At 57.2% G+C, this 141,657-nt stretch overlaps 1 protein-coding gene across 3 annotated transcripts; it reads right to left on the reverse strand.

Moving 5' to 3' along the window:
• Positions 1-6,236: 6,236 nt before the first annotated feature.
• Positions 6,237-120,884, reverse strand: GRM4 (glutamate metabotropic receptor 4). 3 transcript variants are annotated; one of them, XM_027524930.1, is made up of 12 exons: positions 120,807-120,884; positions 109,693-110,586; positions 69,570-69,786; positions 44,001-44,136; positions 40,949-41,103; positions 38,697-38,837; positions 24,460-24,660; positions 24,118-24,254; positions 19,889-20,824; positions 13,202-13,234; positions 12,988-13,123; positions 6,237-7,178 (listed from the first exon to the last, which is right to left on the reverse strand). In XM_027524930.1, the coding sequence occupies exons 2-12, from the start codon at positions 110,209-110,211 to the stop codon at positions 7,129-7,131; spliced, it is 2,661 nt and encodes an 886-aa protein (XP_027380731.1). In that variant the 5' UTR covers positions 110,212-110,586; positions 120,807-120,884; the 3' UTR covers positions 6,237-7,128. The 3 variants fall into 3 exon arrangements, with proteins under 3 accessions (XP_027380731.1, XP_027380732.1, XP_027380730.1); XM_027524931.1 differs by lacking the exon at positions 13,202-13,234; XM_027524929.1 differs by having other exon boundaries at positions 12,988-13,234.
• Between the last annotated feature and the right edge of the window lie 20,773 nt (positions 120,885-141,657).

The raw sequence follows: 141,657 nt of genomic DNA on the forward strand, positions 1-141,657 counted from the left end.
TAACAAAAAATCCCTGCCCTGGTGGGGCTGACCTTCTGGCGGGAGGATGAACAGAAGGAACAGGCCACAGGCACGTTAGGGTGATGTCCGAGATAAAGCAGTGGGGGGAATGCTTGCTACGTGACTGAGGGTAATCTGGGAAGTCCTTTCAAAACCTACCTGTCCCCATTCCACACCTTCAGAGCAGCTGATGTCTTGAAACATGACTCCTATATGATGACCAAACATTGTCATGTTTCAGGAGAATGTGCTTTGACGCAGAAGCCTGAGGCTTTGGCGGTAGACTTTGGTAGCACAGATGACATGCTGGAAGATGTTTAGGGGCAGGGGCCCCCCTGAAACGACCTGAGCAGCCTGTTCCCAGCACGGCCTGCAGGCTCCAGAGTCTGATTTCAGATTCCTAGAAAGGATCGCCCCACCACCACTCACAGGCAAAATAATGACTAAAGTGCAGTAAATGGGAGATAAAGAGCTCAGAGCTAGAGAGAACACCAAGTCACAAGTTCCTGAGCGAGCACCAGGTGCCCGGCTTGGCTGGCAGACCCCTTTCTGGGGAAGGAGTTTTGTTGATTTATTAAGGACATTTTCAAACATACGTAGCAGGAGAATAGAATCATGAACTCTCAGATGCCTGAGCACAGCTCAAGAATCATCAACTCGGGATTTCTCTGGTGGTCCAGTGGTTAAGAATCTGCTTTCCAATGCAAGGGACACACAGGTTTGATACCTGGTTAGGGAATTAAGGGACTTCCCAGGTGGCGCTGTGGTAAAGAATCCGCCTGCCAATGCAGGAGACTCAAGAGACGTAGGTTCAATCCCTGGATCGGGAAGATCCCCTGGAGTAGGAAATGGCAGCCCACTCCAGTATTTTTGCCTGGAAAATTCCATGGACAGAGGAGCCTGGTGGGCTACAGTCCATGGGGTCACAAAGAGTCAGACACAACGGATCACAGAAAGAGCCTACGTGTGCAGCAATGAAGACCCAGAGCAGCCCCCCCAAAATTATCAACTCAGGGTCACTCTGGTTTCAGCTCCATGCCCTTTCTGCCCACTGGAAACCTCTGGTTTTTCTGGAATGCTGGGACTGGTTTTATAAGGAAAGAATTGGAAGAACAGAAACTCCCCTTCCCCAAACCTAACCTGAAAGAGGAGGACTCCAGAAGTAGAGGTGCAGGGCAGCCAACAAGTAGGGAGTCTTGGGCAGAGTAGTGAGGGCAGACCATGAAGTTAGGGGGCCCCTGGGGTACCTGCCCTGAGGATAGGGCTCCTAGTCCAGCTGATGGAGCAGAGGGTCCTGACCGAGGGAGCCAAGTCCCGTTTCCTGCCCCAACCTCATCTCTTCGTTTTCTTTCCCTCCTCTTTCCCCCCCACTCACAATAAAGACATAATTATGGGCTTTATAAAAAAAAAAAAAAGGCAAATTATGGTGACATGCTTTAATTATCTGCCAAGCAATGGCGGCTGAATTACACAGGCAGGGCCCTGGAGGTTACCTAAAAATAAAGCAAGAAGCCTCATTAGATGCTAATTGCTGCTTTTGCCAACTGAAGTGAGATTTTGGCACCGTGCACCATTCAGCCCTGGGGTGTCTGTAGAGAAGTCTAAGCCCTGGGAAGCTCAGAGTGCCAGGGCCAAGGCCTGTGGGGCATCGGGGCAGGGCAGGGCAGGCACAGGGGGTGGGCGTGGGGCTCTCATGCCAGGGACAACCCCTCAGTCTCCCCTCAATGCTCAGTGGCTGGATGGAAACCCCAGGCTGGGGCAAGGGCACCCAAAAAAGAAAAGGCCTTACAGGACTTCCCTGGTGGTCCAGTGGTTACGATTTTGCTTTCTGATGCAGGGGGTGCAGGTTTGATCCCTGGTCAGGGAACTAAGATCTCACATGCCTCATGGCACCCCAAAACACAATCAATATTGTAACAAATTCAATTCAGTTCAGTTCAGTCACTCAGTCATATCTGACTCTGCAACCCCATGGACTGCAGCAAGCCAGGCTTCCCTGTGCATCACCAACTTCCAGAGCTTGCTCAAACTCATGTCCGTTGAGTTGGTGATGCCATCCAACCATCTCATCCTCTGTCATCCCCTTCTCCTGCCTTCAATCTTTCCCAGCATCAGGGTCTTTTCAAATGAGTCAGCTCTTCACATCAGGTGGCCAAAGTATTGGAGTTTCAGCTTCAGCATCAGTTCTTTCAATGAATTTTCAGGACTGATTTCCTTTAGGATGGACTGATTGGATCTCCTTTAAGTCCAAGGGACTCTCAAGAGTCTTCTCCAACACCACAGCTCAAAAGCATCAATTCTTTGGCGCTCAGCTTTCTTTGTAGTCTAACTTTCACATCCATACAAGACCACTGGAAAAACCATAGCTTTGACTAGATGGACCTTTGTCCGCAAAGACATGTCTTTGCTTTTTAATATGCTGTCTAGGTTGGTCAAAGACCAAAGACTTTTTGGCCTTAATTGGTCCATGCATGCTAAGTCACTTCAGTCGTGTCCGAGTCTTTATGACCCCATGGACTGCAGTCCTCCAGGCTCCTCTGTCCATGAGATTCTCTAGGCAAGAATACTGGAGTGGGTTCTCATGCCCTCCTTCAGGGGATCTTCCTAACTCAGGGATTGAACCCGTATCTCCTGTGGATCCTGCAGGTGGATTCTTTACCTCTGAGCCACCCAGGAAGCCCCAAAATGGTCCACATCAAAAAAAAGGAAAAAAATCTTCTTTTTTTTTTTAAATAAAAGGGCCCATAGTCTGACCTCTGGCTGGGGAGGGGTCCCACAGCCCTCTAGAAGATAAGCATCCTCCTGTGAGCTTCCAAGGACCCTTCCCTGGGCCTGGAGGCTGAAGTGGCTCCATGCTCCCGGAATGAGGCTAAGAGATAACTCTCTGGGCCCCCTACCTCTGCTTCCAGGGACTGAGAAGGCAGGATGGGAGAAACAGACCCTAGCACATTGGAACTCAGAACCAGCCCATCTGAGCTGGAAGGGATCCAAGCTTGGATACTGCTCCTGAAGCTTAGCCCTCAGGGTCCTGGGAATTCCACAGAGGTGGCCCGTGTGCCCAGCTAGCCTGGGAGCCCAGTGAACTCCTGTTCAGGACAGTTAGCAGCTTAGTCTTCATTTTGAGCCTCAAAAAGCTTTTTAGTGGCATTGTCCCCACCCTGACTACAGAAACCCCAAGGGCTGGTACCACCCTGGCTTGCTCACTACTGCATACCGGGGCCTGGCTTGTACATGCATGAGTGCATGCATGCCCAGTTGCCTCAGTCGTGTCCAACTCTTTACTACTGCCCTATGGACTGTAGCCTACCAGGATCCTCTGTTCATGGTATTCTCCAGGCAAGAATACTGGAGTGGGTTGCCATGCTCTCCTCCAGGGGATCTTCCCAACCCAGGGATCGAACCCTGGTCTCTCCCATTGCAGGCAGATTCTTTACTGTCTGAGCCACCAGGGCAGCCCACACAGTACACAGTAGGTACTTACTATCTGTTGAATGAAAAAGGAAAGTGTTCTTACCAGATTTGTCTAGTTTTTCCCAGACTTTCTTGGTTTTAGGACTGAAAGTCCAGCAGCCCAGGAACTCCCTGAGACTCCAGAGACCCTAGGTCTGAACTCCACCCTCCATCTGCCCCACATAAACATATTTCAGTCCCACATGTTGGCCTTTTGACATACAGCTAGTGTTAGGTAGCTTGGCCTTGCACTGAACTGAGCTACAGGGCTTGTAAATGGACTTAAAGACCCTACCCCCAGAGCTTCTGGTCCAGCCAGCCTGGGATGGGGAGAAACCCATAATTTGATTTCCTCCTTTTTTTTCGCCCATGGCCATGCCATGCAGCAGGCAGGATCTTAGTTCCCCGACCAGGGATCAAACCCATGCCCCCTGCATTGAGAGCACAGAGTCTTAGCCACTGGACTACCAGGGAAGTCCCCCATAATTTGATTTTCTAACAAGTTCTCAGAGATGCTGATGTTAAGATTCTTCTGCCAGAACACTGATTTACCTGGCCCACTGAGCTGTCCCTGATCCCCTGGGGAGCTTGTAAAACAGATCTGTGCCAGCCCCACCCACGGGACCTCAGATCGAGTCCTTCTGAATGACCATCCACCATCTCCATGGTCTAAAGTTCTGGTGGGGGTAGAACCTCCACTAGGTAATTTTGTTATCTTGCCCTGGGCAGGGCAGGGGCTGCCTCTGACCTCACCCTGGGGCCTCTCAGAGGCTGAGGCCCTAGGGGAGGGCTGAGCACAGAGGAGAGAAAAGGTCTCCGGGGGGTCAAGGACACTGCAAATCCCCCCATCTTATTGAAATAGAAAATTCTGAAGATACAAATATCTGTCCACATTTCGTGGGTGTCTCTTGAGCCTGGGAGTTAATAATATGGGATGGAGAGCAAAGATGAGCAGCCAGCTGGCCCTGGAAGTTCTCCCCACCACATGTGTCAGGGCCGGCCCCATCTGCAGCACCTGGGGGACCCCAGCCCCAGCCTCACAGGCCTAGGCCTCCATCGTGATGGGCCCCTGGGATGCCCACCATCCCACAGAGCTGCAGCAGGCTTGCCTTCCAAAAGTCCTGCTGGGAGTGGGTCCTTCCTCCTCATCTCTGGACACAGAGCCTACTCACCTCTCCTCTGTACACCAGACCCCTGCTGGGAATGCACACCCCACCCAAGCCTTCCCCACTTAGCTCACTCACCCCCACTGTCGTGTTTCTTTGGGTCATCAGCATTTCTAGAGCCCCAGGCAGGCCAGCCTAAGGCCCATGCAGAGCCCACCCGGCTCTGACCCTCAGCCTCCTCCTCCCTCTAGGAGGCCTTGAACTGCCCTTGGGCCCCACTGCCCTCTCCTGAGTGCTAGGGGGACAGAGGGGGCAGCACCCACCTTGGAAGGAACATGACTCTCCCTGGATCCTAGAAGGGGGCTCCACAGATACGGGGGCACCTGGGGAAGTCCTGGGCTGAGTGTCAAGCCCTTGGGTTCCAGGCCAGGCCCTCTGTCCAGACCCAGCCCAGCAACCACCATAGAGGGACCCGGACCACTGAGGGGACAAGGTGCCTAGGCAGGGGGTGCGGTCAGAGAGCTGCCCCTGCCCTTCACATCCAGCTCCCTCACTCCACCCCTGCCTACACTACACTGGGCACTGAGTAGACTCTATTCTGGATGGCAGCCTCAGGGACCACCCTGCAAAAGCAAGATGATGGGTGTGAGAGCTCCTTCCCCACTCCCTCCCTTACATACGTATTTATTGAGCACACAGTAGGCACTGCACACACACACACAGTCTCACACGGACCCCCAGGAGAACAGACTCCCGAGCCTGGCCCCCAGGAGTAGCCCCCCAGGCGGACAGAGGGGCCTGACACGTGATTGAACGGCCCACCTCACCTCTCACACACACCCACACCTGCTCCACACCTGGGCCCCGCCAGCCCCCAGTCGGGCCCCTCTAGCGCTCTGTCAGGTATCAGAGGAAGTGGGGCGGGGGGAGCGGGCAGGAAGGGGCAGCTCAGGCAGCTGCCGTCTGGGGCCTCGCTGTGTCGCTGGCTCTGTAATTTACCCCTGGCAGGGCCCAGCCCCTGAGCAGCTCGCTCCCCACCTCCCAACCTGCCACGGATGCCAGCTGCTGTGAACACACTCCCACTTGCAGAGGACAGCATCCTCGTGACATGGGTGTGATGTGGACGCACACCCACTGGAGCCTAAGCAGACAGACACTCCCACAAGACAAATAAGCTTGCCTATGGAGGCATAGGAGTGCGCGCGCGCGTACACACACACACACACACACACACACACACACACACACACAAAATGGACAGACGCACAGGGCTGGGGGGAGACACACACATACACAGAGATACACCTGTGCCATACACCTGGCCCACCTGGCCACGTGCCACACACTCATCTCCAGGACAGCCACCATCCCAGCACCTGTGACCTGGAGACAGGACCCACAGGAGGGGAGGGCTCTGGGTGCTGGGAACCCTGTACCCACTCTCTCAAGAGGAGCATTTACTGGCTGGGAGGGAAGGAGGGGATCAGGTTATGGTTGGCCCCTCCCTGCCCAGGGACTCTCCAAGACCCCACCCGAGGCCAATCCAGGAAGCAGTCTCCACTGCCCTCCAGCCCTGTGTCCCTGTCACCCAGTTCCTCCTTCCCTGTAACCGCAGGGCCTCCAGCTTCGGGCTGAGCCAGGGGTCCGACCGCAGGCCCCTCAGTGGATGTGGAGCCGGGGTGCAAAACCATGTATTTATTTTTATTAGAAATGTTCTTGGTATAAAAACAATCATGCGCTACACATTGTCGTCAATAACCATCACCAGACACCCAGGCACTGAACTCCGTGTCATCGGCGGGAGGGGCAGGCGGGCAGGCGGGCAGCACACGCGGCAGACGGCGGGGGGCAGGCGGGAAGGCTGCGGGCCGCGGGCACGCACAGAGGTCACGGAGAGGACGCAGCACTTGGCAACACACTCGGGATTTGCTTTTGTTTTGGCTTTTTTGTGTTTTGATTTTTTTTTTCTCCTTTTTTTCTCTTTAGCGACATGTAGGATTTGGTGAATCGGCAAAAGATGGCAGGGAGAGGGAAATGAAGGCGAGGAGGGGGCTGAGGACAGGAAAGAAAAATGAGAGACGGGCGGAGCACAGGAGAAGAGACGGGAGAGAGCTGGAGACGGCAGAGACGGAAAGAGAGAAGATACAGAAAAAGCAGAGGGCACACAGACAGAGACACACGGCGAGAAAAGGTGATACAGAGAGAGAAGAGAACTCAAGACTGGGATGGAGACTGAGGGAGTCACCAACAGGACAGGCAGAGACGAGGGGGGAAACCAGTGCCCGAGCCTCGGGGGTTTGGGGCGGGGCGGGGCCGGCGCAGGACGCAGGCGCTCGTGGCCTGAGGCTTCCCAGCCCCCCAGCCTCCTCCTGGCCCCGGCCCGGCTTGTCCAGGCCACCCAGCAGTGACTGCCGGGGGTCCCACTGTCAGCAGCACCAAGCCACGTCCGCGGGAGCCCGCAGGCGGTGAGGACATCAGCTGGGCCCCTGGGCGTGGCCCTGGCCGGACGCACCATCCACAAGGGTCTCCGTCCTCCTCCTCCTCCTCCTCCTGGGCGGCTCCGGGGGCCGAGCTAGATGGCATGATTGGTGTAGGTGACGTAGGTCTGTTTGGTGGCCAGCGCTGGAAGGAGAGAGACCGGGGAGCGAGGAGTCAGGGGCTGTCTTCATCCAACGCCCCTTCCGCAGGCATGGCCCTGCCCGGGGCATCAGCACCCATCCCACCCACTGAGCACTTCCCCCACCCCCCACCCCCCGACCCATCCCACCCACCCCCACACCTGGGCTGCCGGCCTGGCGGGCCCATCCGTCTTCACCTCGTCCCCCTAGGCGGACCCTCCTTGGAGCTCTCCCTGCTGACGCCATTCCTCTGTGAGTATCGCCCCCCAGCCCCCACCCCACGGAGTCCCTGTGTGCTCCTGATCCCACGAGGCTTTAAGAGGATCGTGTTTATTTCTGATATGATACAGTCTTCAAGTATGACCAGGGGAGAGTTTTTCAGACATGCAACACACACTTTGGAAACACACATGTAAAGAATATATACAGACACACAGCCTTGGGGGAATGAGCAGAAATGCAGACAGAGGAGATGAGGGAACCAGAGAGGGGCCTCAGGGGGCTGGGCACTGGGGTGTGTGCCTAACTCGGCCCTACTCCCACGCCCGGGGAGATGGTGGGAGATGGAAGTCCTTGGGACCCCTCCCCCTCCCCCACCGGGGGTCCTGTCTCACCCCAGCCCTGAGCCCCTCTTATCTGCATGCATCAGTTCGGCTTCCGCTCACCCATCACGGGGCCAGGGCTGCCTCTCTGGGTGTCTCCCCTCCCCACAGCCACGGTCAGGGAACCATGCCAGCCCCCCACCCCACCCCGGGCATCCCAAGTGCCTGCACTGCCACCCCACTGGAGTTCACACCTCACAGCAGCCTCAGGAAGAGGCCAGGTAAGCACCACCCTCTTGGAACACTGAGGAGCTGAGGCCAGATGGGTGAGGAGCCCAGCCCGAATCCTGGGGTTTTTTCTGTCCTGCCAGGGCTCAGGGTCTCCCTCCATGACCTGCAGACAGCTCGGGGGAAGTCGGGGAGGCTGCCTGTGCTCTCTCTGCCAAGAGAGCAGAGTGGATGTGGGACATCGCTGTGCCCTCGGTCATAAAACTGCCTTGACTCTGTCAGGACCCTAACAGCTCAGAACAGGGGGGAGCATCTACCAGGCACAGCCAGGGGCTTCTGCCTGGAGAAGGTGACATGGAAGACGGCAGGATGGTGGGTGGCACCCTGACCACCCCCAGCTGTCTGTCTACCAGTTTTCACTGCCAAATTAAGGACCATATTTCCCAGACTCCCTTGCAGCCCAGAGTGGCCTCATGTGACCACATTCCTGCTAATGACAAGTGTCAAGGGCTGTGTGCAGCGTCCACACATTTGATGAAAATAGACTGTTCCCATGCACGAGGAGTGGGAAATGGACCTTTATTGTTTTAAACCACTGAGATTTGGCAGAATTATTTGTTACCATAAAATGATCAAGCTCATTCTTTGGGGGAAAAAAAATAGATTGTTTCCTCCCTACTTCCTCTCTTTTCCGTCCTGTGGCCAGAAGCAACATCTAGGTCGAGTAGCCCCAGGCATGAGGACAAGGACAACCCTCTAGGACCCGACGGAAAGACAAACAGAAGGAACCCAGGTCCCTGCTGCTACCCGCCATGCACTACAAGATCAGAGAGAAACAAATCTGATTTGACCACTCTGTCCTGGGGCCTCTTTGTCATAGCAGCGTGACCGGAAGCTCACTCATACAGCCGGAACTGCAGCAACCCTCTCAGAGGGTCCCCTGGGTGTGGAAAGAAGCAAGGTTGCCAGGATGGGGTGAGCAGGGGGGACACCAGGGGACCAGTGGGGAGGCTAAAGGAAGAACTCTCTCCTGGCCCGGGCTGAGAGTGGCCTTGGTAGGCAGATGAGCTGAACTAGTCCCTGTCAACGGAAATATCCAAGCAGAAGATTAACGATCACTGGGCAGGGGCAGGGAATTTCAGGTTTTAGGTGCCACCTGGACAGGTGCTACTGGAAGGTGTCCACGACACCCAGGACAGCATTAAGAACCCAGCACAGCACTGCGCAGTGTGTAAAGGACACCCACCTTCATTTCTAAAACAGCCTACGTCCCTCTGGGAGGCTGGAGGACCGAGGGTGGACAAGGAGCACAGCTGTGACCTCAGCCAGCTCCTCCCCGCCCTGCGAGGTCTCCGGGCCTACAGCAGGAGGAGAGCGGCCCTTTTTGCTGAGAGTTCCTTCCCTTCAGCTGCCCCTACATCCCCGCCCACTCTCTCCCCCAACCTCAGAAAAAGAGCCGGCCACTGACTGTGACTCTCACGTCCGTGGGCCAGGCTACTGAGCATCAATTCCCCAGGGCTCCATCACCCCTTGGGTGAACTGATAAAACTGAATTTCCAAACCTGTAAACCCATCGGCAGCTCCTGGCTCAGAGGGGAAGGAAAACCTCAGCAGCAAGATCGCCACTGACTGCAGGGGCCCGGGAGCCTGAAGTGAGGGCGGTGGGGGCGCAAGGAGAGCGGCGGGGACAGAGAACGTAGCAGGGAGGGGAGGGACAGCTGGGCCCCTCCTCTCCCTCCAAGACCAGAGCTGCCTCCTCTAGAAAACCCAATCCGTGGGTTTCAGGACCCAGAAGCACCTTCAGCCCTCCGCTATAAGCCAGCAGCCCCAGAGTCCTTCAACGGAGCCTGAGTCTGACCATCTGGAAAATGGGAGCAATGATTCCGCCCACGGCCCCCAGGAGCTGAGGCTCATAAGGAAGAGCTCTGGCCACTTGAGGTCCCGCCCTGCCCTCACTGGTGTAGGGGATCTCAGCCTCTGCCATGCAGACTTTCTAACAAATTGAACCTCTCAGAACCTCAACTCCCTCATCTGTAAAATGGGGTGATCATAAGCCCTTACCTGCTCTCAGAAACCGGGTAGATAGAAATACTCCCTAAACCCTGAAAAATGGTAGGTGAAGGGGCCGGGCTAAGATATCCATGAGGACTGGATGGGGCCAGCGACACTCCAGGGGCGGCAGCTGCGTGGAGGGGGCGGGGAGGAGGTGTGGCCCAAGGACCCAAGCCCATCCCTCACTGATGACTCCCGGCTGCTGGCTTTCAGTGTCGCTGTCTCAGCTAACAATTAGCTGGGCAGTGGTGGCAGAAGCTGTCAGCCCCCATTTGTCGTCCCCATGTTTTCTCGCCTAATCTGCCTGCAATCGGGCCCCTGAATTATTTATTCTGTTGTTTGTTTAAAGATACGTGGCCTGCCAGTGACAGAGTGAAAAATGTCCCTGCTCCACAGAATGACACCTCCCCACTCCTCTGGCTCACACCCCCACGATCTGGCTGTTCCCAGAATTAATCACCCGGCTCCCGCCCAGCGCCTCCATGGCCGCTGTTGTCCCCGAGCTGAGAAGGTGGGGGCGAGGGAGCCGGCCTCCAGTCCTCAGTGCAGGGGTCGGTGGGGAGGACCAGCTCTCACCCTGCCCTCTCGGGAAGCAGGAGGCTGGGAAAGCTGAGTCTCCCTTGCCAGGCCCGCACAGGGACCTCTCCTTGTCCCCAGTCCCCAGGTGCCAGTCTGAGTAGAGGCAGAGGCAACTGTGTCAACGAGGTGCCATCAGTCCCACCCCTGGGGTTCCCTCTGGCCGGTCACAGCGCTATGCGTGCCACCCTCCGGGGTCAGGGTGCTCTCTCCTGTTAGACACGGGGGTCTGAGCGAGCTGATACCCACTTGCTCTCATGAGCCCTGGAGCAAAGCGGGGCCTGGGGGCATGGGACCCAAGAAGGGTGAGTCTCCCTGGGAAGGAGGAAAAGGAAGTCAGGAGTGTGGGGTGGGAAGCAGCGAGGGGTCCCAGCTCAGGACAGAAGGACCTAGTTAGGGGCTGCCCTGGGGGTTTCTGCACATCTGAGTGGACGTGAAAGACCAGAGGTGGGAAGGCCCATGAGGACACTGCCCCTTCCCATCACAGGCAGAGGGTCCACATGGCATCTGAAGGGAGCCCCAGGCTGTGTGTAGGCACAAGGAAGTTGATGCCCTGGAAAGAAGAGTACGACCATAGGGAATAAAATGTCATTTGGTGGAGGGTGTGGCCAAGAGTTATCAGGGGTGTTGAGCAAAGGAGGGGCATGCTGGAAGCCAGGTACTTGGCTCTGCACAGAGAGACAGGGAGGCCGGATGGAGTCAGAGTCAAGAGAAAGACACAGTATGGCCAGCTAGTCATGACCTTGCTCTGTGACCTCAGGAGAATCACTCACCCTCCCTGGGCCTCAGCTGGGGATCCAGCCCAATCCAGGCCTCACAGGACAGCTGTGAAGACCACTTAAAGGGGAGAGATCTCTGGGAAGTGAAAAGTCCTGTTTGGATGTGGGGAAGGACTTTCCTCCTTTCTACAGCTGATAACTTTTTCTACAGGTGGGAATGACTGATAACGGAAGATGCTTCAGCCAGAGCCCCAGGGAGGGGAGCCTGTGGGAGGGCCTATCCCAGCCCAAACACCTGCTAGGGAGGTCTCCTGTTTCTCCTGATCTCTTGGTGGGTGACAAAGGGGCCCTTCTCTGGAGCCTGTGCTCACCAATCTCCCTCCTGGTGTTCCCAACAATGTCCACTTGCGGCCTTTCCCCCAGGACTAGAGGGAGGAAGCAGAGCACTGACCTGAGGGGCCACCGGATCTGAAACTCTCCTGGGAAAGGGGCTCTTCACTCTGCCGCCTCCAAAAAAAGGCCCCCAAGACTCCCAGAAAGCGGGGAGGCAGGAGGGGCTGCTATTTTAACCATTCGGACATTTACAGGGGGTCCAGGGAGGGAGTCCAGGTCTGCGGTGGGACCACAAGTTCCCCTGCACCCTGTCCACCCGGGAGCAGTCGGAAGCGAGGCCCGTACAGTCCCAGCCCACAGGTCAGAGGCCTCGGTCTCTACTTGGAGGCAGTGGGACATCACCTGCTGCCACGAGGCCCCGGGGAGTCCCTCGCCTATCTGAGCCTTCCTTTTCTCATCTGTTGTTTAATTGTTCAATTGTGTCCAGCTCTTTTGTGATCCCATGGGCTGTAGCCCTCCAGGCTCCTCTCTCCATGGGATTTCCCAGGCCAGAATACTGGAGTGGGTTGCCATTTCCTTCTCCAGGGGATCTTCCCCACCCAGGGATCAAACCCGGGTCTCCTGCATTGTAGGTGAATTCTTTACCATCTGAGCCCCCAGGGAAGCCCTTCCTTATCTGTAGCCTCAAATAATTAAAAACCACTGCTTTCAAGGTTGCTGTGAAGATGAAAACTGGTTCCTGCAGGGGTGGCCCAGAGTCGGGGTTCAAGAAATGGTCACCCAACCTGTCCCTCCCATGCCCTACCTCTCTCTCCTTGGACATCCCCCTACCAACCACTCTGCAGGCCCTGCTCCCCACCCTAGGCCTCACTTACCCATCCCAGGACCAGTGTCCTGAGTCCCCCCTCTCTCAGGACCCTGCCTTGGGGCAGCTGGACAAAGTCAAGCTGAGGGATTTTAACTGCTTCCAGACAGCGCCCCCCTACCCAGGGAGACTGAAAGGGCCAGAGTCTCAGGTCACCCTGTCTAACCAGGCCCCCCACGGACTCTTCCTAAGTGGGCATAGTTCCCTGGAAGGGAGAGGCAAGAGTCCCCTTCCCAGGACGGGGCGGGGCAGATTGGGCTGTTGCCCACTGTTGCCTCAAGGCTCTCCTCTGGGTGGGAACCCCGCACTTTGGCCTCAGGGCTCTCCCTGTGACCCCATTGGACCAGACTTGGTTGGGAGCGGGGAAGCGGGGACCTGCTCCAGGAAGAGGGCGGGGCCGGGCTGGTCGAGAGGAGAGGGGCGGGGCTTGGGCTGGTCCAGAGGAGAGGGGCGGGGCCTGCGCTGGTCCAGAGGAGAGGGGCGGGGCCGGGCACTCACCGGGGGCTTCCAGGTTTTCGCAGAGCTCGGACTTGGCCTCGCCGTTGGGCCGGAAGCTGCCTTTCTGCGTGAACTTGTTGGACATGGTGGCGGCGGTGACGACGGCTTTGAGACTGCGCTTGCGCTTGGGCACGTTCTGCTCCGGGTGGAAGAGGATGATGTACACCTTGGGCATGTAGAGCATCCCCAGGGACACCGAGGCGCTCAGACTCACCGAGACCGTCAGCGTCGTCGTCTGGATGTACAGCTGGGGGCGGGCCGGGGGCGGCGTCAGAGCGCGCTCTGCCCCGGGCTCGCGGGGGCCCTGTCCGAAGCCCACCCCTCAGACAGACACAGCTGGCGACCCCGCCCTGTGTCCTGCTGGTTTCTGGCGGAAGGGAGCCATGGTATAGAGCCTGAATTCAGCCTGGCTCCACCACTGTCACTATGTGATCTTGGACAAGCCACATCCTTTGGGCCTCAGTTTCCTCGGGCATGAGAGTTCTAGTCCTTACCTCATAGGGTTGTTGTGAGTTTGAAATGATTTAATAAATGGCAAAGGCATGTAAAATATCTGGTATGTAGTCGGTGCACACAAGTGTTCACCACTGTTACGTGCTATCTGGGAAAGGCCCAGGGGCGGGGCTCTCAGGGGACAGCTGACCCTCCCCTGAAGCAGCACCCTGCACAGGGCTGGGAGTGAGGTGAACATCGGGAGGTGCCTTGTAGTAGCTCCCGGTGGCCATGGCACAGCACTGTGGCCAGGACCCCCATTCAGTGACTGTCCCCCCCATGCCACTCTGTACAGAGCAGGCAGCTGGCACAGGAGCCATGGCACCCGTCGTGATGCACTGATGGCAGCCCAGTCAAAGCTCATTTCACGCTCACTCGCCAGCACTAACAGTGACAGATGTTTAGCAAAATGAAAGCCCATTAATCTGGGTGTCGGGTAATCCATTCTTCAATAGTGGGGCCTTCCAGGCAGGGCCCGACAATTCCCACTGCCCCAGCCTGGGATCCCCTCCCCACCTCCTCCTTCCCTCCTGGGCCTCCAGGTCTCAGCTGCCTCTCTGGCCTCCTCAGCCAGGGTAGGGCCAGGGGAAGCCCAGGCTGTGGCCCCCAGGTCTGGGTATGGGAAAGCAGAAAATGCTCTCTGCCTCCTAGATTTGCCGTTTCTGAGCCTGGGATCCCTCCCCTGGGGCCTGGTTAATGTACCACCTCCTCCAGGAAGCTCTCCCTGACTCCCAGATCCTAGCCAACCCCCCAAGACAGCCTTCACTCCTTGCACCCAGCCCAGCAGTGGGGGACCTGGGTCTAGACTTGAGTCCTGAGGTCACAGGGGCCCTGGCCTCGTTGGAAAGTCTCCTGAAGGGAGGGGCCAGGTCCTCCTGTTCTCATATTCTCCCAATCCCCTGCCCCTCTCCATAAATACCTCATGACCTGAATCTGAAGGGCCTTCATCTCGGCCACCCTTCCCCGGGGTTCTTGCCTTTGGGAGGGGGCTGGAGAAGCTGGAGGGTCTGAGAGGAGAGAGCTGTGTGACACCGGGGAAGTCTCATTCCCTCTCCAGCCCTCAATTTTCTCATCAGCACAATGGGATGATGGCACCTACCTCACCCAAACCACCAGGATACCCACGCACAGACTATGAGGTCACATGAAACTTACAGGGGGTCCCGAGGAGGAGGCTGGGAGTGCGGAGAGGCCACCGTTCAGAAAATGTCACAGACCCAGGAAAACAAGAGCCTGCTCCCCAGTGAGCACACACACCTCTGTCCTCACACACAACCCACACTCTCACCCACGGGCACAGCACTACCCCCAGCATGTGGATGGGAAAGGTCATGACTAGCCAGTGGAGGGTGCCAGCCACCTCGCCCACCCCTGAGATGGCATTGGGGCCCCAGGGTGGAAGGGGTGGAGGGGTCCAGGCTCCAGAGTATCACAACAGACCCTTGGAGAAGAGAGTGGAGGTCTGGATTCAGCAAGAACAGGCATGCTATCTCGGTCTTCACCATTGACTGGGGGTTCCCTGAGGACAAGGCATGCCTCTGTCATTAGATTTGGGGGTCCCTGAGGGCAGGGGTGTCTCTTCTTTCACACTGGGGATTCTTGGGTGTATTTCCAGGATAGATTCATCTTAGGTCATTTGCCCCCACCTTGGTGATGGGGGGAGGTACGGTTGGGCCAAAATGAGGTTGGTGGGACAGGGCTCAAAGACCCCTCTCTGGGCGGAGTGAGGCCTGCAGTTGACACAGTCCTGTGTCGGGGTCCAGGGACTGGGTTCCAGACTCCACTCTGCCCTGACCCACTGAGGGATGCTGGGCCCCCTCCACCAATACAGGCAGAGCTTGCTCCATGGGCGTGAGCACTCGGTTTAACACCTTGAGTTCTGAGTAATTTTTGAACAAGGGGTGTTCATTCTCATTTGGCACCAGGCCCTGAGAACTATGCAGCCAGCCCTGCATACAGGCCTCAGTGTTTTCAGCCTAAGAGCCTTTCAGCACACAAAATACAAGGAGGGGCAGAAAAAGACCAAACCTGAACAAAACTGCCCCCAATCTGTTGGAGTCCCTCTCCTGGGGGATCCTTTAGCCGTCCCCAGGCTGGAGGTGGCCGGCCCTGTGCACAAAAGTGGGGTTGGCACCCCACCACTGGCTCCAACACCGATCGGGAGCCCCCCAGGTGAAGGTACACATGGTCACCAGGAGGTGGTAGCATGTTAACCCTATCAGAGAAACAGCGGTCCTCTGAACCTCTAGCTGCAGGGCCGGGGCCTGGCACAGATGCAAGTCTCCAAGGCAGGCTTCCAGGGTGTGCTGGCACCTGCTCTCCCCTCCGCCCATCCCCCAGCCCAAGCTGCCCCCCTTCCTGCTCCCCTCTTCGACTTTGGTCAGGCCCTCGCTCCTCTCAGTCCTCTGCAAGGAACCCTGCACCAGCCTCCCAGGCCCCCCTCCCCGAGTGAATGAGGCTGTCAGAGCCAGGTTTGATGGGGGAGGACAGAGGTCACCTGGGGTGGGGCAAAGGGCGTGGACAGGAGCCGCTGTGGAGGTGGATGGCGAATTTCCTGGTTTTGCCCTCAGCCTGGTGGGAGGCTCTGAGGAGTTCCTCCCACTCTGGAACCTGGTGGGTCCTGAGATCGTCAGAATCTATGAACCACACAAATGAACTTCCCCACAACCTGGCTGGCCTCTGAGGCCCACCTTGACCTGCTGGAACAGTAATCCCACTGGGTGGAGAGAGCGCACCCCAGTCTGCTCAGGGTGATGGCACGTGGCTGTGGAGTTGAGCCCTGGAAATCCGGCCGCCTGCTCACCAGAGAGACCCCAGTAGCCTGGGGGATGGGGGGGCCAAGCATCTGTGAGTGTGCACAGTACCAGATACACACACATGCTCACAGAGCCACACCCATGTCCCCGAACGACGCCGCATTCATTCACACATCTGAACTCACAGCCACACATTCCTGACTCAGATACACCTGGGCTCTCACACACACACACTCCTTCATGTACCTGGATACACACCTGTGTACACACACAATGCACTCACATAATCTGTACACACACCTAAACACACACCTGCACCTACACACCTGCACACACACCGTTGACCACGCACACTTTATCTGGACACTCAGACACATTCACACAGCCACGAACCCTCGGTACATACACCTGCCCATCCCCACTCAACCTGTGAGCATACACACACACACACACACACACACACGCACACACTGCCATCCACTGCTCAGTGTGCACAAAAAGGCAGGGTGCACAGTGGAGTGGGGCTACTGTGGGGAGCTGTGTTACAGGTAGAGAAGTGCATGTACACACACACTATAACACACACTTCTATTCCCATACACCCATAACACAACTCCCCGCAGTAGCCTCACTCCACTCCACCCCATCTACACATGTGTGCGTGCACACACACACACACACATACACACACACACGCACCCGGCATCCAGCAGCCGGGCCTGCAGCTTTCACTGGGGCCATTTGTAACTCAGATGTGACACAGCACAGATCCAAAACCAGGTTGCCTGAGCCTCTAAGGAGCCTGGTGTTCTGAGCTGGAGGGACTCCAGCACTCATGTCCCCACTCTCGCCTCAGGCAGAAGCCCAGAGGAGGAGGGGGCGGATGCCACGGCGATTCCATCGGGGCAGACCTGGGTGTCACGGCCACGTGTTGGTGTGGGCCAGCCTGCTGTGTGACCCGGGGCACGTCCCTGTCCCTCTCTGGGCCTCAGAGGAGATCATTTCAGAGGCTCCTCTTCACAATCAGTACTGAGGGGCGCCTCCTACAAAGGGAGAAATCAGAGGCAGGTAGGGTGGCCTGGGGTGCTGAGAGAGGGCTGCGTGGTAGAGGGGCTGGGGCCAGGAGGACAGGAACACGCAGGGAGCTGTGTGTCGGCCGCCAGCCAGGGGAGTTACAGGAAGGCAGAGTCGGGGCCCAGACCACCCTGCTGGCAGCCTCCCAGCTGCATGCCTTACTCCCCAGGGAGGTGAGGGAAGGGGCCTCCTGGGGTTGTTGAGGGTGATTTCTCAAGCTGCCAGCCTCCTGGGATGTGGGCGGCCTCCCCTGCTGGCTCCATGGGCTCACTGAGCGCTGTGGAGCCCGGGGGCCTCTGCCTGCACCCGCCCACAGTGGGGGGCCTCCTGCAAGGCCCAGGAGGGGAGATCCAGACCCGGCCCGCAATGCGAGCTACTCCCCAGCGGCAGCGGCTTTGGCCTGGTCCCGGGCCTCGGGGCGCTCATTGCCAGCCTCAGGGTCTGCATCTCAGAACCGCCAGCCCTTCAGAAACCCCAGGGCCACTGTTAGAAGAAAGGCCACAGGCGTCCCTGTGCCAGACCCAAGGGACGCAGGGCAGAGGCTCCTGCCTTCGAGGAGTTGCTGGAAAAGAGGAGGGCACATCCCGAGGGAGGGCCAGGCCTGAGCTGCCCCAGAGCTGCAGGGGTAGGGGGGTGGGGCTCCTGATCTAGAGCACCGTCATCCGTCATCCGGTTGGGTGACCTTAGACAAGTCGCTCCAGCTCCCTCTGCCTCATCTGTAAACACAGATGGTGAATGTACCCTGGCCCGTCGTGTGGCCCCTGCCGACCACCAGGCCAAGCGCCTGGCACATGACAAGCAGCGGCTCTGACCACAGCCTCACTGGGGCCTAGTGTCCCTCGGAGCTCAAACACAGGCTCGCCCTTTAAACGCCGTCCTCAGGATGGTGATTCCCCCGGACGCAGGTGGAGCCTGGCCCTCGCCCCTGAACCCCAGACTCACACAGCCAACCGCTGAGTCAACCACAGTCCAGTGCCGCTGTGCCGGGCCGTCTCAGCGGCCTCCTAAACTCAGCCCTGCCGCAGGAATCCCCATCTCTGCCCCATAGGCTCCTCCGCTGCCTCCCCAACCCTGCCCCCACGTGGGGAGGCTCCTCCCTTCCCACTGCTCACACCAACAATGGGGGGTGGGGGGGTGGGGGTGTCAACTGAGGACCCCCTCTGTGCTCCTCACTCACACGCACTCCACCAGAATCCCAGCCCCCGTGCCCCTGGATGCAGCCGGCACCCCCCACTCCTCACCTCCTGCGGGCACCATCACACCGCCTCCGCCCTGCCGCCCTGCTCCCCTGCTCACCCTCCGAAGGGCTCACCGCCTGCAGGGCTCACCCCAGAGGGGTCCTACACCCCACTGAGGCCCTCCTGCTCAGAGCCTGCAGCGGCTCCCTTCTCACTCCCAGGAAAAGCAAGCATCCTTGGGCCTCTGTTTCCTAGGCCAGCTGTGCCATCTCCCCACCACCCCACCCTGAACTTTGTCCCCACCCTCCCCCCGACTTCCCAGCCCCAGCATCCTTACAGTGGGCAAGTGGCTTCTACCCTCCTTGTGCCAAGTGATTATTACAACACCTGTGAGGACTGCAGACGGGGGGTCATGGCCAATCTACAATGAAGACGCTGAGGCGGAGGCCAGCTGGCTTGCCCAGGATCCCACAGTCAGACACAGAGCTAGGGTCCTCGGTCCCCCCGATCTGCCCCATCTCTGGCCTCTGACTTCAGGGACTCCCAGTCCTCCGAGATAAAACCCCAGAACCCAGGCAGCACTGGGGCTGTGATGTGGGCAGAGTCCACAGGGCCCTTGGGGTGTGTGTGTCTGACTTGAGAGCCTGGCGGAGCCAGCAGACGGCAGCCCTTCAGCAGCTCCAGCAGGCGGAGCGAGGGCCCTGAGCTGACGCTGCCAGGCCTCCTGATCCGATCCCAGGCTTTGGGGCAGCTTTGGGCTGGAAAGGGAGGGAGCCAGTGCCCGATACGTCACCCAGCCCGGGGACCCCTGGGGCTCCTGGAGGGCAGCAAGGAGGCCGCAGAGAGGGGGAAGAAGAGAGGAGTGGACAGAAAGGAAGCTGGGCTGAGCAGGGAAAGAGAAAAGGGAGAGCCTAAAAAAGAGTGTGAATCCCCTGAGCGTACAATGGTCAGAACTCCACACCCTCACTGCCAAGGGCCTGGGTTCAATCCCCGGTCAGGGAACTAAAAATCCCGTAAGTCACGCGGCACGGCCAGAAAAAAAAAAAGAAAATGAAGAATGGAAGAGCACGCAGCATCCCGGAGGGCAGAGACGACAGAAGGAGACGGGAATGAGATGGGGAGGAGGAAAGGACGGGGTGGGAGAGGCAGGGATGAAGAGTCAGGGAAGGTGGAGGGTGGAGAGAGGGCGGGAAGGAGCAGGAAGGACAGAGACAAGATGGGGTGGGGGGCACAGAGAGAAAAGGGAGAGGACGGGAGAAGAGAAGGGAGGGAGGCAAGAGAGAGGCAAACGCTGGAGAGAAAACTGAGCCGGGGAAGGCAGGCACATCCGGAGGGGCCGGCCAGTCCTGGGAGGCTGACCCCTGCTCGCCCCCCGCCCCCCTACCTGCCCCCGCGACTCACCTTGTCGGCCGACTGCGAGGTGCCGAAGAAGATGGGGATGAAGGCGAGCCAGACGATGCAGGTGGTGTACATGGTGAAGCCGATGGGCTTGGCCTCGTTGAAGGTCTCGGGCACGCCGCGCGTCTTGATGGCATACACGGTGCACGTGACCATCAGCAGCATGCTGTAGCCCAGCAGGCAGATGAGCGACAGGTCCGAGATGTCGCACTTGAGCACCCCCCTGGCGAAGCGGGGGTCCAGTGTCCGCTGGTCCTGGAAGTCCACCACCGAGTGCGACGGGTCCACCACGAACCACACACAGATGCCCAGCAGCTGCAGGGAGATGAGGCTGAAGGTGATGGCCAGCTGCGAGGCGGGGCTGATGAAGCGCGGGGCGCTGACCGACCGCTTGCCCTGCTCGAAGATGCGGTAGATGCGGTTGGTCTTGGTGAGCAGGGCCGCGTAGCTGATGCTCATGCCGAGCCCCAGGAAGATCCGGCGCAGAGAGCAGGTGCCCAGGTCGGGCTCGGCGATCATGAGGAAGGTGGTGGCGTAGCACAGGAAGATGCCCGCCAGCAGCACGTAGCTCAGCTCGCGGCCCGAGGCCTTGACGATGGGCGTGTCGTTGTAGCGCACGAAGGTGACCACCACGAACAGCGTGGCGGCGATGCCCGCCACGGCCAGGAAGAGGGGCAGCACGGCCCAGGGCGAGCCCCACTCCAGCTTGATGATGGGGATGGGCCGGCAGCCCGTGCGGTTCTCCGTGGGCCGCATGTCGTAGGGGCAGGCCTTGCAGGTGTAGCCGTCCACCTGGTACTGGTACCCCGTGCAGGGCTCGCAGTGCCAGCAGCAGGGCATGCCCTTCACCGTCTTCTTCCGCTCGCCCGGCTGGCAGGGCAGGCTGCAGACGGAGCGGGGCAGCTGCTGGCCACTCCCCGGCCAGAGCATCCGCTCTATCTGTCAACGACAGCGCAGGGGAGCCGGCCTCAGGACACGCTGCCCAGTGCCCTGGACCGCCCCCTGAGCTGGCATCCTGGAACCTTGTGTCTGAATTGCTCAGTCAGATGGCCAAAATCCAGCTGCTCAGCTGGCCCTGCCAGGATCGACCGAATCCAACAGCTGCATTTAAATAAGCTCCCGGGCACGATTTAGACCTAGATGACCAGCAGGGGATCCTGCTCCAATACAAAACCCCCAAGGGTCATACAGAGACCAGCAGTGACAACCGAGAGTCACAGGACAGAGCTCGGAGAGCCCGCAGCCCGGACTCCCAGCCCTGTGAGGCCTCGCTCTCACGGTGGTCCCCGACCGGCCGCATCAGCGTCACCCAGGAGCGGGTTAGAAATGTAAATGTTTGGCCACCCCAGGCCTACTGACTCAGAATCCGAGTTTTTGTTTTTTTTCTTTTAATTTTTTTTTTTAATGTGGACCATTTGTAAAGTCTTTATTGAATTTGTTACAATTGTTCTGTTGTTTCATGTCCTGGTTTTTTTAGCCATGAGGCATGAAGGATTTTAGCTCCCTGATCAGGGACTGCACCCTCATCTGCTGCGTTGGAAAGTGAAATCTTAACCACTGGACCAGGGAAGTCCCAGAATCTGAGTTTTAACCAAACCCCACAGGTGACTGGTGTGCGCACACAAAGGGGAGACACACTGCCCTGTGGCTCAGCCCCCAGGGCCTCCGCGTGGTACAGGCAGTCAGGTTCAGCAGAGAACAATGAACAAAGGTTCAATCAGAGAACCTGCAATGTGTGCCCAGGGCTGAGTGTTTCTTTGCCTCTTGCTTTGAATGAGTGCATTCTGTTACATGCCTCTGAAGACACAACTGCTGCGAGCAAAGGAACACAGAAGCTGGCATGCCCTACTGAGTGTGTCACGAAGTTCTGGAAAGTAAGCGAGAGCCCCCACGAGCTCCAGGCTCTGGGCAAAGGGAGCCTGGCCACACTTGGGAGCCATATTCCAAGCATCAGCTCTTTGGAAGGGTCATGCTTAGAGAATGGCTTTGGGACTTCCCCTGTGGCTCAGAAGGTAAAGTATCTGCAATGTAGGAGACCTGGGTTCAATCCCTGGGTTGGGAAGACCCCCTGGAAGAGGGCACGGCAACCCACTCCAGTATTCTTGCCTGGAGAATCCCATGGACAGAGGAGCCTGGTGGGCTACAGTCCAGAGGGTCACAGAGTCGGACACGACTAAATGACTAACACTTTCACTTTCACGCTTAGAGAATAGTAGGCCCTTTGTCCTGGGAGCTCACTCCAGGAGAAGGAATAGCCAGTTGGTTTGGGGCTGAAGGGAGGGTTTTAGAGATGAGAAAACGGGTGAGTGAGGTGGGTTGGAGCAGGCAGGGTGGAGAATCCAAAGATGGCTTCATGGTAGATGGGGACAAAAATCTCAAGGAGGAAATTCACCTTGTGGCTCTGGGCATGACCATCCCCTAAAAGCCAGCGAGCACAGCAGTGACCAGGGCCAACTACCATCCTGCAGGAACAAGGGGGCAGGACAATCTCTGGGCACCAGACCTGTGATGCTGCAGGGGGACCCAGGGATCCAGGGGGATGGGGGTGTTCTGGGAAACTGTGGCTCCAGTGGAAAGAGCAGTGAATGAGGTCAAATGTTGGGATCACAGTTCTGTCGCTAGCTGGCTGTGCGCCCTTGAGCAAACACCTCAGCCTCTCTGAGCCTTTGTTGTCCCGCCTGATCCAAAGACAGCAGATGCAAGGCCACAAGAACCCTCTGTGACTTACGGCGGCTTCTACTTGGAAGTTCTGTCTGCTTCTCCAGAGCATCAGCCCCAGGAGGACAGGGCCTTTGAGTTACTTCCCTGCTGTCTGCAGCCCCCAGCCCAGGGCTGGCCCAAGGTGGGGCCAATGAATTGCGGTGGAGTCTCCAAGAAGCAGTGAGGTCTGGCCACCGGAGCAAGAGCCCTCGGGAGGGACGGGGAAGGTGTGGCGGTTGAGGACCAGTCCTGCATCGCCGCCTCTCTCCCCCCAGTTCCATGCTGGTGGAGGGGCTTGGATTCCTGGGGATGGGACCCGGGAATCACTCCCACCCCCCAGGCCTGCCTTCACTTACCATACCTGCAGAATGGGGTGATAACAGCGCCCGCCCCACAGGGCTGGCATCCCCACAGTAAGGTAAGTTGATAAGAACAGGAGCCGTCACAGCGGGTGCTCCATAAGGATGAGCTGCCTGCCACTGCCAGTGAATGGAGGCCCTGCCCCTCCCCGCTACGCCAGATCTGAACGAGACAGGCCTCCATCTGGGCTGGGGTCCCACCCTGCCCACACTGCTCCCACCCACTCTGTTCTGTCCGTCTGTCTCTGCTCAGCAACCCAAGGAGCATCACTGTAGGAATGGGCTCTATCCCTGCCACGCTGCGTGGCCTTTGGAACCTCCCTAGGGCTGGGTTTCGAGATATTCCTTCTGATTTGGAAGACTGTTGGGGATAAATGAGATCATGGGCAGAGAGTGCCCTGAAAAGCTCCAGGGCTTGCAGCCGAAAGAGATGCTTACAGGAGCGGACGGCAGGGACGTGACGTGACTCTCCCAGATCTGGGCCTGCCGAGCCTGTCCGGTCCACCTGGACGTCATGCTGTGCCCACCCATGTGCGGCTCACCCTCCACCCAGAGAGGGGACCAGTCAGTCCACAGGCACCACCTCGAGGCACCAACCACAGGTCCCTTTTATCCCCAAAACATGACATTATTTGTAGCCAGGGACATTGAGGGCAGGAGGGAGATCCCAAGTCCCTGGGACAGCCATGGCCTGGAACAGCATGGCTGGGGACCCAGGAGAAGCCCCTTCATGCCACCGAGAAAGATGATGGCCTTCCCATGTAGTCTGATGGAGTCATTCTCAAACAGCTACCCGCCAGCAGAACCCCACTGCACGACTGTGCTCCTCTCATCCTTCTCTGTCCAGATACAGCTCTCTCCCTCCTCACCTTTCTCCCCATCCCCACCTCCACCCCCAAGACTCTGAGCCCCCGCACCCCAGTGTGAATTCATCTGTCTGCAGGGTTTGCCCTGTGAGGGGAGCACACAGGAGGGCCCAGGCGACAGGGAAGGACAGGGGCAGGGAGGGCGGGAGCCCAGCTGCCCTGCTCTTCTGTTCTGGAGTTTGGGGGCTCAGGCCCTTTGACGGAAGGAAGCCCCAACTCAGCAGCACCAAACCCAGGCGTCAGGGCTCCCCTCCAGGGGCCGAGTGCCCTCTCCTTCCCCCGCCCTGCCCTTCCTCCGGGCACTTACCCGGAGGTGCAGGTGGTCCGTCCAGGAGCCGATGACCTTGTACTCAGCAGAGCCATTCCGCAGCTGGTACTGGTAGATGTCGTAGCGCCCAGGTGCATCTCCATTCTCATTGAAAGTCACAGGGTTCCCCGCAATGCCTGGGGGGGCCATGGGGGTCACACACTCCATTTCTTTGCTGAGCCTTTGCCCAGAGACAGGGAGGAGCACGAGCCCTGGGCAGCAACACCTCTGCATGGAACATCTCAGGGGGGTTTTACTCCCTGGAAGCATCCGAAGAGGTTCCCCCACTCCCACCCCATGGAGCCCCGGGACCCCTTCCCCAGGGTTGGGTGGTGCCCCTACCTGAAAAATTGACATTGCGGATGTACTTGAGCAGCTGGGTGCCGTCCACAGGGTCCATGCGCGGGCAGAGCCCCACGCGGCCCGGACACAGGTCTCGGTGCATGGCGTGCAGCGCATGGCCCATGGCGTACACAGCGTCGATCACAAATTGCACCTTCCCCTCCTGCTCATATGCCGAGTCCTGCCCGATGCGCTCCCGGTCTACAACGAAAACGTTCAGGACGGGAGTGCCCACGAGGCCCATGAACGCTCACAGATGCGCGGCGGGAACTACAGCGGCCCCCCCGCCCGGGATACAGCCGGGTCTCCGGGACCTGGGCCCAGGGCTAGCTTCATCACCCCAGGGGATGGTCTCATGGGGGCACCTGGGGGATGGTCCTGAGGGCCCACTGCCCTCGTGACTGTACGGCTGGACCCTGTGTGAGCTGGGAAGTCACCAGGGCAGAAACTGCGTCTGTAGATGAGGGCAGTGATGCCCTACAGCAGCTCAGCCATGGGCGGCCACCAGCCAGGGGCTGCTGCCCCACCACGGGGTACAGGGTGGGGGGGAAATTGAGGCCCAGAGAGGGTGAGGGGCTGGCTGCAGGTCCCTCAGGCTTCAGGACACCCCATGCCCTCAGTGGCTTCCAGATGCCCCAGACATGAGAGGTCACCATCATTGCTGCCCACCCCTCCCCCCTGTCAGTGACCCCACCCACCCACCTCTCCCCCTGTCAGTGACCCCCCTACCCACTTCTCCCCCTTGTCAGTGACCCCCCCTCCTTAGCCAGGGTGAGTGAGCTTTGCAAAATGGAGAACGCACCACACCGCCTCCTCACTGCAAACAGCAGTGGCTCCCTAGGGCGCCAGGCCTCCCGTCCTCACCCCCTTGGGACACACCCAAGCCCTCTGCTCTGGGTCCTGTACAAACTCTCTGGCTGCCTGAGGTCTTGATGTCTTGTCAGTAAAAAGATCATCATCTTGCCCCACAGAAGTGCTGTATATGAGATGAGCTACAGAAAACCCGTGGCACAGAGGAGCTGACCAAGCCACATTATTATGGTGCTTAAGTGCTCAGAAGAGAGGGCTTCTAAGCTGGGCTCCAGAGGCTGCGGGGCTAGAGCAGGCCAGCAAGGCTTTCTGAAGGAGGAGGAGCCCCAGGCCTGGGTCATAATGATGATGGAGAATACGGACTGCTAACTTCTAAGGAGCATCTACTCTGTGTCAGGCGCTGTTTTAAGCTCTTTATGTATGGAAGTCATCAGATAATCACAGCAATGCTATGAGGTAATGATCCCCATTCATTTCTACAGATATGAAAACATTGAGGCACAGAAAAGCTCCCCGGCTTCCCAGGACCACACAGAGCTGGATTTGACCAGGTGCTCCGGCCCCCCCGCCTGTATGCCTGAGTGACTTAAAGAGGCTGATTGCAGCGGAGAGGGCAGGGAATTGGGAGGGGCAGGAGCTCTGAGTGGAGAACCGGGGGACGGCAGAGGAGAGGAAAGGGGAGGATGGGCAGACTGCTAGGGACCCCAGCTTCCCCTCCCAAGCCCACAGCCCTGCACAGAGCCTGCCTGGCAGCCTCTTCCGTCACCACCAGGATGATGAAATTAACCCTTAAACACACACAGACACACACCCATGCCTCCCTGCTAGAGGGCCAGGGCCACATCTTACAGAGGTAATTCCCCAGTGGCCAGCAGGGTGAGTGGCACCTCAAGGGGCCATGGGCCTGGGACTTCAATGGGTGTCATGTGGGAGCCAGGTTGAGGCCTCAGGGATCCACAGGTTACCCCTAAGTTCTTCTACTTTTAGCTAATTCATGGTCACTGAGCCCTGCTGCCCAGGGCTCCCAAGGAGCTGGTGGCACATCTCCTCTTCCTATGTTGGCCACCAAGAGACTGTGACCAAGGTCAGAACCTGACTCCAGTACCCTAACCTCGGGGTCACAGATCAGAGGCCCCCAGTACCCAGACTGGACAGTTTAGGGGCAGATTCCCGGTTGGCTCTGGAGGAACTGCTGGCTCCAGACATGCCACAGCTTCTGCAGCATGGCCTTGGGGCTGGAGACAGGGTGGTCTTCAAGGCTGAGCCCTTGGCTACCCACTGCACTGCATTCGCACCAGACTGTCTGGGCAGGAACCCCAGCTCGAACACATCATCTAGCTATGACCTTGGACCTGCCACCTCACCTGGTGGGCTTCAGTCTCCTAGACTGCAAGATGAGGATGCCAATGGTGTTTAGCTCATAGGGTCGGGATAGGGCCCCCACGAGGCTAAACGGGTCTATGTTCACAACAGGTCGTAGAGAGGCCCGGTGCTTGCCAAGCGCTGCAGAAGCACGTTAAACACGAGGGCACAGAGGGGTCTAAGCCCCGCCCGCCTCGGAGCTCCGGGGAAGGCAGAGCTGTGCCAACAGGCCAAGCTGTCTCTTGGCCACGGCACAACAGGTGAATGGACGGGAGAGGTAGGTTCGCCGGCCTCAGCAGCCTGCCCTCTTGTTCAAGGCTTCCGATCACAGGTTCCAGTAGCCAGGAGAGAAGCTCAAGGGACAATCTTGCTCCCAGAGGGTGACAGAAGAGGCTGGGATAGGGTTGTGTGGAAAGCCCTAGCTGCAGGCCCTTCCCTCACCTCCGGCCCCCGGGTCCCGTACTCTGTCTGCATTCCGCCATTCCACGTCCCCAGAGCTCCCATCACACCCTCATTTCATACGGATGAGAGACTGAATTATTAACCGGGATGGAGGGGGCAGCTGCGGCCACTAGAGAGAGGGGGCAGGGCTCTTCCCAGGCCAAGGACACGCCGGGTAAGGCACCCTGGCGGAGCTGCCCTCTGGCAGAGCTGCCCTCTGCCTCTCCGCTTCCGGCTTCCCAGGGGTCCCCCTTAGCGGTCCAGCTGAAGCATGCATCCTTGGGCCATGCAGGTCCGGGACCACGTGATCTCACTGGGGTCACACATGGAGTGCAGATGACCTCACAGGAGCCCCTCACCAGGGGGGCCCACCTCTGCCTGGCTCCGGGGTCCTGTGGGCTGTCAGCGGCCCTGGAGCACAGCCCCTCGAGATCCACCCCCCGACCCCCAGAGTTGCCACAGGGCCAGCCGTCGATTTCTGGAGATTCCCCAACACACTTTCACATGGTTGACTTTTGTCTCAAGTCTGCCCCCAATGACAAATGAGATAACAGGGCAGTGAGGCGCCCTGCAAAGGGTCTCTATTTGTAAGGGAGTGGCGGGCCTTGAGTCTGCCCCCTACACAAACTCCGTCTCACACACACAAGGCTCCTCCCCTAAGCCCCACAAGAAGCAACAATGACAGACCCTATGTGTGCTCCCTTTGGGGGAGGGGGCATGGGTCACAAACACAAGTTAAACAAGGTCAAGACGCGCTGTCCTGAATGTTGGAAGCTGCACCCATAACCAGTGAGGCTCTCTGTACACCCTTGACTCCAGCAAATAACCCTGCAGCGTAGCCGATGCTTCCTTTGCCCTGAGCCTCTGAGAGGCAGGCCAGACTAGCCGCCCTCACAGAGGAGGAGGTTCACAGGTAGTCGAGGGCAATACCGAGGCTTGAGGGAATCCTGACCACCGGCAGGTGTTCCTACACACCTGGGGACTGGCCTGGCCGGTGAGTGGATGAGATTTGAACCTAGATCTCTCTGGCTCCCAAAGAGTGTCTGCCACCCTGAACCGTCCCCTCCTTCTTCTCCCTCCATCCATCCAGATTTGCCTCCTTCCCCTTCTCTGGGGCGTCTGACCAGGCCTAAGCAGGAGCCAAGCATCCCTGTCTGCAGGGCTAGAGGAGGCAGGGGGCTGTGGAGGGAAGCCAAGGTCAGAGAACCCCTCTTGTGGGGGGGTGGGGGAGGGACCCCCAGGCGAAGGTGTGGGAATCGCAGTTCTGGGAGGAAGCAAGACACAGATTTCCGAGAGCTCCTGGAGATCAATTCCGGACACGTGGCAGCAATGGCAGCAGCGACGGTCTGAAGATGTCCTAATTGTGTCCCGAGGCATAGTGAGCCAGAGAGGCGTTTGGCTCGGCCACGGGTGACAGCCAGCCCCAGAACCGTCAGCGAAAGGATTTTCCCCGCGTCAAAACCCCCGCAGCTGCGGTTACTACGGCGACTGCAGCCTTTGTCTGCAGGTTGTAAATTGTAATTGAAATGAGTTTTCAAGGTTGAAATAACCATAGCTCCTCCCGGTCTCCCCTCTCACCTCCTCAAAACTCACCCCACCCAGCCACATTCCTCCTGAGGTCTAGGCTCACGTGTACACACACACACACACACTTCCTCACAGAAAGGTATGGCAAATCAACCACATATACACTCACACATTTCCACATCTGCACACGTAGAGTCACAACACAAACGTGCCTGCATTTACACACATCTCTGTACACACATCCACGGCCAAACGTACGGAAACAGAAGTGGCCACATACACACATGCTCTACAGACACAGCTACACGATTAGCACAGCACCTCTACACGCATGTGGCTATCCAGATTCACTGCTGGCGGAGAAGCCCCACAAACAGGTCCTGACAAGGATGTGAGCACAGGCATTTTATCTGGAGGTGATGCTGAAAGCACAAGTCAGCGGTAAGGAAGTGAGACGAGGGCGTGAAGGGAAGGCACCAACGCCAGGTGTGAGGCTCGCCCACGGGGGCTCCAGAGAACAGCGGGGCCTAGGCCTCAGGGTGGCCCATCTGAGAGAACACACAGCCCCACCCCTGCCGGCTGAAGGCCGGAGGCTACTCCCGGGGCGTTCATCCCACTGGCAAAGTGGTGCTGGGGGGCCGCCAGGGGGACACCTCAGGGTCCGCAGCCCCAGGTTCAAGTCCACACGGGTAATTAACATAGGTGTGTGGACATACTGCACATATCCACAGATCTGTACACTGGCATCTACGTACAGACAGGCCAACATCCACACCGGTTTTCATCTGTCAGGCAAACTTCCAGGGAGCAGGATAGGAGGATCCCAGCACCCCCCTAAGGAGAGCTGGTGCATGGCTCTGCCCTGGACCAGCCCTCTGACCGGGTTAAGCAACGCTTACATCGCTAGATGAGAATCCAGGGTAATCATGCTTACTTTGTGGGGCTGCTGATAGGATTCAAGGAGGCACAGATGTATCAATAAGACACACAACATCATACCATGTACCTACTATTCTCTAAGCTTCCCTTTTCCTCTCGTCCCTGACACTCCCCCAAGGGACAACTCCCCACTGCCCGAGGCCTCCACCCAGCCCGGCTGCCCCTCTGCATGCAGCCTGGCATATGCTGACTCTCCCCGCCCCCCTCACGAGATGAGCGTGGGGTGCCCACCCCACGGACAGGGCCCAGGCCAGCTTGTCCACTGATACAGGGGTAGGGGAGGAAGCTGACACCTGTCCTTTCTGGCCACTCCCCCTCTTTCCTGACTCCACCTGTGGTTGAGCCACCTCCCTGGAACAGGCGGGCTTTTCTTAGGGTCCCCAGGTCCTGCCCCCATGTCCTGCTCAGCACCCCCAGGTCACACAGCAGGCTCCCCTCCTCGTCTGTGGCAGCCCCCTTGTTCTTCAGCCCCACCCAGCCCACCGTGTCTGCCAGCCCCTCCCCTTTTTCAACCTCCATCAAGCCACCTGCCTTCCTGGTTGTGGCTGTTGTTCAGTCGCCCAATCGTGTCCAACTCTTTGCAACCCCATGGACTGCAGCACGCGAGGCCTCCCTGTCCCTCCCCATCTCCCAGAGTTTGCCCAAGTTCATATTCATTGCATCGGTGATGCTGTCCAGCCATCTCATCCCGACAACCTCCTCTCCTGCCCTCAATCTTTCCCAGCATCAGGGGTTTTACCAATGAGTTGTCTGTTGGGATCAGATGACCAAAATACTGGAATTTCAGTTCTAGCATCAGTCCTTCCAGTGAATATTCAAGGTTGATCTCCCTTAAGATTGACTGGTTTGATCTCTTTGCTGTCAAAGGGACTTTCTGGTTAGGGGACCTCTAAACAACTCAGCCTGGTCCCCTCTACCCCACGTCTGTTCTCCCAAACTTGGCCTCAGCTCTGTGTCAGCTCTCATCCCGGGGAACCCTGAACTAGCCCCAGTGCCTCACGGGCCTTTAACGATCAGCACCTTTGGGGCAGGGAGGTGAAGGGGGAGGGGGGAGCTCCTGATTCCCTCTCAGGTGCTCCCCTTCGGGCTCTCATGGGTGGTACAGCCCAGGGCTCCCCGACCTTGAGCCAGCCCCAGTCCCCTTCTGAGGGAAGGTGGTTCTGTCCCAGGAAGATCCCAGGGTGAAAACACATCAGAAGCTGAAATCCTGGCGGTGACATTGATTTCCAACTGCAAATAATCACAGGAGCAGAGACGCTGTCTTCACAATCAGTAAAGACCACTTCTGGATGGCCATTGAATGAAAATGCAAAGTTCAGGAATCGTCAAGGAACTCCTGGGTCCCTGAGAGTCTGACCTCAAGAATGTATCCCCAGGGTCTTCCCTGGTGGTCCAGTGGTTAAGACTCCAAGCTCCCAGTGGAGGGAGGTTCGATCCCGGGTCAGGGAACTAGACCCACATGCTGCAACTAAAGGACCCCACATGCCACACCTAATACCTGGCACCGCCAAATAAGTGATTTTTTAAAAAGCAAACAAACAGAACAAAGACTGTATCCCCAGGGTCTTCCCTGGTGGTCCAGTGGTTAAGACTCCGAGCTCCCAGTGGAGGGGACCCAGGTTCCATCCCGGGTCAGGGAACCGGATCCCACGTGCTGCAACTAAAGGACCTCGCCTACCACATGTAAGACCCGGCACCACCAAAGAAATGACTTTTGAAAAGCAAACAAACAAAACAAAGAATGTATCCCCAGATGTCCACTGACCCAAGTTTGAGAAACAGGATGTGGATGTCCGGCCAGATGGAAGCAGCTTGAAACACTGTCCCCCTCCCCACCCCAATACAGCCTCTTATGGGCTGAGTTGCATAGTATCTCCGGGCTTTAGTTGGCTTGTCTGAAATGAGGGTAGCTCCAGGGACCATTAGAATAGAGTAACATGTGTAGCAGAGACCATACTTGGCACCTGGACAGGCCAGCTCCCAGGGAAGGCCCTTCTCTGCCCCTTACTGGTTCTGAGACTCCAACATCACCCCCCAGCCCAAGAGCTCTCTGGGGAGGGGGCCACAGTCACAGCCAGCCCCTCACGTAGATGTCCCTTCTCCCCCCTCACCCAGCCATGCTCCCTCTCCTGCCAGCAGCTTCTAGATTTTCCTCTGCTTGATCTTTGCTGGCAACATACAAATATGCTCTAATTTCTCCCATTTAAACAAACAAAACCCTCTCCTGACCCCACTTTTTCCCCAGCTAGCATCTCTCTCTCTCTGTTTACAACAAAACTTCTCAGAAGAGCGGCCCTTACTCACTTACTCGTCATCAATTTCTCTCCTCCGTTTTCCTCCTGACAAACTTCAGCCTGGGTTTTGCACCCACCTCTCCAAGGAATCTCCCCATGACTCAGCCTGACTCTCCATGCTCCCCCACCCCCATCTCAAAGTACAGTCAAGAACCCTAGAGTCCTCCTTGATTTTCTGTCATCTTTCTCTCACCTCAAATCCTTTAACAAACTCTGCAGCCACACTGCAAAATTGATAAAGAATCAGACTTCTCACCATCTCCATGGCCACCACCTGCTCCAGGTTCCCATCACCTCCCAGCCCAGCCTACAGCCCCGAACTCTCGTCTCTGGCTCTGCTCCAGAAGGCAGCCAGAATGAGCCCATTATTACATAAATCTTATCACGCTAATCCTTTTTCAAACCCTGTCATGGCTTTGTCTCATTCTGTGTTAATAATGACTAAAACCTTACTAATGGCCAACCAGGCCCCACACACACACTGTGTCAGCCCACCCTACCCCTCAGACCTCAGCTGCTACCTACTGCCCTCTGTTTTAGCCACGTGGGCCTCCTCACTGCTCCCTGAATCTGCCAGGCCTGAGCCTACCTCAAGGCCTTTGCACATGCTGTACTTTCTGCCTGGCAAGTTCTTTCCCAGTCACTTTCTCAGTGAGGACTTTGGACCTCCTGATTTAAAATGCCACATCCCTGGTCTCCCAGCACTCTCAGTTTCTCTCCAGGAGGAGGCCTCCTGGATCTGTCTTCTCCTGTCTCAGGATTAAGCCTCCGGAGGCCCTCGGCTCTGACCACTGGGACCTCACTATTGTGTACACCATCCGCGAGGCCACACAGTCTCCCACTGGCAGGGGGAGCTCCACGGGGCAGGTCTGCTCCCCTCCAGAGCCCAGCACAGGGCTGGGGACACAGCCAGCCTGAGAAAATGCTAGTTGAACAAGTGAGCAACAGCACAGAGGGGAAGGGCTCAGGACTCCTCTGGCCACCACATGGCTGATGGCTTGAGCAAACGTGAGCTCCCCTAATGCATGGCACAGCCTGGAGCATAGTACGTAATCCCAAATGTGGGTCTTCCTTCCTCTCCCCAGTTCCCTTAGGAGTGTGGAGTTGGAAAAAACTGTTAAAGCCAGGCTGCAATAGCCAGGAGGGCTCTGGGGATGGACATCAGCTGGCCTGAGGCAGGACAACCCTGGAGCCAGATGGCCAGGGTTCAAATTCCAGCTTTGCTATTTACTCCTGAATGATCTTGGGAAAATCTTTAGCCTCTCAGTTTTCCTTTGCTTCCACTGTGGCTCAAGTGGTGAAGAATTTATCTGCGATGTGGGAGGCCCAGGTTCAACAGCTGGGTTGGAAAGATCCCCTGGAGAAGGGAATGGCAATCCACTCCAGTATTCTTGCCTAGAGAATTCCATGGAAGAGGACCCTGGCAGGCTATAGTCCATGGGGTCACAGAGGCGGACACGACTGAGCGGCTACACTTTAACTTTCCTCATCTGTAAAATGGGTTGCTGTGGGGAGTAAATGCAAAATATCAGAGCAGAAATTGAGATGTAATACACGCTATATAAATATCAGCTGTTACTATTGTTACTGCTGCTAACACAGGCTGGGTGATTGGCATCTCCCCACACATCCCCAGCAGCCACAGGGCCGCCCTCCCTCTCACAGCTCCCAGCCCCTAGGAGCAGCAGGCAGTAAATTCTCCTATCTCCTCATAAACCAGACCTTCCTCCACTCAGCCATCACCTGGCTGGCAGAGCTGTCAAGAAGACAGATGCCACATCTGCCTTGTTTACAGCTTTAATCCCCAAACCCTGTTCTGCAGGCTCCCAGGGAGGGGCCAGGAGAAGAGGAGGGAAGCAGGCGCTGCCCTCCCACAGGACTTGACAGCTGCCGAGACGCCCGCTCAGTGACCCCTGTCTCGCTCAGGTGGGGGGCGGCCACCTTCCTGTGCTTCCTGCAGACAACTTCCCCCGCCTTCCCCAGGAAACCGTGAGCAAGGCAGCTCTGCTCAGGATGGGGATCAAGGGATGGGAGTGGGTAGTACGATTCCCATTTTACAGATGAGGAAACTGAGGCCTCAAGAGATGACCTGCCCAAGGTCACACAGCTAGGGAAGTGGCAGCACCAGGATTCACACCCTGCTAAGGGGGACTCTCACAGCTGTGCATTTGAGAAACAACGGGTGCCCACGACCCCTTGCCATTTTGAGACACACCAGCCCAATCTCCTGGAGAAGGAAATAGCAACCCACTCCAGTATTCTTGCCTGGAGAATCCCCATGGACTAGAGGAGCCTGGCGGGCTACAGTCCATGGGGTCGCAAGGAGTCGGACACGACTAAGCGTCTAACACACAGCCCAATATCTGCCAAAAGACTGCCAGTATCTGCTGCTCTTCTGAGGCTCTCTGGCCACAGAAGCCCTCTTTGCCATTTGGACAAGGCATTGAAGGATTAACATCCTCCAGGGAGAGCCAGCAATGCCTGACAGGAGGGGCTCCCCTGCCAGGTCAGGACCCAGCACTGTCTTTGCTGGGCCCCAGGTTCAATCCCTGGTTGGAGTATTAAGATCCCACAAGCCACACAGTGGAGCCAAAAAAATATTAAATAATCAATTTTTTAAAATGATTGCAGGAGGGAATGCCCTGGCAGGTCCAGTGGTTAGGACTTGGCAGGGCCCAGGTTCAATCCCTGGCTGGGGAACTAAGAGCCCACAAGTCACATGGTGCAGCCAAGAAACAATTTAAAATTGATCAATTTTTTAAAAAAGATTGATGAGAGTTGGTATACACACACCCCGGCTCCCTCACACCTCCAGTGGGATGACTGGCAGGCATGCTTCATTCTGTCCCCAGAGACCCCAGGGGAGTAAAGCTCCAGCTGTTCGCGGGGGTGACCTGCTTGGCATTACACCCTTGGTGGCCACCTTACCTCTGCAACCAAAGTTTCCTGGGATCCTCTCCCAAAGAACAACTGGCTGTCAAATCCTAATCTGGAGGGGAATTCAATTTAACACCTTCAGATTCTGAAGGATGAATCAGATCTTCCCAAGTGTAAGACCCCAGCATGAGATGGTCCTTCCCGCCCTCTCGGAAGGTCACCAGGCCTGTTCTCGTCCTGGGGCAGGAAGGCGTGGATTTGGCAGAGCACAGGGCAGGGAAACACAGGAGCTCCCAGTGAGATTGTGGGCAGGACAGCAGGGCCCGTGGGACTGACAGGCAGAGGCCAAACCGCTAGCATCGAGGGGACCAGAGTGGACCCACCCAACGCCACCAGCGTGGACAGCAGCATCCTGGGAGAGCTGAGTGGGAAGCTAGGCTCGGGAGAGAGAGTGAGGCAGGTGGAGAACACAGGGCTGGCTGAGGGCCAGCAAGAAGAGGGGCTCGGACCGTGGACGGGAGGGTGGCAGGACAGGCAGGCGGGAGAGCCAAACTGCCTGGGTACCAATCCAGTTCTGCCCGTTCTCTAGCACCGCAGTGTTCACCAGTCACCTCAGTGTCCTCTTCTGTAAAATGGGTGCAACAATTATGACGCTGTCCTCCATCACTGGGGATCCTACAGCTAACAGAATCCTTACGACAGACTTGAACTGTTAAATTACCCAATTGCATCTAAATTCCACCTTTCCCCTTTCCTCTCTATCAACAACTACCATCAATTTTTTTAAAAGAAAGTTTGGAAGTAGGCTATTTATTGTTTTGGCTTCACCTGAGGCATAGAGGGTCTTAGTTCCCACACCAGGGACCAAATTCTCGCCCCCCGCATTGGTAACACAGAGTCCTAACCACTGGACTACCAGGGAAGTCCCCAGCAATCACTATTTTATGAGCACTTACCATATCCATCATTTTTCAGCCAGCTTCTTCATACCCTTCAAACACATCACCTATCCTCCCAACAACCTGTTGAGAGGGGTGATGGCTTCCCTGCCCTCTCTGGGACTCAGACAGGTTACTTGTCCCAGGTCACAGAGCCAGAAGGAAGCGGAGTCAGACCCAGTCCCTGACACACTAACAGGTGCCGAGTCCCAAGCCCATAGTCCTTGGGTGTCACCCCGGCCCTCCTGGCCTAAGATGTTCTTCCAAGGGACCAGCTCAGCTCAAACCTGGGCGGGGCCACGGGAAGACAGGGCTGCCTCCCCTCGTCCAGGGTGGTCTCAGCTTCCACAAACGTTCCCCCACAGCTCCCCCACCCCTCACGTTACCCAGACATGGGTGAGTTCACTGTGCCTGGCCCGGGGCCACACGAGGACCTCACCAGTCCCTGCTGGGGCTTCCGAGGCAGCAGGAAGGATCCAGGTCAGCTGGAACATGCTGTCCTTCGGTCCTTCCTGGCCACCCAGAGTTCACTCCAGGCTCTCCTGCTTTGCTCAAGCCTTCCCCTCACCTGGGGCGCGCACCATTCCCCTTCCTATCACCCACCTCTCCTTCCAAGCCGGTGGTTCCCATACTTGGCTGCACAGTAAACCACCTGGGGCACCTTTTAAAAAACCCCAATGCCCTGGTGGCACACAGGACCAATTCCATCAGAATGTCTGGGGCTAGGAGCCAAGCATCAGCATTTGAAAAGAACCTCAAGTGACTGGATGTGAACAAAGCTGCTCTTGCCCGATATTCCCAGCCCTAAATAACACTGGCAGAGCTTGAAAAACAATCCACTCCCAAAGTTCTGCTTTGTGGGTCTGGGGATGAGGCCCTGGTAAAGGTCTGCTGTTTTTTTTTTTAATTGGAGGATAATTGCTTTACAATGTCGTGTAGGTTTCTGCAATACAACGTGAATCAGCCATAAGTATACATATATCCCCTGCCTCTTGAACCTCCCTCCTACCCTGCACCCCACCCCTCTAGGTTGTCACAGAGCACTGGGTTGAGCTCCTTGTGTTAGACACAACTTGCCACTAGCTGTCTATTTCACATATGATAATGTATATGTTTCAATGCTTCTCTCTCAATTCGTCCCACCCTCTCCTTCCCCTGCTGTGTCCACAAGTCCTTTCTCCACGTCTGCATCTCTATTCCTGCCCTACAAATAGGTTCATCAGTACCATTCTTCTATATTCCATATATGTGTTAATGTATGATATTCGTTTTTCTGACTCACTTTACTCTGTATAACATGCTCTAGGTTCATCCATCTCACTAGAACTACTCAAATTTGTTCTTTTTATGGCCGAGTAATATTCCACTGTATATATGAACCATAACTTCTTTATCCATTCATCTGTTGATGGACATCTAGGTTGCTTCTATGTTCTGATTATTGTAAATAGCACTGCAATGAACACTGGGCTATATGCGTCTTTTTGAGTTGTGGTTTTCTCAGGGTATATGCCCGGTAGGGGGACTGCTGGGTCACATAGTAGTTTTATTCCTAGCTTTTTTTTTAAGGAATCTCCATACTGTTCTCCATATGCTATGCTAAGTCACTTCAGTTGTTTCCGACTCTGTATGACCCCATAGACGGCAGCCCACCAGGCTCCCCCATCCCTGGGATTCTCCAGGCAAGAACATTGGAGTGGGCTGCCATTTCCTTCTCCAATGCATGAAAGTGAAAAGTGAAAGTGAAATCACTCAGTTGTGTCCGATTCTTAGCGACCCCATTGATTGCAGCCTAACAGGCTCCTCCGCCCATGGGATTTTCCAGGCAAGAGTACTGGAGTGGGGTGCCATTGCCTTCTCCGACTGTTCTCCATAGTGGCGTATCAGTTTACATTCCCACCAGCAGTGCAAGAGGGTTCGCTTTTCTCCACAGCCTCTCCAGCCTTTACTGTCTGTAGATCTTTGATGATGGCCATTCTGACCTGGGAGAGTATTAAAAGCTCCAGGTGATGCTGATGCACAGCCAGGCTTGAGAGCCACCATCTTACGAAGTGCCTCCCATCAGCCTTCTCACCTGCATCCCCAGACACCCTCTGGGCTGGCTTTCAGATGAGAAAGTCAAGGCCCCGAGAGGGCACAGCTGGCTCAGGTTGAGGGGTACCCAGAGCCCTCCCAAGGTCCCTGACACCAGGTCCTGCTGCAGAGTTACGCAGACCAAGAACTCACAAGGACCCACATCCAACCATATCTAATGTGGACACGCCAAGGCAGCCACAGTAGTGGGCCAACGATTGAGAGCTCAGTTCTGGGTCCACATCTTGCTCTACTGCCTTCCATGTGTGGGAACTCAGGTCCCATTGCTTACCTTCTCTGAGCCTCTGTTTCCAATCTGTGAGAGGCCCGTCGTCCCATCCTCCCACGGCTCATTCCCTGCCCCTTTCAGGGCTCTGCTGAAACACTGCCTTGCAGGGAAGCCAGACTCTTATCTATTTTGTTTCTACTGCACATTTTCCTTCTGACATAGTCTACAGTTTACTTTTTAAATCTTGTTTGTCTGTCTCCCGATTAGAATAAAAACGCCAAGAGCTTTTTGGCTTTCATTCCCTGCTACATCCAAGATGCTTAGAAAAGGGCCAAGCTCTGGGAGTCAAACTGATGTCTGTAGAGTGACTGCGGGACCCTCAAGGAGTTAGAGACGCTCAGACCAATGAGTGGCAGGGTGCACGGGGCAGCTGGGGTCAGTCAGTTCTGTGGGCTCGCCATATGGACGCCCGGATGAAGCTCAAGGTGGTCAGCCAGAGGGCAGTTCTGCCCAGATCCAGGAGACCCTTCCCCTATAAGCAGCGTCACCGACGGCTGGTGGCCTGAGAGAGCCCACCCACTGGACTTGGAATCAGTCCTGGCCCCGCCCCTCCTGGCCCCCCTCCAGACCCCGCCCCTCCAGGCCCCGCCCTCCTAACCCGGCTCCTCCCGACCCCGCCCCTGTCCCCGCCTCCTAACCCTGCACCTCCCGGCCCCGCCCCCGGCCCCGCCCCCCGCGCGAGCTCACTGGTGCACTTCTTGACGTGGCTGCCCTTCTTGAGCGCATGGCGGCTGAGCTTGCAGTGGAAGTTGTCCTCCCAGAACTCGGCAAACCATATGTTGCGCCGGTTGTTGTCCAGCGTGCGGCTGGAGAAGTAGCGGTCGAAGCCTGGCGGGGAACCAGGATGTCAGGACCCGGCGCCCCTCTTTCCACCCGCCCCCAGCCCTTCGCTCTTCCCGCCGCTTAGACGAGGCGCGGGCGGATGAGGAGGGGAGGAAGAGCGCACCCTCTGATCCAGGACCCAGGGGGAAACGTGAGACGTTTCATTTCCTTCCTGGTGAAAAGAGCTGGGTTGAGTTCCAGGGGGAGCCTGTGTCATCAAACAACGGCTGCCTTTATGGAAGAAGTACAGGATAAGGGTGTTTGCGCTGGTTCTTAACTACCGATATGCTAATATGGGACTTCCTGGAGAAGGAACCACCTGGAGGTCCTGAAGTGAGAGCAGAGAGGCTGGTGGGGCGGGGGTCGGCGCCCAGTCCTGGGAGTACGTGAGCTCTCTGGTTCTGAAGAGGAGAGGGAACCAGAGAGTGTAGGGACTGGCCCAGGTCACACAGCAAGACAGGGGCCTGAATCGTCCTCCTTCCAGTCCAGAACTTCCCCATGGCTCACTGAGGCAGCCTCCTTCTCCGAATGCTCCAGAGGACTTACCAACTCTGCTCTAAGCCCAGAAAACCCGGACCCAGGGTGGCAGGCTGGTGGGTGAATAAGGCCTTCTCTCCTCCCCCTGCCTTCTGACCCATGATCATTCCGTGTCACATTCACAGTTGACCGGGCTGCTGGGAACAGACCCGAAAGCCTAAAAGTTCACCCAGCAACGAGTTCCTGCTGGTGGCAGGGCCCAGTGGAGGCTCAGTGACTGTCGGAGCTGTCAGGGAGGTGCTGGTACTGGTGGAACGCTGACTTTCTCAACCTTGACACTATTCACCCTGGCCCAGTTCACTCTTTGCTGGTGGTGGGGGGCCGATGGCCGGCGGAGGCTGTCCTGGGCATGGCAGGATGCTGAGCGGCATCCCTGGCCTCCACCCGCTAGAAGCAGCACTCCCTGATCATGACAACTAAAAATGTCTCCAAACAGTGCCAAACGTCCCTGGGGATCAAAATCACCCCCTGCTGAGAACCACTGCTTTCGTGGTTTCTCTGGTGCCCCAGAGAGAAAAGGGCTTTGTATGGCAAGTCCTGGGTTCAGATTCTAGTTCTGCCACTTAATAGCAAGTATGTGTGACTTACTGCCACCAAATGTCACTTAACCTCTCTGAGCCTTAATGTATTCACTTACTAAATGTGGGGTTGCTGGAAAGACTAAATGAGATGTCTGTATGGGGCCTGGCATTTGTGGGTACCAAGAGCCATAGTTTTTGGTTTTTGTGTTTATTATGGCTTGAAGCTGAGAGGGGCAGTGTGGAAACTCCTGGCACCGGTGTTCCTTCTGCCTCGGGGTGAATAGAGGACGTGGTCATGTCCCTCCCTCACTCAGACCTTGGTCTCTTGGAAAGTTTGGTGGAGGTGGATGTCTGCAGGCTTCCCAACTCCATCAATGCTGATGTCTGTTGACCTCAGTGAGAGCAGGGGAAGAGCCCCTGGGAGCCTGCCGCCACCGTGGGGAGGACAGTGAGGTCCTTGCCAAACCGGGCCTTTAATAGGAACTTCGCACCTCACTCACAGCGAGGCTCCAACCAGAGCAATCTGTTTCTGCCCAGGGCGACTGAGTTCTGTCCCAGGAGTAAGGGCCCATGCCCCCAGCCCACCCAGGGCCCAGCAGGACTCTGCAGGGAGGCCCCTGCCCCATCCTGGCAGCCTGCTGGCAGCTCCCAGGGCTCTTCTAGCAGAGGACACGCTCCCAGTGGGGCAGGGGTCTCACTTCTTCTGTCCCAGATGGGAAAAGGGATGAGAGTATATGGGGGTGAAGGAGAAGTCTTGATAAATGAGCCTCCTGTACTTGCCACCACCCCCAACACCCATGAATATCTGAGACAGGAGAAAGGACCCTGAGCGTGGCTTCTAACCCCACTGGGAGGAGTGTGGCCAGGAAGGCCTCCCAGCCCAGAACCCGAGCACAAAGAAGCTGGGAGCCAAGGAAGAAGAGAGGGTGCAGGAAGACGGGGAGCTGGAGAGGGACAGTGGGGGGGGATGATAAGAAGGACCCGTCAGGGTGACGCTGAGAGTGGGGTGCATGGAGCAGGGGTGGGTGGTGGGCGCGCCGTTGTGGCTGCCAGGCCTACCTCGCACGGACATCCTCTTGGGGAGGATGGTGACGGCGCCCTCGGCCACCTCCTCCAGGTGCAGCACAGGGGCGATCTTGGAGCCCCAGCTGTCCGAGCCCATCCAGAAGAAGTGGCCAGTCTGGTTGGCCTTCCGTGCCGCCTCCAGCACACGCCTGTGGGGACACGCACCAGCCCAGCCCAGCCGTGTCTGCCCACAGGCTCCCTGCCCTGGCCACACCTGCCCTTCCCCCGGGCTCATTCCTGTCCCCCTCTCAGCCTGTGCCTGGATCCTCCGTCCTGACCCACAGGAGTCCGGGGCCCACAGCCACCCCAGCACCCACGCCTGGACTCCCAGGCCCCCGGGTCCCTGCTGCCCTGATCCACACCTGCCTACAGGCCCACGGCTGCCCTTCACCCACACTGCACCCCTATACCTGCCTGTGCCCTGGGCCCACAGCTGCCTTCTGGCCCAGTGTGGTCTCCCAGACCCATTCCTACCCCTGGGGCTACCTCTGTCCCCGCCAAAACCATGTCTGTTTCCCTCTGGTTGGACCTGCACCATGTCTGACTCAGGTCCCCAGAAACACATCTGCCTACGCTCTGTCCTCTGAGGCTCCCAGACCCACACCCCCTGGCCCTTTGTCACATTTATATCCACTGTCACACACACACACACACCAACACCTGTCCCCCTCTGCACCCCACCTCCTTCTGTGCCAAAAGTCCAGGTGCTTCAAAGAACCACTCCCCACTGCCCTCGCAGATGGATGAAAGGGTGCGGGCAGCCAGGGGCTCCCCACCGCCACCCAGGCCACAGTGACAGTGGTCCTAGTCAAGTCAGGGGCCCTGGAGCCCCGTGCAGGGTCCAGCCCACAACGGCGCTCAGTCATTGCTAATGGATGCTTGAACTAAGAGGCCCCTCAGAGACATCTTCTAGATGGAGAAAAACAAGAAGGACTGGGCAGAATTCCCTGCCATGTATCTCATCCCATGGGGACAGACGGGAGCAGAGAGGAGGCAAACAGCTTGCCCAAGATCACACAGCAAGTGAGAAGCCAGGATACTAGAAACTGGCCAGCCCGTCCCATGGACAAAGCCAGGACAGACGGCGGGGCTTGGGGCTACTGCCGGACCTGTGCAGGAGGTGGCCAGCTGGGGCAGGAAGCCTCAGACTGCCAGGGAGAAACATGTTTCCTCACCCCGGGGCCCACACCTGCCCTCCTCACTAAGGCTGCTGCAGCCCCCGCAGAGCCCCCTAATTGTGGGCAAGGCTGCTCTCAGAACCCACACCGCAGCCCTATTAATACTGCCTGCATCCGGCCAGCCAGAGATGACCAGAGCTCCCAAGGCTCCATCTCTGCAAAGTCACCTGGGTTTATTTTTACCTCTGTTTGCTTCTGAAAATGCATGTGGATTTCCAGCAAGGAGCCCCTCTCCTCACATACCCTGCCCAGCTGCTCAGGGGGTCAGTCTAAGGCCCTTCCCCCCTCCCCCCCTCCCCCCTAGGTGACCCCTGTCTGGGACCCTTGGCCCGGCGCCCTCGTCTCCCCTCCCTGCGTGTGGGTCCGTCAGAGCCACTGAGGAGGCCGCGAGTGGGGTGTGTCCCTGGATGGGGTGGGGGCCCCGAGTAGTGCTGTGCTTTGACATGGGAGTGGGGGCGGGGGTGGAGACTGACTGAAGGGAGGCGAAGAGCTCGGAAGGAGCTCCTCCTGCTCCAGGTGCCAGCTTACCTGTGGCAACAGGGACGCCCAGGGCCAGAGTTTAGGGACCCTGAAAGCTTTGTGGGGACTGGGAGCAGCTCAGGGGTGCCAGTTGGACCCTGAGGACTCCCACACCCTGGGCCTTTGCTGCCTGAGAAACACCCATTAGAGCTGGTGCTTATGGCTTTGGAGGCCTTAATGACCTTCCAGAACATTCCCGCCATCCCTGCTGGCACCCAGCAATATCTCCTGGGAGAGAATCTGTTTTGCTGCAACTCAGGAGTCCAGGATGAGGTCTTTCCAAGTGGGAAAGAGTTTTGGAAAGAAGAGTGGACCCAGCATGGATGCTGATTAGTAATGGGGAGGGGGCCGCATGGAGGCAGGGTGGACCGGGCTAGCTGGGCTGGGCAGGTGGGCAGGTGGGCCAGCTGTCTGAGGGAGGTGGTCTGGGGAGACCACATCTCCTCTGCAAACACAGGGCGTGACTCCCTGACCAGATTCTCAGCAGGAGCTGTGTCTCCCCCTCAGTCTAGGGAATCAAGGAGGCCAGCCCTTCTTGGCCATGACATCCAGTCTTAAAGAGGTGGAAGGGAGAGAAAGAGCAGGAAGAAGGGAAGTGCATTAGGAAGGGTGCTCAGGGGTCATCTTTTAAGGGCACCTGAGACTCTGACCTGTGACTCAGGACCCGGGGGCAGGTGTGCAGGGAGGCGGACTGCTCCAGGGTGTCTGTACCACATGGTTCTGGCACCTGAGTCCACCTGCCCCCACTCTGCAAATGTGGACACTGAGGTCCAGGGAGGGGATGATACTGCCCACATGAGTGTATGCCCAGATCAGGACTAGAACCACAGCCCAGGCCTCTTCCCACTACTCTGAGCTCGCTGAAGGGAGGACAGAGGGGCTGAGAGACAGCCACCCCTACCTCCTGCCAGCCTCTGCGCCTTCGTTTATGCACATTCCTGCATTCAGTGCTCCAGCAACACTATCAAGCAGGCTTCATTAGCTCCATTTTTTTTTAAGCAGAAAAGAAGCCCAGAGAGGTTGAGAAACTTGCCTGAGGTCACACAGCTAGTTGGAGGAAGAACAGGAATCCCACCCAGGGGCTCTCACCCCAAGCCCATGGCCTTAGCCCCTCTGTAAAAGGACCCACTAACCATCCTGAGTTGGTAGAATGGATGCAGGAAATGGGAAGGGGAAAGGAAGGGGAGTCCATGAGCCATAGCCTGTGCCCCAGCCAGAGGGTCTCCCCACCACCGCCTCGTTGGGTCACCCCACCTCTCTGGACCCCAGGGTGGGTCAGGCTTGCCCAGGAAGGTCTCCAGCAGGGGTCCCTGGTTCCCCAGTCCTGCCCCACTGCTGCCTGTCCTCACCTGATGTCATCCTCGTTGGCGAAGATGATGACCGCCCTGGCATTTGACGTCTCCAGGAGCCGCCGGATGATCTTGTCGAACTCCCCAGGCTTGGGCTCCCGAGGTATCTTGACGGACTGGGCGATGCACACGCCCCCTGCAGGAAGGGCAGCGGTCGGCCTGGGGCAGACAGGGTCTTCCCCTGAGACTCACACTCCTGGGGGCTACTCACGGTCCCCTGGCCAGACTTGCTCCCAGGTCCCGATCCGGCATGGGCTGTGCAGTCAGAACAGCCACAGTGCAAATTTTGGCTCCACCAAGCTGAGTGACCATGGACACGTCACTTAAGTTCTCTGTGCCTCTCTTTATAAAATAGGTTGCTAGCAAGAAGCAATATAGTATCGGGCTTAAAGCTAGACTGCCTGGGTTCAAATCTCAGTTCTGCTGCTTACTGCTGTGTGATCTCAGGTTAGTTACTGAACTTCTCTGTTGTCTCAAATACATCATCTGTAAAGATAGTAATACCACCTATTTCATAAGGTTGTTATAAAGCTAAGGGAGTTCATGCATATATAGTAATATCTGCCACACAGTAAGTGCTTAGTAAACATTGGTTCTTTTTTGATGTAACTACCTCATAAGACTTTTTGGAGGCGCAAATCTGAGAATGAGAACAAATTGCCCTCCTTGGGCCATTAGTGCCTCTGGTACCCACATCCACACACACCTACCAGGACCCTTGACCCTGAGCCCCACGTTCACCATCAGGCCCCTGCGTAAGGGCAGCGTGCAGGGTCGCTGACTTGTGCCTGCACATCCCAGGCAGTGCTGCTGCAAACCCAGCTACTGCCCATATGCGGGCGTTCCTAAGTTCCCCTCTGGGCACTCACTGGCCACTCAGTATGCAGGCTCTCCAGCTTGCTCCCTGACCCAACAGAGTGCGATGACACCCAGTCTCCCTCCATCTTATTTAGGACCAAATTCCCAGCAGGGAGCTTAGAAGAGCCCAGGAAGGCCATTCTTAAGGGACTGCTTTGGTGGAGGGGCTGGAGGAGCTCTGATTGGGATCAGAAGGTCTTTAGGGGCCTTCTGTCATTCCTTTCTCTCTGGCCACTGCCTACCTGGCTGGATCCTAGGGAAGGGGACCCAAGGCCTGCCTACCTCTCAAGCTCATTCCTCTACAAGAAGCTCCCAAGCCTGCAGGCGCCACCAGGATGCAGTCAACACACCCCGGGATTCACAGCCAGGCTGCGTGGCTCACAGAAACCCTGCACGCACTCTCCACCTCACCCGGGCAGTCCCCGGCCTCAGCTGTGTCTCCCCAGTGCTGGCGGGGGTGCCGGCAGCATTCATGTTAACTCAGTCTCCCCTCATCTCCTGCTACAAAAGCTCCTGTGGACCCATTTTTAGTATCAACTGTATTTGACAGATGAGGAAACTGAGGCTTGGGAAAGAGAAGTGATTTGCCCAAAGCCACACAGTCCCTTGCCCCACTGGGATACAGAGTGGGCCCCCCAGGGAATAGGACGTCCAGCACCTCTGGTGGCAGAGTTAGGGCTCTGTTGATGGAAAAGGTTGAAGGAGTATTCTTGATGAAGGCGGATCCTTTATCTGAGACCATTGCCTTCCTCCGGGTCCCACTCAAGGGCCTCAGCCCAGCTCCATCTCACACAGAATCCTATTGGGTCGCAGCCAAACTACCCACCTTGGCCGGGCACCTGGCTGCCACCCTTGGGCACCCCCGAGCCTCCGTACATCCTCTCAGTCCAGGCCAGGGTCACCTGAGCCTTCTGAGCAGACTCCACGCACCTCTGTGAGGAGGATGGGCTGCAAGGATCCCCAGTGTGGGGGAGACACCACCCCCCTGTTTTACCCAGAGGAAGAGGGGCCAGCACCCAGCTCCGCCCAGGGAGGGCCCTCTACTCAGGGGGGTAGGTGGCAACCAGAGAAGGCTGCCCAAGGGTGGTGGCCCTGAGTTGAGCGGCTGAGTTTTAGTGGCAGGAGGCCTGAGCAGCTGGGGGTGGGGAGAGGGCATGCCGAGGAAACAAGGCGAGCTGAGGAAACGACTCAAGAAGGGGGCTGCTCTGTGCCCGGCACCTGCAAGGCCCGGAGCCACGTGACACAGGCTCACTCTTGCGTCGCCAGGAAATGGGCCCCTGGTTCTGTGTAGCAGGTGAGACAGCCACATCCTCTGTGCCCCACCCTGACCAGCGCCCACCTCCTTTACTTTCTGCCCCTTCCAGGAAGAACAAGAACCTCAGGTCCTAGGATGCCCACAGAGGTGCCAAGCACAGAAGAGCATGGCTAGAGGGGCTCCTGGGGGAGGGAGGGAGTGGGGTCTGGGGGCAGGACCAGGACCCCCCAGTCCCAGCTCACAAAGAGAACCGACGGGAGCCAGTCTCCTGCCCCCAGCGCTGGCCCTGCCCTAACAGCGGCCGGGCAGACACTCAGCTTCCAGCTAAATCCTCCATATGGTTCCTTTCCAGTTAGAAAGTGGGCCAATCGCTACACTTCTCCCCCCATCTGGGGAGACAGATGGACAAGAGGAGGAGGCTGGACAGGGGGTTAGGACGAGCCACCTGGCTCCAGGAGGGAGGAGGGGGCCAGAGGGCAGAGGGGAGGGAGGCAGAGAGTGGGAGCAATTGTTCTCAAAGAGGCAGAGACTCTTAGGTTCAGTCACATTTCTGGGTGATGCTCCCCTAAGAGGGTCCACCCCGCGGTACATGTTGCAGGCTTCATTTAGCTTCTTCTTCGAAAGAAGATTCAGGTGACCACAGTCTGGTCAGCAAGTCACAAGGTACTCAAGATGAGAGAGAGTCTAAGCGGGAAGCAATGTTCTTACAACTGCAAGAGTTGGGGGACTTGAGGGGAGTCTGGGAAGTTTCAAATAGAGAGTAACACTGAATGTTGATAGTGTCTAGTGCCTTTGAATATTACGCTGCACATTTTGCATAGATTCACCCATCTGAAGTCAATATCATCAGCACAACTCCAGCTTATTTATTTATTTTTGGCCACACCATGTGGTCTATGAGATCTTATTTTCCCAACTAGGGAACAAATCTGCACCCCCTGAATTGGAAGTGCAGAGTCTTGGCCACTGGGCTGCGAGGGAAGGCCAGCACAGTTCCAGTTTAGAGATGAGGACGCTGAGGCACAGAGCGGCTGAGTGGCTCCCCTAGGTCACACAGTCATGCAGAGAGCAGGGTTTCAGTGCGGGCCAGCTGCCTCCAGAGGCCACCCTCTCACCCAGTCCAGTGCCACGACCGGCCACCAAGGCCAGGGGGCACCTAGGGCCCATGCACATGTCTGGGCGCAGGGCCTGCCCTGGGGTAAGTACCCAGTGGTGTCACTGGCCCCACAAGGAGGAACCAAGCACCCTCTGGGCCCCTTGGTGTCACTGCCTGATTGTCAGTTTGGCTGCTCAGGGGACTGCAGCACAGGACCAAGGCTCTCCCAGGGTGACACAAGCTTCCAGGAGTAAGTAGCACAGTATCTGGCTCCACAGTGCTCCTGTCCCCTGCCACAGCCAGAGAGGACTGCGGTGGTGCAAGAGGGACCCACATTTACTGAGCACCCACTGCCTGCCTGGCACTCACTGAGTGTCTGGGGCAGGTGCTAATAGCCCCATCTTACAGATGCAGAAACTGAGGCTCGGAGGCGCTAAGTAGCCTGATGGAGGTCACACAGCCAGCTGGTGGGTCTGTAATCCCGGTCTGTGTCAAGAGCCTCCCTTGGGCAGAGGAAGGAAAGGCTCCAGTCGCTGGGTCTCTGTTAGCCCCACCCACTGCAACCCGTCCCCACTTCTGGGAAGACCCCAAGTCCTACACCAACCACATCAGTCCTCCTGTATCCAGCCCTTGCTTCTGAAGCCCCATCACTGTGGAGACCATGGCTAGCACACCCCTGGGAAGTCCTCTCCAAACCCTTCTACCATGGTGGGGGCAATTTTTTGCACCCCCACTCCTTTGTCCCATGGTCTCTCTCCTTGGATAAAATAAGAATCCATGAGTCTGTACTGAGAGCAAATGTAATAAAATTAAATCCAAGCAGCAAGGAACGCGCCCAAGTCCTATCTCTGCACAGAGGCTGCAACACTTCACCTCTCCCAGGCTCCAGGAACAGGATCATAAAAAGAGGGGTATGGAGGAGTCTGGTGCTCCCCATGGCCCACTTAGGCCCTTCTGGGTCACCCTTGGCAAGCCCCTCACCCCACACACAGCCCCAGCCCCATGGCAGGCACCAGTTGCCCTGTGCCAGCTGCAAGCTCCACCGTCTGCCCAGCCAGTGCCTCCACGCAGGGCCAGGGGCAGGAAGCCACAAGCTCATGCCAGGAGCTTCTGAGCGCAAGGGAGCAGTCAGGACCTTGGAGAGCTCCCGGCCCAAGCACTCAGGGAGCGAGGAGACTGAAGGCAGCCTGAGCCAGGGAGTCTAGAACCCTACAAGCCAGCACATCCCCTTCCACATTCTTCCCAGAGAAACTCGCACACGGGCGCAAGGAGATACGCCCAAAGATGATCACTGCAGCACTGTTTGAAACAGTGAAAACATGGAAACTACCTAAATATTTTCCAAAAGAAGATTGGAATATTATGTAGTTAAGATATATAAAACAGCTCTCATGACAAAACCCTGAAAATGCAAAGTTGACTGATAAAGCAAGGTGCACCACTCTCTGTCCCTTTCTTGTGGAAATTAAAGGCCACATATAGTACAATGTCTTATATATGGACACACGCATAGATATGAGCAAAAGCTCCAAGAGGGCAGGAGATTTTCCGTTGTACACACTACGATCTCCCCAGTGTCTGGCACACACTAGTTCTCCATAAATGCTTGCTGAACGACTGAGACAAGAAGGGACCCCAGCCCCTGCAAGGTGTGGGCACCTCAAGGGAGGCAGGGATGGAACAAGACTGAGGGCTCCATAGGAGGGCTCCCAGGCATGATCCCTGTTTTATTTCTTGGAAATAATCAGAAGCCAATATGGCAACATGTAAATGCTTGGTAAATGTGCACCTCAGGACCCAAGGCAGACCAGACGTGCAGACACAGTGACAGAGAAGGCAGCCTAGTCCCCACAGGTGCCATCCCGAGCCTCTGTTCATCCACGACACGGGGCCACCTGGCCACTCCCGGGCCGGAGGCCTCCACGGGACGCTGCGGGGAAGGCACATGGGGCCGCCCTCCCGGTTCTGAAATCCCGCCTCCCACTGAGGACAGGCTCTCTCCTGGCCAGCCCTCCCCTGGCGCTGGAACCCTGCACCTCCGCCAGGCTCCACACGCCTGCCCTGACTTGAACGTGATGTGGAAGTTCCACTAGTGAAACCTGACACGGGTTTCCTGTTGTATTTTGTGGTCCCTGTGCCCTTTCTATTTGTGGTCTGGTGACCTTTCCCGGTATTCTTTGGGTCCAGCTGATATATCTGTGTTGTGTCTACCTCCCACTGTGCTCCTAATGCCCCAGGGGAGGTGGGTTACACAGTCTGATCACTGTCTGACTCACCAGGCTCAGCTCCCTTCTTTTCTGGGCACCTCCCTGCCCCCACGGGATGGGACTCTCTCTACTCACCCATCTGAATAAGTCCTCCCCAGTCTCTCCAAGCAGCCCCCAGACCCCCTGCCTTCAGGGCCCGCCAACTTGTGGACAACCCTGGTGGCCCAGAGAAGGCAGAAAGAAGGGGCCTCCCCCCAGAGTGGCCTGCTTCTGCCCAGGCTCACCCAGGTATGGGGCAGCTGAGGACCTGGGCTCCCCTGTGCCTCTGCAGCGCCTTCCGTCACATCCTCCAGGCTTGGGAATCCTCTCACCGCCCCCTCTTCCTTCCTTATCTCACTCACCAGGAGGCCCGCCCCTGCCAGGAAGCAGCTAAACAGCCAGCCCATAGGCAGTGGGCAGCGAGATGACTGAGACATGTACCATGCCCACAGATCCCAGGGGACTCAGCACCTGTGCCCTCCTGCTCTGGCACCCGAGGGTGCCATTCCACAAGCCAGGCTGCTCCCTCATCCCAAACAGCACCACGGGCTCTGGGCTCCAGACTAGGCTGGGCAAAAACCCCCTCCAGGGAGTTGAGAAACTTCCCTGCAGCCCAACAGCACAGGAGCCCAGGGACACTGGGCTCGTCTCCTCTCTCTGTCTCTCCCTTTCTTTTTCTGGCCTTTCAAATTTAAAATTGGAGAAAAACAATGAGAGACCAACGCTAGGAAACCAAGTGGAAAAAATCTACATTAAGGCAAAATGTGAAGGCAGCAAATTACAACACAGAGAAAACGGGGGTTGTTAAACAACCCAAGGAGGGGGTCCCCTCCTCAGCTTCCCTGGGTTCCTGGCAGAGAGAGAGGTAAGGGGAAAGGCAGGAGGGAGGCTGGGGGAGACCCTGGACTATATGGGGTCACACAGTCACACACACACAGACATACACACACAGACGCACACGGAGTTCTTCCCCCCAGCCCCCCTTCTCTCTTCTCCCCCGCCCTCTCCAAAGTCAGACCCCCTCCCTACACCTGCTCTCAGGAGAGGGAGCTCTTCAGAGGCATCAGTGACCAACATCGTGTTGATTTTGCTTTCAACCAGGAGCGAAGCCCTGGTCTAAGGAAACGGAGCCGTGCAGCAGATTTCAGGAAGCAGAGCTGTGGCTGAAAGGGCATCTGAGGTCGGGGAGACGTCCAGGCCCTGGAGAAGCCCCCTAACCCGTGGCTGTCCAGTGGGGCTGGGGCTGGGGGCAGGCAGCGAGGGGCGGCTCTGGCTCCAGCCAGGGCTCGAGGGCTCTCCGGGTGGGGGGCGGGGGGTGAGCCTGGCTCACGACCAGCACCCCTTTCTGCTCCCACTGCCAGCCCTTCTCCCCACCACCACTCCAGCCTCCTTCCTCTCACAGTGTGTGTGTGTGTGTGTGTGTGTGTGCGTGTGCATGTGAGTGCACACGTGTGCATGTGTACAAGTGGCATGCAAGGCCCACATCTCCCCCTCAGGTCTGGTCCCAACAAAACCCGCCATCTGACCACATCAGGCCTTCCTCTGCAGGGGCCGCCCCCTCAGTCCGCCTCCCTCGCTCATCTTACCTCCTCCCCGTCTGTCTCTGCTCCGGCCCTCATGGTGCCCAGCACACACACTGCGCTTGCTTGCGACAGGCCATGACCCACGCTTGCCAGATGAATGGGCCACTGAGCACCCGACTACAGGGATGGGAGGGCCAGCAGGCCAGGAGCTGCTGGCACCGGCCTGGGGGCGGAGGCGCTGCAGGAATCTGAAGTGGCCACCTGCTCAAACCTGCCCACTTCCTCTAGGAACCTCCCTGACCCCTGCAGCCCACTGTGACCTCCCCTCTGAGCACCACCTGGTCACACGGAGTGCCCGGATGTCTACGTGTCTACCGGCACTGGGCAGCCACGTTGTGCCAGGCTCTGGGCTGCAAAGGTCATCCAGGCACAGGGCCTACCCTGTAGTACGCACTGGCAAGTTCCAAGCCCACGTGGGCGTCAGGCAAACTGGGACCTCTCTCTCAGTCCTGCCTTCTGCCAGGAATTTACCTTTCCACCTGGATGCAAATTCCTTGTTATGAGTGCTCAAGAAATGCACGTGCAGAAGAACAAGTGGAGAAGTATAGGATAGCTGTGCAAACTGGCAGGGCTCCAAAGGCCCAGGACCAAAGACAGCTGGGCCAGTAGACAGGGCCGGGGAGGGCAGGGCAACTCCAGCCCAAAGGGACACAGTGGGCTCACTAGGAGAGATTTGGCTGGAGCCAGGAAGACCCAGGTACCAAGGGACAATGACCCCGCTTTCCCACCTGCAGGGTCCCCATGATGCTCCCCACCAAAGGTCCGTACAAAGCATGGCTCTCACACCTGCTCTCAGCTTCCTCTTCCCCGCCATTGTGAGACAAAAGGGAAGTCCACTCCGCTGCTTCCTGGCTGTGTGACTGCTCTTTTGCGGTTTGCTTGTTTTCGGCTGTGCTGGGTCTTTATTGCGGTACACAGGCTCAGTGGTAGCGGTGTGTGGGCATAGTCGCCCCAAGGCATGTGGGATCTTGGTTTCCCAACCAGGAATCGAACCTGTGTCCCCTGCACTGGAGGGCAGATTCTTAGCCACTGGACCACCAGGGAAGACCTTGGCTGTGTGACTTCGGACAAGTTACTTAGCCTCTCTGAGCATCAAGCTTACCATCAGTAAAATAGGGCAGGACTTAAAAAAACTCCACCTGGTGGGGCTAGAGTGAGGGTCAAATGGTATTTGTGAAAGCCTGGGTCAGCCTCCGGGAGCCAAAGCCTCTGGGGAGTGAGCGAGTCCTAGTGGGGGTGGGGCTGCAAAGGCGAGGGCCAGGGACCTCGTCAGGACCCAGGGCTGTGAGGATGCTCTGGGGGCCAGAGACACCAGGCGACACTGACCACTGTTTGCAGGGACAGAACCTGCTGGGCAGAATCCGAGGCCCAAGCCTAGAGGCCCAGGGACTGTCCAAGGCAGGACACACATCCCTCCTTTCCCGAACACTCTCAGTTCATCTCCCCACCCCGCCCATACACGTGGTAACACACACCCTCACAAAGTCACAAACCACACATCACTGCCACCCCACACAAGATCACAGCAACACAAGCTCACACAGTAACCACACCGCCTCACACAACCACACTCACCACACCCAACCTCCGCAAGTCACACCCTACACACAGCCACAGACCCAGACATGCAGGTTAGCTGCCCACACCTCCTTGGAGCCACCAGCCAACTCTTAGCACCATCAACACCTCACCTTTGCTACCGGTGCACGGGGGCCTGGCTGGGGGTGCTGACAGGGGCTGGGGTGGCCCCTGGGGGAGGGGGACAGCAACTGTCACCCAGCAACTACCCGCCCGGCCGCCTCAGTGCCCGGCTCTGGGAGAAACCCGCATCTTCCCTCTGCAAGCAGGCCGTCCACTCACGCCCACCTGCCCCTGGGGAGACCCGGGCTGGACCTGCGGGTGCAGGGTCACCGCCATCAGAGAGCCAGCGTGTTGTGACACGGGGGCCAAGGCTGGGCACAGAGAGGCCCTTGTCCCAGGTCTGGCCCCTATGTGATGATGAGAGCCAAGTCACCCAGCCTCTCTGAACCTCTCTGAACCTCTGAATCTGTAAAATGGGACGGCATGCTCGCCACCCTCCAGATGTGTCAGGGGTGTTGTGAGGATTAAAGGGATCACCCATGGACAGCCCGGCCCCTGGGGGGATATTTTGGGGACCGGGAAGAGGCAGGCTGCAGGGGGACCAGCCAGGGCAGCTGTGGGGCTCAGAGCCCTCGAGCTGAGCGCTGCCGCCCCCTCCCTGGGAGGCTGCTGGGCAGCAAGGGCTGTTCAGAGCTGCATTATTCATGGTGCGCAGCTCTGAGCAGAGGGAAATTTGCTGAGTGATCGACCTAATATCTTAACACAAACCCATTTAGGCAAAACACCTTTGAAGCGAGAAAAGCTGGGAGAAAAAAGAGAGAGAGAGAGAGAAGGAAGCGAAGGTGTTTGGAGGCAGGAGGTAGAGGGGGAGGCTGTTGGGGAAGGCACGGGAGGTGTCTGGTTCCAGCCCCGGCCCGCTCCAGGCCACCCGCTAGGAGACCCCTGCCCCAACCCAGCCCCCTAGGGCCCACCTTCCTCTACTCTCAGTGGCCATCCTGGGCATTCTTCTTGTTTTATATACAATAATAATTAATTTTTTAATATTTATGTATCTGGCCGTGTTCTTTGGAAGGAATGATGCTAAAGCTGAAACTCCAATACTTTGGCCACCTCATGCGAAGAGTTGACTCATTGGAAAAGACTCTGATGCTGGGAGGGATTGGGGGCAGGAGGAGAAGGGGACGACAGAGGATGAGATGGCTGGATGGCATCACTGACTCGATGGACGTGAGTCTGGATGAACTCCGGGAGTTGGTGATGGACAGGGAGGCCTGGCGTGCTGGGATTCATGGGGTCACAGAGTCGGACATGACTGAGCGACTGAACTGAACTGAACTAAAGTCTTCAGTTGCGGCATGCGGGATCTAGTTCCCCGACCAGAGATCAAACCCGGGGCCCCCTACTTTGGGAGCATGGAGTCGTAGCCACTGGATCACCAGGGAAGTCCCCAGCTATTCTGAGTTCCTAATACTGAGGATTCCCTCAGCTGAGGGAATCCCACCGACTTCTCAGAGTTGGTTCAGAGAGGGAAAGGAGTCTGCCCAAGCTTCACATCGCAAGTTGGGCTGGTCAGCAGTTATTCAGACCCAGCACTGCTGAGCACTAGTTCAGAGTCCTCTGTTGAAAAAGCCCTTTCAGAACAAGACCCCCAGCTCCATCGATACGCCTGGAGGGTGAAGTCACAGAGCAGCTTTTCAGCCCCTTCCCTGGCCTCACAACTCCCCACTCTACAGCGAGACCACTTTCTCCGAGGCAACTTGAACGTCCCTACCCTGGAGCCTTGGCTGGTCCCCCTGCAGGAAAATCCCCCGTCTGCTTTCGCACCTGCCCAGCCCTGCCTCGGAGCTCCGCTTCTCCACCTCTCCCCCACGAAACACCCCAGATGCTCCCGCAGTGGGGATGTGCTGCCGCCCACCCAGGCTCTCACCACACCCCTCTCCCCTGGAACTGCCATCCTCTGCCTAGGCTTCTGGTTTAGTAACTCCTGCGCTTTAAGGCATGAGGGCTGGAGGCAGGTTGCCTGAGTTCGGATCCTGCTCTGCTGCTTCTTAGCTGTGACTCTGGACAAGTTACTCACCTCTCTCAGCTTCATCTCCTCATAGTAAAACATGAAGAAAAACTCAATTAATATATGTAACAGTGCCCAGCACACAGCTACTCAATAAACGTTTGCTCTTGTAACACTTGATCATTTTCTCCATCAGCCCATAAACCCCTTCAAGGGCAGACTGTGTTTTTGTCTTTCCTTACTCCCTGGTTTCCAGCATAGCAAGTGTTCAGTGTTGGTTGAACCGACTCTAGTTTCTGGCAATGCTGTCTGCCTGGCCTCTTCACCCCAGACCCCTTGGGAAGAGAAGCCGGCTCTGGGCTGGTGGTAGGGACATCTGTTGAGAGGCAGGGGCATGCAGAAGATGACCTCTGGCCAGCTCCAGCCTGGTAGCCGGGCCTGCGGTTTGGCGGGAGAGCAACAGGAGGCTGCAGACTGGGATGAAATATTTAGGAGCCCACATCCCCAGGAAGTGGAAACTGACAAGCAAAATGAAATGTTGAGATGTAATTACCCAGGCAGGCCAAGTATGTCTCCCTGCCGGCGGCAGGCCCTCCCAAGGTGCCCCAAGCAGGCACTGGGTAATGAAGTCCTCCTGAACCTTCCCACACCAGCCCTCGCCCCCTCCCCAACAGGAGCCTGACTCGGGCTCTTCAAGCCGACCCTTCTGATGGCAGAACAGCAGGATGTGGAAGGAACGGGGGGCTGAGCCCAGCCTCAGCTCTGGATGTACCCTGGGTGAGGCTCCAGCTTCCTCAGCCAAAAAACGGGGCTGCTGACCCCTCGACTGGGAAGAAGGACAGACAGTTGGTGTGAGTGTGCCCCTGAGACTGGCCGTGGTGGAGGGGTGTGGCGAGGACAGAGCAGACCCCAGCCGGCCCTGTGGACCATCGGAGGCTCTCCTTAGGCTCTGAGCTGCCTGTGACTCGGGTTAGCAAGAGCTCATGGACAAAGGTCAGGGCCAGAGGCCCAGATGTGACCCTGAGCTGGAGAAGTGCTCACCCCACCCTCCCCAAAACCTGTCCCAGGCTCTCCTGATGATGCTGGGGAAAAGCTTGGAGCCCCATAGCCTGTGAGCATGCTTGGCCAGATCTGGGAGTGGGGAGACAGGGACCAGGGAGGGATGGAAAGGGGACTCCAAGCCTGGATCCCGGGAGCAGCCCTAAAGGGGGTCTCAGGAAGGCACCTGGGGAGGGGATGTGGGGATGGGTGCTCGGCTGATCTTGCCCTCTCTGTGGAACACCAGAGCTGGGGCAGAGGACTCAACAGTCTACTGACTTTTCTCAATAGGCCTTTGGGGCTAGACATTTTTCAGAGTAAGAGATGGTCCCGTGTTGCAATACAAAAGGACATCCTGGGACTCTGGGCACTAAGTATGAGAGGGGACTTGAGCCACTGTGATATTTACACTGACATTTAAACGCACCCCAGGCACTCTGGCCAGGGTGGGACTGCCTACAGTTGAGAGGTCCTTTCTAAAATCTAAACCAGAGCCCAGAGAGGCTCGTGACCTGCTCAAGGCAGTCAAAGAGATGCCGTGCTGGTTCCTCTCCAGGCTGCCTCCATGCCCCGGGGACAGGTCCAGCGTCACCTGAGGCAGCAGCCAGCTGATCTCTCAGGCTCGAATCCCCTGTGCCCCATCCCTTACTCCTGTGGACACCACCTGACCAGACCAGAGCCCCAGGCCAGCATGACAACCTCAGCCTGCCCAGCCAGATCACCCACCACCCCACCAAAGCCCATCCCACCCCAGCATGCCCTTCCCTCCCACCTTCACTGGCTCTCACCTCACCTCCCTTGGGTCCCGAAGCCCTGTGGCCTCATCTTCCATGCTCCCTGCCTCCAACAGGACCTGCAGTTCCCAACACCAGACTGTCCCCTCTGCTTTATGCCCAGTTCCCCTTCCCAGACTCCTTCAAGTCAGCTCCTGTCAGTTCTTGAAGATTCAGCTCAGGTCTCCTCCTCCAGGAAGTCTTCATAGGTGTCCCCAGGCTCCTTCTCTGCTGGGTGCCCGTAACCATCCCAATAACTCAGGTACTGCATGTAGCACAGGGAAGGGAAATTTTTGGACTAGATGCCTCCAGGGAGTGGCCACTGCCGGGCACACTTCCTGGCCCACTGCTGGGTCCACTGCTGAGCACAGAGCATCCACTGATTCAGCAATGATTTACTAAGGTCCTCCCAGTGCCTGGTGCTTCCCTGGATGCTGTGGGGACACCCATGAATAGGACAGATGAGAATCCTGCCCTTGGGAAGCTGACTTCCGTCTATGAATTAGACCACAGCTGCTGAAGAATAAATGAATGAATGTACAAATGAGCAAACGGACTAACTAGGAGCTGGCCTATGTGCAGAAGGCCTCGTACCCCATCTCCAGCTCCTGCCCCTCTGCCCTCCTTTCCCTGGTTCCCCACCCAGTCCCCTGCCCCCTCCCCCTCACACATACGAGTCCATGGCTCTCGCATTCTGGCAACACTGTTCAGTCATGCAATGTCTGCACCTGTTCTCTCATTAGCTCCTCCCAGTCAGCCCACGACTTAGGCGCTGTGACCATGATACAGAGGAGGAAACCGAGCCCCATAAGCCAGAGCCTGGTCCCGCATGCCTCCCTTTCTCCAACCCATCCACTCCCTCTCCCCTGCCTTTGTGTGTGTCTCTCTCCCAGTTTCTAGGGTGTCTGGCAAGTTGCCACCTCTCTCTGAGCCTGTTTCCCTGACTTAAAACAGGGCAGGCAGAGCGGTTTTGAGAGATGGGAAACAGAGCCTATTCCCCTCCCCTCACCCCACCCACAGCCCCTACTGCGTCCCGCCCACCCGCTCTATCCCCTTCCCCCTCCCTCCCTCCTCTCTCCTCTCACTTGTCACTTTGTCCTGCTTCTTCCCCCATCCCAAGGCCTCCCTTGAGCCCCAAGACGTCTGCAAGATGGTTGTTAGCTTTCCTCTGGCTCATTAAAAATGAGAATTTGCATAGAATATCCATATGATCACTCTGTCTACAGCAAAACGGGGCACAGATGTAACACACCATGCGAGTCAGGGAGAACGAGGATGATGGTCACAAGGGGTGGGGAGCAGCCAACCAGGAAAAGGCCAAGTGCTCACCCTGGGGGTCTGAGGCCACAGAGGCAGCCCCTCACCCCTCCAGCCCTTTCTTAGCCTTTCTGATGGCTAATCCACCCATTTTTGTCATACAATAACCAGCACAGTAAGGAATGCAATTACCCCCATTTAACAGATGGAGAAACTTAAAGCCAAAGAATGGTGGCTTCTCCAGACCCACGGCAAATCCATGGAAGGCCTGGGGGTCAGTATTGTCTGCCATGAGGCGGCCCACCCACATTATTGTCAGGAATGCAGCCCCCTCCTCACTCTCAGAAGGAAGGCATCATGAAGAACCAAGTTGAGTCACTCAGCTCCCCTACCCAGAGTACCCTGCTGCTCCTCTGGGACAGGCCCACGGTTCTTCAAGGCTCTCCTCTTACCAGTCGCTCTTCAAGGAAGCTCCCCTTCCCCTTTCCCCCAGTTACCTTTCTGCACCCCCCCACCTCACCCCACCCCCCAACCCTGTACAAGAACAATTTGGCCAGATGCAAAGATTTTTGGAAACAACTGCTTCCAAACCTCATCCCAGCTATATAACTGCATTCAGATCTGCCTCATCACAAAAAGGATTCACAGCAATGCCCAGAAATAAACATATTTGGCTAAAAGAGGAGTTTACAACAAAACTGAGGGAAGGGACCAGCACTTTACAGATGAGACTCCGAGCAGCATCCAGGGATTGGCCATTCCTGGGGACCCGAGCCAACCAAGGCTTCCCCCGGGTCTGGTGCTGGCGCTGTCCGTGGTGCTGAATCCAGGGGCACCTGGGCCATTCTCCTCCCCTGTGCCCACACACAACCTGGGAGCAAGACGTGAGGGCTAGTGCTTCACAACATACCCTAGACCTGTCCCTTCTCACCACTGCCACTTCTTGGTCATCACGTCTCGCCTGGAGGACAGCAGTATCCTCCTCACTGGCCTTCTTGCCTCAGGCCCAGAGTCTCTTCCCTATCCCTTCTCACCACTGCCACTTCTTGGTCATCACGTCTCGCCTGGAGGACAGCAGTATCCTCCTCACTGGCCTTCTTGCCTCAGGCCCAGAGTCTCTTCCCTACACAATGGCCAGAGGAATCCTAGTAAACCCAAGCCCATCCACATCTCTTCTCTGTTCACAGCCCTCCCACGGCTCCCATCTCACTCAAATCAAAAGCCAAACACCTCAGAAAGGCCAGGAGGCCCCCCATGATCTTCCCCTCCTCTTCCACTTCTCTGCCCCTCACTCACTCTGCTCTTGCCACTTGGCTATCCTCCAAGTACCAGGAAGGCTCTCAGGGCCTTTGCACTTGTGAGTAGCCCTCCCTGGGTCACTCTTCCCACACATCTCTGCGTGGCTCACTCCCTCACTGTATTTAGGGCTCGGCCCAAAGTTCACCTCTGCAGAAAAGCCTTCCTTGACCACCCCATGACAGTCTCCCCTTCCTGCCCCCTCTGTCTACTTATGCGGCTTTCTTCTTCTTTATGGCAATGCCCATCAGCTCTTATCTGAAAGTCTATTATATGGTGAAGCCTTTGCTTGTTTACAATAAGTTGCCTCTATCCCTGTGCCCAAAAGTGAGCTCACAAGATCAGGGATCCTCATCTCTTTAGTCCACTGCTGTATCCCCCATGTCCTGGCTCAATGCCCAGCACACAGTAGGGTCTCAATAAATATCTTTCCAGCAAATGAATAAATTACCTGCATAGAAATGAGGGGTGAAAGGGCTGAAGAAGGGCCCCCACTGCCCTCCTCGCCAGCCACATCCCCGCAGAGCAGGCTCTATGATCTGGAGGCCTGGACTCCCTTCTTCTGAGTCCTCGAAAACCCCAGGAGCCCGAGGGAAGCCATCACTAAAAAGAGGATGCGTTCCTCCCAACCTCCAGGCCCTGTGACACCCACTTTTAGACAGAGCCCCTCGCAGGCTCATCCACAGCCACATGTGACTCAGTAACTCCCGTCACACTCACATTCTGCATCACAGAAGCTGCTCCCGCCCCCCCGCCCCACTCCTTCCCTGGTCCTGAGAGAACCTCTGGCCTGCGTGTGTTGAGGGGGTGGGGTCATCCTCTGAGGTCCGTCCATCTGACTGACCCAGCAGTGCTTCCCGAGAGAAGCTGGATGAGACATCATCGAAAGGACGGCCCCTCCCTCCTTCCTTCCCTTGGGCTCTGGAGTCACACAGACCTGTAAAAGCTCTGCCTCTGACACACTGCGAAGGCCAGCCTGCAGGCAGCCTAGGCCTCAGCCACTTCCTCAATAAAATAGGGACAATTCTCAGGGTGCCTGTGTAGGGGCTGGGGCCAGGGCCCAGCAGCTGCAGTAGTTAATGAAATGCTCCATGGAAAATTGCATATTAAAACACAAGGAGGTCCAGCAGGCTTCACACAGGCCGGGCTGTGCTGGCTGAGGGGCCGGCGCAAGAGGCAGAGCCTGGGGCTCAGAGGCTCTGGGAAGAGGGCGGGGTGGATGACACAGGGTAACAAGGGGGAGAAGTAGCTGCAGACATCCCTCCGTGTGTCCACGACAGGCACGTGCCCACTGAAGAAGGTGCGCAGCCCCTGCCTGGTCTCACAAAGAACTGGAAAGCTCAGGGAGGGGCAGTGACTTGTCTAAGGTCACACAGGAGTAGGGGGTGACGCTGAGACCAGAGCCCTCCTGGGACACTCAGCAGCCCCTGAAGAAGGAGCCTTGGGACAGGAGGGAAGGAGGCCATGAGCTCACAGTGTCCCAGGGCTGCAGAGAAATGGGGGCTAGGGCTTGCTTTGATGACACCCCTAAGAAGCCCAGAGTAGGGGGCTGGGAGTTAACTGGGACCTCAGATAGGAAAACAGGCTCAACCTCAGTAGTCAGCAAGGAGGTCAAGAGGGCTTTCTGGAAGTCAAGGCCCAAACTGGGTCAGTTGAGTTCAGTTCAGTCACTCAGTCGTGTCTGACTCTTTGTGACCCCATGAATCGCAGCACGGCAGGCCTCCCTGTCCATCACCAACTCCCGGAGTTCACTCACACTCACGTCCATCAAGTCAGAGATGCCATCCAGCCATCTCATCCTCTGTCATCCCCTTTTCCTCCTGCCCCCAATCCCTCCCGCATCAGTATTTTCCAATGAGTCAACTCTTCACATGAGGTGGCCAAAGTACTGGAGTTTCAGCTTTAGCATCATTCCTTCCAAAGAATACCCAGGACTGATCTCCTTTAGAATGGACTGGTTGGATCTCCTTGCAGTCCAAGGGACTCTCAAGAGTCTTCTCCAACACCACAGTTCAAAAGCATCAATTCTGGGTGGGGGCAGGGAAAAGTCAACGCCTTTGCCACCTGCTCTTTAACAAAGGGGAAAATGTCAGAAGGGATCCCTAAACATGGGAGCCTGGGAGGACAGAACCCAGTGTGCTCCCAGTGCAGAGGCTCAGAGAAAGGGAGGAGAAGAAACAAGGGCAGGAAATGAACTCAAAGACAGTGGGGTTCAAACCAGGCTGAGATATTCACTTGTCAAAAGGCTCAGAGGTAACACAACCAAAGAGGCCAAATGAGCTGAGGAAACAGGTGCTGTGTGTGTGGCTACCCTGTGGGCTCAGGTCTGGGCCCAAGAACACAGGCAGAGTGGAAGCCAGAGGCCAACCCGGTGATACCCAGACCCCCACGTGGTGAGGATGGAAAAACCAAGAGAGGTGGAGGAGGCCCACACTGGGGGTCTCCTCTGCAGCATCACCCTCACAGGGGATGAAGCTGAGGCTCAGAGACATACACAGCCACCCAAAGGCAGGGCCAGGACTCGAACCTGGACCCGCACCGCAATCCCCACTCCAGGGAATAATCGCAACGGCGACAACTCCAGCAGCTCAGTGCTCAGTGCTCAGTTTGAGGCCCCAGTGGCACCGGCGCTTTACGCGCATTAACTCATTTAATGCTCATGGCGAGCCAGAAGGGAAGTGCTGTTAACTTTCCCGTTGAATGAGGTGGAAATTGAGGCCCAGAGCCCCTAAGTGACTGCTCAAGGTGGCACGGTTCATGGTGGCTCTTAAGCCCCCCACCCTACCGCACCATCTGGGGAAGATGGCATGAAGAAGGCCTGAAGCCACGAAGGGGCTGCAACCAGCGAAGGGAAACGTTAGACCCAGAAGTAATCTTCAAACATTCCACAGAAAAGCCAGTGAAAGAAAAAGTTGCTTCCTGTCAAGGGACAGGGAGGCCTGGCGTGCTGCAGTCCATGGGGTAGCAAAGAGTTGGACACGACTGAGTGAATAAACTGAACTGTCCAAGAGGGAAGGGGTGCAAAGTCGGAGCTCGGCATCTACCATCTCCTTCCTCCTGCCAATCCCATCAAGGTTAGAGGCGAACTCGGGTGGGAGCATGTCCCCGTCGTGATAAGTCAGGGCAAACACATCAGAGATGAGTCAGAGAGAGACAGGAGAGGTGGCTTGGTGACACCCAACCCACAGGACTCACAAAATCAAGAGGTGCCAGCCTCGCACCAAAGGCCAGAGGGCAGAGAAATTAAAGCAGACAGGCGAAGTCCCCACGGCAGCCAGGCAGCTCAGGGTTTATCCTCATAGCAGGACAGAGACTGACGTGGCCATCATACAGCAGTCACACTGGTGCCAGCACCTTGCCAATCTCCCAGGAGGCCAGGAGACACAGCTGGCACATGGGAGCCCACATGGCTCAGAGCAGGGTGCCCAAGCCAAGTCCACTTAACTTCCAGCCACAGTATGGTGACGGGCAGGAGACACAACTGGTCTCAGGTTTGGGGCAACCTGGTTGATAAGCTAGAATGGTGGGAACTGGCTCCAAAGAAGGGCCCGCCCCACTCCCACATCCTTGGAAAATGCATGGTCAGTGGGCAGGGGACGCTGGGCCCCAGCTGCAGGTCCCTGGGTGGCGAGGCTGAGTTCTACCCCAGGAAGATGCTACCAGACATCATATACACCAACCCAAAAAGCCAGTGGCAGGACCCCTCCCTGCCTCCGGCTCCCCCCAACCTCGGCTAATCTCAACCACGTTTCACCTGACTGATAGTGAGAAGGTCACACGCTCCAGGCTCTGTCTCCGTGCAATTGGCCCCAATCCATGAACCAAAAGACCAAGCCCAAAGTGCCCCCATGATGAGCCTTTACTTACAAGAAGGATGCCTGGAGCCAGAGACCTTGGACTAGGGGAACCCAGCCTGCCGGCTGTCAGAGCCAACCCTGCAGGTGAGCTGACATGCCGCTCCTGTCACAGATGAGAGACGGAGGCCCCGGAAGGGCAGTGACCTGCCTGAGAGCACAGGGCTGCTCTTCTGTTCATTCTACAAACATCTGCGGAGGCCCCGCCATGTGTGAGGGAGGGAAAGGCGCACACAGCCAAGGAGGGAGGGGTCCTACCCTTCCCCGGGCTCAAGGGGCCCAGCCAAGTAGGAGAAATTCAGCAGGCACTGGGGCAGGGGTGACTGGGGTTCCCAGGAGGCCAATCCCAGGGGAAGATCACAGGCCTGCGTGGGTCAGCAAGTCTGCAGGGAACCTTGGCTCAGAGCCGCCACGATGGGCAGAGAAGATTCCCCAGGGCCCTAAGGAATTTGGACATGGCAAGTGGACACACCAACTCCAAGGGCCAAAAAAATTGTTAAAGGCAAGGTTGGCCTGAAAGAAACTGCTCAGCTCCGCCTCACATGGGTCCCCATTCCACGGCCACTAGGACCAGGCCAGGCCCCTCACTGGGGTCCCATCTGCCTGCTCCCTCCTCCTCCAGGCCCCTGCTCACGCTGTTCCCCCACCTGGCACGCCCCCTCCTTCCTCCCCACTTATCCAAGCGTGCGAGACCCCTGCGGCCCTGGAATTTATCTCTTCACCGACACACACGCATCATCACATCCCTTCATTCACTTATTCAACTAGAGTCTCCCTGGCCCCTCCTGCAGGAGGGCACGGTACCAGGTCTGACTGGGCACTGCTCTTCCCACTCCCGCTGGGAGCTGGCAGGACCCACAGCCTCGCTCCTTTCCTTGCACGGGGGCTGAGTACCCAGCGGATGTGAAATAGATCCGTGAAGTCCAGGCCAGTGGGGAGACTCGAGCAGGGTCTGGAAGGCTAGGTCTTCCTATTCCTGTCCTCCGGGGAAGGCATCAGGCCACGATGAAGCATCCCAAGGCAGGCGCTGCAGTGGGAAGGATTTCTGTCCTCGGTGGGTCAGGATAGGGTTGCGGGTAGCTGGAGCGCAGAGGGGAGGAGAGGGTCCCAGGGCAGCCTGACCCCAGAAGCCCGTGCTCTGTCAGCCTCCGTCTGCCTTTCTGTGGACTGGGAGAGCAACCTTTCAGGCCTGGATAGGAAGAAGGGCTTACGAAGGGAGTAGCTGGCTGAATTTCACGATCAATCACCCATCCCACCAACATTTACTAAGTGAATGCTGTGCCAGGGACTGTGCTAGACGCTGGGGAGGCACCAGAGAACAAAACAGGCAAAAAAAAAAGCTCTGCTGACACAGACCATAAACAAATAAAAGTGTACTTGTCAAGTGCTATCAAGAAAAACGGGACTTCCCTGGTGATCCAGTGGTTGCGAGTCTGGCTTGCAATGCAGGGGACGTGGGTTCAATCCCCGGTCAGGGAACCAGGATCCCACATGCAGCAGGGCAGCTAAGCCCGTGAGCCAAAACCAGAGTCCATGCTTCACAACTAAAGATCTCCCATGACACAGTGAAGATCCCGCGTGCCAGGACTAAGACCCAACACAGGCAAATGAAAGAAAGAAAGAAAGAAAACAAAGAACGAGTCTTTAAGAAAAAAACAAAACTGGAGCAGGAAAGAGGGAACAGAGAGTTTTGAGCTGGGGACACGCTGGGACACAGAGGCCCCTCTGAAGCGTGCAGCTGAGAAGGCAGCCAAGTGCCCTGAGGAGGAGGACACCTCGACCACCGGGGACAGAGCTTTCCAGGCCGAGGGAGCAGCCAGTGCAAAGGCCCTGAGGCCAGCTTGTGCCTGGAGTGTCAGAGGGGCTGCGAGGAGGCTGCTGTGACTGCAGCAGAGACTGGAAGTAGAGCAGAAGGAGACAAGGTCTGGGGGGGAGGTGGGCGGTGGTGGCGTGGTGGGCAGCAGAAAGGGGAGCAGGCACTTCCAGTGGCCTCCCCTTTGGGGGTTCTGGATCTTGGGGGTGCCCTGGGGCAAACCTCCTCTCTACTCTCCCAGAAAAATGAGCAGCACCAGGTCCCCCCAGCCCCCAGGCAGCACAGCTCTTTCCAGGTGGCCGAGCTCTTCCCTTAGCCCCTCGGACCCTCTGTTTACAGCCTGAGAAGCTGAGTCTAGAGATGTCGCAGAGCCAGAGGGAAGAGGTGCCCCAGCCCTGGGACTCCAGCTGCCAGCCCTGCCAGCCAGCCGCGCGGACAGGGGCCATCTAAATGCAGGTCCGACGCTCCGCCCGGGGAGCTGGAGCTGGAGGTCAGAGCAGTAACAGCTTGACGCACCCGCATCTCCGGAATACCAATGGGGGACACGGGGACACAGCAGGGAGCCGAGGCTTTAGAATTTTCCACTATGCAAGGGACAAGGTATCCTCCTAAGGCCCCCACGCCTCCTCCTGCCACACTCAGGAAAGCCATCTCCTTCCCACTGTAGGAGCACAGGCCTAGATGTGCCCAGGGAGCAGGAATCACTCGCTGGAGTACCAGGCTCCCCAGGGGACCCCATGGAGAGGCTCCTGCCGAGATCTGACCTGTGTCCCCCTTGTCCCATGCACCAGAGACAGGGAGGCCAGGCTGGATTCATTCCCCTCCTGCTACCCACCAGCTGTGTAGCCTCAGGAGAGTCACTTAACCTCTCTGAGCCTCAGTATGGCCCTCCATAGAATGGAGTTGTCCTGAAAGATAAATGAGCTATGAAGCCCATAAAACAGGGTCTGGTTCACAGCAGGGCTTTATACATGTCACCTACTGATCACCCCCTCACCTGTCACCCACACAGGAGCCCTGGCTCTGACACTCAACTTCCCCGTGACCTTAGACAGGCTCCTCGACTTTCCTGAGCCTCGGTTGTCCTCATCTGTGAAATGGAGCACCAGCACAAGTAAACAGGCTCACACAGGCCCCTGCAGATACAGAAAAGCTGTGGGGGCACAGAGGTTTACACTCCAGAGCCCACCGCCTTGGAGCACCAGGGACAGAGGTGGGCGGCACCAAGGGTGGGGCCCCCCCGCCACCCCCTCTAGCCTGTGTCCCCCTCGGGGTGACTCACACGGTCTCTGCATACCTCATCCCAGGACTGGTTGTTGCCACTCAACTCACCCTCAGGCAGCCTCCACCTGGCAGAGAGGGGGGAGCCCTGAAGCGAGAAGGGCTTCACCCCGCACACAGAGGGAGCACCCACCCACACCTCACACAGGGCCTGCTATCAGGGCAGGCCCGCCGGGCACAAGCCCAGAGATCACTTAGTGTACCACACACACACACACACACACATACGTCCTGCCCTGGCTGCCTCGGGGCTCGTTCTGCTGCCCTCTCGCCACCAGACCAGCTCTCCTTCAGGAACCAGGCTGGCTGGGCTCCCGTGGTCTTGTCCCTCGTCCTGTCCCTGGACACGGCCTGCAGCCCCGCACAGGGCCCAGCACGGCCCCCTCAGGCCTTCCAACACTCCCAGGCCTCCCCCGGAATGCCCAGCACCAGGGAGGACCCCTGATGATAACCCTCTGACGTGAGCTCCTGAGTGCCCATCTCCATGGGCCAGGAGCACATTTAATTCTGATAACCGGCTTTATCCCATTTTGCAGATGAGGAAATCAAAACCAAGAGCTGCTGACCATGTGGCCAGTGAGTGGCCTAGGTGGAGCCCAGGTCTGCCTGTTACAGCTGCTCTCCTAACCACACGCTGCTACCGCCGTGTGGGGGAGGTGGATAGCCTGGGGTGGGGGCACCAGATCTGACAGCCTGGCTCCAAGTTGCTCCAGCACCTCGCTGTATGAGCCTAGGCAAGCACCTCACCCCTCTGAGCCTCAGCGTCCTCACCTGGGAAAGAGGACAAAACACCAGGCCCACAAGGCTGTCACCAGGATCCGTGCAACGAGTGTGCCTGCCACAGGGCACTGGCTGGCTCAGGGCAGAGTCCGTATGACAGTGACTGGGGCAGGAGGGCACTTCGATGGAGACCAGGAAGTGTGGCATCGGGGCTTTCTCCAAGTCCTCTGCCAAAGGCCCCATCAGGGCTGGGTGCTCAGGAGCACCCCGCCCAGATGGCAGAGCTGGCTCCAAACCCAGCTCCTCCATATTCTGGCTATGTGGTCTTGGCAAAGCCACCTACCCTCTCTGGCCTCAGTTTTCTCATCTATGAAATGGGCATAATTATGCTCCCTGCAGGACCCAGAGCCCAGCACACGGTCGGTGCCCAGGGCTTGCTGGCCTAGCTCCAGCCAGCACCCTCAGCCCGCCCCACCACTCCACTCTCTGGCGCGCCTCTGAGCAACTCAAAGATGATTTATACTTCAGAGGACAAATCAATACAATATACAGCCAGAGACATCTTTAATCTCTCACAGGAATTAGGCTACAAGGTACAGCGGCCCCTTTCTGCTGCCCGCTCAATTCTGATTTCAATTTGGGCTGCTGAAGCGCGGCTTTTTCTCCCCTTTTCTTTTCATTCGCTAAAGACAGTTCTCCAAATCAAATTTCATTTGGCAGACAAGGCAGAGAGACCCACTGGAGCTGTGGGGGTCTGTGGACGCACGAGGTCCGGCCCGGTGGGAAGCCAGATCTTTGGTGACGGGATGGAGTGCAGGGGGCAGGGGGCACTGTGAAGGCGCAGCTGTGGCCCTGAGCTCTTATTTTTCTAAAAGTCCTTTACAAAATCTTAAGCAGACTTTCTATTTTCTAGAAAGTACTCAACGCTTGATTAGATGCTCACAGAAACTTCAGACAATAGCCTTAGCTTCAGCTAAAACCCAATGCCCAGACCTCACCCCAATCCCAAGCCTCTCCTACAACAGCATGTGTCCCTCCAGGCCGAAGGTGTGTGTATGCATGTGTGTGACTGTCATACCCCACCCCTGCACAGGGCTGGTCCACACGGGGCTCAGTTTATGCCGCTGGGAAATGGGCAGAAGACAGAGTGACAAAAATACGACACAGTTAAAGCCTGTTAAGTCCTGAGCCGCTCTCCCGGGTTCACATCCTTTCTCCACCTCCAACTTGCTCTGTGACCTGTCGCCAGTTATTATGTGGTCTCTGTCTCTCTGCGCCTCAGCTTTCTCCCCTGTGCAATGGGGGTACCTACCAGGTAGGGTGGATGACTCAGGACGCTGGGTATAAATGGGGGCTCAGCATGTGCAGGGGCATAGAGAGGGCCATGTGAGTCCAGGGGTTGTCTTCCCGGTCCCTCTGGACACTAAGATTCTGGACCTCTGTCCCTCCCCTGTCCAGCACCTCTGTCCCCAAATCTGACCAAGGCTGCAGCTGAAACAGCCCGTGGGCTTGCTTGGGAAGGGATTTAAGCCATCAAGGAGGAGAGGAGCCTGCCGGGGAGGATGGATGGAGCCAGGGCGGAGAGGAGCCCAAGTCTAAGCAAAGGAACCAAGGACTGGCGGGCCCTCAGAGGGAGGGGCTGGGGACTGGGGTCTGATGTTGCCCAGCCTGCCTGCAGGTGGGAGTGGGCTCTGTCCACCCCAGCTTCCTGCTGTGGGAGCCCAGCTGCTGGAGCCGAGGGCGGGGGCGCAGGGGGCCCGGAGCCACAGCCATCCGTCAGCCCTGCCCCACTTCCACCACCCTGCCGCCCTCTCCGCCAGGTTACAACCACCGGCGGGCTTCGGCTGTACAATTAAAGGGGCTTATCCGAGATTTATAGCAGGATTATACCCGCAGGGTGTTACCGACGCTCGCCTCTGGACACTCTGCGGTCCTTAGGAGAAGCAATTAGAGTCCTGGGGTTATCCGGGTATAAATATATAGACGCCATCCCCAAGGTCGAGGGCTCCACAGCAAGCTATTTAGTGGCAGGGCCTTGGGAGAGGAGGCGGAGGGGCTCCCTCTGCGGGGGTGAGGGGTGTCTACCAGGAGGGGAGGGGGCCCTTCCTGCTTTCCTCCACGCCCCACGCACGAAGGGAGCCGTCCCTCTAGCCCACTGCCCTGAGTCAGCCAACCCAGCGGGAGCCCCCAACCCAGGGGCCCGTCTGCTGCCCTGGACACACCCCCCACCGCTGCCCCACATGGCTGCCCTCCCCGGCAGGGCCATCGGAAAGGCCAGCTCAGAGGTCCAAGTGTGGGCCTGCCGGAGCTAACCCTGTCTTAGCCCCTCATTACTCGCTGATAACTAAAACCTTTATCACTTTGAGGATAGCAATTTGGGAGGGCAGAGAGTTCCGTGGGGGAAGGGGGGCTGGCAGTAAGTGGGGAGGATCCGAGGACAGCAAGCCACTGTCCCATCCTCCCCCCAGATGCCACCCACTGAGGCCACACAGCCCCACCCGCGGCACCTGCCTCTCACCTGAGCAGACGGCTCAGTTGTAAGGAGTCGTCTGAATTCTCAGTCCTGCGAACAAACCCTTGCTCCCAGGATGGCCCTGGCTCCTGGGTCCCTGAGACCCCCATGAACAAGGGCCCCTCCATACCCATCTCCTTCCCCTCCTCTCTGCCCAAGAACAGGGTCCTGTGCCCGGAATACATACGGTTCCTCCATCTGCCTGGCCGTGTCCACAGGAGCCATTCGTGCCCACCCCCCACCTCCAGGAGCCACCCAGCCGCCCGCCCACGAGGCCACAGGCTCAGGCCCAGGAAGGGGGCCCCGGGGCAGGAGGAAAGCACACGGCAGGAACCGGAGCGGCCCCCGCGGGGACAGCCCTGCCCCAGCCCTGAGCAGGAGCCCGCGGGCAAACTCACCATCCTCTCGGGACTTCTGCATGAAGGCCTCCACGCCGCTCTCGCCGTAGCTGCCCTCTGAGGCCAGCGTGGACACGTAGTTCCACTTGAGGGCACGCACGATGTCCACCATGGCCTGGGCCTGGTACGTGTCCGAGGGGACCACCCGGGAGAAGAAGTCGTAGCGGCTGTTGTCACTCAGGTCGGGAGCTGTGGAGGCGTAGCTGATCTGGGGGATCTGGGGGGCGAGAGGGGCCGCTGATGGGGGCGGCTGGCACCCTACCCTGCCCGGCCAGCGTCAGCCCCTACACCCCAACCGGCCTCCCGCCTGGGGACCGTCCCGGCCCTTCCCGCGGGCATGGCCTCCTCTCGACCCAGGGGAGCCCTCTTGACGTGGGATGAGCAGGTCCCAGCCCCACCCAACAGAGGAGGAAACCGAGGCTGAGAGCTGGGCCAGCTGTTGGTCAGCCCTGCCCCGGCTCTGCTCAGGGTCCCGATGCCTGCCCCCGACCTCTCGCTCAGCTCCCCGATCCTGCGTCTCCCCAGATACCCGCCAACTCCCAGCAGGAGTGAGACTGGCACCAGGGTGAGACGGGAGTGGCTGATACGCATCAAGCCCTCCTCCACCAGAAAGTCTTCCAATTCGCCTCAACCAAGTCCTGGGGCTGGTGGGCCCTCCGTCACCCACACATACACACCCCAGAGCCATCATGGATAGCACACACACGCGTGCACACACACACACACACACACCGGGAGCCTCTGGGGGCCTCAGCTGACAAAGAGCTGGGAGATCCCAGCTGGGGAGCAGCCCCGGCTGGGTGAGCATTGGCCCAGGGATGCAGCGGGGACCCGAGGGCTTCTCCAGTCCAGCCCCTGCCCCCCAGGAGCCTTCCACGTCCTCACAGCTCCCTCTGGGCCCTGGCTCCTTCCTCCTGCCCAGCTCAGAGGGCACAGAGCCCAGCTCCAACTCCCCCTGCCCCCTCCCCACCCAGGATGGACTCCTGGGAGGCCAGGAGTGGGGCCTCTCTCCACAGCCTGGGACCCAGAGCCCCTGGGGGCAGGGCCAGCCCAGGGCCACAGCCACTCCCACAGACTCGGACCTCATGGTCCTCGCCCAGCTCCCCCCAGTCACAGGGCGCCTTCCTGCCCCCAGGCTTCCCACCTGGCCCCCCAGGCAAAGGTGGGACCCGGAGGCCCGAAGCCGCCCTTCCTCCGCGGTGGACATCCAGCATCCACAGGGACTGGAAGGGGCTGCGTGCACTCTCCCGAGCCCCCCTCCACCCCTGCTCTCTGCCCTCTGCCCTCCTCACAGGGTCCTCACCTGCCCCCAGCTCCCAGGGCCTGCCAGTGGCCGCCACTGTCCACCCCCTGGCTTGGTCCACACCAGCAGGTACCCATCCTGTGTCCCCTCTGCCCTCTCTCAACTGGCCACAGTGACAGGGTGAAAGGGTGGGCATACCGATCTGGGCAGATGTCGCGGCCAAGACTGATCCCGAGGGAATCATTAAGACTCAAGCCTGGCTGGAAAAACCTCACGGCCAGAACTGTAGTCTGCATGACAACTGGGGATGGGAAAATATTCCAGAACAGGAGGACTCGGGGAGCCCCCTGCACATGGGTTTGCCCACCTGGCCTCTGCCTAGGGGTGCCCATCCCCAGGGACAGTGGGGGTCCAGCTTCCACGGCGGAACATCCTCAGATTGCCCTGAAACTCCGCAGCACAGCGCTGCCTCCCTGGAGAGTGCAGGGGCCGGGGGCGGGGTTGAAGGAGACACGCCACCCTACACACTCTGCATTTTTCCCATGTTATTGTTGGTTGGTCGCTCAGTTGTATCTGACTCTTTGTGACCCCCGTGGACTGCAGCCCACCAGGCTCCTCTGTCCACAGGATTTTCCAGGCAAGAGTATTGAAATGGGTTGCCATCTCCCACTCCAATTTTCTGTGTGGAACCGTGCAAATACAGCACATGTTTAGAAAGCAAACCCCATTGGAATGGTCTGGAGCACACGGGTCCCTCTGCCTGCCTAAGTCAGCAGAGTCTGAAAACTGGCCCAGTCCTTGCGGCCCTAGAGAACACTTAGCATGAACGCAGCACCCCCTACAAGGCGGACTCTGGCTGGACACTTGATGATTAATTCAGAAAGTATCGTTATTTTTAAGGTCTGACGATGGCGTTAGAGCTGTGGTTGCTTGGTTGGTTTTTAAGAGTCCCTAGCTCTTAGCGCGGTTTCCCGGCCTCAGCACTATTAATGCTTGTGGAGGGAAGCGGGCTGAGATGCTTTGTTGGGGAGCTGCCCCATGCACCACAGGGTGTCGAGCAGCACCCCTGTCCCCTACCCACTGATGCCAGTAGCTCATCCTCCCCCAGTAACAACCAGAAACGTCCCGCGACGTTGCCAAATGTCCCCTGGGGGCAGAACTGTCCCAGTTGAGACCCACTGTTTCAGGGGCATGTACTAAAATACTTAGGGATGACGTGATATGATGAAGCCTGGGATTTCCTTCAAAAGAACTGAGGCAGGACGCGTGGAAGAAGAAATGACGCTGGCCGAGAGCTGACGGCTGTCCGGTGACGCGGGTGTGATGGAGGCACACTGCCCTGCTCGCTGTACTTTTGTGGGCGTCTGAAATGGCCACATTTAACATTTTTGGACAATAAAACAGAACAAAATAAACGTCACCCCCAGGGTCATCGCTCTGGAGAGACGCGCCCTGAATCTGGAGCTGACAGCAGAGACGCAGGGCCAGCACAGCAGGTCCCCGAGAGAGGACGGAGCTTTGTTTGTTCGCCAGCTCACCTCTGCCGGCCCTGATCACACATCCAGAAACGCACTTGCCTCCTAATTAGAAGCAGCTTGTCTCCTGCTTTTGATGTTTTCTCCCAACACGGGGCTGGGGCTGGAGTCAACAGCACCTGCCCAGAGGAGGGCCAGAGCGGCTCGCAGGAGGCTCAGCCCCGCTTCCAACCCCCTCCCCTCTCCCCCCGGCTGGGCACTCGGCCTGGGCCAGGCCAGCGGGCAGGCAGGCGGCTGTCCAGGTGCCAGGACTCGGAGCCTCCCCCAGGGAGCCCCGGCCCTGTCCCTGAACACACAGGGCCTCCCATAAAGGGCAGAGGACCAAGGGTGGGGGTCCCCGCAGGGTGTGTGTGCCAGCCTGCAGGAGGGCTCAGGGCCCCTGATTTCAGGAGCCCAGGAAGGGCCCCTGATCTGCCCATGAGCCTCCTCAGTGAGCCTGCACTGAGAAGATGGGGTAGAGACAGCATCCCCACCAGGGTGCAGGGGATAAGCATCCTCTTACACGTGGCCCCCTCTGCCAGCTCCTCCTGCCGCCCCCGCAGGCTCCCTCCCTCGGCTGCAGACCCTCCTGAGGGTCCCAGGAGGATGGGTTCAAGCAGCAATTTGGGAGCTAAAGTGCTCAGGTTCAAATCCCAGATGTGGGAAACCTGGGTGCAGGTAACGTCACCTCTCTGGACCTCAGTTTCCTCAGCTGCAAAATGGAAATAATTCCAATCCCTTTCTTCTGAGGTTGTGAGGGGCACATGTGGGAATTCACGGGAGAAACTCAGGCAGCGCCTGGCGGGCAGTCAGCACTCGAGGGTTGGCGCTGATGAGGGCAGTAGTCCGTCCCCTTGCCCTTCCTCAGGACAGCGCCCTCTCTGACTGTTTCTCACCCCTAGACTGTCCCAGGGGCCTCCCCCTGACCCCTAGCGCTCTCTCTCGCTCGCACTCTCTCTCTCTGTCACAGAGTTACTGCTGTGCTTAGTGGGGAGACCTCCTGGGACTGGCTGGCCCTCCAAGCCCTCTCCCTCTCACCCCCACCCCAGCCTGGAGTTGGGTGGCAAAGGCAAGGAGCACCCCATGGGCAGGGGCCTGTGACAACTTGGCCCAGTGGTCTTCTGGCGTCTCCTCAGCTCTCATCGCCCTGCAGCTGGTGCGTGCAAAGTCGCTTCGGTTGCATCCAACTCTTTGCAACCCCATGGACTGTAGCCCACCAGGCTCCTCTGTCCATGGGATTCCCCAGGCAGGCATGCTGGAATGGATTTCCACGTCCTTCTCTGGGGGATCTTCCTAGCGCAGGGATCATGCCTCCTCGAGTCTCCTGCACCGATAGGCGGTTCCATTACCTCTAGCACCACCTGGGGAGCCCTGCCCTGTGCCCGCTGAGCACATTCCTCTCCTTCAAGACAGCCACGCCCACCCCACCACCAGGCTTCCCTCTCCCTGGCCCCCTCCTCCTCTCACCTAACACCCTGTGCACCTACTGTGTGTTGAGCACTGTCCTAGGCACTGGGGACGGCACAACCTCATGTCTCATCCTCCTGGGGCAAGAGTCAGCCAGAAGCCAGGTTTCAGCAGCAGCTGACAACTACAGCCATCCTACCCTGGGGCCATTTGTCCACCTGTTTCTCCCTCCTCTCTGCCTGTCTTCCTCTGCCCACAAAACCCATGACCTCGTCTCCCCACATCCAAATCTTCCTAGTGCATCAAGGCCCACTTGTGTCACCTCCTCCGGGCAGCCCCCCAGGAGCCTTCATCCTCCAGGTAGCCCGCTCAGACCTCACACAGCGCCGAGCCCTGTGAGTACTCGGGCTACTCTGGGGCGTGGAGCACAATCTCCTGAGTGTTAGGATGCCTGACCAACAATTCAGCAAGTATTCTGAGGCTCCCCCCGTTGTGCTGGGCAAGGTCACTGGGGAGATGCCAAGGGAACTGGGCTTATCGCACCCCCAAACCCAACACTCACTGCATCTGGGGGTCGCCCTGCAAGGGGAGGAGGCAGGTGGGACGACCAGGAGTGGCACACAGTGTGTCTGCAGCTGGCACCCAGCCAAGTCTCACCCGTATGGAAGAGCAGAAGGGCTGAAGGGCTGCAGGGGCAGCACTTGAATAAGGGCCCCCTCGCCCACCCCCTCTGGCTTCTGGGAGTGACGAGGAGGCCCTGCCACGTGGGGAGACAGGAGCTGCTTCCGGGCTTGGAAAACAATAAAGACGGATGTCAAGCATGCGCGCGCACACGTGTGTGTGTGTGTGTGTGTGTGTGTGTGTGACATGTGCGTGTGTGAGCCTGTGCTGGAGCGTATGCCTTGAGCATGCCGCACATGCATCAGTTTAGTCCTCCTACCGAATCACTGAACACCAACAGCCTGCTGGGCCCAGCCCGGAAAGCAGGCGCGGGTGGTGAACACTGCCCCGTGGGGCTCCCAGTGTGGACGGGGGCAGACGAGGCAGAGCGGGTAGACGGGGCCAGGGGGCCAGGAGGAAGAGGAAAGCAGGGTGCGGGGGGTGTGAGGGAGAAGGGCCGGGGATGCCCCTCTGGCAGGGCGACACTGAGTCGGGACCCCAAGGTGGTGAAGGAGGGACCACGTAAGTGAAGGGGGCCTTTTCAGGCAGAGGGGACATGCGTGCACTTGCATGCATGTGTGAGGGAACAGGCACAGGCATGCGTGTCTGTGTGCTGGAACCCGAGTCTCTTCTGAACTCACCCCAGGCCCAGCCAGCAGCCCCACACACCCACCTGGGCATGGCAACTCCGGCCGGGATGTGAGTGGTACCCAGGTGCCAAAGTCTCAGACACGGCCACTGGCTCCCACACCAGCACAGCCTGAGGACCCCCTGAAAGTGGTAGGTCCCTGCCATAGCCCCCTCCCATCCCGAGGAGGACGAAGGGGTGAACAGGCTGCCCAGCATCTCAGAGTCCACCAGGGACCCAGACCCCATGGCCTCTGAAGGCTGGGGCCCTGTCAAGGCCAGCGTTTTGTTCAGAGCAGTCAGTGCCTCACCCTGGCCTGGGGAAGCCCAAGTCACGCAGTGGAATGTCCGCGGCTGTCACCAGGGAACCTAGGGCCAGCTGCCAGGAGCCCCAGCCCCCTTCCCCTGAGTGTATGTGTATCAGCGCCCCTCCCCCTCCCTCTGCCTCCCTAACCCTGGCCTCAGACCTCTCTCTCTGGAGCCAACCTGCCCAGGGCTCCGCCACCCAGCTGTGCCACCTTAGACAAGCAAGCAGCCTCCCTACCCCTAAAAAGTGGCCCAAATAACAACAGAGAGGATGGCACCACAGAGGACACACACAGGGCTGAAAACGGTGCCTGGCACACAGGGCCCTTGGCAAATGCTAGAAATTATTAGACGGGAGCAAGACTAGGACCATTGTGCCCATTTTCCAGGTGAGGAAACTGAGGCTCAGAGAGGAAACAGTGCCCAACGAGCAGCAGAGCCATCAGGAGGAACAGAAACAAGATGCAGACCCAGCTGCTCTTTTTTTTTTAATTTGGCTGCACTGGGGCTTCGTCATGGCGCGTGGGATCTCCATGCTGCGTGTGGCATCGAGTTCCCCAAGGACTGAACCCGGGCCTCTCGCATCAAACGCTAAGACTTCTCTGAGGTCTTAGCCACTGGACCACCGAGGAAGTCCCCATACACAGCTCCTGGCCTGGGGCCCTATCCACCCTCCCAGCTGACTCTCCTCTTTCCATTCCACCCACAAGCCAGGCTGGGCAGCCACTGCTGGGGGCTGCAGTCCCCTCTGGCCACCAGCACAGTCCAGGCCAGGACCCAGGTCGACCTCAGGACCCCCACCTGCCTGGCCGCAGCGCCTCTCACCTGGGATGTGGGAGACCCTGCGTGAGGCTGGTCAGAGCCCGGGGTGGCCGCCTGATCCCTGCCCTTCTGATCTTGGCTGCATGGTGCCTCCACTGCCCGGCTCTCAGCATCAGCTGTTTCCTTCACAGACAAAAAGGCAGCCAGGCTTCTGGGTACATGAAAGCTGCTCAGGCAGGAAAGTGTGGTTCAGAGAGTCGGCGAGAGGGAAGGCCAGCTTCCAAAGGCTCAGGGCCCGGCTTCCACCCCGACCTCCCTCGCCAGCTGAGCTGTGCACCCTCCCCGAGGCCTTTGCTGCAGAGCTGGCACCGGGAGGAGCAGAGATGCCCTTGTCGGCCTCCCCACCTCCCCGGAGCCTGGGGGGGCAGATAGCGTCTCACTGAGAGCTGGGCACACAGCGGGCGCCCCCCACACCCTTGCGGATCAGCCATCATCTCCTCTCGGCCAGGTGCAGAGAACATGGATTTAAATAACCCACCTTCAGAGCACCAGCCGCCAGAGGAGCCAGAAAGGAGCTCCCCAGAGTGAGATGCCGCCAGGCTGAAGCTCCCGGCTGGGTCGGAGGCCACGGGGATTCACTGGGGGGAAAGTGGGACTGTGAACCCCAAGGAGAGCGTGGAGGCTGGCAGGGTGGGCCAAGGGTGCAAACAGATTGGGGAGGAGAAACGGGGCACACAGAGAGGGGAGGCAGGGGGCGCTCAAGGTGCCTGGGGAGGGCGGTTAGGGGGAGGAATTGGGGTACGGCAGAGGGGTGCACAGGGTACACAGAGGAGCGCCTGCCTTCAGTCCTGACCACCAGTCTCTGAGAGGGGCCCCAGCGTTCAAGAGCAGAGAAAGCAGACTTCCAGAGCCTGGAAAGTGGGGGAACCTCTGGGGGGAGGCTGAGCTGGAGTCTGGGTGGTCTGCAGAAGGGCTGGGGTGGGCCCCGATGGAAGGACGGTCCGCCCCCCGCGCTGGGCCTTGTCCCGGGCCTTCCCCGAAAACGACCACCTTCCGCCACCCCCCAACCCACCCACTGGACCAGCTGGGGGCCACCAGCCACTGCCCCACAGACCCTGAGGGAATCCAGGCCAGGCCAGCCTGGGCACTCACTTCAGGGCGCCCTCATTAACCAGACCTCACTCCCCTGCGGACACAGCCCGGCCACTGGCTCCAGACCCCCGAGTGGCGGGTCACTGGGGGCCCGCTGCCCTGTGCCCCAAGGCGATCCATCAACCTGCTCACCACCCCGGGGCTCCCGGACTCGGCCTTCTGCCCCCCTCTCTGCCCCCACCCCAGGCCTGGACACAGACCTGTGCCGGGGTCACACAGGCCCTCAGGCTGGCAGCCTGTCCCCTCCTGGACTGAGAAGTAGACGTTAGTCTCCAAGGCAGCAAGTGCTATGCTAAAAGACAGTAAAATCTGGGGCTTCCCTGGCAGTCCAGTGGTTAAGATTCCAGGCTTGCAGTGCAGGGGATGAGGGTTCAATCCCCGGTCAGAGAACTAGGCCACACGAGCACGGCCAAAAAACAGGCAGACGGTGAGATCTGCCCACAATGCCGTGTGGCCCCTCACCTGGCTCCGTGGCCGCCAGCCTCCCTTCCCACAGAGGGCCTAGCCCGGCCCCAGAAACTCTGCTGATGCCACTGTGAATTCACTTACTCAGTGCTTTTTCATACTGTTCGTGGGGTTCTCAAGGCAAAAATACTGAGGTGGTTTGCCATTCCCTTCTCCAGTGGACTGCGATTTGTCAGAACTCTCCACCATGACCTGCCCATCTTGGGTGGCCCTACTTGGCATGGCTCATAGTTTCATTGAGTTAGACAAGGCTGTGGAAAAGACGCTGATGCTGGGAGAGATTGAAGGCAGGAGGAGAAGGGGATGACAGAGGATGAGATGGCTGGATGGCATCACTGACTCAATGGACATGAGTTTGAGTAAACTCAGGGAGCTGGTGATGCACAGGGAGGCCTGGCATGCTGCAGTCCATGGGGTCGCAAAGAGTTGGACATGACTGAGCAATGGAACTGACTCAGTGCTTCCCTGAGCACCTACTAAGCACTTTGCAGAATGTTCAACACTGGGGCGAACCCACAGAGCCCAACCCCTGCCTTCACGGAGCTGACACTCCAGTGGGAGAGACAATGCTCAGTGAGCCCACACATGGCCAACGTGGGTGCCAGTCCTTAGAGACACGTCCCTCCCTCATTCCCCGTCAGATACTGGCAAATCTGACGACGCGCCCCTCATGCCCCACCTGACGTGTTCTGGCCCCTGAGCTGCGAGCAGGAAGTGCATCAACTCAGGGTCAGGGCGTCTCATCACCCTGCTGCCGTGACTGGTTCCGGGCCAGCCTGGTCCCTGAGGAGGTGGGACGAGCACCCAGCCAAGCCACGTGGACACACAACACGGCAAGTACATTCAGTTTACGAGTTTACAGCCACAGAGAAGCGGGAGCCGTGTGCTCTTGCAGCGCCTCCTCCTGATGCCGATGGACACGGGGGCGCGAGCTCTAGCTCCCCGAGAGCAAGGGGGGAGCTCTATTTTTCTCCACCTCAAAAGCCTGGATATGTCAGGCTCACACCCGTCACAGGTTGGCTTGGGCTGAGCTGAATTAAATTCACACACACACATGCACACACGTAATCATCATCTTCCTGAGGATGAGCATTGATTGAGTGTTTACTGTGTGCCAAGAACTGTGCCCAGTGGTCTTATAGGACTAACACCTTTAACCTTACGACAACCGTATGAAGGAGGTGCTCATTTCCCCTACACCTGGGTACGGAAAGGTCCAGGAGCTTGCCCAGGACACACAGCCGTGATTTAAAGCCAGAGGGATGAGTTCCAGAGCCCATTTTACTCTCCGGTGAAAGCTCAGCCTCCCCACCTCACAAGCGAGCCTACACACACGTGTGCTCACACACAGGATCTGACAGAGACACTGGCAGCCTCCAGGCGGACTCCCGCACGGCCGGCGGCCACAGAGGGGAGGGCCAGCCCCGCTTCCCCTCTGCTCAGCCACTGCCTCTGCTCCTGACCGGCAGACCATCCGTCTCCATTACAAAGGATCGGGCCGGGGTCGGGGCCAGCCCCTGAGGGTTGTGTAAATGGCTTGGCTTGGTGCAACAGCTAATTTCTAAACGTAATTATTAATTTCATGCTTATCATATGCAAACCTCTGTTTCCCAGATGAGATGAAATTTATTTAATTAGAAATTCCCTCATCAAGCCTTTTGGATCCAAGCTTTTAATTAGGATCACCAACCCCACCCGTGGCTACCAAAGAGTGGGTTCATGGCCCCTGACTCCCCCCTTCCTGAGACCCCAGACAAGTCAGCATGTATAGGTCCCTCCACTGTCACCAGGACCCCACTGGCCAGGTCAGGGCCCCTCACCAGGCCCCTACCCCTCCCACCCCTGCAGCACGGCACCACAGTCACAACAGGATCTCTTTTTCCTGCAGGCGCCATAATAGGGAAATAGCTTGGAAAGAGCTTGTATCATCTTGCAGCCAGAAGGACTGAAATGTTTAAGGTGCTGGAAGACAAAAGACATCACAGCCCTCCCCTCTTCCTGCGAAATTCACACAGCAGCCTTCTTCGGGGAGCCCCTGCCGGGTGCTAATAAAATGCCCTTTACAGCTAAGCCTAGAGCCCACTGTCAAAATGATCAACAACACTTGGCATTTGAACAAAGCATTTTCAACACATTATCTCTGACTTCATCTCCAGCCCCCATCCTGGCCTCCCACCTCGGCCTCAGCTCACACAGCCGCAGCCACACCAGCCTCCTTGCTGTTCCCTTGAACAGGCCAGGCACACTCTGCCTCAGAGCCTTTGCACTGGCCGTCCCCACCACCTGACCGCAATCCCCCCAGATAGGCATGTGGCCCACTCATTCACATCCTTCCCTTCAAGACTACGCAGACATCACCTTCTCAGAGCCCCCGTTTAACACCAATCTGGCTTTTCCCTCCCTGTACCCTATCTCTACCTCGCCTGCTTGAGAAAGTGAAAGTCACATTCGACTCTTTGTGACTCCATAGACTACAGGTACCCTGCCAGGCTCCGCTGTCCAAGGACTTCTCCAGGCAAGAAAACTGGAGTGGGTTGTCATTTCCTTCTCCAGGGGATCTTCCCAAGCCAGGGATGTGAACCCAGGTCTCCTGCATTGCGGGCGGATTCTTTACCATCTGAGCCACCAGGGAAGCCCGGCTTGGATTCCCTCAAGACGATAAGCACTCTCTAACATGCTCTATATTTACTGCTTACTTCATTTATTTTTAAGTGTTTTATTTATGTATTTGGCCATGTGGGTCTCAGTTGCAGCATGGGGGATCTTCAATCTTCACTGTGGCATGTGGAAGCTAGTTCCCTGACCAGGGATTGAACCTAGGTCCCCTGCATTGGGAGCACGGAGTCTTAGCCACTGGACCACCAGGGAAGTCCCTTATTTCAGTTATTATCCATCTCCCCCTAAAAAGTCAGCTCCATGAATCCAGGGGCCTCTCTTTATTCCCTACTGTGTCCTGGGACGCCTGGCACAGCATCGGGCCCAATGAATGCAGGGAATACTTCACTCCCTCCGCCCCAAGCTGAGGACAGGCCCAGCAGACCCCTGAGCACCCTAGATGAGTGAGGAAACCGAGGCTCAGAGCCTCAGGGCCTTGCCAAGGTCACAGAGATGCAGCCACGTTCTGACTCTCACGTGGTCTGGTGCCTCATCTGGGCAACTGAAGGGCGCTGCTCTGCAGAAAGGGGCCACTCCACGGCAGCGCCCGGCTCACAGATGCTGAGGGCTCCCTCCTCCCACCCCAGGGCTCAGCTCCGGCCTCTCCTGGGGCCTGCTGTGCCCTGTCCCCTTAATTTCACGCTGATATCCGAGAAGGCAATCATGCGGGGGGCCATCCCCCACCCGCATGTCTCCCTCCTCGGGACCCACCCAGCCTCGTATCAGGAAAGCAAGCGGACACTTGGATTAATTTCCAGGCCTGCTCTGAATTATGTTTTCCAGGAAAGAACCAGACAGATGCAGGCAACAGGCCTTTGAACAAATATTTCCCCAGAAAGCGCTTTATTCAGTCCCTTGTCTCACCCTTTTAAACATTATATGTTTTCTTAGGAGCCCAGGAAAGGGGGGCCCCCCGATAAGGCATGGGGACTGGAGAAGAATAGAGGGCGTGGAGTGGAGAGCCTTGCAGGGCTGACAAAGAAGCGGGTTCTGATGCAGGCTCCGAGGAATTACCGCAGATAAGAGCGCCCGGGGGGCGGGCGGGGGAGCCGGCGGCACAAGGGCGAGAGCAAACAAGATCCTCAAACCAGCACTTGTCCTATTTCATAAGCGAAATGTAGATCAATAAATTACACTCATTTCTGCAGGTCTTACATGCTGACTCCGTAACCTTGTCAAAAGCCATATGTGGGGGGAGGCGGAGGGATGGAGGAGCCCAGAGGCCGGGGAGGAGGGGTGGGGCCTGAGGGGGGAGCCCTGTGGGGTCACAGCAGCTACACCCCCTTCGCCTAGAAGGGTCCAAGGCCCAGGTTTCCAGAGGCGAGAAGCAGGCCACCTCACCCTCTACCCACTACCTCACTGCGTGACCACAGGCCAGTCACCGCCCCTGTGAGCCTCAGTCTCCTCATCTGTCAAGTGGGCACAGTGGTGAGAACTTGGCCTCTGTCAACCTCATTGTGGGGCTCACATGAGTGAACAGGTATGAAAGCCTGGAAAGAGACACAAATATCCAAGCTGCCAGGAGCTGTTGTTACGCATCTGAGTCAGATGATGCACTGACACAGACACTCCTGTTGGCTCTCCCCACGCCCGGAGAGAGGAAACTTTCGCCCTGATTGACACGAGAGGCCGCGGCTCAGAGCTGAGGCCTGCGCCCAGGGTCACATCCCACCCCGGCCCGCTGGATGGCCAAGCAGGGCTCTCTCTGTGCCACGAGGCTGCCTGTGAGCCAGGGTGCTGGGCAGCACTGGGCACCAGGCCATGCCCACATGTCCAAGGGCCGGGGGCTCAGGACCAGCCCAAGGTGCTGCTGTACCCCGGGGGGCCAAGCTGAGAGTGAGGCTCAGCAGGGACCTGACACCTGGAACAGTTGGGCCAGGACCGGGCGTCCTGCAAGCCGGGCGGGGTGGCAGCGGCCAGAGGCTGCACAGATGTGACTGGAATCCTAAAGGACCCAGGAACTACCATTTCAGGAGCACCCATTCCACGCCAAGCACCCCACGGGGACTTTCTCATTTAATGTGCATACCACAACCCCACGAAGCAAAGGCTATTATTACCTCCGTTTTTCAGATGAGACCACTGGAGCCCAGGAAAATACGGAAACAAAATCACACAGCAAGAGGACTTTCCTGGGGGCCAGTGGCTAAGAATCTGCCTTCCGATGCAGAGGACACAGGGTCCAATCCCTGGTCAGGGAACTAAGATCGCACATGCCAGGGGGCAACTAAGCCCGTGCTCTGCAACCAGAGAAAGCCTGTGTACCGCAACAAGGAAATCACTTGCTGCGATGAAGACCCAGAGCAGCCGAAAATGAAAGAAAATCACACAGCAAGTGGCAAAGCGCGACCTGAACTCGAGTCTGTCTGACTCTGGCCTGTGGGTCCTCCTGCCCCGGCACACACTCCGCTTCCGTTGCCAGCCTCCTGCCCTCTGCCCACATTGCCCACCCCCCTGGGAAGCAGCCAGCACAGGGAGCCAAGAGTCCTTGCTCTGGGCCTTTCCTCATCACATCTCTAGATCCCAACACCTCCCATCTCTGAGTCTCAGCTTCCACATCTGTTCCATGGAGGTTTAATGACCCCCTGGGCTTGCAAGGTAAGGGCAGAGGCCAGGGCCTCCATAATGTGGGGGTGACATCCAGAAGCCTGGTCCACAGCACCCACTGAGCCACCTCTCCAAGCTGCGGGAGTCGGGGGCAGGGCCGGGACAACCTCTGAACAGGGTGTCTCTGGAGCATCTGGAAGGACTCATCTGGGGGGCAGTGATGGGGGCGTGGCCAAGAGGGAGAGATCAACCATGGCGTCTGCCCAGTGTCCTACCAAGTCAGGTTAATGTGCTGTGCTGCGTGGAACATAGGACTCTGTATTAATATAATATGATATAATGGGACATGTGAACATTATTGAACACATGAGCCGATAAAAGTCACAGGGTCATCGCTCCAAGTAATTTATGTCACAGCCCGCCCACTGCCAGGCTGGCAGGGCGGAGGTCCCACTGGAGCAAGGGGGCCTGAGTAATGGGCAGAGTGGGGAAGGGGCTGGCCAAGTGCGGCCATTCAGCCAAGACCACAGGCAGGCTAGCAGCGGCCACTCACAGAGCATCACCTCTCCCTGCTCCCTGCTGTCTGTCCCCAGCCCAGACCCAGCACTGCCTCCCAATGGCCCTGGGGCAGAGCCAGCTGCTGAGAATCCAGCCTGCAGGGCGCCACCTACCTCCAAGGACCTCCCCCATTTCTGCTGCCCCCCACCGCCACTGTCCTCAGGCTCTGGGCGTGCCTGGCGCTGACTCATCTCTCACCAGCACCCTCAGGAAGGAGGCCATGCCACCCCAGGGGCCCCTCTAGGGAAGTCCCATCTCCAGCTCCACCCCCACCTCTCCTGGGCCCCGGTAAGGACGGAGGTGATACGGGCCTCTCGCTCCTTCATGCATTCATTCAGAGTATACTTACTGAGCACTCACTCTGCCCCGTGCCACGGTGGACACCGGGGAGACCACAGTGAGCAAACACAGACCAGCCCCTGTCCTCATGGAACAGAGTCCTGTGGGAGAGATGGTCTCTAACTGGATGCACATAGCAACACATCCAGCCTCTGAGATGTGCTGGGAAGAGGTCTGGGGCCCGTGAGAACCTGGAATAAGGCCCTGAATCTGCTTAGGGCACCCCCCCTGAGGAGGAGGCGTGAGTTGACACCCGAAGAACAGGTAGGCAATACCCAGATGAAGAAGGAAAAACAGCCCAGATGGAAGATGAGGCAGGTGCAAAGGCCCTGTGGCCTGGAGCCTGTGGCTGGTTGGAGGAAAGGCAAACACAGAGAGGATGGGAGAGCACAGAATGAGACACAGCTGCACCAAAGCAGATCCAAGGCTCAGACAGGCGCCACCAAGTGCAGAGGGACGCTTCCTCGTCCAGGTGAGAGGTGAGGGTGCATGGAGACAGACAGACGCATCAAACTTCCCCAAAAAGCCCTCCAGCTCCAAGCGTTACCCTCCTGTGACAAACTCTCAGTGAGCCCTCCCCTAAACTCTGAATCCAGCCAAGACCAGAGGAAGAGTCTGAAGCTGGGACCCAGGCAACCAAGTTGTCCAGGGCCAGCTGCCTGCTTATCCTCTGGGCTAAGCCTGTTTCCTCAAGGTACCCATGCTCTGGGGGTTCTGCAGCTGCCCCAGTGGCCCAGCAGGGTGAGGAGGGGCCAGGGACTCAGCCCAGGGCAGCGGGGAGGCCACCCCGCTCTCAGCCCTATTGCCAGCACCCTCTGCTATGCTGGAAGCTGGCCCGATGGAAGAGCCTGAGTTCTGCCTGTCACTAAGTCACCATGTATTCTCAAACCAGCCCGTCTTCCATCCTGGGCCCCAGGTTCCTCACCTAATAACCGTGAAACAACAATCACAATAATACCTAACGTTGAGTGGGTGCCTCCTGTGCGCCCGGCCCTGGTCTCAGCTCTCATGTTCCTCACCAGACACCTGCCCCCGGGGTGCTAGCATTCAGCCTGCTGTACAGGTGAGGAAACTGAGGCCCAGAGGAGTTGAATCACTTGCCCGAAGACCTGCATCTGAACCGTCGCCGCCGGCTCCCCCTGCCCCCGCGCTCTGCCACCTCCCCGGGGAGACGAGGAGAGACTGATTCACCTCCGACACCCTCAGCTCCACTGCGCTGCCTTTGTGACGCTCAGTCCAGAAATGCGGCCTCACCCTGGACGGGCCCAAGGACAACAGGTGTGATTTGGCGGGAGGCTCTCTCCCCAGACCCTCCGTCTACTGCAGAAACCTGCAAACGTCTGATTCCACCCAGCCATCACATGCCTCCTGCTCCCAGAGTGCCCAGTACTGGGAGAGGGTGGGGACCGCAGGGCCCTGCCCAGCACTGAGGACCTGCTCTCGGCTGTGCCCCAGCAGCCCCAGGGGGCGGGTCCCAGGCCACCAGCAAGGGACCAGCTCACGGAGGCACCGGCCCCAGCACTTCCCTCCCAAGCTCTCCTCCATCCCGAGGGCGCCTCTCAGAGAACCGCCCACCATGCTCAGCCCAGGTCTGCTCTGGGTTCTGACCTGCGACCGTGCCTTTCAAGCTCGGTCCTTTACTCTGGACAACACCCCTTCCAGGTGGACATTACTATCTGCATTTTAGAGGCAATGACCTGCAGATGGGAGAGAAGTCGTTGGCCTCAATTCCTCAGCTACTGAGGGAAACCCAGGTCTATCGATGCCAGAGGCGGGAATCCTTCCACCCTGCTGCCCAGCCTCCCTCCAAGCCCACAGCGAGAGCCACCAGCACGTCTGGGGCCTGTCCAGACCATGAGGAGACAGGCAGGACATGCCCACAGGCTCCCCCTGTCCCAGCCCATGTGTCCAGTTTCCAGCAACTGGTGATCTGAGCTGACACTTCTCTCAGAGGGAAGCCCGGAGTGAATCTGGGTCCCTCCCACCGTGTCCACAACCTGGGCCCCTGCCCCAGAATCTCCGTAAAAGCCAGAGGGGCGGCAAAGGTCTGCCTCCTTTTTACTAAAATTGATTTACTCATCCATTTATTTGGCTGCGCTGGGCCTCAGTTGGGGCGCGCGGGATCTTTGATCCTCACTGCGGCACGTGAACTCTGGTTGCTGGCATCTAGAATCTGGGGCTTGCCTGGTGGCTCAGATGGTAAACAGTCCGCCTGCAGTGCGGGAGACCTGGGTTCGATCCCTGGGTTGGGAAGATCCCCTGGAGCAGGAAATGGCAACCCCCTCAAAAATTCTTACCTGGAGAATTCCATGGACAGAGGAGCCTGTGGGGCTACCGTTCACGGTGCCACAAAGAGTCGGACAAGATTGAGCAGCTAACACACACAGGATCTAGTTCCCCGACCAAGGATCGAACCCTGGCCCCCGCATTGGGAGCATGGGGTGTTAGCCACTGGGCCACCAGGGAAGTCCCCAGAGTACTGCCCAGGAAGCCAGGCCCAGCAGGTCCCGCTGGGAGCAGAGCCCGGCAAGGGATCTTGCCTCAGTGCATCCAGGCCTTTCCTAGGGGCCAGCGGCCACAGGCACCGAATTCAGAGAGTCCCCCACGCACCTTCCCTACACCTGCGGCCTCGCGGACCTCAGCTCTTACCGACCCCCTGCCCGACTCGCTTCCCTCTGGCCACACTGACCTCCCGAACAGTCCCTGAGCCTCACCGTGGTCTGGCCTCTGGGCCTTTGCACCTGCTCTGCCCTCTATCCTGCTGGCTCCCGCCCCCCTCACACACAGGGCGCACCCCTTCACTCATTCACGTCTCTGATCAAACATCACCTTCTCAGCCAAGCTGTCACGGAACAGCTCACCTGAATCAGCCCCACCCCCTCCTGTCCCCTGACCCTCGGCCCTTCTCACCATCTTAATATAACTCCTCTCTCTTGGAGGAGGCGTCTGAAGTGAGCTGCGCCTCACAGGACTGGCAGCCCTATCGCCTGTGAGTCACAGGGACAGAGGCATCTCGCCCGCTCCTCAGCTCAGGAGTCAGAGGTCAGGCTGGCCCCCTGCCCTGGCCCCGGCTGGAGGGCCATCTGCCCTGCCTGGCAGCTCTCCTGCACCCGCGCCTTCCTCCAGCTCAGACCTGGACATGAGACTGCTGGGTGATCCTCCAGGGCACACTCAGGGAGTGGAGGGTCAGGAGCCAACTGGGAGCAGCCTCTCTCCAGGGGACTCCTGTGGTCCCCAGGCCACAAGAAGGTAGGCGGAGACAGGTCTCCCCACGGTCACCCCCAGGGTGGCGGGGGCAAGGTGGACACTCCAGATAATTCAGCCTCACGCTGCAGAGTATCAGCCGATGGGAGCAGGGCCGGGAAAGAGGGACCACACACAGACACAAGCACGCCTGCAGGCCTGCCAGGCCGGGGAGGCTCCGTCAGTCCACCCAGACCGGAGGGCCCGCTCACGTGCATGTGCCAAGGGTGTCCTGGAGAGGTGCACGCACACACGCACACATGCACAGAGGCGCTCACTCCAGGCCACTCCACAGACACCCAGGTACACAGCCATGCACACACACACACGCACACGCACAGAAGTATCAGTACATCTGAGTCACCCACAGATACACCTAGAGACACGCCGCATGCTCTGAGCCAGGCACACACACTCGGTCTACCTGAGGGTCCCTGACACACCCGGCCCCATGTTCAGGAACACAAGCTCACATGGGCACACCCTGGGTCACACACACACACACCCCAGACACACAAGCACACACACGCTGACAGTGGCTCATGGTGATAAATAAACGTGAATGCGTGTGCCCACCCACACACCCACACACCCACACACACACACATACTCCAGTATAATCAGTACTGGCAGGGGCAGCAGGGACAGCATTTACTGTACATTTTGGGGAGCACAAAAGAATGTTCATAACATCCCCTGATACATCACCACCTGCCCAGCTGCCCATCAAGCAGCTGGAATTCTCAGCTGTCCACAGTGAGCAGGAAAGAGCTGACCACGGTCGCCCGTTACCACCCAGCAAGGGGCAGTTTCTCTGGGGCCAATCCATCCAACGGGAGATGCAGTCTGCAGGGCCAGAGCTCAAGGTGGGTGAGGGCTAATGGGCCTAAACAGGGTCAGTGGGGGTGGACGGGGGCCAAGGGACTGGGCACCACAGGGGGCACCCAGAGGCTGTGTGTCTAACCGCCATGCTCGCCCACCTGCCCTGCTACCCTGAATAGTGTGGGCGGAGGTGGCGGCTGGACTTGGCAAGTCTGCCCCTCACCCCAGGAGGCCCTGCTGGAGGTGGGGTGCCCTGGCTAACCAGCACCCCTGCCATTCCCTCCGTATCCAGCTCTTCCATGAGACTGAGGGACGTGAAGACCCCCAAGAGGAAACGAGGGCCTTGTCCAGAGACCTTGAGATGGAGAAGGCCTTGTCCCTCACCCCAAATTGTACCTAAATAACTGTAGTAGAAAAGGGGAGTGGGGTTCCCCTGTGAACCAAGCTCCCCTCCAGCCCAGGGAGGAGAGAGCAGTGTCTATAATTTGTTTTAATAATCCTGCTGAACTGGGAGAAAATTAACAAATGAGAAACCAGCTCGAAATTAATCAAACTTCCCGTTCCATCCCCCACCTTCCATCTTAATGAAGGTTATTTATCCAACGAGCAATAAAACACAGAATTAAATTAAACGGGCTCTTTCTTTTAGTTCCCCGTGCCCCTGCCCCAGGGAGGCAGTGTCTCCCTGCTCACAGCTCTATCAGCGGCGCGTGGAGGACCTCAGCAGGCCCGCAGCTCCCCACTGCAATCGGATGGCTTTCCCCAGAAGCAGCCCCGTGATGAACGCACCCCCAGTCTCGGCCTCACTGCCAGCTCTCTACCAAAAACACATGCTGGGTACTTAGTCGCTCAGTCGTGTCCAACTCTTTGCAACCCCATGGACTGTAGCCTGCCAGGCTCCTCTGTCCGTGGGGATTCTCCAGGCAAAGATCCTGGAGTGGGTTGCCATGCCCTCCTCCAGGGGCCAGAATACAAGCAACAGTTAACTCAACCACCGTCCCAGGGAGGGATGGAGCCTGCTGTGTGCATTGGAGTGTCTTCATTTGGGGGGCGGGGGCATTGCTCACGCTCCCCATCTTCCACCCCACAGAGAAACTGGGGAGCCCCCAGTCACCAGTCAGCTCAGGCCTGACTGCAGGGACCAATCCCGCCCTTCCTGATGCCCACAGCAGGCTGTAAGAGGAAACACCCTCCTGGCTCCCACCTCTTGGTGGGGAGGGGCTGGAGGGCACTCAGGGTACAGGGGAAACTGAGACAGTACCTCCTGCAGGGATGGGACTCAGTCCCCAGCTTAGGGCCCAGGCATCAGGGGTCACTGCCTCACCCTCAGGGCCAGGGTGCGCCCCGCACCCTCCATCTCCTCAGCAGTCTGTCCAGCATCCGCTTCCCTAAACACCTCCTCCCTGCAGGCTTTGAATCCACGTATGTTCCAGCCAGGGCTGGAGTCACAGGTTCCTAAATAACTACTCTTGGGCCCCCCCTGGACCATTCTCGTTTGCTCTGCCCTCCAGCTCTGATATCCAAAATAATCACGGCCTCCCCTCTACAGCTTCCACAGACATTCTCCCACTTAAACCTCACACCAGCTCCATGAGGGAGACATTTGCCATGATGCTCAATGCATGGTGCCTGGGGCTCAGAGAGGGCCCTGGACCAGGCCCATTGAGGCAGGCTGGGGGTCCCAGCTGTGGCAGCTCAAGTTTGGGGACCAAGGGTGTGCGGCAGGGGGCAGGAAGAACAGGGCTCTGCAGAATTGCCAGGCCTCCGGGAAGCCCCCTCAGGGGCCTTCTGGGGAGGGGGCAGGGGGCTGGTTGTCCCTGGCAGAAGGGGAGAAAGGGAGGGAGGGCCATTGCACCCAAACTCCTCCGTGCCTGCCTCGGACATGGTGACACATTCAGTCCACACACGGCAGCCTCTGAAACCATAAATCTGATCCCGTCACTTTCTGCTTAAGACTCTCCAAAGGCCGCTCATGCCCCTGGAGTGGACAGTCACTCTGTGTCCCGGGACCCAGAGCTCCTGCGGACCCAGCTCAGCAGCACTCTCCTCTCCGAGCAGTCTCCACATTCCTCAGATGGACCAGGGCTGCTCCAGCTTTGGGGCCCTGACCCCAGCCGTGCCCTTCACCCCCACACCAGCCAGGCACCTGGCTCCCTTCATCACTTGCCTCAGTCTATATTCAAAAGCCCCTTCCCTGACCACCGTAGACTAGCCCTTTGCCTCCTCCGTCACTCTCGAAACCTCTGGCCCTCTGCCGTTTTCCTCCACGGCACCTGTCGCCACATGAGTTATGGCGTGTTTACTGTCTTTCTCCCCTGCTAGAAGGCCAGCTCCATGTGGGCAAGGATTGCATGTGATTTTGTTCCCTGCTCTATTCCTAACCTAGTCTAACATATGACCCACTGATTGGCAAATGAAGGAATGAATGAGTGAACAAATAACACTACATTTAAGGCCACCATAACCTCCAATCTGAAATGTTCCATTGGTCTCCTAACCACTCTCTCTGCCTCAGGTCTTAACTTGCAACCAACCCTCCATTCCACACCCAAAGGAATATTAACCCCAATTAACCCCAAACCGGACCAAGGCACCATCCTACTGGATCAAATCCACACTCTTGGCCTTGGCTCCTAATCCTTCCCAACTCTCTCTCCAGTGACCCTCTCCCAGGTCACAAGCCCTGCATCCATACAGACACACCTGAAGTTCCAACCATACTTGTCCCTTCCACTGGAGCACCGTCATGGCTCCCTCTCTGCCTGCAGGACACCTCCTCCAGGCAGCCACCTATGCATGCCTTGTCAGAACTGACCTCTCCCTCCTCTGAGCCCCCTCACACCCTCACCTGCGCTTCCACCACAGCCCTCCCACACCTCCAACTTGAGTTGTGACAAATCAGATGCATGTCCTACCACCCCATCCAGGAAGGACCCAGATTTATTCACTGGCACTCTCTCCCATCCCCACCACCTGCTCTGGTATCTTGCATAAACTTAGAGTTCCATAAATATTTGCTGAATCCAATGGAACCCGTTCAAACACAGCCCAGGGAGAATGCCCATTAAGAGGGGCTTTTCCTCCAGGTTGCTGCCATTTCAGGCTGCTCTGAGGACAAACGGACCTTTAAGTGCCACTTAACTGCAGCACATGGGAGCAGCTGGCCCCACGTTCCACTCACCTCTCCTCAGGAGCTGCCTGGGAGGATACCGATTCTCAGAGGTTGAGAGGTGACCAGAACTTCTGTTAGAATGGCAACGTGCCACCTCTGGCCCAGCCACCAGCCCATAATAGCAGCTTCTGGCTCACCCGGCAGCTTGCATGTTGGGCACATGTGTGGCCACCCCCATGGGTGGGAACAGCAGGCACAACACAGCCACCACTGAATTATTTATTCTGTACATTGTTAGCGCAGCAGAGAGAGCAACTGTGTCTCCAGGCTTCAATTAAAATATCAAGGCACCCGCACCGTCTGCCCAGCCACATGCCCAGCTCCCACCAAAACTGGCAGGATAACACCTCCTGGGACACCAGAGCACCCTCAAGGCCAGCTCTACCGCCCTCCTCTGCTCCCCAACCGCCAAGTCCAATTTCAGGACCACGGACAGTGGCCTCCAGGCTCCTCTGGGGATCTGCCCCTGAAACACCCAGCAGAGCTTTCTGGGCTCTAAAAGAGCACTTAGTAAATCAATGACCTGAAAGAGCCTTTCCAGCTCCCCAAAGCAGCCCAGAGACAACCCTTGCTGGATTCTCAGCCTAACTTTCATTCTCCATCAGCTCTCAGACCACCCCTACAACACTACAGCACATGCCCGGAAGGCCAGAGTTCAAGGCCAAGGCCCTCGTCCCAGGCTCCGTGACAACTCTAGACAGGTCACATCACCTGCCTGGGCTCCAGTTTTTTCACTTGGAAAATGCAAGTGACGGTGGCCAGCCTGTGGTCTCTGGGATTGTCACACCCGATGGAAAGGGATTTTGGCCATGCCAGAAAAGGGCTTTAATTTCATACAGGTGGGCTTCTTCGGCCTTCCCACCCCATCCCAACCTGGAAAGCCCTGATTCTAGGGCACAGACTCAGGATGGAGGAAAAGCTGACAGATCCTTCAGGAGCTGGCTGGGTCACAAGCTAACTGGGTCACCCACGAGATTTAATTCAACAACCCCCGGACTAGAATATGAGGCCGAGTGAAATCAAAGTGGGCGAGCTGAAAAAGAGCAAGAAATTCCAAACACATGCCGCCAAGAGCTGTGGAATGAGCAGAGGCTTCGGGGGGAGACAGTGCTGCGGGCTTCCCCTGCTTTCCGGACAAGCCTCAGTTTCCTCACCTGGAGAACAGGGCCATGACTACCGACTTCCCAGCCAGTGACTCACATCAGATAACCTATGTGAAACTCCAGACACGGGGCCAGGCATGTAAATTCATCTATTCATTTTACGAAGCACCCATGAGGCTCCAGGCCCTACAGATAGAACAGAGAAGAAGAGGGACACAGCTGCGTCTTCAGAGCTGACACCCAAGTGACCAGTGCTGTTATCCATCAGGATGTCAGGAGAGCTGGCATTTGAGACAGGCTTTCGAAGCAAAAGTGGAATTTCCAAAGCAAAATAAAATGTAGCCAGAAGGAATCATTTCTTTGGGGAAATGTTTGGCAGTTCCTCCTAAATCTAATCATTCATGCAGCCAAAGAGTCAGCAATCATATATACCAACATTTATAAATATAATATAAGTAAACACTTACGTCCACTAAAAGACATATACACAAATATTCAGGAGAGTTTTATTCCTAATAGCCAAACACTGGCTTCAGCCCAGACATCCAGCAGGATGGGTAAATGAATGCTGAACTATTGTACAACAAGCTATTGTTTGCAATAGTCCCAACACAGTGGAATAGTACAGAGTAATGAAGAAGAGAAAATCACCAACATGTCCAACTACGTGGGGGAATTGCACAGATAACGTGAGTCAAAGAAGCCACAAGCAAAAGCCCGACTGTATGATTCTGGTTCCGTGAAGCTCAAAACCAAACAAAATTAATCTATGCTGTTAGAAATCAGGCTATCGATTAGCCTTGGGGAGAGAGGGATATGGACTGGGAGGGGCTCCGAGGAATGTTCTAGAGAATTGAAAATGTTCTGAATCTTTCTGTATCTTGATGCCATACAGGTATGCATTAATACATTTATAGAAGCTCATCAAGTAGTGTCTTGAAGTTTGTACTTTCCTGTGTATAAGTTATACCTGACTTTTTTTTAATGTAAAGAAAAGATGCATTCTTCAGGGGCTGAGGGAACATCTGAAGCAGAGGCTAGCAGATTGTACATGGTGGGGGAATTGGGGAGGGACCCAGGAGAAGTAGACAGGCAGTGGCAGGCGCTGGAGTCAAGGTGGACAAGACAGGCTGCCAAAGCAATGCCACTCTGGGAGGCCAGGGCTCCTGCCTCCTTCCCCACGCAGCCCGTGTGTCCACAGCAAATGGTGCCAGTGAGGTCATCTCCCCTCCCTGCCAGCCTGGCCCCCTGCCCACCCCCTCCCTCAGCCACCACACTAGATTGCAATCCCAGAGCTGAATTTCCTGGGCTTTGGGGGTTTTCATCCTGAGCAGGAATCAAGCGAAGCCACAGTCCCCAGCCTCAGTCCTGCAGTCCAGCTGGGCACCTCTCCCTACCCCTGGGTCCGGCGCCCACAGTATCCCATGGACACCTGGTTCTGCCTCCTACGCTCCACCTGCCACATCCACCTTTCCACCCGCCCCCCCAGAGAGCACCTGCACACCTGTCACTCCCAGGATAACCACTCCAATTAAGTAGGGCCCTCCCACCTCCTGCTTCCCCTCACCCAGCACCCCAGCCTTCCCTGCCACGTCTCCTGGTAAAGAGGGTCCACTGGACGTGCACAGACATGGCCGAGGAGGAGGCTCAGAAACCTCACGCCACCCCAGCCACACAAGCCCACTGGCTCCTCTGGGCAGGTCCTGAGCTGGGGGCCAGGGTCCAGCTTGGCCCTGCCTCCCACAACCTGCTACCCGAGGCTGCGTGGGATGCCAAGTCAGAACCGGGCACAGGGCCACCTCTGGGGCCACGGTCCTGGCCGCCGGGCACCATCGAGTCCAGCCCTCACCCCTCGCTGACAAGAGTGCAAGAAGTTACACACACACTTGCCCTCTGGCCCAGCACTCGTTAGTAGGAATCCCCCTACAGAGATGTGTGAAGCGGCCGATCATGAAGTCCCCCGTCGAGGCTGTTTTATAAAAGTACAAGATCAGAAACTAGCAAGGGTCAGGCCTGAGGAGACGGGAAGCAGGCAGGCAGTCCTGGGAGCCACACGCCATGAGCTCACCCAGTGGGGGCTCTGAGTGCGTGAAAATGGAGGTGGGGAACACGCGTGTGCACACACACCCCACATGATGGTGAATGGTGCCTGGAACAGGCTGACACGGCAGCCACGCCCAGGCTGAGAGCTCTCTGGAAGGCACACAGGGAGGGTACGGGCCCCCAAGGGGGGCTGGGGTCCAGCTTGGACCCCCAGAGGAGACTGGACGCGCTCACACAGTGATGCCCTCGCTGACCAGGAGGCCACCCCAAGAGTGCTCCAGGTGCCCCTCAGCCAGACGGAGGCTCATTCAGGAGAGAGAAGCATCATTACAGGAGACCCTCTCAGGACCGCACCCCCTCTCCCCCCACCCCTCTCACCTTACCTGAGATGCCTGGGAAGGAGGCCAGGACTCAAAGTCAGGGGAGCCCAGCACTAGGGGTGTGGGACCCGTGGTCTGGGGCTGGAAGGAGAGAGGAGGGGGTCTGGGTCCAGGCCCGGGGGAGGGGGAGGGGGGAGGGGAGTCAGGGGAGGGGCTCTCTCCCCCTGTGAGTGTGGTGTGCTCTCCTAACTGATTTTGTGTCTGTGTCACCAGGGTACTTAGGACCATCTTAGAAACCACTTAAGCAATTTAAAATAATCAAAGTACTTAGAAGGCACTTAACATTTCCTCACACTTCAAGCTTCCCATAAACCCCTTCCAGCTGTGACCAAGGGCCGCCCCCCCACCCCACCCACCCCACCCCGCAGTCAAGAGCAGCCCCTGCAGGGAAGGCAGGTGCCTGGTCTGCCCCAGCCCGTGCCCAGGTGGGCAGCACAGCCACCCCCCACTGGCACGCCGGGCCTCCCCCACCCACCTCTTACTCTCACCACCAACTTTCTGGACACAGATCCCTCTGCCTGGAATGCCCTCCCCTGCCCACCAGCATGCCCCCAACCTAGCTAATTGTCTCCTGGCTGGTGCGCCTCAGCTAGTTGTCCTCCTACAGGAAGGCTTCCCTGATCCCTCCCCCAAGGCGGGTCAAGGGGCCCCTCTCACCCACCTTCAGGGCACCTAGCCCGCCCCCATTAGAGCGGCACTCGTGTCTGTCATTGAATCACTGCCCATTTAATGCCCAAGCTCAGGGTTCTCTGCCCAGACTTCGTGTTTCTAGAGCATGGCACAGTCTGCACAAAGCAGGGGCCCTGATGCTTGTTGAGCAAAACAAAGAATCCAAGCTTGACTTCACAGGGGGCATCAGAGGGGACACTCCTCCTCCGGATGAAGCCAGAGCCCAGCCGGGCTGCAGCCACCCTGGACACCACAGGCTACACCCTAGCAGGTGAGGGCCAGCCTGACTGATTCCTCACCATCACCGTCATCCCTGTTTTATACATGAGGGTACCCCAGCTCAGAGAGATCCAGCAACTGGCCCAAAGTCGCACAGTAAGAACACGGCAGACCCAGGAGGGGCAGCTCTAAAAGCAGGTCCAGGAAGCCCCCAGGGACTGATAAAATAAGACTCCACACCCTGAGAGTCTCCTTACAGGGCTGGCTCAGGCCCAGGCACCCTGGCAACACCTGGGTTAACAAGGCCCTAGGGATCCCAGTGGTGAGGCAGGTTTGGAAACCAGTGTCCTGGCACAGAATGTGAGGAGCAATGTGGTAGCCTTGGGAAGAGTGAAAGAGGCATATTGCCCATGAGTCTGTAATTCCGCTCCTGGGCGAGACCCACAAGAAACTCTCCCAGAGCACAAGGAGACACTGGCAAAGATAGTCACACAGAGAGACCATCAGGGAACTTGCCCAGGTGACCACACGGAACGGACGCTGGGCACTGTCACAGTGGAGAGCTACACGACAAAGGAGAACAAAGCAAACCTCAGAGGGACTCCCCTGGTGGTCCAGTGGTTAAGAATCTGTCTTCCGACGCAGGGGATGCAGGTTCGATCCCTGGTCAGATAACTAAGATCCTACATGTCATGGGGCAACTGAGCCTGCATGCCCTAGAGCCCGTGAACCACAACTAGGGTCCATGTGCCTCAACAAAAGGCCCTGCGTGACACAACTGAGACCCGACACAGCCAAATAAACAAACATGTTTAAAAACAGGCAAACCCGAGCAGTGTGACAGTACTCGCCCCTAGAACACACACGTATGATCCTGTATCCATCATCCTACCGCGTGCAAAACAGAGCCAAGCATCATTTATGGAGAGATACATGCATATATATGGGCTTCCCTGGTAGCTCAACTGGGAAAGAATCTGCCTGCAATGCAGGAGACCACGGTCAATTCCTGGGGTGGGAAGATCCGCTGGAGAAGGGTTAGGGTACCCACTCCAGTATTCTTAGGCTGCCGTGGTGGCTCAGATGGTAAAGAATCCACAATGTGCCTACAATGTGGAAGACCTGGGTTTGACCCCTGGGTTGGGAAGATCCCCTGGAGAAGGGAAAGGCTACCCACTCCAGTGTTCTTGCCTGGAGAATCCCCATGGACAGAGGAGCTTGGTGGGCTACAGTCCGTGGGTCGCAAAGAGTCGGACACGACTGAGTGACTAAGCTCACACACGTGTATATATTTTTTTTTTCAAGTGCACAGGAACTAAAGGAATTAAAAACAACTCATCCAGGAGAAGGTTGGGGGCTATCTCTGAGGAGAAAGAAGAGGAGTAGGAGGAGGCGTAAGCGGGGACCTCTGATTACATTTGCAATGTTTTCTTTCTTAAAAGGAAAAGTTTTGACACAATTAGAGTAAAATATCAATATTTGACAAAGCCAGGGGCAGTTCATTATTTTATTCTCTATAATTTCCCATATGCTTGAAAGAGTACATTATTAAAATATATGATGCCTGGTGGGAGAGGGCAATTCCTTCCTGTCAGACCCACATGAAGGATGCCATTCATCTTTAATGAAATAAACGGGGCTCTTTGTGCGAGCTGGGGGCACCCCACATCCCTGCACCCCACTTTCCACTGGTCTCTTCTCTGAACTGAGCTAACCCTGAAAGCCACATCCCTCAGAGCCCCACCACCCAGGCCTAAACCTCAAATCTCCCACCTTGAATTCACTTCTAAGGGTTAAGCATTGCCATCTTCCTGTCCCCCTGAGGGGAGCCACCCTGGATACTCCGGCAGCTTCCAGGACCTGACCCTGGTTGTGGGGCGTCACTCAGCCCGGGAGGTGGGGGGAGGCACTGACCGCAGGCACCCCTACCGCCGAGCGTTACTGGCACAGGCCGGGGGGACAGAGGAGGAGGTCGCCTCTCTTGACTGTGCAGCCCTGACAGGAGGCACGGAGGACCGTTGGGGCCCTCCCCACTCTGCGCCGGGCAGGGGTGGGGCTCACAGGCCCTCCAGACAGCTCAGCTGTGATGGTTTACATCTCCCTGGGTCCTGGCCTTGTGGCCCCATCACTGCCCCGGCGCTGGGACGGCGCTGAGCAGAGCATCCTGGGGCCCTTCTTGGCACCGCAGGGAGAAGTCGAGGCCCAGGGAGGAGGGAGGCGGGAGGGGAGAGGAGGGAGGGAGGCGGGGAGGGGCAGGGGAGGGGAAAGGAGGGGAAAGAGGGGGAGGGGCAGGGAGAGCCGCCAGCCTCACCTCACGCATGCGCACAGGGCACCCCCACCAGGGCTACGGTCCCTCCAGCAGCACCTCTGGGTACAAGGCCCGGTGCTGGCCGCTCTGCTGCTGCTGCTGCTGCTGCTGCTAAGTCGCTTCAGTCGTGTTAAGTCGCTTCAGTCGTGTCCGACTCTGTGCGACCCCATAGACGGCAGCCCACCAGGCTCCCCCGTCCCTGGGATTCTCCAGGCAAGAACACTGGAGTGGGTTGCAATTTCCTTCTCCAATGCAGGAAAGTGAAAGTGAAGTCGCTCAGTCGTGTCCGACTCTTTGCGACCCCATGGACTGCAGCCTACCAGGCTCCTCCGTCCATGGGATTTTCCAGGCAAGAGTACTGGAGTGGGTTGCCATTGCCTTCTCTGGCTGGCCGCTCTACAGCGTTCCAACTCATCGCACAGGCTGGAAACTAGGCTCAGAGAGGTTATGTGCCCTGCCGAAGGTCACCGAGCAGTCTGTGGCCGAACCGGGATATTCCCCTTTGGAAGCAGGCCCACACGTGTGTGCCTGGCCTGGTCTCCGCTGGGAAGGACGCAGAGGCAGCCCTAGTCACCCGCAGGCCGGCAAAGTGGAGCCCTGACCCTGGCCAGGCCTACTTCCAAGGGGCTTTCTGGAGCTCTGTCAGGGGCGCCCTGGGTCAAGGGAGGGGAGCCTGCATGGGTCGGGCGTGAGATGGGTGGGCGTCCAGGATGGGCGCAAGGCTGGGGGGCGCGTGGCCAGGAGCAGGGGGGCGCGTGGCCAGGAGCAGGTGGGCTTGGCAGCCGCTTCCAGCTCCTGCCTGAACCACACTTCTGGAAGGAGGCCGCCCCAGGTCACCTGGTGAGAGAGCCAGGCAGAGCCAGAGAGAGTCCAGAAGGGACCCGGAGGGAGAGGAGGAGAACATGGAGGAAAACAGAACGACAGACACAATGAGGCAGAGAGCCGCACCCAGGCACAGAAAGAGGGCCTTAGACCAAGGGCGTCCCCGCTCCCTCCCCCAGCAACCGAAGGCTGCGCCTGCATCTCTTCATCCCGCCCAGCCCAGGACCTCTGAGCCAGGGGCAAGCTAAAGGTCAATGGGAATATAAAGTAGAATATGCCTTCTTTTCATTTTCTCAGTCATAAACATGCTAGTTTAATAAATTGGGGGGGGACTGAAAAGCACACAGCTCCTTCCAGGGTGGGCAGGGGGCTGTGTGGTGGATTCAACCCCCAGCCCCGAGAGCCCTGCCCCTGCCCCGGCAGGGCCAGTTCCCCAACACCTGGTCCCAAGGCTGGCAGGCTCCCTGATTTGTCTCTCTTCAGGCCAGGCACTGGGGATGAGGGGATGACCAAGAAAGAACCACCCTAATCCTGCCCTCGACATGCTGGTGAACTTCGGGGAGACCCACAAGTGACACAGAAGAGACCCCCAGTGTACCCCCAGGATTTCAGCCCTTGGGGGTCAGGAAAGCCTTTGGATGTTGAGTCAGGGCTTGGAGGAATCAGACTCTGCCCATCAGACCTCAAGAAGAGCATTCGAGGAGGAGGGCCTGGTCGAGGCATAGTCACGGGGGTGGTCTTTGGAAAGCCTGGCCCAGGATCCAGGAAGGCCCAGGGTGGCAGCCTGGACCCTGGGGAGTGAGCTGAGTGCTCCTGCAGGGAAGGCTCCAGGTAAAGGACCAGGGTCGGAGCCCACTTAATCACACGCCCTTGGCTCACAGAGAGGGCAGCCAACCATCTAAGGTCACACAATGAGTCAGCAGCAGAGCCAGGCCCAGGACGCAGGCCCCTGAGCTGTGGAAGGCTTCTGGTAAGGGGACCCTCAGCCCTCCCCCAAGGGAGGAGCTGGAGACACCCTACCATCCCCCTCACCTAACAGTGTGAGAGTCAGGAGGACCCCAGGGCCATCTCACAGGGAGACCTGGGTGCGCTCACCAGTCATTTCTCAGACAAAAGCCAGTGACCTGCCCCTCCACCCCACAGAGCCCCGACCCTGCCGTGGCTCAGACCACAGCCCCCCAAAGGCCCCTTGGATGCTGACAGCAGAAGAGAACAAAACTATTGACCCTACTGTGCGCTCACCATGCTTTCAGCTGCCCGTTCTTATCACTCAACATCTGCACCCTGAAAGGTAGTGACTCTGCCCAACTTACAGATGGATGGTGAGGTCCAGAGAGGCTGAGTGATCTGGGGGCCAGGATCTGAGGGGCCCACTGTGTGGCTGCCTCTAAGGCCATTGCTGTGGGCCGACCCTCATGATCAGGGACTCAGCTAGTATCCAGAGTCTCTATGCCAGGTACCGCCCTGAGCACTTTCTGTGTATTCCTCATGTAACCCTCACAAGGCCCTGTGAGGTGAGGGCAACAAGGGCTCCAGTTTATAGACAAGGAAACTGAGGCACAAAGAGATGCCTCTCACATAATGAATGGCAGGGCAGGAGTATGAGCCAGGCCATCTGGCCCAGGGCACAGGCTTTAACCACTGACTGCCACTTCCCCTGAGGATCTCCACCTGTCTCCCTCTAGTCTCCAGCTCTGTTTGTCCTCAGGCCAGCAGGGGGTGGATGGGGAGAGCAGGGGCGGAGGGGGGGTGGGAAATGCAGGGGGAGGAGTTGGAAGAGGTAGCGGGGCCTTGGCAGTGAGTGGCAGCAAGGAAGAGCCCAGGGGAAGCACAAGCCTCCCACATGGAGGGCTCCGTCCTTATGTCTCCTCCCCATCGCCTCTGCGGCTTCACAGGGACTGGTCAGGAAGCACCTTCCTGTCTTATAGGTGAGGGAACTGAACTCCTGAGAGAACCAGTGACTTGCCAAGGTCACCAAAGTCCTGGTGCCCCCCCCCAATACCCTTTGTAGACAGAAGGAACAGGACGTGGGTTTTAGAGCCCACTTGGTCCTCCCCTCCCTGCCCCCAGCTCGCTGGGTCCTCCTGCTTGAGCTCCTGGGTCAACAAAGCACAGTCTTCCCCAGGGCCTTTGCACGTGCTGTTCCCTGCGCCTCTCTCCCTCCAGATAGCCCAGGACAACCCTCTTCGCTCACGTTTATGCACAAATGTCCCCTCTTCAAAAAGTCCACCTCCTCATGTCCACACTGCTATACTTAAAACGGATAACTAACAAGGACCTACTGTTGCACATGGAACTCTGCTTAATGATATGTGGCAGCTTGGATGGGAGGGAGGGTTTGGGGAGAACGGCTGAATCCCTTGGCTGTTCATCTGAAACTATCACAGCATTGTTAATCAGCCATACCCCAATACAAAATAAAAAGTTTAAAGAAAAAAAAGTTCACCTCCAGCCATCCCCTCTCAACGGGCACTCCCACCCGCCATGGCTCTCCAGCCACTTCCTGGCTTTGTCCTGCAGGGACCTGCTCCCCTCTGACAATTACACATTTACGCGTTTTACCTGTTCACTGCCTGCCTTCCCTTCAAACATGGAAACCCTCAAGGGCCAGGCCCCCATCTGCTTCGTTTCCTGGTGGATAAAGTTGCTTAGCGTGGCGGTTCTCCACCTGGGTTGCACATGAGTATCAGCTGGGGAGCCCAGGCCCCGTCTCATAGCATTTAAACCTGAATTCCTGCGATGAGGCTTGGATACCTGGGTATTTTACACTCCCCAGCTGATTCCAACGTGCAGCCAGATGGAGACCACCGTGCCAGCAGAGCAAGGCCCGGAGGAGATGCTCAGTACAGATTCAGTGAGTGAATCAATGAACGAATGAGTGAATGGATTCTTTTCTTAAATATGTATTATTTATTTATTTAGCCATGCCAGGTCTTAGCTGCAGCACTCAGGATCTTCACTCTTCATTGCAGCAGGCAGGATCTTTTTATTTTCCAGCTGTGGCATGAGGAATCTTTAGTTGAGGCATATGGGATCTAGGCATATGGGATCCCTGGGTAGGGATCAAACCCAGACCCCCTGTGTTGGGAGCAAGGAGTCTGAGACACTGGACCACCAGGGAAGTCCGCAGTGAATGGATTCTTCCACATGGGTCAACCAAGGTCCAGATCAGGGACAGGGAGCCAGAAACCGGAAGTCATGAACTTGAGTTTCCCCAGGTTCAGCCCCTCCACAGTGTCACTCACCTCCTTCCAGCGCATCTCCAGCAAGTTGACCCAGATGCCCTGAAAAGCCTCCACTCACTCCTTTCTATCCCTCATAATAAGCCTGTTTGCTGATCCAGTGACCAGGGCTGAAACTGTCCTGCTTCCACCCCCAAACTTCCCATATTCAGACAGGTCTTGCAACTGAAGGGTACACCAGGGAGGAAGCGGGCTCTAGAGGGCTGCAGGGTGGGCAGGAGCGCTCCCTGGAGAAGCCAGATGGGACAGGAACACTGGACATGGAGGAGGGCTCAGAGGTCTGTCCAGCGGCCTGCCGAGCCTCCCTACAGGTCTGCAGATGCAGACAGGGCCCCAGGGCTCCTCAGCAGCTGGAGGCCCAGGAGTCCAGTGTTCCCAGGTGACTATGATGAGCTGCCAGGCTTGAGAGCTGCCGGGGCAATGCAGCCTGTACTGCAGCGCCCCACCCGCAGGGAGGGACTTTCGGGATAGAGCCCCGGGCTGCATTTTCCCTCCCCTCACCCAGCTCCCCGCTCGGTTCAGGCCTGGGCCTGACCCTGGCTCTTGAGGCCCCCCTCCCCAGATTTCCACCACAAAGAGACACCTAGGGTTTGGGGGAAGGAGAGTCTGTAACAGCAGAGGGAGGGCTGATCCTCCCCCCAGGGGAACAGCCCTTGACAGTCACCCTCACCAAGTGACCCTCAGGTCACTTCCCACACTTCCCCCGCCTTCACCCCTCAGTGTCATCCAACCTGCTCTGGCAACACCAGCACCATCTAAGCACCTGCTAAAGGCTTTGCCCACATTATCCCTGCTGCCAGATGAGGACGTGCACACTCCTTTACAGATGCATAAACTGAGGCTCAGCAGGGGCCGCACAGTGAGCATGGGGCCAGGTCTCACCAAGCCTACCTGATGGCCAAGAGGAAGGACAGCAGAGTAGCAGAAGGGCAAAAGTAACAAGTGGTACAAAGATGCAGCCGCCGGGGCTCCTCCCCGAGCTCCCCACTGACTAGCCGGTGACCTGGGGAAGCCGCTTAGCTTCTCCGTGCCTCAGCCCTGCATCTGTAAAACGGGGATAAACACCACACACCGACCCTGGGTAGGTGCTGTGAGGACTGGGGCAGACCCTGACGCAGGAAGTGTGCTGTGTGAATGCTGGGATTACTGTACCCCAACAACCTCTTCAGGAGAACCCCTCATTCACTCCTCACACATTTGCGGAGCGAGACTTCTTGGGACAAATCTCTAATAACAGCCAACAGTAGGACATGGAGGTACGTTTTAACAGGGAACAAAACCTTAAGTGAAAGGGATTCCATAGAGGAGCTGGAGGTATTTGGAGGGTGGAAAAGCCCCCGATGCTGGAAAAGACTGGGACGACAGAGGATGGGATGGTTGGATGGCATCACCAGCTCAATAGACATGAGTTTGAGCAAGGTCCGGGAGACGGTGAAGGACAGGGAGGCCTGGCGTGCTGCAGTCCATGGGGTTGCAGAGCTGGACACGACTGAGTGACTGAACAATAACAACGAAACACAACCAGGTGTCCTGTGCAGTGTCCCTGGCTGCTCAGTGGTTAAAGAATCTGCCTGCAGTGCAGGAGACCTGGGTTCGATCCCTAGGTCAAAAAGATCCCCTGGAGAAGGAAATGGCAACCCACTCCAGTATTCTTGCTTGGAGAATCCCATGGACAGAGGAGCCTGGTGTGCTACAGTCCACGGAGTCGCAGAGTCTAACATGACTTAGTGCCTAAACACATCTAGACAAACACATCTAGGTGGCCCAGGGCTCACCACGGCGGTGGGCACCAGGAGCGACGGCGGGCAGTGACTGGAGCCCACAGCAAGACGGGCTCAGCTACACTCAGCCCCACAGCCAGAGGCTCACGCAGGCTCTGCAGACCAGGCCACCCTGCCATCATCGCAGAGTCTGGGGAGACCTGAGGGAGCCCTGCTCTCCATGAGTCCATTCAGCTAAGATTTCCCGAGGGCCCCCATGGGCCTGGCCTCCACTGGGGTCCTATAGGTGCTGCTTACAGGCCAGCAGGGCTCAGCTGATGGCGTCTGTCTCATCTACTCAGTTCCAAGGGTGTAGCTCAAGAGCAGTCCTAGACAGCGCGTACATGAACAGGCACGGCTGTGCGTCCATAAAACTTTACGGACACTGAAATTTGAATTTCACATAATTTTCCTGTGTCATGACTTGTTGCTTTTATTTTTTCTTCCAACCATCTGAAGCACGGAAACCATTCTCTGCTCACGGGTCGTACAAAAACAGGCAGCAGGCCGGAGGAGAAGCCAAGAAAAACAGGGAAACAAAGAAACAAGGACGTAACTACAAACTGTGGTGAAGGTCATGACAGGGAAGATGTGAAAATAAGATAGAATAACTGGGGGGTGGACGGTGTTCCTCTGAAGACAGTCCATTTAAACTTTAGGTTGAATAAGAAGGATCAGCATCAGAGTAGGAGGAGGACATTACAATGTCCCGCTGTAGAGCGGAAAGCAGGTGCAGAGGCCCTGTGGTGGGAAAACAGCCGGTGTTTTCAAGCAACATAAAGCAGTGGGACGGGTGCAGAGTGCACCCAGGAGAGGCTGAAACATGCGGTCAGGGCACCAGGTATCACAGGGTCTCTCAGACTGGCCAGCAGTGTGGAGGTTTGCATTTTAATCAAAGAGCAACACAAAGCCAAGGAAAAGTCTAAGTGGGGGGGTGAGCTGGATGGATTTGACCTTGAGGAAAATCATTCTGGCCACTGAGCAAAGGTTTGCCTGTGGAAAGACCTGTTTGGAAGCAGGGAGAGGAGAGAGAGGCTTCAGCAGGGCCCAGGTGAGAGAGCACCCGTGGCAGAGAGTTCCCAGGACACGTTCAAAAGGAGAGCCTGCAGAGTGTGTGACAGCACACAGAGGGAGGTCAAAACGCCATCAAGGTTGCTGCCTGGGCCCTAGAAAGATGAAGCTGTCTTCACGGCAGACAGGCAGGCCGCAGGAGAGGGGGCAGGCCCTCTCCAAAGTCACTCCTGCTTGCGCAATGCAAACATTTTGAAGACACAAAAGCCACGTCCTCAACAGAGCGTTGGTATCAGCTGAGCCACGTTTCCCCTTGGCTGGGCTGGTCAGCCAAGCACCCGGCAGGCAGCTTTCTCTAACACACTTTCACGTTGGGTCTCAGTCGTGTCTGACTCTTTCGTGACCCCATGCACTGTAGCCCACCAGGCTCCTCGGTCTGCGGGATTTTCCAGGCAAGAACACTGGAGTGGGTTGCCATTTCCTCCTCCAAGGGATCTTCCCAACTCAGGGGCTGAACCCACGTCTCCTGCGTCGGCGAGCAGATCCTTTACCACTGTGCCGCCTGGGACGCCCAAGCACCCCAAAACCTCCTAGCGCTTCCCTCCCCAGGAGGGGCAGGCCCTTGCAGGCAGGCTGGCGCGGCACACAGAGGGCCAACGCCCTGCATCCGCGATCCTGGCCCGGCCTCTCCTAGGAAGCGGGGCACCTGCCCCCGCCTGCTGGCTAGCATCCCCTCCGCCCTCCCTCCTGCGGCCCCTTCCTGCCCTCCCTCCACTCCAGCCCATCCCTAGTGCTCAGGCCCCGCTGTGGTGACAGCAGAAACCCTCATTATCTGGGAGTTATGCTGGCCACTCAGGCTCCACACTGCACCGCCTGGCAGATGGTGGGGCCTCTCCAGGATCAGCCGCAAAGGTCACCGTCTGTCCCCTGCCCACCCAGTCCAGCCTCTTCCACATCGACGGAGTCCCTCATGCTGACTTAAAGTCCGGCTACAAGCTGTGCAGTGACATTTCCTGCGGGCTGACTGTGTGCCAGGCACCGACCAGGCAAGTCTTTTCTGGACATTAACCCTTAATTCCTACACCTGGCTGAGGAGACCACTGTCACCCCCATTGTACAAAGGAGGAAATTGAGGCACAAACAGGCTAAACGATCTGCCAAGGTGGCAAAGTTGTCTGGCCCCAGTGTCCAAATTCTTTTTTTTTTTTTTTAATTTGGCGATGCTGGGTCTTAGTTGCAGCACTCGGGATCTAGTGCCACAACCAGGGATCAAACCTGGGCTCCCACATGAGAGGTGCAGAGTCTTAGCCACTGGACCCCGGGGAAGTCCCTCCAGTGTCCAATTTCCTAATCACCATTCTAGCTCATATTCCCATCTTCAAGCCTCAGTTGCTTATTTCTCCACTTCAAAAATGAGGGACTCAATGCGATTATTTCTGGATCCTTCTGAGCTCTTACAGGGTCAAGGATTCGAAAACTGCTTTCTTCCAGGGCACTTCCTATGACCTTTCTCCTCCCAGAAATATTGCTTTCAGGAAAAGAGCGGATTGGCTCATTCATACTATGGTGTAAATGACTGATACAGTGACTGGATGTGGTGGACATGGTGAGGTAACTCTGGTGGCACAGAGATTCAAACCCAGACCTGACTGCTTTCAGAACCTGGGCTGTCCCCACAACATGATACCACACAAGCCACTTCCTCTGGGTTAGGCTCTCCTCCAAAATGTATTCCTTACCTGCATCAATATTCCCTGTCCTAGGAGAATGGAAATGGAACCAAAATGAAGATGAAAGTGGGGGTGGGAATAGAAGGGTAAAGAATACAAGCTGTCAGACCCACAGCACCCCAAAGTCAGGGCTTCTGATCCTGAACGAAGGCCTAGGTTCGAGACCCACGTCCAGCCCTGTGGCTCTGCAGAGGCAGTCTGGGACCTGACCCCCAGCCCTGGCCCATCTTTCAATCGGGGCTCAGTGTCCACTGCTGTCGGACGCAAGTTGCCCCTCCAAGCTCTGGCAGGTGTGAGTTTTGTTCCTACCCTGGCCTTGATGGAACCCTATGAGCATTCTCCTAGCAGGAAATCACCCTCTCTGAGCTGTGTACCAGAAATCTACCTCGTGGGAGAAGGAGAGAGCTGTAAGCACAGCCTCTGGGGGAGTTCCCAGCAGGCCCCACTAATGGCCTTGGTGGAGCGGGCTGGGCACAGCGGTGCCCTCTGAAACAGACCCCTAGCATGGCAGCTTCCCCAGCCTCGAGAGGCCCCTCCCTCACCCTCTCCTGCTCAAGGCTCTGCTCCTGACCTCCCTCCCCAAAGTTCAATCTTTCTGCCTCTGTAAATGGCTTTTCAGTTTCTCGCCCAGCCTCTCATTTCTATCAGTTTAATTATTGAGGAGCCCTCTTGTCGCCAGCCTGGAACATTAACACTGTTAAAAGGGACCCAGGGACTTTGGACCACAGCCAGCTGTCTCCTTCTGGCTCTCTCCCATCCCCCCCACCACTCCCCCACTTTCCTTTCCCAAGAGCCCCCTCTGTTCCCCGCTTTCTTCCCCCAAGCCTCTCCCTCCCAGTCCCATCTCAGTCTCCGTGAGCCTGGGGGTCTCCTGACTCCCACTCCCACCCGCTCATCTCCCTGTGATCTCAGGAGGTGCAGACAAAACGGAGGCCACGGTCACACTCACATGTGACCGGATGGTCTGGGGAGAAGGAACACCTGAGGATCCCCTGGAAGGTGAGGCCCTTTGGCCCCAGGCCTCCTCACCAGAGACCTTTCCATCCTAGGAGGGGTCAGCTCAGAAGTCGCAGCCCACTCCCGCAGGGGGCCTCCAGAACCCGCTTCAAGGCCTGATGCTGACAGCAGCCCTTCTTAGACCCTTTTTCCAGTGACACCTCTCAGCTCCTTTGACGTCTCCCACCTCCCTGTAAAGCGGGCACTAGGTCTCCTCTGGGAGACAGTGGGGTGGGACCCTCACTGATGTCTTAGCCCCAAGGGCCTGATCATGTTGTTTTAACATTTTTACAAAACGCTTTTTAATATTTATTTGTATCTGTTTTATTTCCTTTGGCTGCGCCAGGTTTGGGTTGTGGCACACGGACTCTTCCATTGTCTTTGCAGCATGCAGAATCTTTAGTTCTAACTTGCAAACTCTTAGTTGTAGCGTATGGGATCTAGTTCCCTGGCCAGGGATGGAACTGGGGCCTCCTGCATAGGGAGCTCAGAGTCTTAGCCACTGGACCACCAGGGAAGTCCTTATAAAACACATTCTGAAACACCCAGAGTCACTGCAGCAGCCCCACCTGTGGTCTGGCCTTCTCATAGGTGGGGGGTTGTGCCCATTCAGATAGGCGGCCTCTGCTCCATGACACCTGCTGGCCCAGGTCACCTCCCCTCCCAACCCCGGGGCAGGCAGGCTGAAACGATGACTCAGCTGGCCCAAACCTCAGTAGGCCCAGGGCTGGGACCACTGAGCCCTGCTCCCTCTCCCCTCTGGGTCTGTCCTCCTCACTACAGGATTGGGCAGAGGGGCTGGACCAGGTTCCCAGTCCCCACCCCACCAATGAATGACCAAGGCAACACTGCTCCCCAGGGGTTGTTCAAACTGTTCACTGCCAAGGCAAAGTTTCCTTCAACTCTCCTTCTGCATCATGATTTTGCATCCTTCATGATGCATTTGTTTTTAAAATTAAAATAGTGCTTTCATCCAGATCATTAAGCAAAACCAGCACTCCAGGAAGAAGGCCCCAAGTCAAGGGCTGCACAGCACCCGTGGCCCCGACCAGCCCGTGGCAAAGTTCCAACCCCGCTCCACTAGACAGGACAGCCAACACGGGACACTCACACCATTCACCCCACTTCTACCCTAGCCTCCCCAGAAATGCCCCCAAGTACTAATGCATCATGGGACTGGGCAAACAGGTTCCAGAAAAGGCCCAGGAGAGAGGGCTCCAGCCTCAGCACTTCCCGCCCTGCATGAGGCCAAGAAGGCTCTCTGTCCACTCCCTAACTCTGGAGACTTTGAGGAGACAAGGAGCCAACTCCAGCGGCCAAGAATCTAACATGAGGGTGAAGGAGGGACACAAAGGCTCCCTTTGCGCCTCCCTTCCTCCCCCCTCACCCTGTCCTCTTTCCCTCTCTTTCTCTGTCTCTCTGTCTCTCTGTCTCTCTCTCTCTCTCTCTCACACACACACACACACACACACACACACACAGCAAACGAGGAGGCTCCCGGAGAAGAGCGGGCATATAATTATTGGTAAAATGCTTGTAATGTTTTTCTCTCCACCCGGTAGCTTTCAGTTGTTTTAGCAGCTTAGCGAAGCACTTGGCTCCAATTGAATTGCAAATCAGCAGCTCCTGCCCCAGGAAGAGAGGAAGGGGGGCGGTAGAGAGGGGGCAGGGAGGGACTCCAGAAGGTAGAAAGGTGTGCAAGGAAGAGGGGCAGAAGGAAAGGAATGAGCCGGGGAAGCTCCGTTGGGGACCCAGGGCACCCGCTCCTCCAGGCCTTTCTCGTCCACAGCTCCAGTCACTGTGGGTGAGAGCTAATGCCTCATGCAAAAAACCAGGACACATTTTCTAACTATAATCCTGAGGTGGAGCGGGAGGGCCACACGGGGCTTTCTCAACTACCCAGAGGAAAAAAAACAGATCTTTCTTGGGAATTGCAATTATTGGAAAACAATGTCAAAACAAAAGTCTTGCTTTTTCTCCCTGGCAATCTCCAACATTCACACTTCCAGTCTACGTCTATCTTTTAACCTGTGTACCTTTCTATCTACCTATATTTCTGTCCATCCATCTGTCTGGGGTTTTTTTATATCTCTGTCCGCCTGTCTCCTCCTCCCTCCTGTTGTTCAGCAGCACTTCCTTTCCCTCCTGGTTCAGAATTCCCCGCAGAGGAGCAGAGTTGATCAAAAGGCTGCCTGCAGCAGGTGCTGTTTCAGCACCACGGTCAGCACCACCGAGCTGGGACCTTCTCTCTGCCCACACGCAGGTCAGCCCCAGATTCTCACACATCACTGTGGGTACTGGGGGGCAACACACTCTCTCCCAGGGATTCAGGAGGAGAAGAGGGGAAAGGAGCTGGGCAGGCACTAACCTTGAAGAGGCGAAGGATGTTGGCCACCATGATGGAGACGGAACTCCCGGAAGCACCAATGACACCCACCACGCGCTCAGGTTTGGTGATGATGGGCGGGCCGCCACTGCCACAGCGGACCTCCGTGCCGTCCTTCTCGATGAGCGCCTGCACAAAGGTCAGCGACTGCTCCAGGGCATGGGTGTCCCTGGAGCAGGTGTCCAGAATGCGGGCGCCCAGCGTGATGTTGGGCAGCAGGTCCGGGTCATTGTTGATGCGATCCAGAGCAAACAGCATGGCCTCCAGCCGGTGGATGCCCTTCTCCTTCTTGAGTTCTCCACAGGCCTTGCCCTCCGAGCCCCGGCCGTGCACGGGGAACAGGCCTCCCAGAGTGATGTCCCCGTCTATGCGGATGGAATTCATGTGGGGGTGGCCTTTGGGCTTCCCCAGGGAGGAAGGCACCCAGGGCCCGGAAAGGCTGAGGAGCAGGCAAAGGGGCAGCTGGGCCCACCACCAGCCCCAGCCCCTCTTCCCAGGCATCTCGGAAACCCCTAGAGACCCATGAATGGCAGGCCTCGCTCCTAGCCTTGGCGGGCCCCAGGCCCCACGGCCTGGACGAGCATGGGCACAGCAGCCCCCACCAGTCTCTCCAGGGCGGCTTCAGCAGCAGGGTGGCTGAGGGCCGCCAATGGCCAGAACTGTGCTGGTGCTCCTCAGCCCCCGGCGATGCTCAGTTGTGGAACCGGCTGCACTCAGACAGCAGGGAGTAGCTGGGGTGCAGCAAAGCTCTGGTCTTGGTCCCCACGTCCCTCAGGCCTGTTCTCAGTGGATGACCGTGAAAGGTGGAGAGTGCTCCTAGCTTAGCAGATCTTGGCATCAAGGAGAAAACAGCTCCAGAGCTCTCCTCTTACCAACCTAAGAAAGAGAGAGAGAGAATCAGAGAAGCCCAAGAAGACATTAGCTATTCGCATCTTTCATCAGGAGCCTGGTAGCAGGAGATGCTGGAGGTTGTGGTCAAATACGCCACAGACCTCCTGAACTTGGCTTCCTCTCTGCTGCCGCTCGACTTTGGTGCAGATGAGAGAACTTAAGGCAGAAACTGGGTTATGTCTGAAGGTTCCTGGTGCCCACTGCCACCAGACCAGAGGTCTCAGAGAACACACCCCAGGGAACCTCCAGAGACCTAGGAAGAAGAGGGGTCTCCTCTCAACAGGCACCCACAGGAAGGAGCAAGCGCGCAAAAACCGGCCCCGCTGGACACAACCCATTTCAGAGATAGGAACACCAAGGCCCAAAGCAGGAGAGCACTTGGCCCAAGTCACACAGGGGGCGAACGCAGCCTGGAACCCAATGCCCAGCCCCCAGTTCTGGAACCAGACACACAGGTTCCTTGAGGACTTGGAGATGAGGAAAGAAAACGGCCTCAGAAGAAGTCAGGCTGGGAGCTGCTCAGTCTGAAGGCCAAGAGAAGCTGGGGCTGGCGGAGTTGGGGAGGGTGGACCCTCCATTTCCAACCCCAGCTGCCCTGCTACCCCACCAGAGGGTCAACCCAGCGAAGGCTCCTTTTCACTTGCTGGGCTCCCCACCCCACCCCAGGGGTCTTTATCTCTCCATTTCTCTTTGCCACTTCCTCCCTCTGAGAGGGGGCTCAGGTTCTGGCCTGAGCTAGTGCACATTATTATGATGACCATCATTATTATTGTTGTTGTGATTAAATATTTATCTGCAAGGGGAGAGGAGAGAACACCAGCTCTTCCTCATTCTCATTGCTAATCTGGGCTAATTTCCCCAGGGCTTCCTTCCCAGGGCCCAGCCTTCCCTCAGTGCCAGCAACTTCCCTCCCCTCGACTTGGGAGGCCCCGGGGAGAAAGGCTGAAAGCAGAGTCAGGGCGGGGTTGGGGTGGGGGGACGACTTCAAGGCCCCCTTCCCTGTGCATCTGTCAAATGAAGACCAGGAGCCGCTCGCCCGATCTGTGCCTCAGTCTCCCCAGTCGTGTGAAAGAGCCTGTGTTTGGGTTGGGAGGCTTCGCTGGAGACCTGGTCCCTCCATGAAGACCAAGTGGGGGTCTCAGAGCCACCATCCCCCCACCAGAGGCTTCCAGGGCTCTGGAAGGGGCAGGGAAGCATGGGGACCCGCCCCCCAGGATCCAGCCTTGGCTCCTGGGCTTCTCCGGTGAGCGTCTTTTGGACACTCACCTCATACCTCGCCCCTCATCCAAATGCTGCCCCCTCCATTAGCTCCTCAGAGGCCAAGAGGAGGGCTTGTAATTCTCCTCAGCAGCCTTCTGCAGGTGAAGCAGTCTCCCAGAGAGACCAGGTGACTTCCCACTCAAGGCGGGTGAGGACTCAAATCCAGCACTGGTCATGCCGAGAGCGCCTGGGGAAGCCAGGACCCAGTGACCTAGGGCTGGGGGTCAGTGCTCTGGGGAGGGCTGAAGATCTGTCAAATACAGGCAAGGGGCAGCTACACCCATGCAGACCCCTCAAGAGCACTCACACCTCCGTGAGAGTTGTCTGAGGCCTCTCCCAGGTGGCTCTGGGGAGTGAGGGGTGCTGTGGGGTGCTGGCTGCCAAGGCCAGTTCTAAGCAATTCAGACAAGAAAGAGCAGGAGTCCCAGCCCACCCTGCAGTCCTACTGCTGCCCTGCTGGAGGCCACGCTTGTCCCCCAGGGAGTCCTCAGTTTTAACATCTGTAAAATGGACGGGCTGGAATAAGACACAGTCCGGAGGCCATCCTGGCCCTGTGGGGCATTTCAGTCATCACCATGAAGGGAGGGAGTCAGCTACTAGCCTGCATCCAGGCAGGGACGTGGGCGGGACAGTCCATGATGAAGCACGGTCTTGTCCAAATGCCAGCGGTGCCCCACGGAGAAAAAACAGCGAAGGACAACACAGCGCGGTTTGCCAGGCACCAGGCAGGCACTCTGCCTACATCGGCTCAGGTAACACATCCCTATGAGCCAGGTGGGATTTTTAGCCCCATTGCACAGATGATGAAGCTGAGGTACTAAGCCTCACGTGGTGACACAGCCCAGGAACACAGAGCTTGTGTAGTGCCCTGACCGCCCCACCACGCTGGCTTTCCAGAGGGTCTCTCAGGCCCTGCCCAGCTCTGGCATCCTGGGCGGTCAGGGGTGGGTTTTTTTATTTCAATAGAGGGATTTGGGGCATAGGGACAGGCAGTGAGCAAGGCTGCAGCAGGGCAGATTCAGGCTGCAAGACCCAGTACACAGCGGCTTCTGCCGGTTGGGCCTTCTCAGGCTTCCAGATCCTTCATGAGGGATCAACACTAGCTTCTTCTTGAAACCCGAGCACCTCCGGGCTGAGCGGAGCCCAAACATAAGCAAATAGACACACACACACACACACACACACACATACACACACCCCGCAGGCAGGAGAAAGCAGGCGCACGTGGAAAGAAGGCCTCAGTGAGGAGAAAGGCAAGCACTTGCGAGATGAGAATCGAGGCCCCAGGCCGCCCTCTACCCGACTGGGTCCCAGCCGCCTGCAGCGGGCCCTCTGCAGCTCCCAGTCCCACCAGGCCTGCCCTTTCTGAGCTCCTCCAAGACCCGGGCAAACCACCGCCTCTGTCAGCCTCCCCTGCTTGCTTTGATCCTGCATAACAGGCACCCAGGGAAAAGTAAAAATACCTGTGAGTGAAAGGAGCCAGCAGAACAGAAGCTGGGGGAGGGCAGGGAGGGGCGGGAGCCAGCCTGATCTGCCCTCCCCGCCAGGGCTGGGCACTTCCCTCTGCAGGGGAAGGGGGAGCCCTCAGACCACTGCCCACCCCCCAGCCAGGTCCAAAACAGCCAGGAAAGCTCAGCTCTGGGACAGCTGGAAGGGTCCCTCCCCAGGTGAACTCACCAGGACTGAGCAGGTGCGCCTGCCCACCCCCAGGTGAGTCTCCACCGGGTGCTCAGTCTCACTCCTCCTCCCCACTCCCCAGCCGCTGGAGCACCTCCTTCTGTGGCACCTGCCAGATTCTGCAGGGAGGGAGGAGGGGCACAGGGTGAAGCAATAGTTCACTGGCCGGTGGGCTTTTTCCAGAACATTCTCTTCAGTGAAAGGGGCGGGAGGGGGGGTGCTCGGCAGATGGTTGCAGTCTACCCCACTCCAGCCCAGCCACCCCACAACCCAAGGGTCTCTCAGACATCTGAGGAACTGGCCACCCCCACCTCTTCCAGGCCTCAGCAAGCAGGACTCCAGGCTTTTCTCCTGCCTAACCTCAGTCCTTCGTCTCCAGCCAGGGCCTGGGCCAGAAAGAACCACAAACCACAAACCGACAACCAGAAAAGCTGCTGCGATTTACTAAACTTCAATTTAGTTTTCACCGAGCTGCTTTTGCTTCTCCCAAAGCAAAAGAAGAAACAGACTTCTCTCAAACATGAAATAAAGGACAGCGACACAGGGAAGGACCCCGCACTTGGCTCCCAGGGGTGGGGAGCATCTTCTTCCCTCCCCGCTCCTCCCCACCTCCCCACCCTCTCAGGCTTCCGGCTCCTCTGCAGGCCAGCAGACCAGCCCCTAGGGTAGAGCCAGGAGAGCCAGGCCCAGAGAGGGTCCCGCAGGCTCCCCTGGGCCCCCAGCGCCCCCTCCCCACCTTCCTGAGCCTCCGGACCTGCGGTGGCCCCTCCCTCTCTGCTTGCCCCCATTCCCTCCAGCACCTGCCTGGGCTGGATTCACTTTGACCTCTGCAGTGCCTGGCCCAGCCCAGGTGCTTGGAGAACTCGGGGGACTGTGAATAGATACGTAGGATCGGGATTGAACCTCCTGAGCTGTTTAGATGCCTTGTGGCCCACATCTCACGTTTCCACGGAAGGAGGAGCTGGGGCTCCACTCCCCACAGGGAACCATGAGAGAGAACCTGAGGCCTCCCCCCTCCTTCCTCCACCGCCCACAGCCCCACCTGCGTGGGAGTCCGGGCCGAAATCACTGCACTGCAGGCCACTTCTGAGGCCCCCCTCTCTCCTGTCCCCCTGGGGAGCTGCAATGGCTGGGCAGAGGTGAGGTTTGCTAGACAGTCTCCTCTCAAATGGGCAAGGCCTAGACCCTGGGAGCAGGTCATCAGAAGTCCGTTCTACCCCAGCAGCACCAGCAACAAACCTCCACCTGTTTGAGTCCCTGGGAGAGGGGATGCTCTGCTAGCTTCCTCAAACCCCAGCAGCACAGCCCTCTCCCCACATGGACCACATCTGGGGGAACCACGTCCTCCTCACCTTGATGTCTCTGCGCCCCAGCCTGCACCACACCTCGTGTCCCCCACCCGGGTGTGGGGACATGAACGGATGATCCCTGGGCCCTTCCCACCCTCCTCTCCCAGGTAATCTATTTCTAGATGAATAGAAAGGGCAGCCCTGCTCGCAGGCACTCGCCCAGGCTGAGCCATGTTCTAAGAGCAAGAAGGAGGCCACAGTGGGGGCGGGGGCCCTTTTCCTCCACGGTTAATGCCCTAAAGCCTCTCTCTGTACGTGGTTATCTGACACTGGTGAGCCTGGGAGCACGTCTGGGGCCACATGGACAGCATCACCTTCATCTCTGCATCCCCAGGGCCTGGCTCCAGGCTCAGAACACAGGCAATTCTCCATCAACAACCAAAGGCAGATCCCTGCCCCGAGCCAGCGTAGCGCCACCCTCACCAGTGGGGACCCAGGGCAGGGGGCGGGGGGCAGCAGCAGCATTCCAGGTCCACAGAGTGGAACTCAGACCTTGCACTGAATTCTTGCAACTCGCTTATATGATCAGGTGTGAAACATAATCCCTGACCCTTCAGTTATGCAACATGCCATCCGAGTGTGTACCAAGTGTGTACTGAGCTCCCGCTGTGTGCCAGACTCTGCTCTTAGCACTGGGGAAATGCTGGGAGTGAAAACAGATATAGACACCTGCCCTGTTAAGCCCACATCCAGTGGTGGTGCAGGGGAGACAACAGATACATCTACACACAGATGGGGATCCAGGGCTTATGAAGAGACACAAGGCAGGTGAGACGAAAGGAAATGGCCGGGCAGGGGCTTTGTGAAGGAAACGATAGTCAGGGAAGGCTTCTCAGAGGAGGTGGCATTTGAACAGAGACTAAAAACAGGAAGGGCATGAATCATGTATCTGAGAGAAAAGCATCCCAGGTAGAGTCCAGCAAGTGCAAAGGCCCTGAGGTGAGCATACAATTAGCAATCATTGTTCAAGGAACAGCAAGGAGGTCAGGATGACTGGACAGCAGTAGGAAGGCGGAGAAGCAGGAGAGGAGGTCGGGGGCGGGGCGGGGGGGCTCCAAGCACAAAGCCAAACAAGGCCTGGTGGGCCACAGTATGGATAGAGAAAGCAGGGCCCACTTTGAGCACAGCAGCCAGGGACTCAGGACAAGAGAAACCACAGGCTCCACGCCAGCCACCCACTCAGGCCACAGCAGTTCACATCAGTTGGAGGGCTAAGCAAGCATATCTCATTGGCACTGGGGCCCACCAGTTCAGCCCAGAAAATGCCCAGCCTTTTTAAAAAAATATTTTTGGCCATGCTGCACAGCATGTGGGATCTTAGTTTCCTGACCAGGAAGCAAACCTGCACCTCCTGCTTTAAAAATGCGGAGTCTTAACCACTGGACCACCAGGGAAGGCCCCAGAAAATGCCCAGCCTTGACTGTCCCCCTCTCCCAGGGCAGAGGTGCTAGCCACCAGCTCCTGCTTGCTCGGTGTCTCCTACTGCAGCGGCCTCCACCTCCATGCAAACCCTCAGACCTCTCCTTCCCACCTCAACCCCACCCCACCTCCTCTTGCCAGAACCACCCAGCTTTCTAGCCCAGCGCCCAAAGGGGCAAGTGTCTTTGTTTGCAGCTGTTGCTATTGAGGGCTTCCCACTAATGCTGTTTCTTTCTCTCTCCTCCTCCTTCCGGTCCCCGTTCCTGAACCCCAGCACTGCACTGGGAAGCTGGGGCCCACGAGCTTGGCGAGTCCATGTCCAACTCCTCCTGCCTCGCACAGCCACAGGTAGAACCACGGTTGTGGGGAAGACTCCCCACCCTAAGCCACCCTGAGGTTGGGCATGAAGAAGGCGCTGTGACATCTGAGCAGTGATCACCCACCAGAAACTTCAGAATCCAGGTCAAGTCCCCAGCCTTTACTTCTATATCCAAATCTAAAAATAACCCTGTAGCGCTGCGGTATGTTTACTAGAAGTCACGGCCCAGCCAGGACGCAGGTCCACAGGCTAGTTTCTGCCCCCCTGAGGGACAGGGTGGTGGCTGGGCGGGTTGAAGGTGGAGGATGGGGCAGGACCCAAACCTCCTGATCCCTATGCGGGTGGCCCAGCCTGGGACAAGCAGCCAGCTGAGTTCTCTGGGAGTGTCATCAGAGCCCCCAGATGGCTGGGGCTTTCTCCAGAAGAGGGAGGCTCAGGGGGACACCGCAGCCTGCCCATCAGCCAGGCTCGGCCCAGAACGGCCCAACTGTCATCACAGGCTGGCATTTCCCAATTACCACAGATAATATCTGCCTTAATTGAATGGGGTCCAGATAATGTCATTAGGCACCACATTCCCCAGTTTATTTAATATACTTGTGTACACATATATTTATGCCTCGCTGCTGCCATGAGATTGCTCAATGGTGAGGCTGATAATAAAACATTTCGACAGGAACTTTAATTTAAGGGGTGATTTTCACTATCCTTGTGGTGCTCGGTTTTCCCAAGGAGCCAACAAAAACTTGGACAGGCCTGTGGGCTGGAGGCTGGGGGGGCAGGCTGCATCCTTCCCTGAGCAAGTCCCTAAGTTCCTAAGCCTCCCTTTCAGGAGCCAGGCTCCGGCAGGAAAAGAGAAGGGAGGGTGTGAGGCAGATGCCCAGAGCCTGACTCCAGGCCTGGTAGGGAGAAGGAAGTGCGTTGGGAAGGCAGAGCTGCAGCCTGGGGTTGGGCAGAGAACGGAGGGAAGCCAGAAGCTGCACAGCAGGGAAAGAACTAGAGCGCCCAGGAGCCAAGGCAGTCTGCATGCCGGCAAGGGCCAAAGGCAGTGAGATCTCGAAATTAATTTTTGATAGTCCCCTGCTAACTAGGGCAGAGTGGACCGAGACACAAGCCCTCCCTGCTCTTTCCAGGAGCCAGCACCAGGCTGGGGGTGTGGAGGGGGGCAGAGGCAGGAGGCACCAGAAGCTGGTGCCCTCCGCTCGGGCCCACTGCCCACCGGGGGAAGCCCCCCCGGCCTCCTCCCTCAGGTCAGCCTGGGCTGTCGGCAGCTCTGCCAGCCCCAGCGAGCCGGGCCAGCGCCCAGATGCCAGCGCCCCCATGCCTCCTCCGGGTGGCACAGGCAGCCGCACTCTGCAGGAGTGAGATAACCTTCCAGCCGGCGGCTGGCGGGCCCAGCTGCCCAGGCTCTCAGTGGGGCCTGCCCACTGGAAAATGGGGTGCTAGGCTGAGCAGAGGAGGACAGCCGGGGTGGGCAGATGTCTTGGGGCGGGTGGTAATTAGGGGCTGCCGGCTCCACGCTGATCTGGGGGAGAGGATATGTCTAGGGGCTGTAATTATAAAGCTCAGAAGTCTTTATAAAGGCTGGTCCTGGTCCCACCATCTCGTGCCAGCTGTCCCCCTGCAGCAGGGCGGGTTTGGGTGTGTCTGAGCATGCCGGAAGCTGGGCAGAGGACCCCTCAGGAAGCAGGTGGGGGCTGCCCCCTGACCCTCCCGGCCAGCACACTGCTCTCTCACAGGCTTGCTTGCCAAGGCTCCCTTGCCGACCTCAGCCGCCTGCCTGCCTCCGGGAGGCACCCAGCCTTGGAGAGGAGGAAGCCACACAGAGGAAGGCAAGGGGAAGAGGCAGGTGGAAGGAGAGGCCAAGAGGCTAGTGCAAACCCTGGCATGCGCCCTCCTCGCCCTCGGCCAGCTCAGGCCCTGTTTTATGGGATGTACTGCATGCCCCCCCAAATATCCCATTCACCGCTCTCCTGGAAATCCACCACCAGTAGAGCACTCCACTGGGTTAAGCACTGCCTTCCTCCTCTCCAACTCTTGAAACCAAATGCCCCTGGGAGGGGAGCCCTATAAGTGATTCAGACCTCAGAAAAGAACTTTTTGATATTTTTGTCCCTGACAGGGGTGAAGATGTTGACAGCTAAGGGGAGATTGAGGGCTAGAATGACAGAAGTTGGGGGGAGATGAAGACCGCAGTCACCAAATTCACAGGTGGGTGGGCAGAGGCTCAGAGGCACCATCACCAAAGGTTCCACCCGCCCCAAGGACAGGACTGTAGGTGCTGGGAAGGCCCTCTGGAAAGTGGTCCTCCGTGGGCCCCAGGGAGGGGCAGGGACTCTGATCCCTACTCCCCACTGTAGCCTCCTTGCCACTAGCCCCAGGGCCTGCCCAGGAGAGGAAATAAGACCCCTGCCCTGACCGCTGGGTGACCACACCCAGGGGCCTCCAGACTGTTCTGTGGGACTTCTCTGCAACATCAGGAGAGGCCCTAGAAAAGCTCCTGCAAATCCTCACCTTCTCATGGAAGTTCTCCCACCACCTCAGGCTCTGAGCCTTCGCAGAGCAGAGGCACCCATCCAGTGCATGAGGCCCAGGACCCCAAGCGGAGCCGGGGAGAAAGTGGGGGCCAGGGAGTCTCCTGGGGAAGGGGAAGTGGGGACTAGAACATTCTTCACTTCCAGCATGAGCTGGCCCAGCGAAGGGAGGCTGTGGGGACAGGGTGCCCCATATGGAGACTCTTACAGAGCTGCCCCCCCACCGGCAGCCCACAGCCTCCACCCTCACCCCAGAATGGAGTGGGGAGGAATATGAGGATCACAAACACACACGATCCTCCCTCCACCATCATCGGGCTTTCTGCCAGACTGACAGAGGAGCAGACAGACTCACCAAAGCTCCAAGAGACACGTGGCTCCGGGCACCCCATTAGGCGAGCCCGGCGCAGTCCCGCAGAGCAGCTTTCTCCCGCACCAGGGCGAGGAGGGTGAGCAGGACGGGGGCGGGGTTGGGGGGGCGGTGGCGGCTGGAGAAACAAGGACCCTCCTCCAACAAGGGCCGAAAGTCTGAAGGCGGGGGTGTCGCTCGAGGCCTGGGGGAGGGGCGCTCCCAGGCTGGGCCTCAGGACTCCCTGCGCCGCCACTGCCGCCCCATTTCAGCACAAACAGCCTCAGACCGCCCCGGTGCGGGGGCGCCTCGCGCAGTCGGGCCTCCACCTCCAGCCCCGCCCCCGCTCAGGGAGGGGACGCCTCCAGCTCCAGGGCGACTGGGAAGCCCGACCCCGGAGGGCACCCCCCAACACACACACACACACACTCGGCCCGACCCCGGAGGGGAACCCCCAACACATACACACACACACACTCGGCGCGACCCCGGAGGGGAACCCACAACACACACATACACACTCGGCCCGACCCCGGAGGGGAACCCCCAACACACACATACACACTCGGCCCGACCCCGGAGGGGACCCCCCCCAAACCGCCGCCCCCCCCACACACACAACTCAGCCGGCTGCCCGCCGGGCGTTCGCGTAGAAGCAAAGGTTCATCAGGGTCCGAGAGAGGGTCGGTCCCGAGTGTCTGAGAAGCACCTGACCCCGAAGTCCCAGGGCCCTGGGGAGACCCCAGACCCTGGGGTGCCGTCCCATCCTGCCTCCGCCGAGCGCCAGCGGGCGCCGGAGCCGGCCGGAGACCAATGCGACGCTGGGGCGCCACGGGAGCGGGACGCGGGGCCAGCCCGCGGGAAGGAGCTCGCACGGCTGGCGCTGCCCTCCCGCCCAGAGACCCGCGGGGACCGGGACACAGAACGGCCCGCGCCCCCGCCGGCCCTGCCTCTCCGCAGAGGGGGCGCACTGACGCCACAGTCCCCACCTGAGCGCGGGCTCGACCCCCCAGCCGGGGAAACCCGACACAACCCCAGGCACAGGAACACTTTCCCCCGGACCCGCAGAAGACCCGCCGCCCCACTCCCGGTCCCAGCCCCGAGGAGAGACCCTCTACCCCGGGTCCCATGTCCTCCAGCCCCGAGAGCTCCGGTCCACCGGCCCTCCTCTGGGCAGCGCCGAGCGCGGGAGCCAGCCAGAGGCCACCTCTCGGAACCCCAGAGTCCCCGCCGCAGCTCGCGCCCCCGAGGCCGGAGGGCGCCGTCCCCTCCGCCCGTACCCGCGGGCCACAACTCACCGCGCGCCGGCGAGCGCTCGGGGGCGCAGGGAGGCGGCGGCCGGAGGCTGGCGGCTCGCGGTGGCCGGAGCCCGGGCCGCGGCGGGCGGCTCTGACGCTGCGGACCGATCCCGGCGAGGAGCCGCCGGGAGTCCCGGACGCAGCGGGAAGGAGCTGGCGGCCGCCCGGCCCGGGCTGCCTCCGAGCGCGCGGCGGGCGGCTGCTGCTCCTAGAGCGAGCCGGCGAGCTAGGGAGCGGCGGGAGGCTCGGTTCCGTCCGCCGCGGAGCTCGGCGTCCGAGCGCGAGGGAGAGTGGGAGCGGCTCCGGGAGCGGCGTCCGGCCGAGGGCTCCGCGCTGGGAAGGCAGTGGAGCGGGAGCCGAGCCGCGATCGCCGCCGGCTGAGATGCGGGCGCCCGGCGGCGCCGCGGCAGCCGCACGGCAGCAGGAGAAAAAGGAGAGCGAGCGAGAGAGCGCGCTGGAGAGCGAGCGAGCGAGAGAGGGAGCGGGAGACCGGAGAGCAGTGAAGACGCGAGAGGGGCGGGCTCCGGGACCACGAGGGCCGAGGGAGCCGCGGCGGCTCAGCCCCGCGCCCACGGCCGCGGCCGCGCTCGGGAAGGCGCGGGCCCGGCCCGCCAAGTTTGTGCGGCAGTGGGGCCCAGCGCGCGGCTTCCGCAGGCCTTTTAAAGAGGGAGCTGCCTGGGGCCCACCCCCGACCCCGCACCTCTCCGCTACAAGGCTGGGGCTCACCCCGCGCCCCGCCGCCCCTCCGCACCCGCCCCGCCTTCTGCTCCCTCTCCCACCACGCCCCACCGGCGCCCTCTCCTGGAAGCCCCCTTCTCCCGCCTCCTCCCGGGGGCGGATGTCTGTACCTCGACCGGAGGAGCTGGCAGGGACCCCTCCTGACCCTAAAGGTCGAGGATCAAGGAACAGAGCCTCCTGAAGCACTCCCGGAGAAGTACCACAAACACAGTGATGCCATGGGGTCACACTACTCGGCACTCCCACCTTCCCGGAGCATCACTGAGAACCCCCACCTTGGGCCAGCTTCTCACGCATCTGCGCCACACACGTGGCATGTGCCCCCAAGTGGCATGTTCATTCGCCCACCTCACTGCTCCTGGTTTGAGCAAATGACACAGGACGGGATGGGGCGGGGATTCCATCTGACCCTGGTCACACAGCCTTCAGGGGCGCCTTCCTACTGAGGCCGGCCCCGCCCCAGATCTCCACCAGCCTGGGAGAACCCCCACCCAATGGCCCACAGCCCACTGGTCTCTGTCCAGCATTGGTCTGCAAAGTGTAACAGGTGGCCCGGCCAGCAGGTAGGAGGGAGCCTCCCTCAGGCAGGGAGAAGCTGGAGCCTTGGTTCTCCTCCCCCCCACCCCACGCCCCCCCCCCCCGGGGTGGAGGTGGGGGGATGCTGTGAAAAATCCCCCAAGAAAATCCCCCAGAGAAGGCTGGCCTTAGAGACAGGCAGGGGAGGAAGAGCGGGAGGGAGTCTTACAGCCTCTTAGGATTGCAAGAGCATCTCGTCCCAGACTGCAGAAGCGTCTTCAATTAGAGCTGTGACGTGTGTGACTGTCCTTGTCCCAGGGAGGGTGCTAAGCACAGTGCCAGGGAGCTGGGGGTGGGGGGCAGTGCAGAGGGGGGAGCGGCTGACTAGCCTCCTCCCTCCCCCATATCAGTCATCCCGGCTGACCTGCAGAGTGCCACTGGGCTCCAGTGTGCCCAGGCCTGGGGGACTCAGTGCCCCCACAACCCCACCCCTCATTTCCACAGATGATTTCTTCTAGATCAGGGGAATGTTTGGAAGGGCCTGGGAATAGCAGGGCCTGACCCTGCCCTACGAGTCTGCCCTTTCTCCCTCCCTGTTCCCCATCCAATACCCTGTGTCTTCCCAAAGACCCACTCAGACACCCCCTCCTCCAGAATTCCAGACACCCCCCGGCCAGAACCACATCTTGTTCACCACGGTTCATCCAGGGCCTGGCACTGTGCCTGGCCCGTATCGAAAGCTCAGTGAATGTCTGGTGAATAAATACATGTTGGCAAAGCATGAACTGTCTTTGTAAAGCTCGCATGTGATAGCCCCAAATACATGTCTCATTTACCCAGTTAGACTGAAGTCTCTGATGGAAGGGCCGAGATCATGGACTCATTCATGCCTTTTTTTTTTTTAATGCATTCAGCACTGACCGAGCTCCCGCCTCATTCCCAGTCCCAGAAATACACAGAGAGCAGCGCTGCAACCTGCCCTTGAAGCCTGCACCCAGGGCCACGTGCACCTCAGCCCGACACAGTTCAGAGAGGCATGGATGAGCTAAGGCCACCACAGCTTGTGCTGTCCAGCAGCTCTGCCCAGCCAAGTGTACACTGCTCTGGGCTTGGAGGAAAACTCAAGTCACCCCGGGAGAGTGGGAACAGCCTACATGGGTTCCAGCCAAGCCCCAGGCATAGCTGGGTCCCCTGCCCAGGGCCCCTCAGCTTCCTACCTGCACAAGGACCATGACACTGGCCTCACAGCGGAACCACTGGCATGCCATGCACCCAGGGAGGGGTGCTGGAGGTTCAAGTTCAACCTGCTTTGGGCTTGACACACGACATATCCTGTCTTGAGCCTAAGTCTGCTGAAAAGATGGGAGTCTTTTCTGATTCCTTTCAAGGTCCACAAAGACCAGCACCAGGCCCTACTGGCAAGGCCGTCATGAAGAAGGAATAAAACAATAGATGCAGGGCACCCGGTCCTGTATTTAGGTGTCCAGAAATGGAAGCCACTGCCATTGTTAACATAGAATATAGTCCTCAATATCCTTTTGTGGAATGAATGAATGAATGAAACTGAACATAAGTGGGCCGTGGTTTATTGAGAACCAAAGGAACTCAGTCGCTCTCCCCACCCCCTGGCCCTCAGCGTTGCCTGCACTCTGGTCATAATTATCCCACCCCCAACCCCCCACCAGCTGTGTCGCAGAAGGCTGGGCAGGCTATATTTTTCAGGGGTTAAAAAAAGAAACACTGTTGGCTGGCAGATGGCTGAGTTTGTGGACTCGTCCAGTTTGAAGTTTCCCAGCCTGAGGCCCAGCGCTTCTGGGCAGCCGTCCTGGCCCACCCCAGGCTTCCAGGTCTCCAGCCTCACTGTGTGTGGTCAGCCACCCAGCCCTCACCTGGGACCCCCAGCCTGGTCCAGCAGGCACACCTCCTTCATGCTGACTCATGGCTGACTTGACTTATAACAACAGACACACAGAGACACACGGACACACACACATACACACAGACACACCCCTGCCACAGACAAAGTAACACATTCAGATACACATTCACAGACACACACACACAGAGACCCTCAGACACACATGCAGAAACCCTCATGCATACCTCTAGGAATGTCATCTGGGGTCTCCTTTCCTGTAGAAAAGGGAACTACAGAGCCTGGAGAAGGGTGAGGACAAGTGACCTCAAGGAATTGCGTAGCAAGGCCCTGGCCTGGGCCAGCCATGAGGGCCTGAATTCCAAACTGCTCTTCAGCAAGTCGTCCCACTCCTCAGAGCTGTGCTCTGACGGGCAGAGGGGCACAGGGCTAAAAGCAGGAGGCCACGTTCTCAGTGCTAAGGCTGTATGACCTGGGGGAGCTGCCCAACCTCTCTGAGCATTGGTTTCCCCATCAGTGACATGACACGCTGGGCTACAGTCTCTCTAAGATGCTGGGTTTTGGTGTTGGGTCTTATTCTGAAACCTTTAAAGGAGGCTGACCTGACTGATACTGGTGGGGTCCTCGGTTGGGAGGGGGGCATTTTAATCCACCAGTCCTGCATACACAGGCCTCCCTAGGGGCAGGTAGTCCTAGAGGAAACAATCACACAAAGTTCTGCATGGTGTGACCTGGAAGCTCTTCCCGAGGTCTGACCTCACTCCCTTCTGCCACACCAGACTTGTTCTTTCTGCTCTCACTCTGGTCTCCCTAGCAAGGGAAAACACCTTGACATCCTTTTCCCACCCACTGGGTTGGCAACTCAAACTCACCAAGCTGCCCTACGACCTCTCCATTTCAGAAGAATCTTGGGACTTCCCCGGTGATCGGTGGTTAAGACTCTGCCTGTCAATGAAGGGAGTGCACATTTGATCCCTGATCAGGCAACTAAGATTCCCACATGCTGTATAGAATGTCCCCCCCCAAAAAATTTTAAGACAACAGTTATCTTGGAAAATCCTGAAGTTTAGATTTTGTTGAAATAGATCAAAGTGAGCTTGAGGGTGCAGGGGCTTGTGGAAAGACTGGCAGGCCTGGAACCCATGAGAAATGATCGCCACGTGGAGTGGGCTGAGCCACTGCCTCACCCACTGGGTCTCAGATCAGTTCAGTTCAGTCGCTCAGTCGTGTCCGACTCTTTGCAACCCCATGAATTGTAGCACACCAGGCCTCCCTGTCCATCACCAACTCCTGGAGTTCACCCAAATTCATGTCCACAGAGTAGGTGATGCCATCCAGCCATCTCATCCTCTGTTGTCCCCTTCTCCTCCTGCCCCTAATCCCTCCCAGCATCAGGGTCTTTTCCAGTGAGTCAACTCTTCTCATGAGGTGGCCAAAGTACTGGAGTTTCAGCGTCAGCATCAGTCCTTCCAATGAACACCCAGGACTGATCTCCTTTAGGATGGACTGGTTGGATCTCCTTGCAGTCCAAGGGACTCTCAAGAGTCTTCTCCAACACCACAGTTCAAAAACATCAATTCTTTGGCGCTCAGCTTTCTTCACAGTCCAACTCTCACATCCATACATGACCCCTGGAAAAACCATAGCCTCGACTAGACAGACCTTTGTTGGCAAAGTAATGTCTCTGCTTTGAATATGCTATCTAGGTTGGTCATAACTTTCCTTCCAAGGAGTGAGCGTCTTTTAATTTCATGGCTGCAATCACCATCTGCAGTGATTTTGGAGCCCAAAAAAATAAAGTCTGACACTGTTTCCACTGTTTCCCCATCTATTTCCCATGAAGTGATGGGACCAGATGCCATGATCTTCATTTTCTGAATGTTGAGCTTTAAGCCAATTTTTTCACTCTCCACTTTCACTTTCATCAAGAGGCTTTTGAGTTCCTCTTCACTTTCTGTCATAAGGGTGGTGTCATCTGCATATCTGAGGTTATTGATATTTCTCCCAGCAATCTTGATTCCAGCTTGTGCTTCTTCCAGCCCAGCGTTTCTCATGATGTACTCTGCATTTAAGTTAAATAAGCAAGGTGACAATATACAGCCTTGATGTACTCCTTTTCCTATTTGGAACCAATCTGTTGTTCCATGTCCAGTTCTAACTGTTGCTTCCTGACCTGCATACAGGTTTCTCAAGAGGCAGGTCAGGTGGTCTGGTATTCCCATCTGTTCCAGAATTTTCCACATTTGATTGTGATCCACACAGTCAAAGGCTTTGGCATAGTCAATAAAGCAGAAATAGATATTTTTCTGGAACTCTCTTGGTTTTTCGATGATCCAGCGGATGTTGGCAATTTGATCTCTGGTTCCTCTGCCTTTTCTAAAACCAGCTTGAACATCTGAAAGTTCACGGTTCACGTATTGCTGAAGCCTGGCTTGGAGAATTTTGAGCATTACTTTACTAGTGTGTGAGATGAGTGCAACTGTGTGGTAGTTTGAGCATTCTTTGGCATTGCCTTTCTTTGGGATTGGAATGAAAACTGACCTTTTCCAGTCCTGTGGTCACTGCTGAGTTTTCCAAATTTGCTGGCATATTGAGTGCAGCACTTTCACAGCATCATCTTTCAGGATTTGAAATAACTCAACTGGAATTCCATCACCTCCACTAGCTTTGTTTGTAGTGATGCTTTCTAATGCACACTTGGCTTCACATTCCAGGATGTCTGGCTCTAGGTGAGTGATCACACCATCGTGATTATCTGGGTCGTGAAGATCTTTTTTGTACAGTTCTTCTGTGTATTCTTGCCACCTCTTCTTAATATCTTCTGCTTCTGTTAGGTCCATACCATTTCTCTCCTTTATCGAGCCCATCTTTGTATGAAATGTTCCCTTGGTATCTCTCACTTTCTTGAAGAGATCTCTAGTCTTTCCCATTCTGTTGTTTTCTTCTATTTCTTTGCATTGATCGCTGAGGAAGTCTTTCTTATCTCTCTGCTGTTCTTTGGAACTCTGCATTCAGATGCTTATATCTTTCCTTTTCTCCTTTGCATGGGGTCTGATGGGTTTCAATTTTGGTTTCCCCTCAACCAGGCCATGACATGGAGATGTCTCTGCTGGGGGTGGGGGGTGGGTTGTTTAAACAATCCCTGTGCCCTGGCAGGTCATTTGCGGGATGAAGAGCTGACTACAAGAAAAGGCCCAGCCCCAGGCTCTGCAGAGAATCCTGAGTCACCCTGCAGGCTCAGCGGGGTTGAGGACAGCTGGGGTCAGAGGTGAGGCCCTGGGTCAAACATCTTGGGGTAAGTCATCCCTGCTGTGCCTCCCAGACCAGCCCAGCCCTCCCCCTCTGCCCCACAGAGATACTACGTCTCAAGGGCATGGGTACCTGGAAATTCCCCCAGGCCAGGCTCTTGGACAGGCCAAGGAGTGACCACCCCTTGGAGTCTGGGATGGCTCCAACCTCAGGAATCTTCCCACACCACCTGGAACTTTCTCGGGTCTTTGACTTGGACTAATAAGCTGGCTAAAGCTAAACCTTTCCACAATTCCAAAATCCCACAGGCTCTGTAAAGCAGTTTGTCCATAAATTTTCGGCATACTCATTTAGCTGCAAAACCTGATGTGAAATCGAGTCATTGTCCCTGTCTTTCTCCCTCAGTGGGAGAAGTCTCTTTTACCTCAGGAACCTGGGCCAGCATATTTGTTTTTGGGGTCCTACCCCCAGGCCCCCGGGGATGTTGCACACTACATCATATTTGTGCCATATTATCTCTCTCAATTCCAAAACCACTCGGCCCCCCAAAGCCTATGCACCTGGAATCATCCCATTTGGACCAAAGAGTCTCCAAGGTCCACAGCACAGCTCTGTCTACACCCTCCCACCCACCACCCCCACCCCCATCATATGGGAAGAGGAAAGAGACCAGAGGGAGCAGAGAGCGGGTCCTGAACACGGTTCTACTAAACCCCAGCGCTGGGGACCTGACCTGGCAGAAGCTGGAACAGGTGGGTAAGGATTGAGGGGACAGTCAGCCCCAGATTGCTAGAGAGAGGGGACATGGAAGAGGAAGCACAGGGGGCACTCTGCGGCCACCCCAACATCTTCAGTGCCAGGGAAGGAAGCCTGGGGGTCAGGGCCCCCAGAGGAAGCATCTCTTAGACCCTGAAAGAGGATTAGGCTTTGGAAGGGCTGAGCACCCAGGTTGTGGAGGAGTGGGGTACACAGCCTGACTGGGCACCTGACCCTCCACGGGCGGAGCCTGTGCCAAGCATGAAGTGGGTGCCCAGTAAATGTTCACTTGTTAAATGAATGATTGATTCCTGCCCCAGAGAGAAGGACGCTTCCTCCTCCTAGATGTTTTAATATCTATTTTTTTATTTATTTGGCCGCGCCGGGTCTTAGATGTAGCACGCAGGATCTTCACTCTTAGCTGTGGCATGCGAGATCTAGCTTCCTGACCAGGGACCAAACCCCCTGCTTAGGGAGCGTGGAGCCTCAGCCACTGGACCACCGGGGAAGCTCCCTCCTCCTTGATTTTCAGTGTCTCCTCCTCCTCCCTCTGCCTCCTTTTTCTTAAGACTCTGGATTTTCCGGCCTCTTTGCCACGCTGTAATTTAAAACTACTTATCATCCCTCTCCTTCCACAAGTCCTCCGGGGGGCTGTCAGCTGTGAGCCCAGTGTCATTAGGATGAATGTCACAGCCACGATGTCAAAATACAATTAACGTTGAAAAGCCCCTCCCGCCCCGCCCTGGGCCTCTTGGCTGGCCTGCTCCTCCCGCCAACGGCAGGGCTCTGGGCATCAGGAGAGCAGCCGGGGCCAGGGCAGGAGGGGCTGCCACCCATCGGGCCTGGCAGGAGGCGGGGGAGGGAACGGGGTGGCGGGGGCAGACAGCCTGGAATGGGGACGCCTCTCCTCCTGGCTGCACCGCCCCCCTGCCCTGCCTTCTCCACATCCTCCCAATCCCTTCCCTCTCACCCACTGCACCTCCTTGATCATCACACACGCGCAGAGCAGCCCCGCCTCAAACACTGTCCCCAGCACCTGTGCTAGAGGGCATGTGTCCCATGACGCTGTCCTCTGAGCCTCCGCTCCCTCCTCCAGCAAATACAAACCATGATTCTGCAGCCACTCGAAGGAAAGGATGGGGCTGAGAAGAGCTTTTTAGATCTAAGGGAGCCCTATGATCAAAGCTTTAGCTTGTCCTCCAAACAGGCCCCAGGTCCTTGGGTTGGGGCAAAGGCCACAAAGCCCAGCTGGCTGACTGACAGCAGGGCTGGGGATCCCTGGCAGGCCTCTCCATCACCCCCCTACACACACACCCCAGCCTCTGCCCTCCTCAGGGACCCCCTGGACAGTGGGTAAGGAAGCCCCAGCATTTTCTCCCTAAGGTGGAGTCAGACAGCGGGCAGGCAGAAAGCTAAAAGGACTCCCAGGCCTGCCTCTTGTTAGTGGCGCCTGAAAGAGGGTAGATCCCCAAGCCCCTGCTGTCTCCAAGGCTTTCATCCTCACAGCCGGCAGCACCCCCCACGCAGAAATACCGCATGGCAGGGGGGGTCATGGTCAGGTCACTGCCCTGCCCATCCCCACAACCTCATTTATCCAGGAAAGCTGAGCCATACACTCGGGGGCTCTGCTTCCTCTAAGGCAGCAGCAGTTGACCACCCCTCACCTTCCTCCACCTCAGCTTGTCCTTGCCTCCTGTACCCACGAAGACCAAACATCACCTAGACCCCCAAGGGGGACAAAGCAGTGCCAAGAAAGAAAAGCCCTCACCCACCCACCATCTCCTACCCCCGTGGGCTGCATTTTAATGGCATTTGATTGGATTGGATGTGCTTTTAATTCCCTCCTGGGACGTCAGAAGGAGGAGGGGAGAATCTTTAATTCATCCAACTGAAATATTAATAGAACTCCAACCCGCTGGAGTGGGGTCTGAGGCCCCCCACAACAGGAGACATTGGGAGACCAGCAGGAGGCAGGTGGGAGAGGGCCAGGTGGAGGATGGGCCCCACCCTGCCCAGAGGTCCCAGGCCTCCCACCCCACTCCACCCGCCCTGGGCCCCCTCACCCCCGCCCTCCCTACCTCAGAGACCTGTACCAGCCCTTGAGGGTACAGATGAGGAACTGAGGCCCAGAGAGGGGGAGCCATGGGCCAGGGTTGCACAGCACCGTCACTTCAGCGTTCAGTCTGACCCTGGCCCTGGCTCCGTTCTGCACGGCCCAGCTCCGAGCCCACAGCCGCTCGGCCCACAGCTTCTCTGACCCCAGCGCACGGTAGTCATAGGAGGAGCAGGGCTCCTGAAGCACTGGCTCCACCCCACCCCACGTCCCCAACCTGCTGGCAGAGCCTGAATGCCTTCCCAGGGGCAAAGACTTGGCCCACAACTGCAGAGGCCACGGCTGATGGCAGACAGACCCCTCCAAGAGCAGGAGGTGAGTAGGGAGGAGAGCACAGCAGGTGAAACCTCCGGGGCACAGAGTGGAAGCTGGGAGCAGGAGAGGCCCCCTGTGTTCCCAGGAGGCCATGTCTGGGTGTTCAGGACCAGGGCTGACCTGCCTGTGCGTGTGTGCGTGCGTGCTAACTCCCTTCAGTCATGTCCAATTCTTTGGGACCCTATGACCATAGCCCTCCAGGCTCCTCTGTCCATGGGATTCTCCAGGCAAGAATACTGGAGTGGGTTGCCGTGTCCTCCCCCAGGGGATCTCCCCGACCCAGGGATCCAACCTGCATTTCTTGCATCTCCTGCATTGGTAGTAGAGTTCTTCACCACTGACACCACCTGGGAAGCCCGACCCCAGCCTGTACACCCGGTCAATATGCTCTGTGGTTCAAGTCCAGTTCTTTCTCCACTTGAGCCTAATACGCCTGCATTCATCCCCAACTGAACACTCACCACCAGAGGGGCCACGGTTGACCCCTTGACCTCTGCAGCCTCATTTCCTCACCAATCAGGAGGAGACCCCCCACCAGGGTGGTCCCAGTGGATGGCCAGGTGAGATCCTGTATGCAGCTCCTGGCTCCCTCCAGCCAGAGACCCTGTGGACCTTGGAGGACTCAGGGTCTCTGGCTGGAGGGAGCCAGGAGCTGCATACATGTCCTCCAAGGTCCTTCTCAGCTCTGTGGCTGAATCAGGTGCTCTTGTCTCCCAGAAACCCCTCCTTGACCTTCAAGGCCCAGCTGACTGTCACCCGGGTCCAGAATTCCAGGACACGCAGTTCCCCAGACTTGGGGCAGGGTGGGTGTCCGTCTTCTACACAGCTCCCATTTCTTCAGTCTGTGGTGTTGGAGAAGACTCTTGAGAATCCCTTGGACTGCAAGGAGATCAAACCAGTCAACCCTAAAGGAAATCAACTCTGAATATTCATTGGAAGGAATTATGCTGAAGCTCCAATACTTTGGCCACCTAATGCGAAGAGCCAATCATTGGAAAAGACCCTGATGCTGAGAAAGATTGAAGACAGGAAGAAAGGGGGACGACAGAGGATGAGATGGTTGAATGGACATGAGTTTGAGCAAACTCCCGGAGATGGTGAAAGACAGGGAAGCCTGGCGTGCCGCCGCGCATGGGGTCGCAAAGACTCGGGCACGACTGAGCAACTGAACAACAAGCTGGTTTAGAGCCTGGGGGTAGACAGCTAGAGGGACACAGAGACCAACGACTGGTTAGATGGATTGACGGTCCTGACCTCCCTGGGCCCGTCCTCCCAAAGTTCAGTCCTCAGGAAGCACGTGGGAAATGTGAGACCAAAAAAAAAAAAAAAGAATGCGGAGATGGAGATGGTGGCCGGGTTTCTGTCCCGGCAGTCTCCGGCAGAACACCAGCAACCCTGCCCAGAGCACCAGCAACCCTGCCCAGACCTCCTCGGGATGAGGAGCCCCGACGCCTCCTCCCCGCGAAGGGTCTTGAGGGGCCTCCTTCCGAACCAGCGCGCGCGGAACCTCCGCCGCCACGCGGCTCGCATCGCAGGCCAGCAGCGCCGCCGGGTGCCCGAGCGCCCGCACTGCACGCCGGCCCGGCCCGGGAGGGTCCGCGAGTCTGAGCCGGACCCGTCCCGGGTCTACGCTGCCCCAGGACTCAGAGCCCTCCCCGCTCCGACACCTGGATAAACACTCGGATCGAGAGGGCTGTTTTTCACTGGAGCAGATCCTAGGAGGAGGCAGCGGGGGCGGCGGGGGATAGGGTCTATTTCGGGGCTCCCTCCTGGCTGGGCCACCGCCTCCCCGGATTCGGATTCCTGCAGCGGGGGGCTCACCTGCGCTGAAGGCAGAGAGCGGTGGGGGAGGCACTCCCCCCAGGTGCAGAGGGCCAGGAAGGCATCGGGTTAGGGCTGTCCTAGATTCCTGGGCTCAAGAAAGGCAGAGTGGGGCGGAGGGGGTGGGGGGTGGGGCGGTACAGCAGCGAGGAGGCGCCTGCAGCTGAAGCCGCCCCTCCAGCCTTCCCAGCCAGCTCTGACCTCTCTCCCCAGGTCAACATTTCTGTGCTCCCACTGTGCGCCTGGCCCTGGTCACCAACTTCATAGCGCATTAGAGTCACCTGGGGAGCTTTCAAAACTCCCGATGTGCGTCAGCACCTCAAACTAGTCAAACTAGAATCTGTGGGGCCGCCAGGTGCGGTCACCCCGGGATGCACCTGGCAGCTGCGTCAGATCCCGCGGGGCCGGCCTGACAGGCGCGGGGCCAGCGGGCTGTGTCCCGGGTCGGCCTGTCACCCCCACCACAGCCCTGAGAGGTCCAGAGACCGCCTGCTCATCACAGAGACTCCTGGAGCTGAACAAGCATCCAGCCCCCTAGACAAGCCTGTGCAAACTGAGGCTTCCTTAACTGAAAGCCCCAACAGGCATAGGTACTGGGCCGGCATGTTTACTGAGAGTACAGCCGGGTCCTCCCTCGGGCTGGGGACTGAGGACAGAGCGGAGAGATGGGACCCAGGGAAAGAGCTTTTTCCAAATTGGAAAATGCAGTGGGGGGAGGGGGAGGGGGAGGGGGAGGGCAGTGCCCACTGGAACTCCACCAAGCCTCAGTGCTGGCAGCCACAGCTAGACTTTTTTCTTAATTGAAGTATAGTTGATTTACAATGCTGTGTTAATTACTGCTGTACAATGAAGTGATTCAGTTATACACACTGACACACACGCACATATACATACATTCTTTTTATATACACATTCTTTTCCATTGTGGTTTATCACAGGATACTGGATAGTTCCTTGTGCTATACAGTAGGACTTGCTGTTTATCCATTCTGTATATAAAGCTTACATCTGCTAGCCCACGCCCCCGCCCCAGCCCTCCCCCAAATCCCTCCCCCTCGGAAACCACCAGTCTGTCTCTGTGCCCTGATTCTGTGTCTGTCTTGTAGACAAGTTCATCTGTGTCATATTTGAGATTCCACATATAAGTGGTATCGCATGGTATTTGTTTTTCTCTTTCTGACATACTTGGTATGGTCGTCTCTAGTTGCATCCATGTTGCTGCGAATGGCACCATTTCCTTCCTTTATGGCTGAGTCGCATTCCATTGCATATATGTGCCACATCTGCTTTATCCACTCCTGTCGGTGGGCATTTCGGTTGTTTCCATGTTTTGGCTATTGTGAGTAGTGATGCTATAAACAGAGGGATGCGTGTATCTTTTTGAATTATAGTTTTGTCTGGATATATGTGCAGGAGTGAGATTGCTGGATCATATGGTAACTCTATTTTTAATTTTCTGAGGAATCATGAGACTATTTTCCACAGTGGCTCCACCAACTTACCTTCCCACCGACATCCCAGCTACACTCTTTCAGACAAGAGGAGGGAGAAGGCTCCTGGGACCTTTGCTCTATTCTAGACCCTTTGAAGGAGCTCAGTGAGGAAAGCAAAGCACTAACAGCTGTGAATTAGCATTTCAGTCCCATTTTACAGATGAGAGGACTGAGTTCAAAGGGGTAATATGCTTTGTCCAAGGGCACTGGACAAATGAATCCACAAGTCCTGTCTGTTCCACCTCCAAAATGGATCCTAAATCCACAACAACATGGGTGAAATGCAGAGATGTCATACTGAGCAAAAGAAACCAGACCAAATTTACATATTGGGTGACTCTGTGATTCCACTCACGCAAAGTATAAGCACAGGTCAGAGTAACCTGTATTGAGAGAAGTCAATATTGGCTGCCCTTGAGGGGGCAGTGACCCCCTCAAGTGTGAGAGGGGGAGTGTGAGAGGCCTCTCAGGTTTGTATGTTCCCCCTTTTATCTGGACACTAACAACATGGCTGTGTTCCTTCTGTGAGAGTCAGTTTTTCTGCAGCAAAAATGTCAATAAATTCTGTGTACAGAATTCTGAATGGGTTGAAATGAGGGCTCCAAAGCTCCTTCACCTTTCTCTCCAGCTCACATCTGCTTCTTTCTGCCACCCAGCTCATCCAGAAGGCAGGACACATGATGTTACAGCTGGGAACCTTTGGTTGCAAGCAACAAGATGACTCTGGCCAACTTAAGCAAAAAGTTTTTTAAAGTAACAGGAACTGAATTGACAATTCATGTGTAACTTCCCAGTGGTCTCTGCTAGGTCATCAAGAGGACCCAAGCTGGGTTCCAGGCTGCCTCAAGATAACGGCAGCTGCCAAAATCCAAATCTCTCCACACATCCTCCCAAAGGCATTCAGAACAACGGGGAGAGTAAACAGCACTACCATGGCCCCCCGCCCCACCCCCACCATCAGCATGACCAGGACACCCTTCACTTTCCAGAGTTGGCCGTTCCAGGACAGTTTTTCTAAGCACCTGATAGGCCCTTTCCTGTTTATACTGTTTTTCCTAGAAAGTCTTTTCCGGGGGGAGTTACGCTTTTGTGTGATCTCCCTTCTTTTCTATTGTTTTGTTCTCTTGGTCTTTGGGCACTCCAATATGGGTATGTTGGATCATCGTTGCTTATCTTTTTAAAAAATGTTTGCTTATGTGGTTGTGTTGGGTCTAAGGTGCAGCACGTGAGGTCTTTGCTCTTCACTGCAGCGTGCAAGACCTTTAGTTGCGGCTCCTGGAATCTAGCTCTCTGACCAGGGATTGAACCCAGGCCCCCTGCATTGGGAGTGCAGAGTGTTAGCCCCTGGACCACCAGCGAAGTCCCTCTTTGCTTATCTCTAACCGTCTCTTTCTCTCTGATGCATTTTTACTTTGAGATTGATTTTTTGTTCTCTTGGATTTTTTTCATTCCTTTTACGATGTGAATGCCTCTCATGATATTTTCAGTTGAGTACATTGCAATTTAATCTTTGCTTGTGAGATGATGTTGACTTTTTCTTCCATTTCTTTCTTGATTTTTGCTAACTCTCATTTCCCGTTTCTCATTTTTTAGGTCCATTTCTGTATGATATCTTAGAATTTCTGATTTACAGTGGTTTTTTTCATATCTACAAAAGCTTGTTCAAGGATATTTAGTGCAGTTTGAAGTGCTGTGTTCCACGTTTCCTCTGCCTGGTGGTGTTCTTCTGGAGGAGAATCTCCATCAGCTGAAATGTTTTGATTCTCATCTTCCATTTTTTTTTCTTTGACTGTACATTGTCTGATTTTTTTCATTCATTTTGAACTATCTTCTGTTTCCCTTGACCAGCAATCATAGGTGTTTGTGGATATGATGAGAGGTTTGGGTGACTATTTATTAGAGTTCTTAGTTCTAGAGCACCCTGTTCTATTGCTAGAGGAGCAGTAAAGCTTTTAATAAATCAATGAATGGTGTGTTTTCTGGGGAGAGTTTATATGTCTTTTGATTTAACGATATGTGGCCCGAGTGTGCTGCAGAAAGTATACAATGCCATCTCAGTAGTGTTCTTGCCAAAAATGTTGGATCAAATCATGCAGACACAACCAGGCAAATATGAATTGTAGGATATTCTGCAAGACAACTGGACTGCATTAGAGATGGCAATGTCCTGAAAGACAACATACAGGGGGGTTGCTCTAGGATGCTAAAGAATCATGACGATTAAATGCAGTGTATAACTTGGATTGAATCCTGGATTTGTTTAAATAGGTATCAAGGGCATCATTGGGACAAGTTTAAGTGTTGACTGTGTTTTAGATAATATTATTGTGTCTGTGTCAATCGTAAAGGAAATCAATCCTGAATATTCATTGGAAGGACTGATGCTGAAGCCGAAGCTCCAATACTGTGACCATCTGATGCAAAGAACCGACTCATTAGAAAAGACCCTGATGCTGGGAAGGACTGAAGGTTGGAGGAGAAGGTGATGACAGAGGATGAGATGGTTGGATGGCATCACCAACCTGATGGACATGAGTTTGAGCAGGCTCCAGGAGTTGGTGATGGACAGGGAAGCCTGGCGTGCTGCAGTCCACGGGGTCACAAAGAGTTGGACACAACTGAGCGAAAACAACACTGTGTCAGTGTTGAATTTATGGGGTTGTGTGTTAGCTTTTTCTGTTTGTTTTGTTTTTTAACTAATTATTTTATTTATTTGGCTATGCCAGGTCTTTCTTTGGAATTGGAATGAAAACTGACCTTTTCCAGTCCTGTGGCCACTGCTGAGTTTTCCAAATTTGCTGGCATATTGAGTGCAGCACTTTCACAGCATCATCTTTCAGGATTTGAAATAGCTCAACTGGAATTCCATCACCTCCACTAGCTTTGTTTGTAGTGATGCTTTCTAAGGCACACTTGGCTTCACATTCCAGGATGTCTGGCTCTAGGTGAGTGATCACACCATCGTGATTATCTGGGTCGTGAAGATCTTTTTTGTACAGTTCTTCTGTGTATTCTTGCCACCTCTTCTTAATATCTTCTGCTTCTGTTAGGTCCATACCATTTCTGTCCTTTATCGAGCCCATCTTTGCATGAAATGTTCCCTTGGTATCTCTAATTTTCTTGAGGAGATCTCTAGTCTTTCCCATTCTGTCATTTTCCTCTATTTCTTTGCACTAATTGCTGAGGAAGGCTTTCTTATCTCTCCTTGCTATTCTTTGGAACTTTGCATTCAGATGCTTTTATCTTTTCTTTTCTCCTTTGCTTTTCACTTCTCTTCTTTTCACAGCTATTTGTAAGCCTCTCCAGACAGCCATTTTCCTGTTTTGCATTTCTTTTCCATGGGGTTAGAGGAGAGTGAAAAAGTTGGCTTAAAGCTCAACATTCAGAAAATGAAGATCATGGCATCTGGTCCCATCACTTCATGGGAAATAGATGGGGAAACAGTGGAAACAGTGTCAGACTTTATTGTTTTGGACTCCAAAATCACTGCAGATGGTGACTGTAGCCATGAAATTAAAAGACGCTCACTCCTTGGAAGGAAAGTTATGACCAACCTAGATAGCATATTCAAAAACAGAGACATTACTTTGCCCACAAAGGTCTGTCTAGTCAGGGCTGTGGTTTTTCCAATGGTCATGTATGGATGTGAGAGTTGGACTGTGAAGAAAGCTGAGCGCCGAAGAATTGATGCTTTTGAACTGTGGTGTTGGAGAAGACTCTTGAGAGTCCCTTGGACTGCAAGGAGATGCAACCAGTCCATCCTAAAGGAGATCAGTCCTGGGTGTTCGTTGGAAGGACTGATGCTGACGCTGAAACTCCAGTACTTTGGCCACCTCATGCGAAGAGTTGACTCATTGGAAAAGACTCTGATGCTGGGAGGGATTGGGGGCAGGAGGAGAAGGGGATGACAGAGGATGAGATGGCTGGATGGTATCACCAACTCGATGGACATGAGTCTGAGTGAACTCCGGGAGTTGGTGATGGACAGGGAGGCCTGGTGTGCTACGATTCATGGGGTTGCAAAGAGTCGGAGACGACTGAGTGACTGAACTGAGCTGAACTGATGCCAGGTCTTAGTCGGGCATGCAGACTTCTCTCCAGTTTTGACCCATGGACTTTAGAGCACTTGGGCTCAGTAATTGTGGCGCTCAGACTTAGTTGCCCTGTGGCATGTGGGATCTTAGCCCCCTCACCAGGATTCAAACCTGCATCCCTAGTGCTGGAAGGCAAATTCTTAACACTGGACCACCAGGGAGACCTAGAGGAAAAGAACCAGGGAAGTCGCTTGTGTGCTTGTGTGTTAATTTTTAAAATATTCCCCCAAACTCCTAGACACTCCACCAATCAAGAAATGGGGCTTGGTGATTCCCTGGCGGTCCAGTGGTTAGGGGTCCACACTTCCACTGCAGGGGGCACAGGTTCCACCCCTTGTCAGAGAACTAAGATCCCACAGGCTGCACAATGCAGACAAAAAGAAAAAGAAAAAAGTTTGAGGATGTATGTGAACAAAATGGCAAAATATGTGAACCTAAGTGAAGGGAATAAGAATTCCACTGCACTGTTCTTCCAACCTTGCCGCTTTCTAAACTTTTCAGTGTGCACATGGAGGGGTGGGGGCGTTGGAAAACAGAGAGAGGCAGGATTTATTTACTTGAGATGCCCAGCTTATGGAACTGGGAAAAAACACAGATGACTAACCAGGTCTCAAAGTATCGGGCACAACTGAGAGACTAACACTAAATACTAGCCAGGTCTTAGGGAGGACAAGACAGGAAGCAGAGCTTCAGCAGCCCTCGTCTTCAGGGACTTGCTGTGGAAGCCGAGCCCCAGCCATCTCACCTCCCTGTGAATTTCCACACAAGGTCCAAACCCCAGGAGAGAATCTCACGGGTCCAGCCCACCAGTGATGGGCCCACCCCTTCTTCTGTCCACCCTATCAGACCATAGGAAGGAGGGCACTTCCCAAAAGAAAATCAGGAGGCTATCATTTGGGGATGAGGGGAAAAGGCACAAATATTCTATCCCCAGGGCCTCCAGAGTCTGAATTTGAAATCATGCTGCTTTCCACGTGAGAAAAGGATTGACCCCACTCCTTGGATCCCAGTTTCAAAAAGTCCGCAGGGAAGGGATTAATTCTCTTTTCCTTGATCCAGTTGGCTCTGGCCAGGGTTGTGGTAATACAATTGGCCCCATCCCAATCACATGACTCCTCCTCATCCTGTCAGCCACCGCCAAGGATCTGAGGCCATTCAATAATATGGTTGCTATACACATTATGGGGGGAATTCCTAGAGAAGGGGGTTCTGAGTAGACCTTGTCCACTGCACAGGGTGGACTCAGAATACCCTGGGGACCTAGAGGAAAAGAACCAGGCTTGACCCTAGTAAGTCAGGGAAGCTGAGAGCTGGAGGTAGGGGGGAGTTGCCCAGACAGACAGCAAGGAAGGCGCCTTCCCGATCTCAGAGAAGCCTACTGTGGTAGGCACTTTGGGGCGCTCACCTTACCCCTGCCCCACACAGCACTGGGTGCACACCCAGGCCGATGTTTTCCAGCCCCCGGGATCTTGCACAAGAAAAAAGGAGAGATGACGATTTCTCTTTGTCATCTAGATAGAAAATGTGCCTGGATGGAAAACAAACTGGGGGACTTCCCTGGCAGTTCATTGGTTAAAACTTCATGTTTCCAGTACAGGGGGTACAGGTTCACCCCCGATTGGGGAGCTAGGATCCCACATGCTGTGTGCCATGGCAAAAAAAAAAAAAAACTTTTTTTTTTTTTAAGCGAATCACAAACTGCCCCTGGCCTGAGTGAGAAAGAAAACCCCCCAGCCACAGACAGACGGGAGGAAGAAAATGACGCTTCCTGCAGTCTGGCCGGGTCCCTCCCTGCTGCTCACCACGGTGCCCCTTTGTGCCCTCTGAAGGGGGATCCGGTCCCTTCCTTCCAGCCCAGGTCCTCACTTTTGCAGAGCAAAGAGGCCAGAGCCAAACTGAGCACCTGGGAGGGCTCAGGAGGGTTCAAGACCAGGGCGGCTGCCGGCTGGTGGGCGGAGGGGCGGGTCTCCGTGAGAGGCGACGCTGGAACCGGGACCAGGGACCCCGGACTCCTCCACAAAGCTGGCTTTGGCCCGGTCACTTGACCTCTCTGAAAAACGGCCATTGGGCAGCAACGAAAATCTCTCACTTGGCTGCCAAGGATGGAGCGAGAGGCTGAGGGTGAACTGTGCTCCTCACGTGGGCGGGCAGCGTCTGGCCCGCGGGGCAGCAAGCGACCTGAGAGGGAAGCCGTGGGCCTGAGACGGGAGACCAGGAGCGCCGGGCCTGCGCAGAGCCCCCTCCCTCCCGCCACAGCGCAGTGAGTGTTGGCAGCCAGGAGACCCTCAGGGTCGGCTTTGGGGGCTGGGTGTCCCCGCCGACGCAGATGCACACAGGCATCTCCAGGGACGCTGCCCCCTCCTCCCCGTGAGGGGGTCTCAGGACAGAGCTCCGGGCAGCCGTGTCCTCTTTCGGCCCCCACGCGGGGCCCTGGAGGGCTGGGGTCGGCTTCTCCCCCGGGGGGCGCGGCCCCTCTTCGGCCTTCGTTTCCAGCTCGGCTGCTGGCCGATGTTGGCCAGCAGAGGGCGCGCCGACATTCCTTTTGTGCATTTCTCCTTTGCACCCGCTCCCCCTTCTTGAGCGCGCTAGGGCCACGGGCAGGCGTGAAGGGAGCCGGAATAACCTTTACCGGCCATTGACCGAACACCTGCTGTGGCCAGGCCCTGGGCAGGGCCCTTCACACTAGTCCCGGACCCTCACGACGACCCCTCCAGGTAAACAGCATCACCCTCTTTACAGGGGAGGGAGCTGAGGCTCCCAAAGGTTGTGTGTGGAGGCATTTTCCACCAGGTGGACACACCTGGGCCCATCATTCACTCAGCAAACTGGAGGCTCAGCAGACTGGAGGCTTAAACTAAAGGCCTTCCTTACAAATTCAGTGGTAAGGGAAACAAAACGCCCCAACCAAAGAACTGGAAATGAGGAAACCAGGTCTGGGACCCCCTTCCCCTAGCCTGCTGTCAGCTGGTCCCAGGCACAGGCATGGTCCTGGTCCTTCCAGCTTTGTCCTCTTGGGGCACCGGGGCCCAAGGCAGCCCACCTACCGCTGCCCCCTGACCAAGCCCACAGCCAGGCCTGGGCTCAGGGACACCAGGAGCCGCGCCTTGTCTCTCAGCCCCAGCCAGGGTCTCAGCCTGTGCCCAACCTCCAGGTGCTTCACTCCCCTGGGTCTCCAGGGTCCTCTGCTGTCAGCAGATCCTGGCCTGAGCTTGCTCCCTAGAGAGCGAGGGTTCAGTCTACCGGCCTCAGGGATGGGGATTCCTGGGTGGCAAGAGCAGGGCCACTCACTCCAGGGGCCCCTCGTGCTGCCCCCCAGGAAGGGCCCCCGATCGGGCCACTGGGGCACCGAGTGGGTGCCCGCCAGGAGGCTGCACTGGTCCCTGGGCCCAAAGGCAGCTCATTTCAGGGGGCCTCTGTCACAAGCCACTCTGTTTCTCTTCCCCAAATCCAGCTTTTGTCCTCTCCTGCCCGCTCCTTCCCACCATCTCAGCTTTCTGGCGATATTCAGGTACAAACAGGTCCAGAGCCAACTGAAACTCGCCTCACCGTGGTCACTCCCTCGTTAGGGTCACGTCCCTGCCAAGCAGCCTGCAGGAGGGAGGCAGAGATGAGGAGCTGCCCACATCACCTCCCTGGGGTGTTAGTGTCTCCCTGCTGTGAATGACGTCTCACGGGGTGGGCAGTGGTTCCGCAGGGTCCCCTGCCTGTTCAGTGTCCTGTGAGAGTCCAACCATCCTACCACCACTCAGCACCCTCCCCAGGGTCCACCCCCCCTTTGCTGTTGCTGAGGGTCCCTTGCCCAGTAGCCAGCCCTTCCCTGGGGACCCCTAGTTCAGTTCAGTTCAGTCACTCAGTCGTGTCCGACTCTTTGCAACCCCAT

The sequence above is a fragment of the Bos indicus x Bos taurus genome, chromosome 23 (genome assembly GCF_003369695.1).
Source record: "Bos indicus x Bos taurus breed Angus x Brahman F1 hybrid chromosome 23, Bos_hybrid_MaternalHap_v2.0, whole genome shotgun sequence".
Classification (NCBI taxonomy): domain Eukaryota; kingdom Metazoa; phylum Chordata; class Mammalia; order Artiodactyla; family Bovidae; genus Bos; species Bos indicus x Bos taurus.

Coding starts and splice junctions, on each gene's coding strand:
- GRM4 (XM_027524929.1), bottom strand. CDS start 110,211: ATGCCTGGGAAGAGGGGCTGGGGCTGGTGGTGGGCCCAGCTGCCCCTT. Junction 20,825..24,117: donor CGGACCACCTGCACCTCCGG/GTAAGTGCCCGG, acceptor TGTCGTTGACAG/ATAGAGCGGATGCTCTGGCC. Junction 13,235..19,888: donor CCTCGCAGTCGGCCGACAAG/GTGAGTCGCGGG, acceptor GCCCGCCCCCAG/CTGTACATCCAGACGACGAC.